The sequence below is a fragment of the Quercus lobata genome, chromosome 10 (assembly GCF_001633185.2).
Source record: "Quercus lobata isolate SW786 chromosome 10, ValleyOak3.0 Primary Assembly, whole genome shotgun sequence".
Lineage (NCBI taxonomy): Eukaryota > Viridiplantae > Streptophyta > Magnoliopsida > Fagales > Fagaceae > Quercus > Quercus lobata.
In genome coordinates this window covers 23,867,905-24,012,083 of record NC_044913.1, presented here as the reverse complement: position 1 = coordinate 24,012,083, position 144,179 = coordinate 23,867,905, and the positions used below count along the sequence as shown (strand labels likewise).

Genomic DNA, 144,179 nt, shown 5'->3' with positions numbered 1-144,179 from the left:
AATTAGCCATGAAGGCTTCATTGAGAGAGAGAGAGAGAGAGAGAGAGAGATGCAGGCTTAAGACAGATGAAGGTTGAACTCGCCACGAATGTCGCCGGCAGTTGCGGCTTGCCGGTGATCTTCATCTTCGAATGCTAGATTCGCCCATTTAGTGAGAGTGAGAGAGAAGGTGTTTAAGTTTGTGTGTGTGACTGTGAAACTGTGTGTGTGCGTGTGAGAAAGTGAAATAGGAAAAAAGTAGCTGAACGGCCTTATAAATCGAGTCAGAGACTCGATTTCCAGGTGGTCGCCACGTGGAAAAAATACCACATCAGATGTGATCAGACCATGAAAATCGAGTCTTTAAAACTCGATTTATACGCCCTAAATCGAGTCTCTTAGACTCGAGATGTTTGTAAAAAATATAGTTTGAAAATAGTACCAACTAATTATATTATTTGAAAATCAGTGTTAATTTCCAATTTTAGCCAAAGAAAATGTAAAAGAGTATATTAGTAATTTTTTTATTGAAAGATGTGAAAACCAGTGACTGTGGGAGAGAGGGAGAAACGTGTGGAGAGGAAAAAGTAAAAAAGGCAGCAGTACCAATGAGAAAGTCAATGAGAAAGTGTATGATGTTTTTAGAATACCAGATCAGCATCCCGTTGGTGTTTCATGCTCCACCTGTATAAAAATGACAAATCAGTAAACTAGCTCATTTAAATCAAAAGTACAAAAATATCCTTGAACATTTTCAAAGTCCCGCCACTCAACACGCTTTACCTTTATGCAAAATCAAAACTTTATCTCTCTCTCTTTCTCTCTTGCACACACCAGCACCTCCATCTACTCTCTCTCTCTCTCTCTCTCTCATCCCCAAAGCTCGACAGCCACTGCCTAGCATCGCCTCCGGAGATGGGGACACCCCACCGAACATCACCAGTTCCAACCAGACCTGCCTTTGTCTAGTCGGAAAATGCTCAAAATCGTCTCTCCTTCTCATTGTTTCCAACCACCAACGCCGGAAGTTTTCTCACCGCTTCTAACACCTGACGTTGCAAGAAGGTCTTCGCTTTTTTTTTCTTTTTTTTCTTTTTTTTTTCTGTTTTCTGAGTTTCTCTTTCAGTTTTTTTAAAAAAACTGACATATACATGTATATGTTTGATAAAATGCTTCAGTGAAGATGGCTGCACTAATGATTTTTTTTAATGTTTTTTTGGATCAGATTATAAGTGGTTAGTATGTTGGAGTTTCATAAGTAGAGAAATAAAGCTTTTTCTTTTTTTATTAGTTAAGTTGTTACACGATCTGAACTACACATCTGTTTTATGGTGAATAGCCAAATGGCTGAATACAAAAAAATATATTTGGTATCCCTTAAAGGCCTTTTAAATTTGTTTGATGAGATGGCAAACAATCTGAACTACACATCTATCTTATGGTGAATAGCATATCTTTGAGTCCACCATTTGTAATATTCTTTTGTCGTTGCCTTACGTGATTTATTGGTCATTGCCTCAATAGTCTTTTTGATCCTTTAATTCTTGTTGATATGTTTTTCTCGCTTGAATGCTATGGTGGTTTAAACTCTTTTTATTTTTCAAGTTAAATACCAAATAGCTCAAGACAAAGTGCTTTAGGAATTTATTCAAATGTGGTGTAACTATGAGTTTATGTTGTTTCATATGGAAATAAAATTTCAAAATATATATATATATATATATATATATTTTTCAGTTTTCATTATATTTATTGTTTAGTGCTTCAAATCTGAGCCTTGCCTGTGGAATTAGATTGCTGGAAATTTTGGAATATCATATTTGCAACTCTTGGCCTTTGGTTAAAGTATTTTTTGGTTTGTCCACTAAATTGTAGTTGTTGGAACCTCAACCCTTTAATGTTATGTTAGGTTGTAACCAGAGTATCTTGATACAAATTAAGACATATTTTTAGCTAATGGGGTTATGTGCAAGATTGAGGATTATGAATTGTTATAATAGGGTTTACTATCTACATTAGAATAATAGCCTGCTTTCAATTTTTGTTTTTGCATTTACTCAGGATGTTTTATTTTTGGATTGAGTAATTACAATTTAATACCATTCAAATGGTTTGGTTGTAGGATAGAGCTCATTGAGAAATATTGTGTGGGTTTGGATTCAGCGGAAAGTTTGGATTCAGCGTTTCCGCTGAATCCTGTGTCGCGTTTTCCTTCTTTTCTTTTTTTTCTTTTCTTTTTTTCTTGCTGGCGTTATTGCTTTAGGGAACAACAGAACTATTGAGCACTGTTCATAGATTAAAAAAAATATTAAAAATGGGTCCCACGATACTATTCACACATTTAAAAATTATTTTGCTACAGTGTTTTCAATTTTCAGTTTCAGCAACAATAAGTTCAATCCAAACAAACCCATTGTGGGCGTGGAAGAGACAGTACCATAGATTTTTGAAGCAATTTTGAAGAGGAAAATGGTAATCATGACGAGGTTGACATGGAGTTAATGGAAGAAATTGTTATAAGACACATGGGTCTTTGGATGATATTGATGTTGAGGAGCCTTGAGTTCAATTTTGATGAGTTTTGCGACTAATCAAGTTATAATGTATGCAGTTGAGAAAATTGTGTATTTCCTATTTCCAAGTTTCAAAACCATTATATCCATGGTGCAACATGCAAGAAGGGAATAATCGCATTTATCTAAGGTTAGATAGAGCTTTGTCTACTAATGATTGGATTAGCTACTTTAGCGGCACTAGAGTCCTCCATTTGGTTGATTCGACATCCGACCATTGTGCGTTGTTGATTGTCGATTCCATTGCTATGCAGCCCTCCAGGAAGCGCATGTTCCATTTCGAGGATATGTGGACAAAAAAAGAGGAGTGTGAGGATATTATTAAGAACGCTTGGGAGGGGTGCTTGCACAGGGGCATTCCGGATAGCATCTCTTCAAGTCTTCAAAGCTGTGCTGCTGAGTTAGAGAAGTGGAATAAGACGGTTTTTGGTTATGTGCCGAAGCAAATTCAGAGTAAAAGGAAAGCTCTTAATGAGTTAACCTTGCAAGATAGAGACGGAGTTATGGGGAAGGAGATAAATAGTTTAAGAAAGGAGATTAATGACCTTCTTGATTGTGAGGAAACTCTTTGGCACCAAAGATCAAGAGTTTTCTGGTATGGCCAAGGGGACCGAAATACGAAGTTCTTCCATTCAAAGGTCTCGCAAAGGAGAAAGAAAAACACTATTAGTGGCATTTGGGACGAAAATGGGAATTGGTGTGATACAAATGAGAGCATTGCGGCGACGGCTATTGCTTACTTTAAGGCTCTGTTTACTACTTCCAACCCTTGCCGGATTATGGAGTTCACTAACACAATACCCACCAAAGTAACTGACGAGATGAACCAGGGGCTAATCGCGGCATTTACAAGGGAAGAAGTCGTAACTGCATTGAAGCAAATGCATCCTACAAAGGCTCCGGGCCCGGATGGGATGTCAGCAATTTTCTTTCAAAAATATTGGGATGTGGTTGGGAATGACATTACTTGCATGGTGCTGAATGTGCTTAATTCTGATATTTCAATTGCTGATATAAATCGAACCAACATTACTTTAATTCCAAAAATTAATTGTCCATTGAAAATGTCTGATTTTAGGCCAATAAGTTTATGCAATGTAGTCTATAAACTGGTGTCTAAAGTTATGGCTAATCACCTAAAAAACATCCTTCCTTAGATTATATCAGAAAACCAAAGTGCCTTTCTGTCTGAGAGGCTCATCACTAATAATATTTTAGTTGCCTATGAATTAATGCACTACCTAGAACATAAAAAGGAGGGGAAGGAAAATTTTATGGCGGTTAAGCTTGATATGAGTAAGGCCTATGACCGTGTTGAGTGGAATTTTATTGAAGATGTTATGGAAAAAATGAGATTCCATGAAAAATGGATCCAATTAATTATGAAATGCATAACTACTGTTTCTTATTATGTGATTATTAATGGAGTGGTCCATGGTAGTATTTTCCCTACAAGGGGTTTCCGCCAAGGAGATCCCTTATCTCCTTATCTATTTTTATTATGTGCAGATGGTTTTTCTTCTCTAATCAATGAGGCAGTAAGGAATCAAACGCTGAGCGGAATATCCATTTGCAGAGGATGTCCTATGGTTACTCATCTTTTCTTTGCGGACGATAGTCTCTTGTTTTGTAAAGCTTCTGAGCAAGAATGCCGCAAAATGATTGAGATCCTTGAGCTTTACGAAATTGCATCTGATCAAAAAGTTAATGCGAAGAAATCATCTGTTATTTTCAGCCATAATACCCCTTAGGAAAGAAGGCGTAAAGTGTTGGACATCCTTGGTTCGATGCAAGACACAAGGCATGGGAAATATCTGGGGCTTTCATCCATCATTGGAAGGTCCAAGATCGAAGTTTTTGCAGAAGTAAAGGAAAAGGTGGGAAGGAAGTTGGAGGGATGGAAAAAGAAGTTGTTGTCCATAGGAGGAAAGGAGATTTTGTTAAAGGCCGTGGCGCAAGCGGTTCCTACTTACACCATGAGTTGTTTTCTAATCCCGAAAGGGTTGTGTGAAGAGATTGAAGGGATGATAAGAAACTTCTAGTGGGGGCAAAGAAAAGAAGAGAAGAAAATTGCTTGGGTGAGTTAGGAGAAGATGTGTAAAGCAAAATCAAATGGAGGCATGGGATTCCGTAACTTCCAAGCCTTCAATCTAGCAATGCTTGTGAAGCAGGGATGGAGACTTTTGTCTAACCTAGATTCCCCTTGTGTAAAAGTATTTAAAGCTAGATACTATCCGAGTGGAGATATCTTGAACTCAAAACTGGGCTGCAGCCCTTCATACACATGGAGAAGCATTTTTAAAGGTCTTGAAGTGGTTTGGAATGGCTCTCGTTGGAGAGTTGGTAACAGAAGGCTCATCCACATTTGGGAGGACAAATGGCTCCCCACTCCAACAACTTATAAGGTAATTTCTCCTCCTCAGCCTTTTGATGATTTTCCTATGGTTTCGGCTTTAATTGATGAGGATACAAAAAGATGGAAGGTTGACACTTTGAAATCTTTATTTCTTCCTTTTGAGGTTGAAACTATCCTCAATATTCCATTAAGCCATAATCTTCCTGAGGACAAAATAATTTGGATGGGAAACAAAAAGGGAATTTTTTCTGTAAAAAGTGCGTACCATGTGGCTCTTTCTATGATAAATTCATCTGGTAGTGGCGAGTGCTCTTACAGGGACCTTAGAACTCCCCTTTGGAAACAGATATGGCTTCTTAAAATCCCCCCAAAAATAAGAATTTTCTCTTGGAAAGCTTGTGTTAATGCATTGCCAACTATGTCTAATTTAAGGAAGAGAGGGGTTAGCACGGATGGGCTATGTCCGATGTGTGGCTTGGAGGATGAAACTATCCTGCATGCTCTGTGTAGCTGTAATGCCGTGAAGGAGGTTTGGAGATTGTGGAAAGATTGCCAAATTAATTTAGGCGCTGAGTCTTTAGATTTCTCGAATATTGCTTTGATGGTGTTAGCAGCCAGTAATCTTAAGGACTTAGAGATTTTATTTGTGGTGGCGTGGGCTATTTGGCATAACAGAAATCCAAGGGTGTTTGAGTCGGTCTATCAGGGGGCTGAACAAATATGGAATTATGCAGTCAGTTTGATTTCTGACTTCAAGGAAGCTGAAAAATTTTGCTCCTTGGGCCCTAAGGCTGGTGAGGTGAGCTGGAGAAAGCCACTTGATGGAGTGTTCAAAATCAACACCGATGGAGCGACGGGTGGAGTTGGCGCGCTGTCTAGTATTGGAGTCATTATCAGGGATTGCAGAGGCCAGGCAACTGCTGCTCTCTGCCGTGTTCTTCCTAGCCGCTTCACCGTGGATGAGACTGAGGCTCTGGCGATTGAGGCAGGAATCCTTCTAGCTAGAGAATTGGACCTTCAATAGATCATCATTGAATTAGACTCTCTTGCTACTGTGCAGCGCATTTTATCTAAGGATTACAGTGGGGGGCTCAGTCACATTGTTAATGGTATAGTGAATCTCCTCGATGGTTTTGCTGGCTGGCAGATTCAGCACCTGAAAAGGGACTTTAATAGGGTGGCTCATGAGCTTGCCAAGTTTGCTTGATGTAATAATGTTTGTCACTTGTGGAGGGGTATTTCTCCTCCTATAGTTAGCACACTGATGCACTTGAACTGTATGTAACTTGGTTTGCTGTTTATGCCTTGCTGTAACTTGTCTGCTTTTAAATGGAATTTTCCTCATCAAAAAAAATAAATAAATAAATAAAAAACTATTATATCCATGGAATTGTGGTGTGCATTCTATTGTTATCTAGCCTTGAAAGAAAATGAAGAATTGTAATGAGTATCTAAAATTTATACTTGATTCAATTAAAAGATATGCAAATTGTTCTTCTTTGATATACTTAATGTCACTTTGGATAATAATAATAATAATAATATCAAATTAGGGGATTAGAGAAAATCCTTTATGAGTATCGTATTAGCAAAATGGATCAAAATTATACTTAAATCTAGTCTTGAAGAAATTTTTTCAACAATTTGGAAAAAGTCCTGGAGATGGATTTAAAGTTTTCATGGTCTTTGAAGAATCTAGTATTGCAATTCCACCACCATACATAACTATCATTCACCTTGAATATACCATGCACACATAGAAATTAGATATAAGACTAAACTGTACTATTGCATAAAAAAAAATTTCATTTTATACATATAATTAGTTTTTAACTAGAAGTTACTTAAACATACACAAAATCTATCATGTTTGAGCAACTTCATTAGATACAAAAATTTTCCAAATTGACAATTAGAATTAGTGTTTGGCTATGCAATCAATTGTCCAAATTATGATGTATAAAAAATTTTCAAATAAAAAATACTGTCCAAAATGTTCCTCCATTATGCAATATGCTGTCCAAAATATTGTCCAAAATGCTATCCATTAGCTGTGCAATATGTTGTCCAAATACCATCCAAAAAAGCTATCCATTATACTTCAAACTTTTTTTGTAGGGCCCTAAAAAAAGAACAATATTAGGGAAAAAAACAATAAACAAAAGCACATGTTAAAGTTGTACTGAAACTAATGTTTAAAGAAGAGTTCAATTCAAGTATGGGATTGTATTGTGTTGAAACTAATCATCACAAGGATAACTTTACATATTCACTAGCTAGAGAGGAGCGTGGAAGGGTTCATATTGTGCATTTAACTTGTTTGAATTAAGTGTTTGTTGTGAATGCAAATTATTTGAGATTTTGGGGTTGTTATGTTGCCATGCTTTAAGGGTGTTTCTTGTGAATAATGTAAACAACCTAACAAATATATATTATGTAGATGAGCAAAAGATGCCAAGAAAAGGTTGTATTGCTTTGATGATTCATTTAAATTAAACAAAAGTTACTCATAATTTTTTTTTTTTAATTAAACAAAAGGCTTAAATCAAGCATGCATAGCCATCAGAATTTAGTGCAATTAATCAAACAAAGATAACTAGGTAAACTATCCTACCCAATTGAATTTAGCAAATTTCCCTTCTTTTTTCTTCCTTTTTTTTTTTTTTTTTTTTTTTTTTTTTTTTTGGTTGCAATTGAATGTGTCCAACATAAAAACAACTCAACCAAATAAATAAACACCAAATTTTCAAACTTGGTGGTCAATTTATCAAAGAAAAGAATCAAACCCCAATTAAGTATTAGAATTCAAGAAAAACATGCTAACCCAGTTGGTACACTATAATTAGTGGACAAACAGTACTCATGAATCGAATTAACAAACCCAAAAAGAAAAAAAAAAAAAACAGAAAGGTGGTGATGGTGATGGGTAATTCTTAGGGTTGACAAGGGAGTGAATACAAGTGTGGAGAAGAGACTGGCACTGATGGCAAAAGCCAACTCCAAAATCTCATCGCGTTCTAAATTCTTCAGCAAGCCCAAGCAGCTCTCTCAGCTGCTATCGCCAAACTCCCAAGTCTTCTAGCTCATCAACTCTCCGATCATCGCATACACTCAACATAGAGTTTTTGAAGAGAAAAACAAAGATTGGTAATAATGGACAACCTAGAAACAATTTGTGATAAAAAAATAAATAAATAAATAAATAAAACATTTTACTATATTATTAGTGCAACAATCTAACATTTTACTGTACTATTAATGCAACAATCTACCAACAAGAATTAGAAGATGAAAAAGACTATTGAGGCAATGACCAATAAATCACATAAGGCAGCGACAAAAGAATATTACAAATGGTGGACTCAAAGATATTGATGCTTGAAGCATCTAGCCATTCACCATAAGATAGATGTGTAGTTCAGATTGTTTACCATCTCATCAAACAAATTTAAAAGGCCTTTAAGAGATATCAAATATATATTTTTGCATTCAGCCATTTGGCTATTCACCATAAAACAGATGTGTAGTTCAGATTGTGTAACAACTTAACTAATAAACAAAGAAAAAGCTTTATTTCTTTACTTATGAAACTCTAACATACTAACCACTTATAATCTGATCTAAAAAAACATTAAAAAAAAATTTATTAGTACAGCCATCTTCACTAAAGCATTTTATCAAACATATACATGTATATGTCAATTAAAAAAAAAAAAAACCAAATACATCTGTGTAAAAAGGAAAATTCAAAAAAAAAAAAAAGAGAGAGAGAAGACCTTCTTGCAACGTCAGGTGTCAGAAGCGGTGAGAAAACTTTCGGTGTTGGGGGTTGGAAACAATGAGAAGGAGAGATGATTTTAAGCATTTTCCGACGAGACAAAGGCAGGTCTAGTTGGAATTGGTGATGTTCGACGGAGTGCCTCCATCTCCGGAGGCGATGCTAGGCAGTGGCTGTCGAGCTTTGGAGTTGAGAGAGAGAGAGAGTAGATGGAGGTGCTGGTGTGTACTGGTGTGCAAGAGAGAGAGAGAGAGAAAGTTTTGATTTTGCATAAAGGTAAAGCGTGTTGAGTGGCGGGACTTTGAAAATTTTCAAGGGCATTTTTGTATTTTAGATTTAAATGAGCTAGTTTACTGATCTGTCATTTTTATACACATGAAACACCAACTGGATGCTGATCTAATATTCCGGAAACATCATATAGTTTCTCCGATACCAATGAGTGAAAAGATAAAAAATCAGGTGTTGTATTTATTGTTTCTTGATAGTTTCATTTGAAGCCATAGTTTTTATATTATTTAATTTTTTTTCACCTTTGTCAAATATATATATATATATATATATATTCCTCACTAACAACTTCCCTACCCAAACGCATCACCATAGTATCATTTTGTACTTTTTTTTTTTCTTATCTACTACTTATAACTTATAAGCTTAATTAGTATATAGGTAATTACAAAAAAGTATACTAGTAAAAGCTTAATTAGTATATAAGTAATTACAAAAAAAAAAATAGTAAAAAAATTATTAAAAGGATACTAAATTTATTTATTTTAAACGTTAATGAATATATATATATATATATAATATGTTCAAATTCAACTTAATCCGTTAACTTTTACTTCATTGTCAAATTAGTCATTAATATTTTTTTGACAATTTAATCCTCCACTTTGTCAATACGAGTTAATCTAAAGTTATTTTGGCCAAAATCTACTAGCAAATGAAGTCATTTTAAGTAGTGTATTTTGCTAATAGATTTGGATGAAAAAGACTAGAATAACTCTTTTAATTTTTTCAAAGTAACTAACAAAATTGACAAAATTAAATCCTAAGGACGAATTTGATGATTGAAACAAAAGTTAATGGATTAATTTTTTCGGTGCAATTTATTTGTCTTAAATCAATTTCTTATTGTTTCTTGTTGATTTGCCCCAAAGGAACTTTAGTTGTTTGAAGCTACTTGCCACTGAGGTTAATCAAAGAAACCAATCCACACATCGATAATAATGGGTGGCAATGGGTTTGAGAGAAGATGGGGGGGGGGGAGGGTGCTTTTGGGTTTGAGAGAAGTAGGGAAGCTTGTGGATTTTGTCAATAGAGGCAAAATGGTGTGGGGTTTAGGGTATTTCAATGGGTGGATTAGATTTTAGTGAGTTTAAATTGGTTGCATCTGGTGATTTGGATGCCAATGATTTTGATGGGCTTTTTCATAATTTGTAACGAATTTATGATGGCTAATGGTGGATCTAATGGCTGATTGATGTGGCTTCTTCATTGGGGAGGAAAATAGGTTGTGTTTTGAATGGGTGACATAGGAGGGAAGATAAGCAAAAGGGAAGGAAAATACTTTGTTTTTGTCATTTGGTTCACACGGGAGAAGAAAAAGTAAGGAGATGAAGGAATCAGGCTCACCCCTTTGTTATATATGGGCATAAAAGTGAAATGTCAGATTTTTCTTTCCACTTCTCTCTCCTTTGAAAACCAAACAAAGGGAAAATAAATCTATTTTCTCAACCCTCCTAATTTCTAATCATACATTCCCCCCCCCCCCCCCGGCGAAAAAAAACTTTCTTTGTCTTTCTTTTTCCTTACTCTTTTCTTTTACTTTCTCTTCCTCCAACTTCAACCAAACATAATGTTAGTTTTTTTATGTCACCTACGAACTATTTTGAATTGCATTATTTCCTGTTGGAATTTTATTTGTGGGGAGCAGTGCTAGGCTGTATGTTTTTTTATTAAAAATTTGATTAATCAATGTTTCCTATATTAATTTGATTTTTATTATTATTTATTTATTTATTCTATTATGTTTGTTAAAAAACATCATCATTTTGGGTGGGATAACAGAAAAAATGTTAGGATGGCCGATGAAAGGGCAAATTGAAGGTGTACAATGGAAGTTTTAAAAGTTGAGTGGTCGATTTAAAAGTGACTCCAAACTTAAATAGTGTAAAATATTCTTAACCTAAAAATTTTTACTAAACTATAAACTAAGGAAAAAGTTAATAGATGCCCTAAGGGCAAGGGCAGATAGTAGGCAAGTGATGGGGTCAAGTGCCCATCTTGAACTTCCAAAAAGTCCTCAAGTTATATTACTAAATTGTACTAAAAAGTCTTATTTACCCCCTTGACACAAAGGACAAACAACTTTTCTACATATAGTGGTAGTTATTAAATCTGTACCAAACCTCCGGTTAAACTATGAAACCCATAAACCAAAGCATTATCTGGAATAGTTTGATGTAAAATACTAGATATGCAATGACCCATTATCAAACTATATAAATCGACGGATTTCACGGGTTAAACTTTTTAACCTGTGAATAAAAGAAAAAAAATTACCATGTGTATCTATGAAAAAACACAAAAAGACTGTACTAAATTACTGAAGTTACTGAATTTTGAAGTCATAAATTGTATTTGGAGATTTAAATAATTTAGTTATGCTTTAGGGTTTAATGACTAAGCTAAAATTTTATTTTGAATTTCTATGAGATATGTTGTTTCAAGACTTTTGGACTATATAACTTGGTTATTAGATGATTTATGTGAATAATGTGTTTTTTTTTTTTCTCTAACTTTATTTCATATGATGTAATTTTTTTTTATTGTTATAATTTATTAATTTAGCTAAATGGAGTATTTTTATTTTATTTTAGTTGCTTTTTATAATTATAAAATATATCATTTAATTAATCAATAAATCTACAATTCAACCAATGAACCACGGGTTGAACCAATAAGCCAATTCTTCAGCCGAGTCAACTTCCGATATGGTTTTGATAACTATGCATATAGTAACTTCAATTTCATGACAAATTTTAAATTTTTTAATAACTCTTGTATTAAAATTGAGTCCCACCTAATAATGCTGAAACAACTTGTATAGTAACCTACTTTTCTACCACTACTTTGTGGACTAGGACTTTGACAACATACACTGACTTTTAGGGTATGTTTGGTTGAGGTGATTTTGGGGAGGATGGAAAAAAAATAAAGAAAAATAAGAGAGAAAATAGTTGGAAGGGGTGTTTGGTTGGAAATAAAGGAATGAGAGAAAATTGGTCAAGTTCAGGTGTTTTCCACCCAACCCACCAAAAATAAATCTCCCCAAATTGAGAAGAAAGCAAATAAGAACATTTTTCCCCCCTCCTTTTGTCTAAACAACTACCAACTTACCAAAATTAATTTTTAATTTAAAAAAAAAAAAAAAAAAAAAAAACCTTACCAGAATCAATGCTTTTTCTTTTCCTTATAAAGGTTTAGTACCAGACCCCCCAAAAATAGGCACCAACGCCAAGTCTTGCTATGTGGGATTTTAATAATAATTTGAATAAGTAAAAAAAAATGTTAATGAGTAATATAATATAATATAATATTAAAAAAAATTACAATGTTTTATGTAAAGGTATAAGAGTAAATTTATACAAACTGCATTTTTTATTCTCCCATTTTTCTTCTCAACCAAACAAAAAAGTTTTTCATCCCTCCACTTTTTACCCTTCAAACTAAACACAAATGAGGAAAATTAAAATTTTTTATATCCTCTCATTTTTCCACTCCCTCCTCATTTTCTATTCATCCACTTTTCCATCTCCCAAACCAAATGGACCCTTAAGCAACTTTGCTGCGTAGAATTCTGAAAATAAATACCTCTTTTAAGGACTTACTATAGCCTCCGCCTCCCATCAATTTTTTTTTTCTTTCAGTTTTGACCTTTTTTAGTCTCAAACCTAGAGTTTCTGCTATGAACCTAGTTTTAACTACTTATTAGAAGATGAAGATAAAATGTTGAATTCTACATAATTTCAAAAAGAATTCAAGGCATTAAGTCACGTATAAAACTTCACTGGTATATTGCTATATTCTTAATATTTTTACATTGATTTATTTTTCAATTTATTTTGAAGAATCAAATTATATGTTTAAACTGTTTGTATTTAGACTTATATTTTGCTTTGACTGTTCTTGACAATGAATATTATTTTTCTTTATTTTAATGATATTAAAAATATATATTTGTAATTAATTGAGATTATGGAGAATCCTAATCATAATAATGAGTCCAAATCAAATCCTAAACGAACTCATATTGAAACGAATTTTGCAACTCTTCACATGGATCCTAGTTTAAGAAGAAAAATTTATGATTATCATCCCAATGAAAGAGATCAAATTCGAAGATATTATTTGCAAAATAAACCTTGTCAACCAGTTGACCATGATTTTTCACAAAGTCAATTTGGCAAAACAAAGTGCCAATTTAATCTAGCATAGTTCAAAGAAAATGCTAGTTGGTTGGAATATAGTATTACAAAAGATGCTACATATTGTTTATATTGTTATCTTTTTCAACCTAATACTGGTGATCAAGTAAGGGGAGACTCCTTTGTGACTGAAAGATTTAGAAATTGGATTAAAAAAAAGGAGAATCATGTTAGGGATCACAATAGTGCACACAATATAGCTCGGAGAAAATGTGAAGATTTGTTAAACCAAAAACAAAGTATTCAAACAGTTATAAACAAGCAATTAGATCTTGAGAAAAGGGAACATCGAACTTGTTTGAATGCATCAATGGACTATATTTGTTTTCTACAACAGTAAGGATTAGTATTTCGTGGCCACGATGAATCTAAAGACTCCAATAATCAAGGAAATTTTCTTGAATTATTACAGTTTCTTGAAAAGCACAATAAAGAAATTGATAAGGTAATCCTTGAAAATGCTCTTGAAAATCATCAAATGACCTCTCTTGATATCCAAAAAACAATAGCGATGCTGCTGTTATTGACATTATAAATGCAATTATTAAAGATCTTGGAGACTCATTGTTTGCTATTAGAGTTGATGAATCACGTAACATGTCTACTAAATAACAATTGGCGATTATCAAAAAAATATAAATATCAATTGGCAAATTCCTTTGCATTATGTAGACAAATTTGGGACATGTGAAATAGCATTTTTTAGGCATTACACATGTTAATAACATAGCAACATTGACACTACAAGGCTACGACAGAGCAAGCAACATGCTAGGTGAGTTAAATGGACTAAAAACTCTTATTTTGAAAGATAATCCATCTGCCTTTTATGTCCTTTGCTTTGCACATTTGCTTCTATAAAAAATTGATTGGTGTCTTGGTCTGATGATAAAGTGCTATTATCATGAGTGAATGCCATAAGTTGAAACTATCTCTCTCTCAAAAAAAAAAAAAAAAAAAAAAAACTTCAACCAACATTAGTTGCAGTAGCAAAAAATCACATCCAGATTGCAACCTCAAAGTCGAAATTACAAACATTATCCACCAAGATGAGTTTTTTTGGCGACAAAGATCGCGATCAATTTGGCTACCTGCTGGAGACAAGAACACAAAATATTTTCACAACCGTGCTAGCCAACATCGAAGAAAAAACCATATCTCTGGAGTGTTTTATTCTGAAGAGAGGTGGTGCACTTCTGTTGAGCAAATTGCCCAAGTAGCCAAATCATATTTCCAGGAATTGTTCTCCACGGCCCACCCACAAAACATGGAGAGTGCCTTACAATTAGTTCAAAGAAAAGTCACCCCACACATGAATGAGAGCCTCACCCGTCCATACACTGCTGATGAAGTCAGATTAGCCCTCTTTTAGATGCACCCATCAAAATCACCCGAACCGGATGGTATGTCCCCTTTTTTCTTTTAGAAATATTGGCATATCATAGGCAATGATGTTACTGAAGCTATTTTATCTGTTTTACGATCTGCCCATATGTTGAAAAAAATGAACCACACACATATTGTTTTAATCCCAAAAAAGAAAGACCTAAAATACCTGGCAGACTATAAACCCATTAGCTTGAGCAATGTTGTGTCTCGGATAATTTCAAAGGTTATTGCTAATCATTTGAAGCTTATCTTGCCTAATGTGATTTCTGACTCTCAGAGTGCCTTTGTGCCAAACCGTCTTATTACTGATAATACCACAGTTGCCTATGAGATTCTGCACAGAATGAGAAACAGAAGAAGAGGGAAAGTGGGCCAAATGGCGGTCAAGCTAGACATTAGCAAAACCTATGATCGAGTAGAGTGGTCTTTTTTGCAAGGTATTATGCAAAAATTGGGGTTTGATCCAAAATGGGTGAAATTGGCCATGGAGACAGTCACTACAGCCTCTTATTCAGTCTTCATCAATGGAGAGCCCAAGGGGTGGATCACTCAATCTAGGGGTATTAGGCAAGGAGACCCACTATCTCCTTACCTTTTCCTCCTGTGTGCGGAAGGCCTCTCGGCACTACTAAATAAGGCAATTGAGAATCGGGTGATCAATGGAATTATGTCTAGCCAAAATGGGGTGTGCATCTCCCACCTCCTATTTGCAGATGATAGTTTACTATTTTGTAAAGCCACGGTTGGAGAGTGTCAACAACTATTGAGTATTCTTGGCCAATATGATGCTACATCAGGACAAGCAATCAATCGCCAAAAAACCTCCTTGTTTTTTAGCAAGAACACAAACCCTGAAATACGAAGATTGATCCAACAACAATTGGGGGCTAGAGTAATGACCAACAGTGACAAATACCTTAGTCTACCAATGACTTGTGGTAAATCAAGGGTAAACACCTTCAAAGAATTAGAAGAAAAAATTCTCAAGCGTGTGTTTGGGTGGAAGGAGAAGTTTATATCAAAGGCAGGTCGGGAGGTCCTTATAAAAACAGTGGCACAAGCAATTCCCACATATGCCATGAGCCTTTTCAAGCATCCCAAATCCATGTGTGACTCCATCAATTCCTTGCTAGCAAAATATTGGTGGGGACAAAACAAAAAAGAAAGAAAGATCCATTGGGTTAATTGGAAAACACTACGCACAAGCAAGAAGGAAGAGGGGATGGGATTTAGAGATTTGCAAGCATTCAACTTGGCTATGCTCTCAAAGCAAGTATGGAGACTAACCCAAGACATAAATTCCTTGTTCTACAAGGTGTATAAGGTGCGGTACTTCCCTAATTGTTCATTCATGACAGCTCAATTGAGGACTAACCCGTCCTTTGTTTGGAGAAGCCTACTTGCAGCAAGAGACATCATCTTCAATGGATCAAAATGGCGGGTGGAGATGGCAAAACAGTGGGAGTCTACTCTCACAAATGGCTGTCTCACCCTCCAATTCCTCTGAATGAACATGCCCAAGACATGAAGGTTTGTGAGCTCTTGGATGTTGAGTCTCAATAGTGGGACAGAGGAAAAATAGAGACTTTGTTTGCACCAAGGACAAGGTAGGAAATTCTGGCAATACCGTTGGACCGCCTCAACTCTCCAAACTTGCTGATTTGGACAGAAAATGCAGCTGCAAAATTCAATGTCAAAACAGCTTATCAGCTTGCACTCTGCCTAAATAAGCAACCATAGGCAAAACACTCTTTAAGCCGTGCCTATAAGCCTGTTTGGAGTGGAATCTGGGCACTCAATGTACCACCCAAAGTCCAAACATTTTTATGGAGAGCTTGCTCAAATTGTCTTCCAACCAGGGAAAATCTCCATAGACATCGAGTTCGAGTGGATACCAAATGTGATATTTGTCATCACCGATCCAAGAATACAAGCCACATCTTATGGGAATGCCCATTTGCACAAAATGTGTGGGCACTGATGAGTAGCTAAATCCAGAAATGCAGAACCATGGCCGACGATTTTTTCCAATTATTCAGACAGTTGCGTGACAGACTTACCCAACGAGAACTTAAGCAGTGGGCAACTATGGCGTGGTCGATTTGGAATGTAAGAAACAAGTTTTACTTTAAGCATGTCCAACTCCAACTAAAAGCAATTGTTGATGTTGCTTGCGGACTGCTGGAGGAGTACCAATGCTTCATGGCTCTACAGTAAAAGGCCAACGTTTTTTTCTGTTTCTGCTGCATATTTTGTATCGAGCTCTGTTGTTGCAATGATGTATCTATTTTATTTTTAAACCCCAACACTGTTCACTAGGGGTCATTGTGTATTTGTACTGAATTTTCCACATTAATGAAATTCCTATCATATTGGATGTCAAAAAAAAAAAAAAAAAAAAAAAAAAACAAAGGTATCCATTATTGTTGGAGCATAGGGAAGGACAGACCCAGGTAGGGTCTCGGGCCTCCCAGCCTAAATTTTTTTTTTTAATTTTACTTATTATATTTTTCATTTTTGTTTTTGGGCCTCCCTTCCAAAATCTTAAACCTCCTTCCTCCCTAATCAGCCAGCCTAGCCCAACTAATGAGTAACGACTATTCAACCTAAAAACTTAACAAAAACAATAAAAGTATTCACAATGGTGATTTTATTTTAGCAAAAAAGCTATTTTACCACCTGTAGGGTGTAAATGATTTATGGGCCAAGCCGAGGAGGATTATGGCCCAAGTTCAACGAAATAGACTTTGGGTACCGCCGAGGGTAGTTCAGTCCTCGGCAGACCCAAAGTTCCCCCTCGTAAAGAAGGGTAAAAATGGTATAAAACTGAAACTCGGAAAAAAGATCTAAAATATCCAGGGAAAGCTGCCCTTACTGCCATTCAATGCTCTGAACCTGACAAAGCCGCATTCTTTGGCTTTTACAACCACCCCCAACGACTTTGAATATGGGCTGATGGGACAAGTATCAATCTAGGAAAGGTTGATCCAATACGTGGACGAAGGACAATGAACGCAGGCAAATATAAAAGGAAAAACAAGTAACCTAAAAAGGGGGGTTGGGAAAAATGGCCAGAAACCTGAGCCTCCCAGCCCACCTCCAGGAGAAAGACTCCAGGGGTGTAGGAAAACTTAAACTGGTATGAACACCGTGAAAAACCCACCGCCTATCAACCAAGGCCTAGCCTTCCAAACCCACGCTCTACAAATGATATTGTTAGGGGCCTTTTCACGTGCGAACCCGACACTGTTACGGTCCGCCACGAAACGCGTCCTTACACCACCAAAGAACCAAAAAACCATGTGTTATTTGGAAAAGCTAAAGCTAAATTTTTTGCAACTAGTAAACTAGTATAAGTACTAGTTGATTGTAGTTAGGGGTAGCAATTCATGTTCGCATGTCGGGTTCGTCTCGTGTCAACTCATGAGTATTCGATTATATAGGTCAACCCTAAACTGACATGTTTATTAAACGGGTCAAGATTTCTCAACCCTAACATAATCCATTTATTAAACAGATCAATCATGTCAACCTGTTTATCAAATTTTATCAAAAGGAAAAAAAAAAAAAAAAAAAAAAAAAAAAAAAAAATAAATATTTTTAATATAAAATTCAAAACTAATAAGTAACTGCGTCACAAATAATCATTCAAAACTAAATCATATCTCAATATCACAAATAATCAATTACAATATTTCAAAGAAAATATATCACAACTACTAATAAGTTTATATATTTTTAGGTTTGAAGGGTATATTAGTAAAATGTCATTTAATTAAATAGGTCAAACGAGTCAAATGGGTTTCATATGATGAACACTAACCCAACCCATTTATTAAACAGGTTAGTCGTGTCAACCCAAATATGACATAAACCCATTAAACCTCACCCATAACCTGCTAATTTCATGTCATGTCGTGTCGGGTTCACGGGTCGTGTCCAATTTTGCCACCCCTAACTGCAGTAAGTTGTCAAAAATATAATACAATATTTTATTAAGATTATCTCTCTTCATTCAATTAAAAAACTCAAATTATCTCTCTTCCTTTATTATTTTAATGAGTTGTTCATATTATTTTATATGAAGTGGTAAAAAAATAGAACATTTGATGTTGAGTGTATTGTAAAGTAAGGTGGTAAAATAGATAAAGTAGCTTTATGATGTGCTAAAAGCTAAATTTTTTAGTATCACTACTATGAATAGTCTAGCTTAAAAAAAAAAAAAACAATTCTAGCCAACCTAGTATTAAAAAACAATATTATTTTGTTTTATTTTATTATTTTATTTTTTATTTTTTTGTCTTTGTTCGTAGATGATTGCATTGCATCTTAATGTATTAAGAAACAATGATTTTGTGTATTTATAATTTAGTAATATTATATAGATGCCTATTTGGAGTTTTTTTTTTTTTGCTTGCATCCGGTCTCCTCTAACTTGAAACCCTAGGTCTATCCCTATTAGAGAATCATGCAAATGTTGTGATATTCTTCGTGAAAAACATAGTATTAAAGTTATAGAAGCACTAAAAAATAATGAAATTTCAACGGGTCGTGGCTTGAATCAAGAAATGAGTCTAAAAAGACATGGAGATACATGTTGGAGTTCCCATTATGGTGCACTTGTTAATCTTATTCATATGTTTTCTTTTGTAATTAATGTGATTGAAACTATTATAGAAGATGCTTTAGATTCTATTCAAAGAGCAAATGAAAATATCTTAATTGGTTTACTCCAAATATTTGAATCGTGTTTGATTTACATTTGTTGAAAGGTGTGCTTGTCATAAGTAATGAATTGTTAAAGGCATTACAACGAAAAGATCAAGATATTGTGAATGTTATGAAGTTGGTTAACATTTCATAGTAGCGTTTATAGGTCATGAGAGATGATGGGTGAAACTCTTTGCTCGAAGGGGTTTCTGCATTTATTGCAAAAAATAATATTGATGTCCCTAATATGGATGATTTATGTCAACCTCCGTCATGACGAAAAGCTCAAAACATGAAAAATTCACATAATTATTTTTGTGGAGCTTCTTTTTTTCTTTTCTTTTCTTTATATACTATTAGGCGAAAACACTACTTTGGTCCGTACATTTTGGGGTTACAGTCAATTTGGTCTCTTATAGTTTCAACTTACAACCAATTTGGTTTTTACTGTTAACTCATTAACGGAAATTGCTTACGTGACAAATGATTTACATAGTTTGCATATCTAATATTAAAATATAAAGTGATATGCTAATGTGTCTAAATTGTATTGGCCACATTAGTTCTAGCAAAAAAAAGCCACATCAGCTTTTATTTACCCTTTTTTTTTAATTTTCTTATAATCTTTTTAACCAAACGAAATTTCTTTTTATTTTCTCAACTCTCTCACAATCTCTGTGCTGTTTGGATGAATTTTTTTCATCACTCAATTTCCATCATTCATCACTCAACACTCATAACTCATAACTCATCACTCATCACTTAATTTTTCACACCCGTTTGGCACCATCACTCAATATTTTTCACACTATTTATGGGTCCCATAATTGTCACTCAGTGCAGCTTTTTTTTTTTTTTTTCAATACCCAAACTCACCGAACCCAAAAAAAAAAAAGAACTGAACCCAGAAAAACCCAGCCAAAAAAAGAACCCAATGAAAGAACCAAAAAAAAAAAAAAAAAAGAGAAAGAATTGAACCCAGAAAAACCTAGCCAAAAAAGAACCCAGTGAAAAAAAAAAAAGACAAAAAACTGAACCCAGTGAAGAACATGAAGAAGCCACTAGTGTGAAAAAAAAAAAATGAACGCATGCACCGAACCCAGTGAAGGAAAAAAAAAAAAAAGGATGGTCAAGAGTTGCGGCTTTGACTGACAATGGGTCCCCTCCATGTAGTGTTATTTACGGAAATGTCATTGAGTTATGAGTTATGGAAACTGAAAACAGTTAAAATGTATTTTCAGTTTCCATAACTCATAATTCAAAAATCAGAGGATTGAGTGATGAAAACAGAGTTATCGTGCACCAAACGGATATTGAGTTATGGGTCCCACCATTTTTGAGTTATGAGTTATGGAAACTGAAAATTGAGTTACGGAAACAAGCCATCCAAACAGCCTCTTACTCTTTAGTTTCTCTTTCCCTCTCTTCTGCCTTCATTCTTCTCAGTACTCATTTCTCAACGATCGGCAAAGTTAGTCCATACACCATCGACTCCATCCCCAAGTCTTCTTTGCAACCACTATTTGAGTTACCCATCGCCGTCCATCTGCTGCCTCCTGTGCAACCTCCGTCACAACAACTCGACAAGTCTCTTTAGTCCATAAATTTCAATGCCTGCATCATGGGCTTCCTTAAGAAAAAAATCCAAAATAGATGATTTTGGAGAAGAGTGGGAAGAGATTAGGAATCTTTGAGTTGGGAGTGAAATCGATGAGTCTGGGTTTGGTGGATCTGGTCAAAGAAGAGGATTTAAGATTGGAGATGATTTGTAAGCTTGGGCTAACTCTAGGAATTGAGTCGTGGCTTCGACTTGGAATAAGTTAGATCTAGGATTGTGGTGGTGGTGGTGCTGCTACTGTTGCTGCACCGTTGGGTTTGTGGTGAATCTGAGTTTGTTGGATTGTTGTATGGAGGCGCTAGGTTTGGGGATTTATTTGATTTTGGATTATAGTTTAAACTTAATGGCATAGGATTTGCTGTGATTGAAAGCCAAATAAAGTTAGAATCAATGTAATCTGTGTTGATACTTGATATGCCATTGTTGGACTTGATCACTGTTACGAGACGAAAGAAATTGCCAGAAAGAAAAGTCTGAAGTCTGTTTGTTTACCAAGAAATTATAAGAGCAAAAAAAATAAAATTGGTAAGATAAAAAAGAAACTCTGTTTGGTTAAAAAAATTGTAACAAAAATAAAAGCAAAAAAATTTGTAAAGAACAGACAAGTATTTTTAAAAGTTGACATGGCCAATAAAATTTATACACGTCAGCATATCATTTTATATTTTAATATTAGACATGCCAACTGTGTAAATCGTTTGCCACATAAACAAAATCCGTTAGTGAGTTAATAGTAAGGACCAAATTAGTTGAAAGTTGAAAATATGAGGGACCAAATTGACTGTTACCAAAATGTAAGGACCAAATTGACTATAACTCCAAAATATAGGAACCAAAATAGTATTTTCACCATATAGATATGCAGCTTTAGGAACTTAATAGTCGTTTTGAAAATTCTAGGTTGTTACTTTGTATCGCATGTTTGAACTCAGATAACTTTTTTTCAACATTCAACAAGGAGAAATTGATTCGGGTTGCTCAATTTTATCTAAGTAATTTTTCATCGGTTCAACTTATTATTTTGGATAACCAACTTGAGAAATATATCATTCTACCAAAAAAAAAAAAAAGGAAGAAAAACTTAAGACATACATCCATAACATGCAGTCCACTGTAGAGTTTTTAGCGCTTAAAAAAATTAGACAGCTTGCTGAAAAGATGGTAGAAATGAAAATAAATGTTTTATATACATTGGTTTACTCATTAGTGATTTTGACATTGATCTTACCAGTTGCAATAGATATTGTTGAAAGGGTTTTTTTCATCAATAAACATAATTAAAAATCAATTACACAATCGGATAGAAGATCAATGGATAAGTGATTGCTTAGTCACATACATCGAGAAAGATATATTCAAGACTATTGGGTGTGAAGAAATCATGCGGCAATTTCAAAATATGAAAACTCGTCAAAAGCAATTGAGTAAATTAAGCTAAGTATGAAAAAATTAATTAAACTTTACATTTTATGTTAGATTGTGTTTGACAATTATGTTAGTATATATTAATATTGATTACTATTTTTTACTTTCAATCTTGTTTTTTAATCTTGTCCCCCCTCGACCTAAATTCTTGGTTCCACCACTGCCTTCAGGCATTGGTTTAAGAAATATTTTATAGAAAAGAAAAAAAAAAAGTTGATTATTTTGACAATTTTTTTTTATTTCCCATAAAAGTTGTATCAAATTTTTTCTAAAATAGTCTATTAACAAATACTCTAAGGATATTCGATAACCAAACCCATTAACTAATACACTTATATGTATTATTCAATTTTTATTTTTTAAGTTTTTTAAGATTTTATTCGTTTGGAAAGAAATACAAAAAAAAAAAAAAAAAGTTCTGTTTTACATGATAAAATAGGAAAAAGTTTCTCTTTAAACTAGTTTGGAAAGAAACCCTTCAAACAACTCATATATCTCTTAATTGGATGTGAATTTTAAAAATCTAACCGTTAGTTTCATGTTCTTGACATACAAATAAGATATTATTTACTATTCAATCAATAAACTTACTTTTTAAACATATTTTAGACCACAAAAACTTGAAATTTAAACATTTGATTTGATTGCCAAGTTATCGATCTGTGATTTTTTTGAAATTTTACAAATATGAAAGATCTAATAAGAACATGCAATACAATAGTTAGATTTTTAAAATACGCAAGTATAATTCTCTGCCAGAAATGGAGTGCTCTCGTGCTCTCTCTAGGGAGGAACAAGAAGAACTATTGCATAATAAGAAAAAAGTTAAAGACATAAGTCATACGGGTTTCCAAGAAGGGATGGACTCAGTTGCTTCTTCACCGAGGAACAATGGAGGTTTTTGGAGCAAACCCACGTCATTCAAAGACAAATTGGTTGGTGAAATTCCGGGAAATTCCGGGTGCTTTCACTCAAGCGTTCAACTTTGGAAACCTTATAGAAGACGATGCTGATTCTGATGAAGAGGTCAAAGGCCTGAGGGAAGGATTGGTGGCAGTGAAATTCTCTAAGGAGCTTAAACAGAGGATTCGTAGCCCTTGGTACAAAGCCCTCATAGTTAAGGTTTATGGGCGGTCTGTGGGGTTAAATTTCCTACAAAATAGACTGCTATCTCTATGGAGGCCGACTGGAAGATTGGACTGTGTGGACTTAAGCCATGGCTTCTTCCTTACAAGATTTTCTCTGAGAGAAGATTATGAAGCTACGCTGAAAAGGGGACCTTGGTTTATTGGAGAGCACTTTTTATCCATTAGACCTTGGGAACCAGATTTTTTACTAGCGACGGCAAATGTTTCTTCAGTGGCAATGTGGATAAGGCTGAACGAACTCTCGATAGAGTATTACCATGCAGAGGCCTTACTTCAGATAGGCAAAGCGATTGGTAATGTGTTGAGAGTGGACACACACACACGTCCTCTGAATCTAGAGGGAGATTTGCCAGGCTTTGCGTACAGGTTGAAGTTGAGAAGCAGCTCGTTACGGCCATTTTGATAGGGAAACGTGAGTAGCCCGTGTGTTACGAAGGAATCCACAAACTGTGCTTCGGGTGTGGAAGAATAGGACACTGTAAGGAGCAGTGTCCGTTTGTCATCCGTCAGCCATTGCTGCCGAGTAAGACGGTTAACCAACTTGATGGTGAGACCGAGGTGTAGACATGCAATTTGCATGAATCTAACAACGTCAAGCAAAACGTGGGACCCAGCTTGAACGTGCATGGTAGTGCGCAAGAGGGTGTACCCAAGAGTACTTACGGACCTTGGGTAGTGGTTATGCGCAACAAACAAAGGACAAAACAACAAAGACGTGATGGGACCACAATGAACATGGAGCATGGGAAGCCACACACAAGGAAGGAGATACGGCCATTCATGCCTTCAAGTTTAGCAGAAACGTGCAATAGGCCAAGTAAAGATATTAAAAGAAAGCATTTAGCTTAGAGAATTATCGATGGGCTTCAAGTGGCTAATGCAGTTTAGCACATTGTGAAGGAGGGTCCGAAACCGGTTAACGAATCCAACGAAGCAGGCCCAAGTGCTTTGCATTCTGAAATTTCTTTTAAGCCCAATGATAGAGATGTGTTTATCAAGCCCATTAAGCCCAACCCGCAAGCTTCAGTTAAGGGCAAGAAGGGTATTGCCCAAAACAGGGCATCTCATTCTTATTCTATTCATGCTAGCGCCGGTGAGGAAGAAAGCAAAGCTAGTTCACCACTGATACGTAATGCACTAGGAAGAATCCCACACGAAGAAGAGATAGGCAGTGTAGGAAAGCTCACGGGTTCTCCATCTCAGGTTCAATTCTCAACCGGGTCAAAGTCTAATTTGGGATTTCAATTTAAAGGTGGGTTTTGTAGAGATCAAGGCACATCCTTTAATGGAGAGGAGTGTGATGGAGGGCATAGTGAAAATTCATTGAAGGGGTTCTATGGTGAAGATGGAGGGAAAGAGATTTTTGATGTGGAAGCCGGTGCCTCAGATAGCACTAAATCCCATTCTATGCGAAGCGGGTTCGATGGAGTGTCTAATCGTGCAGTGGGCTATGCTCCCAAAGGAGAGGCAGACGGAAAAGATGGTGGTCTGGAGCAGATGGAACTTGAGGGTGGAGGCGAAGGAACTTCTGCCTTCTAATAAAAGTCCTTCCATAGAGCACTCGATTATCATGAATATTTTAGTATGGAATTGTAGGGGCGCTTTGAAGCCCTCTTTTCAAAGACATGTTAGGGAATTGATCTGGTGCCATGATCTTGCAATTTTGGTAGTGATGGAAACTAAAATTGGAGGCGAGAGGGCTAGGGAGATTACAAATAAACTACCTTTTGATGGTGCTATCTACACAAAGACCATTGGGTATGTGGGTGGTTTATGGATGCTGTGGAATTCTAACAGGGCGAAGATTACAGCATTAGCTAACACTGAACAGGAGATTCATACTGTGGTAAAGGTACGAAACTCTAACTCCAGCTGGTTGTTTACTGCAATATATGCTAGTCCTAGAACTGCGGAAAGACATGTTTTATGGAATAACTTAATTAAGTTGTTGAGATGCATGATATGCCTTGGGTGTTAGCTGGCAATTTTAACGAGCCCCTTATGGAGGGTGATAAATTTGGGGGTAGGGCGGTCAGTGTCAGTAGATCTTTACTTTTTAAGGATTGCTTGGATAAGTGTAGTATGATAGACATTGGGTTCTTTGGTCCGCGCTTCACGTAGACTAATAAAAGAAATGTTCAAGCTCTCATTCAAGAGAGGATTGATAGATTTTTTGTTAACCCCAACTGGTGCCTTATGTACCCTGAAGCAAAAGTAGTTCACCTGACTAGATGCCATTTGAACCATTGCCCTATGCTTCTAGAAATGCAGCCGAGAGTTGCTGTTAATAGGAAGAAACCTTTCAAGTTCCAAACTTGTTAGTTGTCTAACCCAATCTTTTCTAATATAGTCTCTCAAGCGTGGAGACATTACCCTATGCTTGCGGATGCTATAGATTGTTTTACTAAAGAGGCAGAGAAGTGGAATAGAATGCAATTTGGAAATGTGTTTGCTAGAAAAAACAATATTATGGCTCGCTTGAATGGTATTCAGTGGGCTGTAGCGATCAGACCATCAAATTTCCTCCTAAATCTTGAGAGTGAGCTGCTAAAAGAGCTTGATAATGTGCTGAACCAAGAGGAAGACATTTGGGCTTTGAAGTCTAGAGTTAATTGGATGATTCAAGGAGATCATAATACTGCCTTTTATCATATGTCTACCTTGGTTAGGAGAAAAAGGAATCAGATTTTACCGATTAAAGATTCAGTAGGGGAGTGGCTGTATGAGGATGAGGCAATTAAAAATGTCATTAGGAGTGGTTTCAATGAAGTGTACTTCTCTCTCTCTAGTGCTTCTAGATGGCAAGGCAGATTGTCAGATGAGGAAAGGGAGAGTATTAGTGGGGATGCTTCGGTGGAGGAGATTAAAAATGCCTTGTGGTCTCTAAAGGCTTTTAAGGCTCCAGGGCCAAATGGCTTGCATGCGGGGTTTTTTCATAGATTTTGGCTGATTGTTGGCAACTCAGTGATTGATTTGGTGAAGAAAGTTTTTGTTGAGAGGAAAGTGCCAAAGTTCTTGAATAGGACCCACATTATCCTTATTCCAAAGATTCAAGGACCAAAGACGTTGGGCAACTATAGGCCTATTAGTTTATGCAATACAGTGTATAAAGTGATTACAAATATTATTGTTGCTAGGCTTAGGCCTTATTTGGAGAAGCTTATATCCCCTCTTCAAACTGCCTTTGTGTTGGGGAGGAAAGGTATGGACAATGCAATCATAGTGCAAGAAATTGTACACACCCTTAGCAAAAAGAAAGGAAAAGTGGGGTATATGGCCATTAAAGTGGATTTAAAGAAGGCATATAATAAGCTTGAGTGGAGCTTTATAAGAGGCATGCTTATTAGAGCCAATTTGCCCTCTGATCTGATTGATCTCATTATGAGCTGTGTTTCAACAGTTTCGACCTCAATTTTGGTGAATGGAGAAGCATTGGACCCCATTTATCCATCGAGAGGGATTAGGCAAGGAGACCCGCTCTCCCCGTACTTGTTTATAATGTGTATGGACTTCCTTGGTCAACTTATTCAATAAAAATATGAGGCAAAAAGGTGGCAGCTTGTTAAGGCTTCTCAAAGTGGGCCATCCTTTTTGCATTTATTCTTTGTGGATAACTTAGTCTTATTTGGGAAGGCAGATGGGAGGGATTGTGCTGTTATTAGAGATGTTCTTGATGAATTTTGTAGCATGACGAGGTAATCAGTGAGCATTACCAAATCAAGAGTGCATTTCTCTCCTAATGTGGATAGAGATACAAGAGAATCGTTATGTGATATTCTTGGGTTTGCTTCCACGGCCTCTCTTGGCAAATATCTTGGGTTTCCCATCAAGCATCCGAGTATCAACACTCAAGAGTTTAATTTTATCCTAGATAGAGTCAAGAAAAAATTGTCTCGATGGAAAGCTAACATGCTATCCTTGGCTGGTCGGGCTGTTTTGATTCAAGCTTCCTCGTCATCAATTCCTTCTTACGTCATGCAAGACACTTACTTACCAGGTTGAATTTTGGATGGCATAGACCGGGTTAATAGAAACTTCTTATGGGGTTCATCGGAGACTACGAGGAAAATCCATTGGGTTGGCTAGCAAAAAGTAACAAAACCGAAAGAAAAAGGTGGTCTGGGATTGCAAGAGGCGAAGGGTAGAAACACTGCACTCCTTGCCAAGTTGAATTGAAGGTTTCATATGGAAGATGATGCTTTGTGGGTGGTTCATAGAGGCAGTACTCTCAACTTTTGGTTGGACAACTGGACATGTAAAGGTCTTATCCGCAGCCTCATTCATGGTCCTTTAACCTGTGATGCAAGCCAATGGAAGATAAAAGATGTCTTAATGAGTGGAGGTTGGGATTGGAACCGAATTCCCTTTGAGCTTACTCCTGAAATTAAATCGATTATCCAAGTCATCCCTATTTCCTTAGCGAATGTAGGAAGGGATAGGATTGGATGGCGAAGTAATGCTAGAGGTTGTTTTGATCTCAAAAGTGCCTATTCTTTTGCTAAAGAGGTGGATGATGTGGGAATAATAGATGCTGGTTGGATTTGGAAATTAGAAACTCTCCCTAAAATTAAGACTTTCTTATGGAGATGTGTTCACAATAGCATAGGGGTGAAAGATTGTCTTGCTAGAAGAGGTTTTGTGGATGATAAAGGGTGTCCTATTTGCCAAAGAGAACTGGAAACCATATTGCATGCCCTTAGAGATTGTCCAAAGGTAAAGCATATCTGGAGTCAGCTGGGTGTAAAGGGAGATAGTAGTGATTTTTGGAGGAGTAATCTGCATAATTGGCTGCAAAACAATGGGAAAGGGAGTTGTAGTCCTATTCAAGGGAAGCCACCATGGAGAATCATGTTTAACTTTGCTGTGTGGAGCATTTGGAAGAGTAGGAACTCTTTTGTTTTTAATAGAAAGAGCCCAAATCCGAACCTGCATAAGGAGATTTATAATCAAGCTGCTGAGTTTATGTTTGGTGTAGCTTCACCTTGTAACCCAGTCCGTAAAATTAGCAAGAGAATCAGGTGGGAAAAGCCGCCGACAGGGTGGAAAAAGTTGAACACTGATGGATCGATTATAGGGTGTATGGAGTGAGCTGGATGTGGAGGAGTAGTTAGGGATGAGCATGGGAATTGGGTTGCTGGGTTCACAAGGCATGTAGGAGCAACCAACAGTTTTGCTGCTGAACTTTAGGGGCTTAGGGATGGTCTTGTACTGTGCAGTAGCTTGAATATCCCTTGTCTTACTGTTGAGATAAATGCCAAAGTGACTGTGGAAATCTTTCAAAATTTTGCATATGTAAATCATATAATATCTCCTATATTAGACGATTGCAGGCATTTGATGACCATATTTCAGGAAGTTCAGTTGAAGCACTGCTACCACCAGGCTAACCGATGCGCTGACCTGATGGCTAGACTAGGGGCTGAACAAGAACTAGAGTATAGGTTGTTTTCAAGTCCGCCTGTGGACTTAGCTAAGGCTTTGGAGGATGATTGTAATGGTGTTTTCTCCAACAGACTATGTACTGAGCAAGATGTAATGTTTTGATTTTTATGAAATCGTCTTTTTACCAAAAAAAAAAAAAAAAGATTTTCAAAATTTACTTCAATAAAATATTTTCCTAAAATAAAAGCTTTATAAAAAAAAACCATTAGTTTCGGCCCAACCCATTTTTGACTCTAATGACCCATTTTCTAGGTCTCATGAGTCTAGCCCATCTTTATTTTTTTAGGAAAAGAGAAAGAACACATTGCCGATTAGGTCTGTACGTGTTTCGGTTCGGTCAGTTTTGGAGTTTTTTGCACCACATCTATAAGTTGCGGTTTTCTCTCATAACTAACTGCACCTCTCCTACAGAAGGAAAAAGTCGGTCTACATAATGTGCGGTGCATTCCATCGGTTCGGTGCAGTTAGTTCGGTTATGTGTATTGTTCTTTTAAAGAGAAAAAAATATCTTACACGGTAGAACGACACTGTTTCACTTGAAGGAGGAGACTGAGTTAGTTTTTTTATTTTTTATTTTTTTTATATATATATATATAAAGAAACAAACACACATAAGGGAGAGAAAAAAATGTTTTAATATAAAGATACATCACAACTCCTTCACTCAAAAGCCAATAATTGAGTTGAGTATTAGAAAAAAGTCTAAAACGCCACAGTTTTAAAAAATAGAAAGTCAAGCACAAGTTCATCAAAACGACACAGTATCGTTAAAGTATATTATATAATATTATGATATAAATCCTGGTACTATTTCTCCTCCTTCAAAATCAAGTTGCAGACGTTCCTATCAAAAAGAAAAAAATAAAGTAAGCCAGGCAGCAAACGTGAATCATTCAATCACGTAAATATATATATATATATATTATATACTAGTCTCGCTCTTATATTTTTTTTTAGTAAAGATTAATAATTTACATTTATTATAATTTAAAATTTTTATTTTTTTTTTCAATTGAAAAAAAAACACTTTAGGGCATAGTGATTTTTTTAAAAAAAAATTGAAAAAAAATGAGGATAAAAGAAACAAATTCATTGTGACGAAGTAAAAAAAAAAATGAATACGTGAAAATGAGTTTTGTAAAATGTTATCTAAAAAAACAAGTTTTGTGAAATGGAAGAGTTTTAAAATTAATAAAAAAATAATTTTATTTTGTAGAGAGTTAATAAGTAGAAGGAGGAATTTAAATAAACATAAAAATAAAAATTTACTAAAAATAAGAAGATATTTCAACATTAAAGTAGAAATTTATTATTTTTATCAACTTATTATCTTAACCTCATTTTTTAAGTTTTTAGTAAGAATATTTTTTACAATAAAAAAAATAATAATTAATTTTTTTTTAATTTATTTTATTATTTTAATCCTATTTTTAAGTGGTTGATTAATTAGTTTAGGGTATTTTTAACAAGAAAAAAAGGCAATAGCTTCATATATACAAATATATAGTTCGGTTCGGTTTCTCTTCGGTGTGCGAATCTTGCAGCCGATCACCGGCGACACCGTACCTGAAAGCTTCGGTGGAGCCTTCCGTCATTCGGATCGGCGCGGCTCCGGCCGGTTTTGTCGGCGCCGGTTTGTTCTTGAACAGCCCTACTGCCGATTTCATTTTTGTTTCTTTTCTTTTTTTCACAAAAACCCAGTCAAGAGTTTTATAATGATAATAAATCATTAACTTCCTTCATCAATCATTTTCCACTTCCTTTTTTCCCAGCGAAAATTCTTTTTCCTACCGATTCAAACTTCAAGCACATCACCTGGATCTTCACAACCAAATGCCAACCAATCCATTGAATTCAGATTCACACAAATCCTAGATCTCGCATTGCACAACAACAACAACAACGACGACGACAACAATGGCTCAGATCTTTGAGTACTTTGTGGTCTGTGGAATCGGTCCAGAGATTCGAACCCTAGACAATATCAAAGGGTTCCAAGGAACAGAAGTGATGTACCTTCCTTCTTTGCTGGATCAGTACCCTCCGCCCAACCACACTCTCTACCCTCCTCCGCCACCTCAGCTCCCCATCGTAAGTGTTACTTTTACTGCCGCAGTTTTCTGATTTTGCTTTTCGTGTTTTGAGTTCAATTTTTTTTTGTGGTGCTTTTTCAATGCTGAGAAAATTTGAGTTGTTTCGGGAAAATGTGCTTTCTGGCAGGTCGTTCTACCGGCTGGTGTGGAGTTTTACTCATCGGGCTTCGATTCCAATGATCCTTCAACTTTTCCAAAAACCTATCCGATCGTTTTAACCGGTGCGTTTAAACTAAGCACAAATCTTATTCATTTATTTATATGAATTTTAGATTCTAGAATGTGTAATTTATGCTTGGCGTGCATTTTATTTTGGAATTGTAAGATCCCATATTTGTAATTAGCATAGCTAAGAAATCAGGACAATGTGATCCTATTAGTCAAGAGTCGTGTAGTTCAACTAGTAGCTCCTGGCGTTTCTAAATGGAGACATTCAGGGTTCAAATCCGCCCTTCCCCATTATTGTTGTAACTATTTAAAAAAGAAAAGAAAAGAAGACAATGTGATCCGATTAGCTGTGTGCATGAGTTCCATGGTTTGCTTTGCTTTAGCCATATTACTTAGCGGATTATGGGCTATAATGCTTGTTCTCTCTCTTTTGTTTTATTTTTGGTTAGTTACACGCATCCTGTGGATTTTGAACTTGTCACCTCACCTTCCACTGATAATTGTAGAAGGAGGAAGTGCAATTTAAGCTAGAGATATCAAGCCTATTCATTTGTGTCTTTCCTCACATTTACTTCACATCCATTACTAAAGTTTCCCAATTCCCTGTCTTTCTTCATCATCATTTGTCCTCTGCCATTTTTTGCTAGTGAGAAGTGCTCGTTCCAATACTTCTTTTGGCCTATGTATGTTTGAGTTGGGATCCAAAGTTGTAATGGCTTTAAACTTCTTTGAGTTGAAAGGTTATTACTCTCCCTAAACAAATTTTTCTTGTTTCCCGTGAGTGTTGTTTAATCTTGTTAGACTTATTTTTCTTTCAGCCATAAATAACATAGAGCTCCAGCAATTATAGTTGCTGGAGCCCAGGCCCTAGAGTTAAATATTAGGTGCAACTCTCTATAGTTGTGCAAATGGTTATATTTGTAATTTTTTTGAAGTATAACATTGTTTCTAGTAACTATGTCTGTCCTGGTTGACAACTTAGACCATTAGAAACTCAAGTAACTTCCCACCCAATGCAAGTTGGCCTTGCCATTGACTTTATAAGCATTATTTTCTAGCCATCTGGTAGTGCAAGTTTGTATATCCCTCATACACTATTTTAAGCTTAGAATTCGATTGTTGATGTAGGACTTGTGTAGATGGCCTTTTGTTTGTTGCTATATTTGTGCATGTCTTGCATATAATCTAGTTATGCCACAATTTTTTTTTTCCCCTCTCAAGAAGGATGATAAACGACGAGTGGGCTTTCGATGTGGTGGGTATGATTTGTGATGTGGAAGATAGTGATGGATTTGTACCGGCCTGATTTTTATTTTCCGGCCAAAAACCCTTCTTTTTTTCCCCCTCTCATATCCGGCTGTACTCAGACCTTGTCCTAGCTGTAACCTTAATAAAAAACTATTTATTCTTGCTTGGGTAAGCATCGGAGATAGTTGCACTCATATCTGACCCGTACCTGTGTCTAACATAGGTACTTTGCCATTTTTGGTGCATATGTGCATCTTAGATTTTCATTGCCCCAAATCACATAAGGATAAGACGAATATGTAGCAAATCTTAACAAATGCCTTGCAAAACAACCCAGTGTCATCTTCAACTAACATTCACTCCCACCCTTCATGGTCCGCACTAGTATGACACTAATTGCTTCCATGACTAAGATAAAGAGTATTGGAGATTAGAGATGATGGACCCCCTTGTGTCAACACCCTTGAGTTGCCCAATAGAGAACTGTTAACCAATACTGAAAAATGCACAATAGACACATAGAAGGCTATTGACTTCCTTCACCTCTCCCCAAAATCATAATGATCAAACATATACAATATTTACATGATCATATGCCTTCTCAATATCCAGTTTACATGATTTGTGGTGTGGGGGGCTTCCTTGAAAGGATAACTTCTAGAACGTTAGGCATTGTTTGTAATAGGGATGCTTTAGTGGTTGAGCTTTTATCTTTCTCAGGGGATAGTTACCATTAGAATGTCTATTTTGATTGACTAGTACAAGATTGGGAGTTGGAATTGATTGCCTCCTTTTTGGATCTAGTTTATTTTGATATAGTGAGGAGGAATAGAGAGGATCAACTATGCTGGAAATCCTTTTCTAGGGAGGCGTTTGATGTTAGATCCTTTTATAAGGTTTTACATTCCACATCCCAACTTCCTTTTCCATTGAAGATTGTATGGAAGGTGAAAGTGCCAACAAATATTAGTTTCTTCCTTTGGACTACGGCTTTGGGGAGAATTTTAACCATTGATAATTTGTGGAGGTGCCAAGTTGTGATTGATTGGTGTTGCATTTGTAAGAGGGATGAGGATACTATTATTTACTTATACATTGCCCTATCGCTAGAGAGCTATGGAATATGGTGTTTTCATTATTTAAGGTTCATTGGGTTATGTCGAGTGATGTTGTGGAGCTTCTTACTAGCTGGTTGAGCAAGTTTAACAAGTGTAAATCTATGGTTTTTGGAGCATGATCCCCCATTACTTAATGTGGGGCATTAGGCAAGAAAGGAACGCTCTTACTTTTGAAGGAAGTGAGGTTGATTCATGACTTGAAGCATTCTTTCTTCTGGACTTTGTTTGAGTGGACAATGCTTTGGGTGTCTTTACTTTTAATTATTTGGTTGATTTGCATGATAGTTGTATGTTGTGAAATTTTAAAGCACTCACAAGTGCATGTATTGTATTGAATTATAGTTTTCAAGAATGAGGTTGAACTCATAGGGACTTGTATGAACGTAGGAAAATTAATTAAATCACAATTAGATCAATCCTAATCTAGTTCAATGAAAATTGATTACTTTGAATTTAAATAAAACTTAGCCAAGATATAATATAAAGTAGTAAAAAGATGTAAACATCAAGAAGAACGATTTAAGGTTTTGGAATCCACCTGTTAATTCATTCCAGCAAATAGTTATGATCATTAATTTTTCTCAACTATTGTATGATAATCTAGAAATCAATCTTGCTATCATGGAAAATATTCTCATTAAAATCTGTATTTAAAAATCTAAAGCATGTTATTCTTTGCTTTCTAGGTATAAAATCAAATCATCAATTGTATCTGTAGCCAAACAAATCACAAAAGGTATCCAATTTTAAAATCAATCATAAACCAAGCATTCAATTAATTAAGATAAACACTAAATTATGAGAAAAACATGATTGAACTCATATCTAGAATCTAGTCTTAGTTAATTGAGATGAAGCAAGAACAATTTAAATCATTAAAGCACAAATGCCATGGGAAAAATTAAATCTCATAAATAATACTGATAATCCTTAACAAGGTTTCATCCTCAATCTTATATATAAATTTAGCTACTCATGGTTATTGAAATAAAACACAAAAATAAAATAATAATCATTAAACTAGACAAATAAAATAGAGAAAGAAATACTCACTATGCTATCATGGAGGAAAGCTATAGAGAAGCCACATGTAGCACTGTTACACGCTCATCCCCCTCTGTCTCTAGCCTCTATTTTTTTCCATTCTATTTCATAAACTGACCTAAGGCTTATAAAAGAGAAGCAAAGAGAAGCCGCCTGACAGTATGCCATAATCCTAATACAAAGTTGGATAAGGAATTTATATTTCCAAGCCATGTCTAGCACAAGCCCTTTTATTTCTTTGCTTTGCTCTTTTATGTTCACACAACACGCTGACTAAGGAATTTCACAAGAACAAAGCCCAAATGGCCCAAATTCTCCACAGTTCCCTTCTTTGTTTTATTCTTCTTTTTAGCCTAGGCTGTAGCATTCAACTTCATTGTAAATTGTTCTAGCATAGCCATGTGAATAACTTCTTTCTTTTCTTTGTATTCCACTTCTCACAACAAATGATCTCTTGATTGATTAGGCTTTATTCACATTTTGTAGGTCTTCAAGTCTGAGTTGGGTTCAGCCCACTTGAACTAGAGTCCATCATTCTGCCTCAAATAAAGTCCATTAGCATGTAAAACCTTTATCACCTATAAAATAAAGATTATTATAATCAGTTACAAAATAGTATAAAAGTAAGGCTAAATATGCAAATATGAGAGTACTTTATTTAATATATTTCATGCATATCATTGTACTTTCCATTCTCATAGTTTTGATGTATTGCTGGTTGTGCTATGGTTCCTTGTATGATTTTCTTTTTCAGTGAAGCATTATTACTTATAAAACAATATCTAGTTTGACAACCACTCCAGGTATTTTTGTCTCTCAATCTATTGTCAAGATGAGAATTCCACCCCCCCCCCCCCCACTTTGGTGTGTAAGTTACAAAAATCTTGAGCCCTGACCTCACTTTCCACCCTATTCTCACAAGGATAGGCTAATTAAACTAGAGTTCATTAATGTTATTTCTGGAATCAAATATATTATGGATGTCACTGTTATCTATAGTCTTTCCTTTCCCCTTAAATAATAGAGAGCAATAAACTAAAACCACTTGAATCATGAGGCATGGTACAGTTCTTAAAAATTGAAGAAATAGTGGATTAGGAGCAACGAATTTAGAAGAAGCAAGTTATCTTCGTGAAAGGAGGAGATATTCATGACTAATCTTCCATCTCCTTGAACAATCCTTTCTTTAATTCCATTATACAGAACTCTATACACATTAGTCTTGTGATGGTTTTCTTATTAACCTTGCCAGCTAAGGCCAATCTAATGAACTTCCTATTCCTTTAGGGTCCATATGGTTGGAGTGAAAGCAGGAGGGATGGAAAATGGGGGAGAGAATTGTTTTCTCCCTGGGGCCCACATTTTGTGAAGAGGGAGTTTTCTCCCCAAATTGGGGAGAAAATCAGGGGAGAAAGTGGGCTTAAGATGGGAAATTACCCATCTGCCCCTCCTCCCTACACATTGGTTTCCTTTTTCTTTTCTTATTTTGTAATAGGGACATGTGAGTAAATTTATACAAACACCGTTGTCTATTTTCTCATTTTTCTTCTCAACCAACAAAAGACTTTCCAAACCCAACCAAACACACGAGGGAAAACTAAAATCTTTTATGTTCCCCCACTTTTCCATCCCTACCATTTTCTATTCTCCCCACTTTTTCATCCCCCAAACCAAACGGGCCCTTAGGTAAAAAATATTATTTCCTTGTTAATGTGGTTTTATGTCATCTAATTTGGGTCTTGTACTTCGTCTCCAAATTCTAAGCCTATTTCAGGGATGAAGCATGAAATGTTTAAAAGCTGATTTTAAATGGTGACTACTGTTTGGCGTTAACATGGTTTAGTATAGTTTTTTTTTTTTTTAAATTTTATTTATATTTATCCATTTGAGTTAAATTTATTGTATTTGTTCATTAAACTGTGAATATTTTGTGTAAATTCTATTTTATTATTGTATGTTATTAAGACTTATCATGAAATTGTTATTTATATTTTTATTTGTCTAAACTTGCTGCAGAGGGAGATGGATCAAAAATTTATGTTAGTTGCATTGCTTTTCGAGATCCAGTAAATGAAGATATTGCTGAAGCTTACCATATACAAGCAAATTCTTTTGCTGACAAATGTATTTGTCTTGTTTCACGCTCGCCCAGTTTCCGTGTCCTTAGAAGTGCACTTGAGGAACTATTTACACTTTGCTTTTCCCCAAATGGAAGTAGGTATGTGTCCTTCAGTGCTAAAATCTTGACTGTGTTTTACAGTTGGCATTTAAGTGGGATCTAGATGTTTTATCTACAACTTTGTTTCTCTCTAGATGATATATGTACATAGAAGGGTTGGGTTTAAGTTATATGTGGTGTAGCTCTTTATGATGGGGGACCATGGTGGTAACCATTAAAGACCTATAAAAAGCATTCCAAAGTCAATTCTAACACCCAAGTGTTAATTTGGCACGTGACACTTATCCCTTGAGGTTTGTGGATGAATGACAATTCCTTTTAAGGTTTGGCATAATCAACTGATTCACCATTACACTTGCAGATATAACACTAATCCGTAGTACATACCTTTTTTTTCTATTCTTTTTCCTGTAAATTGTTAATCGTCAACTTTTCCCCAAGACAGCAGTCCATACAAAGAAAGCCATTGGAGAAGGGAACTTAATCACACACACATGTATATATTATGAATTTAAGTTAGAAAATTTGGCAATTGTAAAATGAAACTCTATGGTATTCTTTTCCAGTGTATTTAATGCTCTTAGCTTTGCAATAATTTCAGCAAGCCATTGTGGGATGTAATAGCACATATGGTGTCCAATGTACCTTTGCCTACCCCTGGAAGGGATCGAGTTTTGTTTGCGATAGATAACTGTCTGCTTTCTGTGGAGGCTCCACCCAAGGATGGTCTCCCTCATGCTGATGTATGATCCTCTAGTTCTTTCTGGTTCTTTAGCTATTTGGGGCTTCCTTTTGCTGATAGTGTGATTCAGCAGTTGTTGAAAAATAACCTTTTTATTTGTTAATCATCCTTTATTTCATGGATGCAGATATCATTTCAGCCACTGGTACAGTGCTTGGATGTTGACAACTTAATTAAACTTTTTACAGCAGTGTTGCTTGAAAGGAGAATTTTGCTACGATCAAACAAGTACCACTCTTTACTTAAGACTTTTGATCTTGTTTCTAGTAAAAGCTAAGTTGTAATTATTCTTATTTTTTATCCAATGTTGCTTTTGTTGATGGCAATAAGCTGTTGCCTCTGCTGTCATACAGTTTTGTTCAGGTCACAAGTGATTTATGGATGATACCTGTGATTAATATGAAACTAATTTTCTGCAGTAGTTTATTTTTATTTTTATTTTATTATTTAATATTTTTTAAATTTGGGCGGGGTTTGGAAAAATGTAGAACATTATGGGCTGATTACGTTGGTCCTGTATTTAAAATATTTTTTATTGGTAATTTGCGCATGCACTTGATTGGTTTTGATGAAATTACCCTCCATATTGCCTCTTGCAATGGGTGAAGAAGTGCCATTGGAGTTAGAACTCGTAGGCCTGTATTTGCAATTTTTATCTTTCTTTTCAATTTTAGGAAATGGTACATGCATACAAGTACAATCCAGTTTTCCATTTTGGCATGTATTGATAAGATTGACTAAATGCATTTAGATCATCAGCTTTTCCTTGAGATCTTGTAAAAATAGTGTGAATTGCCACATGCGTTTAGTTATCCATTATGAATGCATTCATTTGAAGAGCAAGGGATTTGCCTGTTAGGTTATATTGCCAGTCTGTGCTTGAAGATAGCAATATGTAGCGGCAATACAACTTATCAATTACAAACGATAAAGAGTATTTATAATACAATTTTGGTGTACGCCATATTTTGTTGAATATTGTCTTGTGTCCATGTTTGTTTAACATAGTTAATCAATATATGCAAGCGAATGATGGTTTTACCAATCAATATTTTCATTCATGTGGTACATTTGGTGGGAGTGAAATGCTAGAAGCTTCAAGGGATGTGAACTCTCGATCTTAAGTTGTTTTTCTTTAAATCGTTGTTAGATTGGTAGCTAGTTTTGGGTCATTTTCCTTTACTTATCTCTTAGATATTATGGATCATTGTACCTTGAAAGCTTGATTGTGTGCCCTTAGTAAACTTCTTGTATACTTGGGTTCTTTTTTTTTATTTTTTTTTGATAGGTAATAAAGATTATATTCAAAAACACTACCATATGCAAAAAAAACATAAGGCAAAGAGAAAAATACGTAGGGAAAAGAAAGAGTGAAAAGAAAAAGAAAAGAAAAGATACTAAGTACAAAGGAGGGAGCTAAGGAACATAGGGAGAGAATCACTAGAGGTGAGTCCCCACGCCCTAGACCAATCAAACAAAGTGCCACTGAAAGAGGCCAATAGCTGGTCATCCGAGCTATCCATGTCCTCAAATATCCTCCTATTTCGCTCCCTCCAAAGACACCACATCAAGCATAAAGGAGCTAAATTCCAAATGCTAGACGAATGCTTTCCAAGCCAATTCCACCAACCAAAAAGAGTATCCGCAATTGATCTTGGCAAGACCCAAGAGAACCCAAAGGATCTAAAAACCAAAGTACACAACCGATAAGCCTTTTCACAATGTAGTAACAAATGATCCACCGTCTCCCCATTGCTATGGCACATGATATACCAGTCGACAAAATCCAACCTTCTACCCCTCAAATTATCACCTGTAAAGATCCTATCCCATACAGCAGTCCACACAAAGAAGGAAACACGCCGAGGAGCCTTAACCTTCCAAACACCTTTCCAAGGAAAAATAATGGGCAAGGGGCTTCTTAACTTATTGTAGAACGATCGAATATCAAAGACCCCATTCTTTGTCAACTTCCATCGCATGCGATCTCCGTTCTCAGTGGGAGGAAGATTTGAGCCCAAGGTACGGAGAAAATCATCCACACCACCCATTTCCCAATCATTTGGTCTCTGAGAAAAATGAACATCCCAGCTTCTCCGCTTCTCTATCCCCAACTGTTCAAGAGAAGAGGCCACTGATGCCCCTTTATCGGAGACCATCCCATACACAATCGGAAAAATCAATTGAAGAGGAGAATCCCCACACTATAGATCTGTCCAAAGCTTCACTTTATCCCCCACCCCTACCTCAAAGCGAATATTTTTACTAAAATCCTCCCATCCCATGCGAATACTTCTCCACAAGCCACATCCATGAACCCCTCTACCTAGCTTGGAAGTCCATCCCCCCCCCCCCCCCTCCCCCCCTCCCAAAATTCTTCCCCAAACTTGAGAGCTATGACCCTTCTCCAAAGCCTTGTCTCCTCAATCCCAAACCTCCATAACCACTTCCCTAGTAAGGCTTTATTAAATGTAGTTAATTTCCTTACTCCTAACCCACCATTTTCCAAAGGTGCACACACCTTATCCCATCCCACCAAGTGTAGCTTGTAATCCCCCCACAAGAAATCCCTTTGCAGCCTCTCAATTTTATTGGCCAAATGCTTAGGGATGGTAAAAAGAGACAAGAAATAGATGGGGAGACTAGATAATGTGCTTTTAAGCAATGTTAGTCTTTCGCCTTTTGACAAATACATCTTCTTCCAACCTGCCAACTTGCGCTCAATTTTCTCCAAGATAGGATTCCAAATAGTAGGGGACTTTTGGGACACCCCCAATGGCATACCAAGATAGGTTATAGGCAAAGACCCAATCTGGCATCCCATAAACTCTGCCAGGACACGGACATTAGGAACCTCCCTAATGGGAACCATCTCACTCTTTAGCACATTAACCTTTAAACTTGTCACTGCCTGGAAACAAAGAAGCATCCTAACATGTAGAATTTGCTCCTCATCGGCATCGCAAAACAAAATCGTATCATCTGCAAACAAAAGATGCGAGACACATACCCCTCCACTTCGTCTACCATCAACCCTAAAGCCTCAAAACAAACCAGCCTCTTCAGCTCTTTTAATCATCTTACTGAAAACCTCCATCATAACCAGAAATCTAGAAAGCGCGGACACAGCTGGGAGGGTGCCGCACCCGAGTCCGATGCGGGATGTAGCGTCTGACACGGTTGACTGCGCGTCGGTGCCGTGTCTAAGTTTTTTTTTTTGTTTTTTCTTAGATTCGCACCGACACTGCTCGATTCGTGCCGAATCGACTTCGATTCACGCTAAACTGGGCTGATTCGACCAAAATCGGGCCATATCGGCCATATCGGGTCGTGTCGACCGGCGACCAATACGGCCGAAACAGGCCGAAATCGGCCTTGAAACTCGCCGGAGCAGCCGAAATTCTGACCTTAGATGTGTTTCTTGCCTTCTTCTTTCTTTGTTTTGTGAATCAAGGTATATTAATGTGTTTTTAAGAATATTTTAATAGTAAAAATATATAGAAAATATAAATAAAAATATTTTTAATAATTTTTTAATCGCTGAGTTCCGCACCCTACTTTTTCAAAAATTGCCGAGTCCCGCACCCGCACCCACACCTGCACCCGCACCTGCACCCGAGTCTCGAAACGCATCCGTGCTTCATAGCTAGAAATAACAGGGGGGATAGCGGGTCCCCTTGTCTCAAACCCCTCAAGCTCCTAAAAAAATCAACTAGAGACCCATTAAACAAGACAGAGAATTGGGCTGTAGATATACAAGTGCGGATCCATGTACACCACCTCACCCCAAATCCCATTCTCTTCAGCAAATCAAGAAGGGCCTCCCAATTGACATGGTCATAGGCTTTCTCAATATCTAATTTACAAATAACCCCCAGAATCTTATTCTTCACCCTACTGTCAACACACTCATTAGCAATGAGAATTGAATCAAGTATCTGTCTACCACCCACAAAACTATTCTGAGACTTCGATATCAGTTGATCCAAAACCTCTTTCAGGCGGTTTGCCAACACTTTAGCCAAGATCTTGTAAACACTCCCCACCAAGCTAATAGGTCTAAAATCTCGAATATTGGAAGCACCATTCTTCTTAGGGATTAAGGCTATGAAAGTTCCATTAAGAGATTTTTCAAACTTGCTGTGTTGATAAAACTTTTCAAACACAGCTAAGACATCTCTTTCCACAACTTCCCAACAATGGTGATAGAAAGCCAAAGAGAAATCATCAGGACCTGGAGCTTTATCTCCTTCCATCTCTTTAACAACTCGAAGAATCTCCTCATGCTCAAACCTCCGTTTAAGCCAATCCCTCTCCAACCCCTCTATTTGATCAAGCTCCAACCCTTCCACACAAGGCCTTCACTCCTTTGTCTCCTTGTACAATTTTTTATAAAACTGTACAGCTTGGTCGGCCATCTCAGATTCGTCCTCATAGGTAACCCCATCCACCTCCAACATACCAATATGATTATGCCTTCTCCAAGAGTTGGCCATCTTGTAGAAAAATTTGGTATTGTTGTTACCTTCCTTAATGCAAAGCATCCTTGATTTCTGTCTCTACGAGACTTCTTCCAAAGAGAGAAGGTATTGTATTTGTGATCTCAACTCAGCTCTCTCACCTAACTCCACATCAGAAAGGCCAAGCTCCCCTTCCTTAAAATCCAATAATTTCAAAGCCTTCATCAGTTCTTTTTTCCAACGCTCTACATTACCAAACTCACTCCGGTTCCACTAAATAATATCTTCCTTCAATGCCTTCAGCTTCTTGGCAAGTACGAAACTAGGGGTACCTGAGAAAGAATATTGATTCCACCAAGAATGAACCTTATCTTTGAACCCCTCCGACTTTAGCCACATGTTCTTGAACCTAAAATGACTTTTCCCCCTTAATATCCCTCCTGCCTCCACTAATATGGGGAAGTGGTCTGAAATAGGACAAGGTAAAACCCATTGGGTCACATCTGGATGGTGATCCTCCCAATCAAGAGAAACCAGAACTCTATCTATCCTAGACATCGAAGGCTGCTCCGAGCCACTCGACCATGTATAACTCCCCCCTTCCAATGGCAAATCTATCAAGCTAAGCTCCTCAATGAACTCAGAAAAATTCTCCATAGCTGGGGTCAGACGTGATCCCCCCAACCCTTCACTAGGAAACCGAACAATGTTGAAGTCCCCTATGTAACACCGTGGAACTTTCCAAAGTTGCTGAATTCCAATCAACTCATCCGAGAACTGCCCTCTCAAGTTATTATCATTCAGGCCATAAACTCTAGAACAAGCCCAAATATAACCATCCCCCAAACCCTACCACCGAACCGATACGGAAAATTGACCCACCATTACCTCTAGCTTTTCTAAAACCCTCCTATCCCACATCATCAAAATCCCACCAGCTGTCTGATCCGCATCCTAGGCTACCCAGTCTACATAGGGACAACTCCACAAGCTGCAAATCAACTGTCTATCCATGCCCGCAAGCTTAGTTTCTTGAAGGCAAACTACATCACAATTCCAAGCCCGTAATAAATTTCTAACTACCAAACGTTTTCCACAAATCATTCAAACATCAAACATTCCAAGACACCATTCATAACTTCATTGAAACTGTAAACTCCCTACTACACCCTCAGTCAAGCAGCCAAAGAAAGGAAAACTATCTCCCATCATAATTAACCGAGGAAATCAAATTCCTCAACTCCCTCTTCCCTTTATCTTTGGAGATTGCTTTTTGGAAGGTAGCATCTTTTCTATGCACCAGCTTGGTTGCCTCAATCTCTGTCTCAAGTCTTTGTAATAGCATAATACACTTCTTCTCATATCAACCCAAGGAAAGCCCCATCATCTTACTGAAGCCAGGGAGTCTATATTTCACCCAATTAGACACCTTCAAATTGTTATCCAACCTCCTCACCTTTGTATTACAATTCAATTCAGCCGTCACCACCACCCCTAGGGGATTAATAGACATCAAGGGGGAAGAACTCTCCACATCACCTAGGGCCTCAACTGCATAAGTTGTATTGACCTCAGACAACGCCGACACCAATTGGTTAGCCTGAATGGAGGTGTCAATCCCCCGTATATCACTAGCACCCTCAACTCGACCACCTTCATCTCCACCCGGAGCACCCCATTCCTCAAACCCAATTCTCGGTCGACTCAGAACATGATTGGAAAGCTCAAGACCTATTAATGCCCTATCACCCTCTATTTTTGTCTTACCCAGTATGGATGAAGGCTCATCGGCACCATACTCACCAGAAATAAGACTCTCAGCCTCCGCCGAAGTCTCTGCAAGGTAACCTAGAGGCTCGGTTGGAGGAAAAGCCACTAAATCTGACCTTGTGGTGTGGGAAAAAGCTGTATTGGCCCTATCCCATACCGCCACTGAAGCCCAGCGTGAAACCCATCGGAAAAAGGGCCACCAACCATCGTTGATACCTTCACCGAACAACGATCCATGTCGTTTTGGGATGCCGGCGATCCATCTTGGTGTCGCATTGTGCCGGATGACAATCCATCTTGGTGACGCACTATACCGGCCTTCATCGATGGCGCCGAAGACTCCACAACTTGAACGACATAAGCATTCGTGTTGTCCTGAGCCTCCGAAGCTTCGTGATGAACTTTAGACATCACCGATGCTTGGGCTTCCTGCCTTAAGAGTCTTGGATCCCCCAGAGTTGGGCTTTCACCCACTTCTAATCTCATTGGGCCGGTGGGCTTTGGACCAGAGAACACAGGAGGCCCATTTGATTACCTAAGCCCACCAAAGAAGATTGGTGAACCCGTGAACTACTAGGTACGTGCTCCTTCTGATCCCTTGTTACCCATAAGGAATTCCTCAGTCCACCTTTCTTCCATGCCACCCTCCTTTTTCCTTCCCCATTCACTTCAACAGTCAAGCTTTTTCCTGCCCAGTCAGAGCTCCCCAATTCACGTTTATTTCCATAACCATGTTCAAACCAAACTGATTTGAAATGCAACGGAGATCTCTTATTATATCCTTCCCGATTTGTCTTTCCAATGTAAAACTCCTCTGCATTGCACTGAGAACCCACAGCTCTACCTTTCATTGGAACTGGTAAGATTACCGGTGCTTCTCTCAACAAATTTTGTTTATTGACTGGGTTTTGCTTCTCTGGCTGGTTTCTGCCCCTAACCTGCACCTCATGCCCACGCTCCGTATCAACAAAGGATTTAAAAGGTTGAACCCCTAAGTTAACCTTATGAGGCTGAGCCACAAACTTCAACAACCCAGTCCCACCATTCACATAGTTTTCAGGTTCCAACATCTTCCTTAACTCTAACCCAAAAACCCTCCAACCATTCTTTGCTCTGCCTACTGGAATAATAATGGACCTCCTAGACCCGCCAACTTTAAGTTTAGTTAATAGTAGGAACAAGCCAAAAGAATTGGAGCACTGTTGGAGGGTGTAGGCTAAATCACCTTCCCTGAATGAATAAAAACACTTCGGACTGCTCCCAACAACTATCTGCTCTAAACTCTTTATCAGCTATTGTGCCACTTTCTTACCCATGAAGACCGACTTCATGAAGTACCTACACCGCTCAAAAATCCTTAAAGAAAAATACTGTCCCCCTTCCTCTACCACCAGTTGAAAAAGTTTGGATTCAATGAAAAAACTACAAACACCACCCATAATGCAGCAAAGATAATCCTAATGTAGCAAAGAAATCCTCCACTATTGTCCTTAATTGTCCTAATGCAGCAAAGAAATCCTCCACTATTGTCCTTTATTGTCCTCCACAACTGGGGGTACCTTGGGTTCTTTTTTTTTTATTAATTAATAAAGTTTTGTTACTTATTTTAAAAAAAAAATCATGTTTTCAGGTATTCTACTCTTTTTCTTTTCTTATTTTTTTGCCCCCTAAAAAGTATGCTATGCTTGTGTATCCTTGTGTTTGAATCATAGCAGCTATTTGTGCAGTATAGAATTAATGTCTATTTTGATTATAATTGTTTCTCATCACCTAATAAAGCACAGTTTTATGTCCAAATTGTATAATATTTTGTACTTAGCTTGACCAATTTCATTAATAATACATTAGATTGTTGTTATCATTCCTATGTCAATAAGTTGTTCTCCTGTCTTTGCCAGGTACTCACTTTTAACTCTTGTATCTGAGGCCATATGTCATTTAATTTATCCATTTCGGTGGCAGGTAAGGTTTCATATTTTGAAGTCAACTTCTCTTTTGTTGGATTAGGAAACAATGTTTCCCTTACATATGCCTTGCGGATTTCTGCAATTCTGCCAGCATCATTTTAAAAAAAAAAATTTATGGTTATATTATTGATGGAAATGGCAGTTTTAACCTGTTATTCAGTTAATACAAGATAATCACATACCATACTGATACCTTTTTTGTGATTTTTATAAAGATTCTCATCTAATCTTGGTGTGTTTGTTGTGCTGAAGCATGTCTACATTCCATTACTATTTTTCAGTGGAGTCGACTATATTGATGCTCCTACGCCATATATGATGGGCCTCCATTCAAGTGTTGATACATCTGGTTTGGCAATGGATGGCGTAAGTTGTTATATATAAACTTCAGTTTTATTTTACCCTTTTGATCTCTTATTCATTACCACTTCCTGGTTTTTATCACTTGGTGTTTTACTTGAAGGTGGCAGTATTTCTTCCCCTCCCCACCCCCCTCCCAAGAAACAGCCCACTTAATTTTGCTGCAGTAGGCAACATTTATTTTAACCTCTTATTGGACTTATGGATTGTGCATGATAAGTCAAAGAAAAAGAAAGATTTCACTTAAGTTCTTTCACTACTTTCCAAATAAGTTGTGCCATTGGGTAAACTGCAAGTACCCTTTTGAAGTTTCATCTATATGAATATTCTGCAAACAATAACTTCTCATATTAAGTGTTATTGATTTAACGGTCTATTTTGTAATATCTTAAAAGAACTTCCATAGTGTAGGTATTGCAACCTTAGGATAAGCAGAAAAAGCTTCAGACGGATTGAGACACTGACAATTTACTAATTATCTCAAAAGCTTAAACTAATAGAAAATGGTGAATTTAATTTCATAATCGTAATTCTAACACTCCTTCTCATGTGAGGGCCCAAACTCCTCCTTAATAAATGGAGCCTAACATGTGTGGTTTGTAACATTTTAAATGGGAGGTAAAATTGAAACAGGGATCAAACTCAAGCCCTCCTGCTCTAATACTATGATAAATTACCGTTTGTCCCAAAAGATTAAGTAATTAGGAAATGGTAAATTACCGATTCTAACACACTAAGAATTTTTTTTTTTTTTTTTTTTTGATTGGTAGATAATGGGGAGGGAGAGTGGGGTTCAAACATATAGATGTTGGTCTAGTTCCAAATTCCAACTTCCAAAATTTGAAGCGTTTTGTATTTCATTACTTCAATCTCTGCCCTTGGTTCTCTAGTTTAGTTGGTGGAGAGTGTTATTATTTTGTCAATCCATTCTCTAGATAGATGAGGGTCAATGACAAGTGTCTTTCTATATCCTTCAGCCTCTTTTTTGGCAATGATATGCCCTGACATATGCTTTCAGACTATAGTTTTGTTAATCCATGTTTTTTATTTTCAAACTAGCTGTTGTGCATGCAAATGTGTGTGCAAAATGATAAATAAAAAAAGAAAACACACACACACACACATATACATAAGATAATAACATTACAAAATAAAATAGAGAAGGGAAAAAAATTTTAAATGGAGAGAGGCTTGGGGGGGGGGGGGAGTTGGTCTAAAACTTATTGTGCTCTTGTTTTAAGAAGCTTTACCTATTTCAGTTTCTGCTTTGGTGTTTTCTATTTCTGTTTCCTTTTTGGGTTTATATGCAGTTTTGGTCTTGCACGAGGGGGACAGTTGTTACTGTCTTTTTATGTGTTTTATATACTCCTCCTATACCATTTTGTTGGTCCATTATAGGGATTCCCACTTTTGAAGGAAGCACACATTTCAACGTATGAATTACCACAACTAGCTCTCATAAGTGATCTATACTACCCATTTTGGTATAACATTTCAAAATTTCCTCTAAGTAGTTGTTTAAGAAATTGATGACGGAAGCATGAAGACAATTTTATTTTAATCTAGTTTTGTCTAATCTTAGAAGTCAATTGTGTTTTTACTATTGGTCCATTGAATGTTATTCTAGGTCTTGCCAAGAGCATTGTAACTCAACTGGCACGTCTTGGTGTTTCTAAATGAGATGTCTAGGGCTCAAATCTGTCCTCCCCTAACTATTTAATTATCAAAATGAATGTTATTCTAGGTCTTTATTATCTAATTAGGTTAATAGTTTATTATTATTATTTAATTTCATAAAGTCAAGTGCTAGTTTTTTGTAATTCAAAAATTGGTCTTTGACCCAAGTCAATTAGGATTAGAGTTTTCTCTAGTAGTCTATATAAGTGCACCATTGTACTCCAATGGAAACAAGTTTGCTTGATTAATAAAATTTTCTATTGAAAATTTTCTAATGGATTGGTGCCAATTCAAAGTACAAGTATATTTTAGCATACTTTCAGCAAAAAGTTTTCAACAAAAAGTTAGATAAATTGTTCTCAAACGGACACTATATTACTGACTTGTGTTTGATAGATTAAATTTTTGGGACTGGTGGTTTCTAGTATTGCCTAGGATAGCTTTCCCAATTGTTAGTGAGGCATTGCTAGACAACATAATATGTGAGTTCTTGCTTAATATTTTTCTTATTAGAATATTTGTTTCTTCATTACTATGAATGAAGATATTATCTATTGCTGCTCGTGGTCTTTTGTTGGTTGCACTTGACATATAGTTATATTTTTCCCTTTATAGGTGGTTGTGGTAGACCTTGAGTATAATCGTATTACTACAACAGAGGATATTCCCCCTATTCCAGAGCCAGAATTAAGCTCTTTGCGTGGTGAAATCATGAGGTTGTTGTATCCCAATGTTGTGGGTATAGATCAGATGAAGGCTGATTTTTGCAATTTATCTGAGCAATTAACCATATGGGGCAACAAGCCTTGGGGAGAGGATCATGACCTTCAACTTAGGTGATACTTGGACGTCACGTGAAATATTTATGAAGTACTCTTGCTTTCCTAGAGCCAATTCAGTTTACTGCATTTAAATAAATATACTGTTTTGGATGGCTTTTGCATTCCTGTCTTTAGAAAATTATGATATGTGGTACACTTCAATTCTAAAGGGTGCTTTCCGTCCTAGTTTTCAACGGAACAATTCTGCTCTATTATAAATGGCCTTTTAGTATTAAGGTCATGATTTAAAGCTTTTCATGCTTATTTATTCAGCAGAGAAAAGGGAGATTGTGTAACAATTACCTTAATAAAGTCACCATATTCCTGTTTCGGATCTATGCCTGCCACTGAAATTCTAGCTTGATGGTTGTTCTTGAAGCCTAACTCTAGTTTAGGAGACTGTCAAGTTACTCATTTCTATTCCTGGTTTATCTCTTAATTCTTCCAACACTATTTTGTGGTCGAAGTGGTAAATTTCTTGACAATTCTACTGTGTGAGCAAGTAGAGAATGTGTATTTTCTAATATTAAACTATCAATCTTATGTACACATGCAGTTATGTTGCATAAGGCTAAACCTCACCATTTGCATTTTTAAGATATGATCTTTATGAAAATTGGATTGTTGCATGTTTTTATATATTGGATCCATTGCTTTATAGGCTAAGTGATCGTTAGCAGATGATACAGGTACTCCGCAGTTAGCGTTAATTTCTTGGATATTATATTAAGTGTATGCTTTATTGATTCTTGACTCAGTCCCCAATCTCAAACACTTGTCTGTTCTCACTTGTGAGTCAACGTTTTTCCTTATGTACTTGTCTACTTATTAAAAGAATTATTTGATTTTTCTTTTTTGATATTCCTATTTGAGTATGAGTGGATCTTCTAGGCAACTTACATGTGTGCACTAGATATTCTGAATCTAAAAACCGATCCATAGTGTGAGTTCTAAAGCAAAGCCTTTTGTGGTTGAATTTTACATTATAAAACTCTCTAAGTAGTTTGTCTTTTTTAAGATCTATTATGCTTACTTATCATTTTAATGTTACTAAGTATGCTTATCTTGTATGACCAGTGATGCTTTAATATGTCAATGTGAATTGCTTGATCATGTAAAAAACTGCATTACTACATGAAAAATCTGATTTTATATTCTGTGAATGTTTATGTGCAGGCTAATATTCCTAAAGTTCTTTGCTTCACTTTTAAGTGGCTACCGCAATTTTATCGTATGAACTTTTATCTTATATCTTTTAATATGGATTTAGTTTTTAATCATTCATAGTCATTTCCTTTTTTTTCTTTGGGGGGGGGGGGGAAATTATCTCTTTCAGGAAAGTTCAGCAAATAATGGCTTCAACACTCAAGCATTTCTAAAGAAGCGCTCTCGGTCAACCAACCAACCACCTGAGCCCATGGTGATGTTATGTCATTCCACTCATCTTTATATTCCATTTTCCAATTCATTGCTTTTTTTTTTTTCTTTTTTGGTTAATTATGAATGATGTTAAAAATTACTACTGTTATCATCATCATCATTATTTTTGGACTTTGTATAAATGACGTGAATTTTCTCTTTTGATTTTAAATTATTCCTCATTCCACTTTAAAATTTAGTGCCCTTGACTGTACTTGTCTCTTTGTTGGTTTTCACAGATAGCACAGTTTCTAGACTCACATGGTTTCTTGGATTATCTGGATAGAGGTCTGGGTTCTGGTGAAAATAACAATAACAATCTCCTTGACAAGTTACAAGATGCAATTGGAAGGGGTCAGAATCCTACTTCAATACTTCCCTCATCTTTGGTAGAGCCCGAGATTATAACAATATCAGATCCTGATGTAGGAATATCAGGTGTATTTGATGTTACTCTTTTTCGAGATTGCCAGTTATATACATCAATTATAAAAAGACAAAGATATTTCAAATTGGAGATAGTAATATTCATTTTTCATTTTGTTTGGTTCTTCAGGATCAGGTGCCAAATATACTTATGACAGGTTTCCTTCAAACATTAGAACAGAGGAGCAGGAGGAAAAGAGGAGGCAGATTCTTGCAGCAGCAAGTGGAGCTTTTGATTTCTCTGGAAAGCATACCCCTAGGTATATATTTATTTGTGACAACTTTAAAATGTTCTGTTCATTCCAGTGTTGTATACTTATTGTCATGCCTGTTAGAGTGTTAGTGCACCCCTCATTTTGTCTTTCTTTTTATCAGTTCACCTTCTATGCTAGTGGGCAAGGATTCCAAAGCAGGAAGTCTCAGTCCAATGGAGAGGGCTGTAAGTTCTTTACACCATCACCAAGATGCCTTGAGTGTTTTTTCTGTTTGAACTTTTGAATTGTCTTGAACTAAACTGACACTTTATTTATTTATTTATTCATTCAGGCAGAAAGGGAACGCATGGTTTTGGACATAAAAGTTAAGCTGCAGGTGAGATCTTTATATCATTTTATTTTGTCTACTTTGTCATGTTTCCCTATATAGTTTGACAAATCCACATTTTCAGTAGCATTTATATTGGAGATTTTCCATGGATGGCATACCCAGACTTGAGTTAATTTCATCTGTCACTGGTTCTTTGAATTCACTGCGTGTATTGATTGATAAACATGCAGCAATTGTTGGTTGATCTCCGAATTAAACATATTTTTATCCCATAAGCGTTTAATTTTGAACTTGCCCAGTTATCTTATTTCTGAACTTGACACTGTTTAAAAAGTTCACATGCTGGGCTTTGAAAGTTTACCTGTCTCGGTCATAATGGTATTGCTCATTTTCACCAGTGTAAATGAGATTTTACATTTAGCTTTGAGCTGCTATTTGTTCTACTTGTTAAATTTATAATGAGGATTTAATATCATGCATGTTTAGATATCTAATAATGGGGGAAGCATTGACTAGCTAATGATGCTTAACTCTTGAAGCAAGATGAATTTAAGTTGGATCATGCTATCCCTCCCACTATCATTTTGTTTTGATCACCACCACTCATGCAGTCCCAGGTCCCATCCTTTATCTCCCTTGCACTGGCACCACTCCCCAGTGCCTCATGCTCATAAATTTTTTTTTTTTTGAAGACTCCGCTGCCGCACATATGTCTGGGGGGCTTGCCACCTTGATGATGTGGGTGGGTCATTTGAATCACCATCCACATGTCAAACCCCAAAGACCATTGGCCTTGACCCATTGCAAACCCTAGCAGGCATCAATGTCTCATGTTTCCAAACCCAGACCTAAACTTCACAAGCCCACATCCTCAAATTTACAGATCGAAATCTCCACTCCACAACATACATCATGAAACCTGCCGTCTTTTTTTTATTTTATGACTAACGAAAGTTTGTTAATAAAAAAAGAGAATACCCAGGTACAAGGTGTACTTGAGTAGCAGTACATCAATCTCTCAAATTACAATGCTCTAACATATCAAATAAATTAGAACAGGGAAGAGAGTTAAAAGCAGTATTCCAATCCAGCAAAGGGTGAAGAAGAGATTTAATCTTGAGTATAGAAAATTCATTTCCCTCAAAGCATCTCACATTCCATTCCCACCAAAGACACCACAAGACAATGTGGCACAACACTCCAGAAAACTATATTTCAATGTTTGCCCAAAGGACCTTGCCAAGTTGAGAATAAATCGGTGACACTCTTTGGCATAACCCATAGAAGACCAACCAAATTCCACACCATTGTCCATAACTCAAAAGCTATGGGATAATGAAGAAGAAAATGATCCACTAACTCCCCACTTCTTTTGCACATACAGCACCAATCCACAACATTAACACCTTTATTCCATAAGTTGCAATGGTCAAAATCTTTCCTAAGGTTGTAGTCCAAGAAAAGATAGCTACCCTAGGAGGAATCTTTGAACACCACATAGGATTCCATTGAAAAAGAATGCCAAGAGTCAAGGAAAGGGAGAAATAGTACTCACGCACCTTAAAACCCTTCATTGTCCTTTTGCTATGGATCTATGGTCTATGGTTTTGGGTCTTTTTGGAGTAACTTGGGTTATGCCGCACACTGTTTTGGGGCTATTACGGTGTTGGCAAGGCAGCTTTGGTTGTCATTGGAATGGTTATATTTGGTCCATCATTCCTCATTGCTTATTTTGGTGTCTTTGGGGGGAGAGGAATAGTAGATGTTTTGAAGATATTGAGAGATCTATTCCGGACCTCAAGCTTCTCTTTTTTAGAACCTTAAGGGATTGGTTGTTTGCTTTGCAAAATAAATCATTCCCTTCTTTTATTGATTTCCTAGACTCTTGCAATTTTTGTATTTGATTTCTTTACACTTGTTCACTCCCTGTGCACTAGGGTGTTCCTTTTTTATCTATATACCTTATTACTTATCAAAAAAAAAAAAAAAAAATCCCAATGCTGCATCTGGTTAGGAAAATGCATGACTTCTGCTATAGAAGACTCCTTATTATGACTAATGCTATAGGGTTAGTTTGGATTGAGGGGGAGGGGTAGTAGAGTAGAGTTGGCCGGAAATTAGTGCCTCCCTCAAACTAACCGATAGAGTTTCGGGAAGGTTTCTTGAAGGGTACAATCACCACACTGCAGATCATGCCAAAATTTGACTCTATTACCAATCCCTACATCAAATTGGATGAATTTAGAGAAAGTTGGCCAACTTTGTTTTATGGTTCTCTAAAGACTTAACACCATTGGGTTCAAACACCTCTTTTGTACACCAGCCATATGGACAAATAACCCAAAACTGCTGTTGAAACCCACTATAATTTCATTTAAAGCAAGTAAGCAACAACTTCAAAACACCACTAAATACACACCCACGCTACCAATCATAGCCAATTGCCAACATGCTGCCATGAATCCTCACAAGAACTCACCAGTTAGCCACAATCAAATCCCAACAGTGCACCACCGCCTTGATGGTCCGTCCATTGGAATATATGTAATATGTTCAATTGAGAGAGAGAGAGAGAGAGAGACCAGGGGCGGCGGCAATTCAAAAGATATGGGGATTAAGGTTTTACTATTATGCATGTATATAGTTTTAATACGTATTTTATTATGTTTATAAAAATTTAAAAACACAGAGGGTGGTGCAATTTAGAAGGGACGAAGACCTTTTCGTTTTGAGAATATGTGGCTTCAGGTGGAAGGTGGAAGATTGGTGGGATTCTTATCAATTCCAAGGCACACCTAGCTACAGAATGGCTATGAAATTAAAAGCCTTGAAGGCAGACTTGAAGAAGTGGAATGAATTGGAGTTCGGAAATGTGGCTGTAAAAAAAATACAACTTTGGAGTGATTTGAACGCTTTGGATGCAAAAGAGGAAGCAATAGTTTTATCAGAAGAGGAGAAGTTAGAGAAGGCAAGGCTTCAAACAGAATCTAAAAAAAATCAGCCTTTTAGAAGAGATTAGTTGGAAGCAAAAATCAAGAATGCTCTACTTGAAGGAGGGGGACAACAACACAAAGTTCTTTCATCAGATAGCTAACTCACATAGAAGGACAATGCAATTACTAATCTCAAGGTTGATGGGGTCCTAACTTCTGATCAAAAAAGTATAGAGGATTGTATTATTCAGTTTTATAAAAATTTATTTACGGAACATAGAGTCTATCGCCCACATCCAGATGTGTTGAATTTTCCTAAAATCTCTGATGACAAGACTAGCTGGTTGGTGAGGCCTTTTGATGAAGCAGAAGTTTTTGGGGTAGTTAAAGATTTTGAGGGGGATAAAGCTCCTAGCCCATATGGTTTCCCTATGGCATTTTTCCAAACTTACTGGGATGTTATCAAAGCAGAACTTATGAAGATTTTTCAGGTTTTTTTTGAGAGAGGTCAGTTCAAGAAATGTTTAAATGCAACCTTTTATCTCCTTGATTCCCAAAAAGTTAGATGCAATAGAGGTGAAAGATTTTTGACCTATTAGTTTGATTGGGGGGGGGGGGTTTACAAAATTATCGCTAAAGTATTGGCTAATAGGTTGAAATAGGTGATTGAGGATGTTATTTCGGATTCTCAAAATGCCTTCGTTAAGAATAGGCAAATTCTAGACTCATGTCCCATTGCAAATGAGTGTTTGGATAGTAGGTTGAGATTAGGAGTTCTAGGGGTGTTGTGCAAGTTGGATGTAGAGAAGGCTTATGATCATGTGAATTGGGGTTTCCTAATGTATATACTTGAGCTGTTCGGTTTCCCAAAAAATGGAGAAAATGGATTTATTACTGTATTTCCACGGGTAAATTCTCAGTTTTGATTAATGGAGCTCCATGTGGCTTTTTTGAGAATTATAGAGGCTTACAACAAGGTGACCCTTTGTCTTCATTGTTATTTATTGTTGTTATGGAGGCAGTTAGCAAAATGATGGATAAAGCAGTGATGGAAAGTTGATTTTTTGGATTTAGTGTGGGAACCCTCCATAGGTAATCACTTATAGGTAACTCATCTTCTCTTTGTAGATGATACATTGGTTATGTGCAATGCTGATATCAACCAGATTTTGTTTTTGCGCCTGATTTTGTCATGGTTTGAGATTGTATCGGGGTTGAAAATTAATTTGGATAAGTTTGAACTAGTTCCTATGGGAGTGGTTCCAAATGTTGAGATGCTAGTAGATGCGTTGGGTTATAAGTGGGGCTCACTTCCTATGAAATATTTAGGCCTTCCATTGGGTGCAAAATGGAAAGATAGAGCGGTTTGGAATCCCATCATTGAGAAGGTGGAAAGGAGGTTAGCGGGATGGAAAAGATTGTATCTATCCAAAGGGGGGAGACTTACTCTCATAAAAAAGTACTTTATCCAATTTACCTACTTATCTCCTCTCCCTTTTCCCAATTCTGGTAGATATAGCAAACTATATAGAACAACTTCAACGAAATTTTCTTTGGGGTGGTCTGGGAGATGATTCTAAACGTCACTTGGTGAATTGGTCCAAGGTATGCTCTCCTCCAGTCTGGGGGGGTCTATTAATTCGAAATTTGAGATACTTTAATGAAGCGCTATTGGGAAAATGGTTGTGGAGATTTGAGTATGAGAGAGAAGCGTTATGAAGAAGGGTTATAAGGGTTAAATATAGAGTTAAGGAGGGAGATTGGTGCTCTAATTCTATTCCAAGCTCCTATGGGGTGAGTTTATGGAAAACTATTACTAGTGGTTGGTCTACTTTTTCTCCTACATTCAGTTTCAGATTAGAGATGGGACTAGAGTGAAATTTTGGCATGATGTCTGGTGTGGGGATAATCCTTTGAGTATGTGTTTTCCAGATTTATTCAAAAGATAAGGAGGCTTATGTGGCTGATCTCATGCAGTTTTCTAAGGGGGTTCTTTTTTGGGACTTGGAATTCTTGCGAGAAATTCATGAGGGAATTAGGATTCGTTGTCTGTATTTTGGGATGTTATATATGGAGTCTCTTTGAGTGTTATTGGTGAGAATAAGATGTGTTGGACGCCTGCTAAGAGCAAGGGCTTTGAGGTAAGCAGTTATTATCAGGCTTTGTTGGGTGTATGTACTCAGTCCTTCCCTTAGAAAAGTATTTGAAAGCAGAAGGTTCCTTCTAGAGTCGCGTTTTTTGTTTGGACTGCAGCTTTAGGAACTATCTTGACTATTGATAATTTACGTAAGAAGGTGTTAATTCTAGATTGGTGTTATATGTGCAAAGGTAATGGAGAATCGGTAGACCATCTTTTACTACATTGTCCTATTGTTTATGAGTTGTGGTCTATGGTGTTCACCTTGTTTGCTATTTACTGGGCGATGCCAAAGATTGTGGTTGACCTCCTTGCATGTTGGCAAGGAAATTTTGGTCATCATCGTAATGCTGTTATTTGGATGGCTGTCCCTCATTGTTTGATGTGTTGCATTTGGCGGGAAAGAAACAACCAGTGTTTTGAAAATTCTGAAAGGACTATAGCTGATTTAAAACTTTTGTTCTTTAAAACTCTATCAAATTGGATGTCTGTCATAGGAAGTCATTCTATTTTTTCGGTCTATGATTTGATGGATTCTTGTAATTTATGTATTTGATTACAAATTGCTGTCCCTACTCCCTACAACCATATAATAGATGGATAGGTTTTAAGGAAATGAACTTCCTCTGATTTTTTTGAGATGATATCCAGCTTCATGATTCCCTCCCCTCTCCCCCTTTCAAATAATTTTTCTGGTAAACAAGCAGAACCTTTGAATTTTTTTTTCCCATTTTTACTTTGCTTTTCTGTATGAATGTGTGTGCGCCCATGTGTTACAAGTGATCTAAGTGAAACCGATTGAATACATGGGTCTGAAAGAAATGTGACAAACTACATTGCTAATGTGAAGTATTTATACTGCTAGTCTAGTTCGTCTACATGGGCATAAAATGCATATTAATTCCTTTCTATTTAAGTTAAATGATATATTTTGGTGGAATTTTAGCTATTGTTGTTTTCATTGTCCTTCACACTTCTTGTTGTAAGTATTGTGGTTTTCTTTAAATAGGGTTTGTGGCTTCGTCTTCTGAAATTGGGAGCAACTGAAGATCCTCTTGCGTCTTTTGAATATGGCACAATTCTTGGTATGCATCTAGTAGAGTTCTACTCTCTCATTGACATTTTTAGGAAAAAATTTACTTCTATCACTCACTAATTCAATCTGCTTTCATCCCATGACAATGTCTATTTGTTGGCTTTTTGTAGCTTTGATTGAATCTGATGCAGAGGGAATTGGCGGTAGCGGGTTTGTTGAATGTATTAGGGAGCATATACATTCAGTATGTAGCTTTAAAATGCATTGTTATTACTATTGCTATTTCAATTACCACTGCCACTACTATTACTATTTTGCGGCATAAGCTAACCTATGCACTGGATTTATGCTCTCAGGGGTGGAATTGTCAGCTGACTGAGGAACAGTTTATTGCAGTGAAAGAATTGGTATGTACCCAAGCAAGCATCATTGGTTATAAATTTTAAGAGTTAGAAAGCTCCATATTGCATTGATTTTACTTTATGCTTTAATGATGATGTTTCATCATTTAATTTTTTCAATTAGTTTTATTATATCCTCTCAATTATGATTATATCTAGGTTTAAGAGTACAAGCAATCAAATTCCTCTGTTTTTTTTTCTTTCATTTAATTTTTGATAATTTGTTTAATTTTAAAAAGGTAAATTACACTAATAAAAAAACTTATGAAAAGGTAAATTATCCAGATGCATCCCCAAATATAGATTATGCTTTTGCACCAGTTTTCTCTCTCGCTTGTTTTCCTTTACTTCTAGTTTCCTTAATACACTTTACATGGAATCTAAATGTTTGTGATGGTAAAATTTTTTCCTAAATTTAATTAATATGTTAATTCAGCTCAAAACGGCAATCAGTCGTGCAACATCTCGAAATGATGTGATGACCATTAGAGATGCCCTTGAAGTCTCTGCGGAAATGTATAAGAAAGATGCTAATAATGTTTCAGATTATATCCAACGCCACCTTATATCTCTGTCAATCTGGGAGGAGTTACGGTAAGTGTCGCAGACCGTATTTTTAGAGTAATTTATTCATCATACTTCCCACCTTTTTTGCCTGTTCACAAGTAGGACTTTGACATACTAACAATAGCGATGCTATTTGCAAATCTTATCCACACAGTGCGCAATTTAGTTGGATGTGCAAATTTACTTTTTTCCCCATGTAATATTTTAAAAATTAAATGGAGATGAAATATTGTGCAAATAGCACTGCAAATCAACGAAAATTGCAACCACCCAGAAACTCAAGCAAATTAGAGAATGAATGACCACTTATAGTAGCCATCCAATCATAATATTAAGAAATTTTGATGATGCAGATCGAATATATAAAAATAATCGAAGTATATAATAAGTTTGAAGCCTGAGAATGTAGTCTGTTACTGATTAACCAATGTAGTGGAAATTCCTGTTCAGCCTAATATCTTCTTTTTTTTTTGGGGGGGGGGGTAAGTAATAAAGTATTATTGATACCAAAAAGGGGTCACCCAAGTATACAGGGATTATACAATTAATCACATAAATTACATAAATCTATTAAGTCAGCAACAGAAAATAAAGAGTGACTCCATCTAGCTGACAACCAATCCAATAGGGAAAAAGGAATAACTTAAGATTAAGGATAGTTCTTATTGTATCTTCAAAGCTTCCATTATTTCTTTCCCTCTAAAGACACCACATCAAATAATGAGGCACAACCATCCATATGTCACCATTTCTACGGCAACCAAATCGACCCTGCCAACACGCTAACAACTCAATAATAGACCTCGGCATAACCCAACACACTCCAAAACCCACTACCATGAACCAAAAATCAGTGGCAATAGAGCAATGAAGTAAAAATTGATCGACTGATTCCCCATCACATTGGCACGTATAATACCAATCTAGAAGTAAAAATTGATCGACTGATTCCCCATCACATTGGCACGTATAATACCAATCTAAAATCCAAACCTTTTTCCTTAAATTATCAATCATCAATTTTTTTCCCAAAGCTGCTGTTCATATAAAGAAAGCAACTCTAGGAGGGACTTTTGGTTTCCAAATGCTTTTCCAAGGGAATGGCTGATCACCAGGACCAATCAAAAGACAATAGTAACCATGAACCTGAAATCCCTATTTCTTGTCTGGCATTCAATACATCCTATCCTCCCCATTCCCCACCACCAATTCCCCATAGATAGCATCCGTGAAGTTTCAAGGACTCCAACTCCCAATCCTGCACTGCCCTCATAAAATGCACTTCCCAATGAAGAACCCCATCGTTGAATCTCATAAGAACTGCCACACACACCTCCTTCTCACTGCAAATCTGGAATAACTCAGGATAGCATACAGCCAAAGGGCTCTCCCCACACCATCGGTCCTGCCAAAACCTCACACAAGTCCCATCTCCTGTGTCATATTGAACATAATGCAATAGAGTAGGCCGACCGTGTCTAATATATTTCCACAAAATCACCCCATAAGTGCCAGTGACTGAATTAGTACACCAGCCTCCCCATTCACAACCATGTATTGTCGCTATTACACGGTGCCAAAGCGCTTCTCTCTCAATACCAAATTGTCACAGCCATTTCCCTAGCTAAACTTCATTGAAACATCTCAAGTTCCTTATAGCCAAAACCCCAGACAGAAAAGTGGCACTAACCGTAGACCATTTTACCAAATGAAATTTGGGCTCATCTCCCAAGCCACCCCATAAAAAATTTCTCTGAAGCTATTTCATTCGATTTGCCACATCAACAGGAATAGGAAATAAGGAGAGAAAATATGTAGGCAAGTTAGATAAAGTCCTTTTAATTAAAGTGACTCTACCTCCCTTGGATAAATATAACCTTTTCCATCCAGCCAATCTCCTTTCCATTTTATCCAAAATTGGATTCCATATCGTCTTCTCCTTAAATTTAGCACCCAAAGGAATGGTCAAATATTTAAATGGAAGTGTCCCCTGCTTGCAGCCTAGAGCATCAACCAATATCTCTATGTTTGGAATCACTCCCACAGGCACCAATTCAGACTTACCTAAATTTACTTTCAAACCTAACAATGTCTTGAACCACCATACGAATTAACAACAGCTGATCAAGGTCAGCATCATATAAAATCAGGGAATCATCCACAAATAGGAGATGAGACACCATCAAATTTCTTCCCACCGTGAAGCCTGTTAAACAGCCCTCATTAACAGCTCTATCCAGCCTTCTACTTAGTATATCCATGACTAAAACAAATGACAATGGTGACAAAGGATCTCCTTACCTCAGGCCCCTAAAACTCTCAAAGAAACTACAAGGAGCCCCATTAATTCAGATAGAGAAACGAACTGTAGACAAAAAAAAAAAAAAAAAAAAAAATCCACCGCCTCTTTTTTTCTGAAAAACCATAATGTTCTAACAAATGAATAAGAAAGCCCCAATATATATGATCATATGCCTTCTCTACATCCAGTTTACATAACACCCTGGCAATCTAGACTTCAGTCTACTGTCTAGGCATTCGTTAGCAATCTGTACCAAATCCAAGATCTGCCTGCCCAAAACAAAAGCATCCCGAGATGCTGAAATAATATCACCAAGTACCACCCTCAGTCGAAGAGCCAAAACTTAAGCAATGATTTTATAGACCCCTCCTGTCACGCCCCAAACCCCAAAGGGTCCAAAACATGAGAGAGACGTCTCAATTACCTGTAAATTTTTTTTTTTCCTTCTTGACAATTCAATCCACATAATTATTATCAAGTGCCAACAACAAGAATTATCCTAATCATCCCATAGAATATACTTTCAGAGTAAGTCAGAGCTCTAAGCATTAATTACAAGGATCAAAGGCCACAAAAGAATAGAGGTCTGAAAACAACCATTTCATAACAACAGCTTGTCCCAATAGTGGAAAATACAGTCATAACCACTATAATATACAAAAGAATGAGTCAAGCCTAGACTAAGATGTACACCATCTAATATATCCAATACACAAAAATTCAACCTCCATCAGTAGTTAGTCTAACTACTATTAGCCACCAAAAAGCTGTCTCAAAAGATTGTTGCCTACTCTGAAAAATTATAAAAATAATGGAATGAGACAAAGCCCAGTAAGTAGCATAATTAAAGGGGGTGGGGAAATGCAAGTTTCATGATGGTAACAATTTACTAATCATGCTTTTAATTCGGGAGTTTCCAAATAGTTTCTACAAAACCATTTCCCAAAAATAATATGACAATAATGAATAAATTGACACAGCACAAAGCTTCTCAAAATGTTCTCATGAGATTACATACTATATATTCCTCAAAATATCTCAATATGAAACTACTTACTATACTGTGAGCAATAACATACCGTTCCAAACTAGAAAATCTAACCAAAGGCCACATGATAATCGCCGACACAAAGCCGGAACTAAACTGCCGACACAAAGCCGGAACTAAACTGCCGACACAAAGCCGGAACTCATCGCCGACACAAAGCCGGAACTAATAACCATCACAAAGATGGGTGCTAAGATACTAATGTCACACAGACTATAGTATCTAGCTAGGTAATCACCGAGTAATCACATGTCACAGCACATGGGTAGAACATAAAGAGCTCACATAACTTTAATTCAAAATACATAATTTCACTTCTAAGTAGTTTCATAAAACATTTGAATGCCCAAGATATTCACAAGGTTCTCAATGCCTTCAACTTATTTCTTGCCCAAGAGATTTTGTATTAACTTCCCAAATAACATAGGCCAAGATAAAGCATCTTTATATTTTTGTAAATAATGCAATAAATCCATAATACGCATTTTCTAGAATTTAATCAAAGATGCTAGTCTTTTCTTTGCTAACAAATCATGCAAATCCCCCATATGCAATAAGAATATGCATTTTCATATATAATCATATATAGTAGGGTCATAACACAACACCTTTTAGAAAAACATAGTTCCACCATTAATTTTCCAAAATGTGTTTGACCCAAAAACAATATTTATAAGATATGGTTATTTTTCAAAAATACCCATTAAAAAGCTACTTACCTAGCAACCGCAAAATCCTAATTCTCCAAGCTCCAAGGGGAGATTAGCTAGAACCTAAACAATGTCAAGCAAATCTATCACAATGAGCACAAAACTTGAAATTGTATCTAGCTACATATTAGGAATTGCCAAATAAGCACTAAATTAGGCAAGTCTAGATTTAGCCTCACAAATAATATTTTCCATCTCCAAAGTTTCTCAACCAATTACTTTACAAGACATAGACTCCCATTATACTTATGAATCATACAAGGTATTATTTCTAACATCAAAACCTCAATAATTTATAAATAGTTTCCACATGGTTTTCACAACATCATCAAGAGACCCATGACACCAAAATCACAATATCCTTTCAAACAACCAATTTAGATCTTTAACTAGCTCCAAATAAACCATAAAATTATATTTACAATTTCATTTCACAAGATATACCTCAAAACCCCTAAATTTTCACCATAACAAGCCCTAGATACCCAACATTGTAAAAAGCATGAACTCACTCAACAATTACATCCACCAAGACCAAAACCCATAAGTATAACACATGAATATCATTTCCAAAGCTCTTAAATCACATGAAAATCATCATTAAAGCTTGGGTAAAATAACCTCAAATAAGAACATAATACTCATCAAAAGAGATTAAAACTTTTACCTCAATTTACTTATGTGAAGGTGTGATGTTCTTGAGGATTTTCTAGTGATTTTGCCGGAAAAAATGGTAGAGGTGAGGATGAGAAATGTACCGGTGGGAGGGTGAGGGAGAGGAGTGTGTGTATGTGTGTTGTGTTGACTGAAAAAGAAAAAGAAAAGGAGAATAAGAGTGGGAGTGGCCGGCCAAAGAGAGAAAAGAGGGAGTGGATTGTGTGATGGGTAGTGGGGTTAGGTGGGGGCACATTGGTCCACAAAAAATTCTGACTTACCCTTTTTTTTTTTTTTTTTAAAACCCACGGGATGTTACACCTCCAATCAGACTGATAGGACGAAAATCCCTTCCACAGCTTCAGCTTTTTTTGGAATAAGAGAAATGAAAGTTGCATTCAGACTTTTCTCGAACTGACCTTTATCAAAAAAAGTATTGGAAAACTGCCATAAGATCAAATTTGAGAACATCCCAGGAAGTCTGGAAAAATGCCATAGGAAAACTGTCTGATCTCGAAGCCTGATCCCCATTAAATTCCTTAATTACGCCATGAACTTATGCTTCCTCAAAAGGTCTCTCCAACCACTCATCCTTTTCCCCGGTTAACCTGGGGAATTCCAATACATCAGGGTGAGGTCTATGAACCTGCTGCTCCAAAAATAATTCATATAGAAATTAGTAATATACTCAGCAATGAAATCCTGATCAGACAACAACACCCCATCAACCATCAGATTCGCAATGCTATTATTTCTTCTATTAGAATTGGCCATGCTTTGGAAAATTTCCGTATTAGTGTCCCCCTCCCTCAAATAAAGTACCCTAGATTTTTATCTCCAACTTATCTCTTCCAACAAAGTGATCTTTTCAATTTCAGCATGAAGACTCTCCTTGTCAAACTTCTCCTCAACTGATAATGGTTGTCATTCTTCTCAATTATCTAAAGCATTCAGCTCACTCCACAACTTCTGCTTATTGACTGACATTCCCAAACTCCGTTTCATTCTATTTTTTCAAATCCATTTTCAAAGATTTAAGCTTCATGGCCAAACTGTAACTAGGAATTCCCTGAAATTGATGTCTCCCACCATGATTTCACTTTCTCCATAATCCTTCTGCCTGCAACCACATATTCTCAAAGCGAAAGGGAATCTGCCTCTTATGTTGACTCCCACCCTCCAACATTATCAGAAAATGAGCAGACAAAACTCTAGACAACCTTCTTTGAGAGATATGAGGGACATTCCTCCCAATGATGAGATAAAATAAAGCGGTCTGTTCGAGATCCTGAGGAGGAATTAGACCAAGTATAAAGACCACCTTTCAAGGGAATATCCATCAAACCATGATTAGAGATAAAATCAGAAAAATTATGCATACCCTGAGTAAAGCTTTCAGCCCCCAACCTCTCTGATGGAAATTGAACAAGATTGAAATCTTCTCCCACACACCAAGGCAAGTTCCACCAAGAATTAAGGTCCACTAGTTCCTCCCACACCAAACATCGCTCCCTGTCTGAATTAGGACCAACACACCCATAAAAGCCCATTCAAATTGATCCCCTACATTTTTAAATCTGCAAGATACTGAATACTGACCCACTGCTTCCTCCAGTATTTCTACTAGCCTACAATTCCGCATAATCAACATACCACCAGAAGCACCTTCTGATCCCAAGTACAGCCAATCCACATAAGGACAACCCCATTAACTTCTAGCTATGCCTCTTGTAACCCACTCCAGTTTTGTTCCTACAAACAGACCACCATCTCATCCCTCCATGTATGCAACAAATTTCAAATTTGAAATCTCTTATCCTTCCCATTTAAACCTTGCACGTTCCAAGATAAAATCTTTAAATTAATTGATGAACAATCAAAGCCCGACCCCCTACTGTTTCCTCAACACCTTGCCAAAGAAAAGTCATAATTAATGGAACTGAATAAACACCGCAATTCCCTTATCTCTCCCTTCCGCTCAGCCTAATATCTTAGCTACTCTATTTTTATTAATGTTGCATGTGGTTGACAGAAAAGGGCGATTAAAGCATTTTTTTTTTTAATTTGGAACACAGTGCCTCCAGTCTAAAAGACAACATAAAGCCTCTCTTCAACCAAATTAATAGGAAAAGAAAAGATGATTTCCAGAACTGAATCATTTCAAATTGATCCCATATCCGAAAATGACTAAAACAACTCCCCCTCCCCCCCCCACCCCCCCCCGGTGCGGGGCTGGCACCCCCCACTTTATTTAATGGGTAAAGATGGTTGTTAACAAATAATCCTTCTGTTAAGGCTTTTTGCACTGTGTATTGATTATATGATTGTGAATATTTGTTTTTGTGGTGCAGCTACTTTGACTATCTCCTTAACTGTTCATTTTTCTCTTCCTTTGTTGTTTGATATTCTGAAGCTTTAGTTACATATTATTTCTTATTAAATTCCTGTGGCTGAATTATTATTTAATTTAACTTTATAAAACTTCTATTGTGCTTTGTTTTTTGCTAGCTACTGCCTTGAACCTAACTTGTTCACTGTTGATAGTAGAGATCATTGTTTCTTTAGACACAGATTGTTCTAGATGGTGGAAGTGTTAGTTTTTTTTTTTTTTTTTTTCTGTGAGTAATATGATTTATTTAAAACGAAACTCAAAAAGGTAATATGATTCATCAAAAAAAGGGGCTCAGCACTAGTACGCAAGGGGTATAAAAAGGAATGACCAAAAAAATAAAAAAGAGAAGGCATAATAAATAAAAGTAGTAAAAATGATTAATTGGAGCTTAGGGTGTCCGGGTACTTTAGAATGTTGGAAGTATAAGGAATCGAAGTGCAATCATAAAGTTTTTAGGAATAAGAACTTCAGCTTTGCCAATTCAGGTTGGAGTCTTAGGGAGCTTAAATTTGTAATGAAGTGCTATCTTTGGGACTGTATTAGTTCTTGTGCTTTGACATGGTGAGAATTTTTCATGTTATGGTGGGAAGACTCATTATGCTTAGGAAGTAGGAAAAGCTATGGGTCAATCTTTGTCCATAATTAACTCCTTAAAGTACTCTTGTTTACTATTTTGTGAATTGAGATGTTGAACTTGTGTGAGAAAAGGAGATAGTGTCCACTTCTCTTCACCACCCAATGTTTTCCTCTGATTTTCCATAGTCAGGAATTTTAATTATCAGGATTGATCATGGTTAAAAATGGAATTCAACCTTCTTTCACATTAAATAACCTTAAAATGTTTTGGGTTCTAATGAGTTTTTTACTAATTTAAATTTGGAATTTTCGTGGCATTTATAATTCTTTTACAGGTTCTGGGAAGGATACTTTGAATATCTAATGGAGCAGTCTTCAAACAAGTAAGGATTTCGTACATCTTTTTTTTATTATTATTTATTTATTTTTTAATACAATTTACTAAATTCTACAATTTTGTATAGTCTACTGATGTTCTAGTGTTTCTAATTTCTTGTCCTTTTACTTGGGATAATACATTTATAAAGCTCTTTTGCTCTTGATTGCATTGAGTGTACACTCATGCCATGCATCAATTTTCTTTTTGAGTATAAAGATTGAACCTTAGTCATTTCCAATGCATTGCACGTATACCATGAGCATTTGTAACTGGATAGGCACACCCATCTCAATGTACGCAACTTAGATGCCCTTTATGATACTGCCCACAATCCACCTCAAACACGTGTTTATCAGTTCGTTGTAATTGTACTCACCTGCTTAGTCTTCTTTTGGGTTCACTATTTTGCACTCAATTTCACACAAGCATTGGCTTGGTGAAATTCCTTCAGCCGATTCATTCCAGCCTCTAGAATTTGCTTTGGTGGTGTCCTAGGAAGCACCTGCACGGATATGGGTGCAAGTGTGAGTGCGGTGCAGCAACACTGCAATTTTTGAAAAAGTAGGACACGGGTGTGGGTGCGGCATGATATGTTTATTAATTAATTATTAAATATATATTTATATTATATATATATATTGTTACTAATTAATAAAAAATGTTATTACTCATTGCTGTTCTTAAGCCAAATGATATAAATTAATGAATGTAATATCACGTGGGGGAGTAAAAATTTAAATAAGAAATGGTAAATGATACATAAATATGGTCACATGGGGGAGTAAAAAATTATTAAAAAAATTAGAAACTTGTGGTTGGAAACCCAAAACTCAAAATTTAAAAAGCCACCCATCCTGCCGTTGGAACTAAAAAAAGCTAGCCAATCATTTATGTTTTTCACGCTTTCCAAGATTTTATTAACTTTTTCTCTGTACACACGTCTTCCCAATTCCCACTTCACATTTTCACTCTTCACTTTTCAAATCTCTAAACACACTCTCTATATTCAAGCTTTCGACCTCTTTCTCTCCGTGCTTTCAAGGATTCAACCCCAGTTTGCAAATGTCAATGAATCAATGGTGCCAGCACCAACCGAAACTTCTGCCCCACAAAATGAAAAGGTGCATTTCAGGCTTTTTTTTATTAAAAAAAAAAAAATTCATGAGGGATGCGTGTGCAGCTGTGTCCAGGCCGCACCCCGCGTCCCAGCCGTGTCCGACACGGGTGTGGCTACCATTTAGCCGCACCTGTGCTTCCTAGGTGGTGTCGGGATTCCTTCTTAGATATACCTGTTTCAAGCATTTCATAGCAACCACGCTGTTACAGCCGATAACTCACCCTCCTCATTTTAGAGCTGTCGCATCATTGTCTTGGTGAGCAGTAGATAATCCTCCACTGAAACCAGACAGTTTTGTATCTTCCCCTGTACCATAGAACTGACGTCTCAGGCAAAAGGGCATTCCAACAATATACGTGTCATTGCTTTCCCCTCCTTTTCTTTTTCAATACAAGCACGTTGGATCACCAAGTATTCGTTGATTGTACAACTTGATCCTTGTAGGGAAAACATCATTGCATGCTCTCCTTATAAAATGCTTGATTTTACTCTTCACTTTTAGTTTCCATATCTTCCTCTAGAGTGTCCTTGCTGTTGCAGCAGTAGAGCATTCTTGCTCAGTCTGAAAGCCAGCCAATTTCAGTGCTAAAACATATGCCATCTTTACCAAGAATGCCCCCAAGGAGTTTTGGACTCTAGGTAAGTTGGTCTCGCGTGCCCAAGTTGCATAATGGTACCTTATCAGGGCCACACTCCTTTCATCAAGTACCTCATTAATCAATTTCACATTCAACCACTTCCAGTCCTCATCAATCAGTTCACACACCATGGTGACCTCTACCAAGTTGGCTTACTCTCCGGTGCCCTGGTCAACCACTTGTCATACCATACATTTATGTGCCACCCCTCACCCACCTCCCATGCAATTAGTATAGCTTTTAGGCAAGGTTTCACCATACAGAGTACAAAGTGTAGTGTTGCTTCTCCTTGAGCCTGGCTATGGGGATAGTTGTCAGTCTATCTGGGTTGTTAGCTGCAACTTAGTTTTGGTTGGGTTGGTCTGGCATCCAAAAAGGATTAACCAAACTGTGGTTTTTTAATGTAAAGTGACAGTTTCAACCCAATCTAAACACTACAATTTGACCCAAGGTCGCTTTCTTTTTGTGGGGGGGGGGGGGGAGGTTGATAGACAAAATGAACATGTTGGGACTATGAATTTGGATTATGGTTGGAAAATTTTGCACTTGGTTTTGTGTATCATATGCCAGAAAGCACGGGTGCGGCTCTAGGGCTGCTGCACCTGCACCGACGCGCACCAACACGGCGTGTGGTGGTCAACAACGTTGACCATGCGTTGGTGCCACATCGCTTTTTTTTTTTTTTTTTCCTCTGTTTGTGGATTCGTGCCGAACCGGGCTGAATCGGATCGTATTGGCTGATGGCGGAAACTAGCCAAAACAGGCCGAAAAGGGCTGAATTAGGCCGAAACCGGCTTTGAATCGGGCCAAAATTCTAGTAAAAAAAAATTATGCAAAACTCACTGTTTTGAACTTTGAAGCTCTCTGCCTACTGCCTCTCTCGTTATCTCACTCTCCGTCTCCCCTCTCTCACTCCCTAACCCATGGCCACTCACTCAGAAGTCAGAATCTCTCCTTTGCCTCACTGCCCAAGCTCACTTTTCATCTCTCAGGCTCAATCTCTTCATCATGGAATTGTTTAGTTTCAAGCTTGTGGGTTGTATTCTAATTTATGAACGTCATGTTTTATGTATCATATGGTTGGAAAATTTTGCACTTGGTTTTGAGTATCATATGCCAGAAAGCACGGGTGCGGCTCTAGGGCCGCCGCATCTGCACCGACGCGCACCAACACGGCGTGTGGTGGTCAACACCGCTGACCACGCGTTGGTGCCACATTGCTTTTTTTTTTTTTTTTTCCTCTGTTTGTGGATTCGTGCTGAACCGGGCTGAATCGGATCATATTGGCTGATGGCGGAAACTAGCCAAAACAGGCCGAAAAGGGCTGAATTAGGCCGAAACCGGCTTTGAATCGGGCCAAAATTCTAGTAAAAAATAAAAATAAAAATTATGCAAAACTCACTGTTTTGAACTTTGAAGCTCTCTGCCTACTGCCTCTCTCGTTATCTCACTCTCTGTCTCCCCTCTCTCACTCCCTAACCCATGGCCACTCACTCAGAAGTCAGAATCTCTCCTTTGCCTCACTGCCCAAGCTCACTCTTCATCTCTCAGTCTCAATCTCTTCATCATGGAATTGTTTAGTTTCAACCTTGTGGGTTGTATTCTAATTTATGAACATCATGTTTTAGTTATTATCTACTATTGCTCTTAAATTGATATATGTTTATATAATGTGAAAAAGTATACTTAGCAATATTAGAAAATAAAAATAAAAATATTCTTAATAATTTTTTAATCGCCACACCCGCAACCTACTTTCTCAAAAATTGCCGAGTCCCGCACCTACTTTCACACCCGCACCCAAATCCGAATCCGAATCCGAATCCGCACCCGTGCTTCATAGATCATATACCCCTGAGATACGACAGTGTGAATCCAGCCAACCATAGAATACTAGTAAGAATAGTAGGAGGTAGAGTCACTTTAATTAAAAGTACTCTCTCTAATCTCCCTACTTATTTTCTTTCTTTATTCCCTATTCCCGCTTCTGTGGCTAACCGAATTGCTAGACTTCAGCGGGACTTTTTATGGGGTGGCCTAGGAGATGAGCCCAAATTTCATTTGGTTAATTGGTCTTCAGTGTGTACTCCGCTTTCTTCAGGTGGGTTGGGGATTAGGAACTTGAGAACCTTCAATGTAGCTTTATTAGGGAAGTGGTTATGGAGATTTGGGCAAGAGAGGGATGCTCTATGGCGTCAAGTGATAGAGGTGAAGTATGGTTGTGATTGGGGTGGTTGGTGTTCTAGCTCTTTCTCTGGTCCTTATGGAGTTAGTTTGTGGAAAAATATTAGAAGGGGGTGGCATTCTTTATCTCGGTTTATTATGTATGAAATTGGAGATGGATCAAAAGTGCAGTTTTGGCTAGATCGTTGGTGTGGATCTTCTCCTCTCGCAGACCACTATCCTGATTTATATAGGATTTGTTGTAACAAAGAGAGGCAAGTGTGGCGGATCTAATGAGGTTCACCAATGGAGTCCTCCATTGGGATTTTCAGTTTTGTAGGGAGGTGCATAATCGTGAATTGGAAGCTTTCAGAAGCTTCATCAATTCCATTTATTGCACTCCTGTAAGGGGGAACGGGGAAGATAAGAGATGTTGGTTGCCTTGTAAGAGTAAGGGGTTCACGGTCAGTGCTTATTACCATCTTCTAGTTGGCCATAGTGAGCAGTTTTTCCCTTGGAAAAGCATTTGGAAGCAAAAGATTCCCTCTAGAGTGGCTTTCTTTGTATGGACCGCAGCCTTGGGGAAATGCCTGACAATTGATAACTTAAGGAAAAGAAAGGTTTGCATTGTGGATTGGTGTTATATGTGCAAGTGTAATAGTGAAACTATTGACCATCTTTTCCTTCATTGCCCGGTTGCTTCGGAGTTGTGGGATATGGTTTTTGGGTTATTTGGAGTTTGCTGGGTTATGCCATTTTCTGTTGTTGGGCTTTTGGCTTGCTGGCAAGGTCGTTTTGGCCGCCATCGTAATGGAGATATTTGGATGGTTGTTCCTCACTGTTTGATGTGGTGTATTTGGAAGGAGAGAAATAGTAGGTGTTTTGAAGACAAGGAGCGTTCCATGCCCGATCTCAAGCTTCTTTTCTTTAGAACCTTACTTGATTGGTTCTCTATGTGGAGAAACCATCAGTTTTCTTCTATTTTGGATTTTCTTGATTTTTGTAATGTTCGTTTTTGATTTGTTCTCCCCTGTATACCCCCGGTGTACTTGGGTGTCTTTCTCTTTTTGATATCAATGAATTTTTATTACTTATAAAAAAAAAAAGAATAGTAGGAGGTGCACTTTGGGTAGATTACCCAAGCCATCAATCTGAAGCGATGAGGTCACCTGCATGGCACTGCAATGCAGTTTGGCTAATTTATATTCCATCATAAAATGATGCGGGCACCTTCATGGCATTGCAATATTTTCTTTGAAGCTTCTTTAGAAAGGTTCCCTAAGTTATCCAAAAAAAAAAAAAAAAAATGGAATTTGGATTTCCAGCCAGGGAATGTTAATGATGGAACCAATGGGCTGAAAGGGAATCTATTCTTGAGTATGTGAATCAGGGGTGGAGATGAGGCAAGCTTGATCAGGGACAAAGCTATCTTTATGCAAAATGAAGCAGAGCTTGTGAGAGGCCTCTTATGCCAGGATTTCTAAAGAGAGAGGGAGAGAGAGGTAACGGAGATGAGGTAAGTTTGGTCAGGGATGAATCCATTTTTCCACAGAATGAAGTAGAGCTTGTTAGAGGCCTCTTATGGCTGACTTTTTAAAATTAGATGACCCACCCTGGATGGAGTCTCATCACCCAAGATCAAAGGACATTGGTGGACTATGATACACCAACAGTGTAGGAGTTTCACTTCCAAAGTAGAGGGAATTTCTTTCTTATAAAGATGGGAATTCCATTGATTAATTTACTTGGAATGAGGGAATATGTATCTCATATAGCATTGATTTGGACCCTTACATTAAAATGAATACACACACATGCTTATACATACATACATAGGTTGTTTTCTGTGTATGATAAAATGGTTAGACTCAGAATATCATCAAAAGAAAATGAAAACGATCCTAGAAAGCCAATTTGCTATGCCTTGTGGGGTAGAAACCTTGATTTCTTAATGGAGCCAGCTTCACGTTGACCAAGGCCAAGGTAGATCAGTTTGGATGTGGTTTGGATTGAACTTAATTTGGTTGTGTCATTATTTGGATGGACCATATATTTATGTTGGTGCACAGAATAATCTTGTTATAAATGTCTACTGTCTTAATCTGGAAGATGGAACATATGAGTCATTTTATACATTATATGTACCTTGCTACTTAAGATATAGGTGGATTCAAGAATCAAATCCTTTCAAGACATGGATGGAAATAGTATTACTAAAAATCCAAATACTATCCACTGAAATTCTTTCTTTCTTTCGAATTTGATTTTACCCACAAAATAGTGATTGTGTGAGATGTAATTCCTTGATATTGCTTTCATCTGATTTTATATCAGGTCAGCGAATTATGCATCTATTGTGGCAGTGCAGCTAATTATGGTGGCATCACACATGGTAGTGCATTCTCTTTATTCACTTCTTTTTTTCCTTTTTACCTTTTTCCATACCCTCACCATATACATATACATGAATGACTTCTTTTGAGATCTGAATTTCTTTTATTTCTTCGTAAAGGCTGGGCTGGGACTTCCTGATACTGATGCTTGGTACATGATTGAAACAATAGCAGAGAAGAACAACATTGGATATAAGCAGTTTGTAAGTAACATTTCTTTTGGAGGCTGGGTTACATTTGAATTTTAAATTTTCTGATATATGTGGCGTACTGATTTCCCTTTCCCCTTAGCTTATGTGTGTTTGTGATGAGGTATTCATCATGGCCAGACACCTTTATGTACTTGGGATTTCTTGTATTGTGTGATTTTATCTTTGTTGTTTTACTCAATTCTATAAGAATTAAGATGTTTCTGCAGGAAGAATGGATGTGGTGTAGGGAATGTCTGGTGATGCAACATAATGCATTGTATTTTAGTCAAAAATTGAAATGTAGGATGCTGATTGTTAGAATTATGGTTAAATGATTAAATACACCATTTCCTAATAGTTTAAGCTTTTGGGACATTTGGCAATTTATCATGATATCAAAGTAGGAAGTCCTAAGTTCGATCCTTATCCCCACACTAGCTCCCATTTAAAATGTTAAAAATCCAACATGTTGGGCCCCAATTATTAAGAGCGAGTTTAGGCTCACAAGTGAGGCGCAGTGTCAGAATTATGGTTAAATGATTAAATTTACAATTTCCTAATAGTTTAAGCTTTTGGGCCATTTGGTAATTTATCACTTCTATGCCCATTCTTTATAATAATAACAAAGAGAAGGTGCTGACCTGAACTGTAGAAGTGATCACTAATGTTTCTAAATCCCTGGCATATGCTTATAGAGAAGAAGAGTGGTGGAAATCATTTATGAATAGTTTTCCAATTCTTTTCCTAAAAATGTTTCCATCTTCTGTGGAACTAGATTAGACTTTGTAATCCAATGATTTACTTCACTGACAAAGATACTTTACTAGGAAGGAGGAAACTTTACACATGGAAGGAGGAAACTTTACCTAGTCTAATTCTAGGTAAGTTGAGTCGAAGGCATGATTGGACAGATTTTTGTTCACTGCAGACTGGGGGGCTAACCTAGTCTAATTCTAGGTAAGTTGAGTCGAAGGCATGATTGGACAGATTTTTGTTCACTGCAGACTGGGGGGCTAAGTTTCCTACTGTGTCAGAGAAGAATGTCTAGGCTTTTATCAGACCACTTTCCAATTGTCTTAGAGGGTGGATCCTTCTAGCATAGGGGTAGGAGGCCGTTTAGATTTGAGAACATGTGGCTCAAGGATGAAGGCTTTGTGGAAAGGGTGCGTTCTTGGTGGGATTCCTACTATTTTCAAAGTGCTCCGAGTTTTGTGTTGGCAAATAAATTGAAGCTATTGAAAAATGATTTGAAAAAATGGAATGTGGAGGTGTTTGGAAATGTAGAAGAATGAGGAAAACAGTTGTGGAAGGATCTTAGTAAGTTTGAAACTATTGAGGAGAGTCGTGATTTAATGGAAGAGAAGCTAGACTTGGAGAGAATTCAGGGGGAGCTTGAAAAAGCTTCTCTTTTGGAAGAAATATGTTGGAGGAAAAAATCTAGAGTACTTTGTATTAGAGAAGAAGATAGGAATACTAAATTCTTCCATCGTATAGCCAATTTCCACAGAAGATTTAACTCCATAGATAGGCTTATGGTGGATGGAGAGTTGTCATTAGATTCGAAGGTCATAGCAGAGTGTTTTTCTCGCTTCTATAGGCAGCTTTATTCCGAAGATGTGGTTAAAAGACCTGTCCTTGATGACGTGGAATTCTCTAGGATTTCTGAGGAGGATGCTATTTGGTTAGATAGGCCATTTGATGAGGATTCGGTGTATGGGGTGATCCATGGTTTTAATGGTGATAAGACTCCTAGCCCAAATGGATTTTCCATGGCTTTTTTTTTTTTATTCTTGTTGGAGTGTGTTGAAAAAAGAAATTATAGAAGTTTTTCTGAACTTTCATACTCAAGCTGTATTTGAGAAGAGTCTTAATACTGCATTTCTTACCCTTATTCCTAAAAAGGCAGATGCTGTGGAGATCAAGGATTTTAGGCCAATCAGTTTAGTTGGTGGGATATACAAGATTATTTTGAAGTTGATGGCTAATCAGTTTCAAAGGATGGCACATGGGCTTATTTCAGATTCTCATAATGCATTTGTTAAAGGTAGACAAGTTTTGGACTCTGTGTTAATTTCTTCTGAATGTGTTGATAGTAGACTGAAGATAGGGATTCCAGGGTTGTTGTGTAAGTTGGATGTGTAGAAGGCATATGATCATGTGAATTGAGGCTTTCTAATTTATATGTTGCAGCGTTGTGGGTTTTTAGAAAAGTGGAGGAAATGGATTTTGTGTTGCATTTCTACTATTAAATTTTCCATTTTGATTAATGGGAGTACTTTGGATTTTTTTGGAAGCTCTAGGGGGATTAGGCAAGGGGATCCTCTATCTCCCTGGCTCTTTGATATTGTTATGGAGGTTTTGAGCCGTATGTTGGATATGGCAGTAGTTGTTGGACAGTTTTCGGGGATAGTTTTCGAGCTTCTCTGTAGATTCTACACCTAGTACTTCGATGATTATGCCTCATCTTTTATTTGCGGATGACACCCTTATTTTTTGTAATGCTAACCCTAATCAGTTGGTTAGTTTGAGGGAGATTCTGAATAGATTTGAGGAGGTTTCAAGGTTAAGAATTAATTTGGGGAAATCAGAGTTGGTACTAGTTGGTGAGGTACGTAATCTGGATGTGTTGGTGGGGCTGTTGGGTTGTAGGCATTCTTCGCTTCCTTTGAAATATTTGGGACTTCCTTTGAGAGCTAAATTCAAAGAGTCATCAATCTGGAATCCAATATTAGAGAAGATGGAACGAAGACTAGCAAGGTGGAAGAGGCTTTATTTATCTAAAGGGGGGAAGGCAAGTCTTATTAAAATACTCTTTCCTCCTTACCTACTTATTTCCTCTCCATTCTTCCTATACCTGGGAAGGTTGCTAATCGCATGGAGAAATTACAGAGAGATTTTCTTTGGAGTGGTATTAGTGTTGATTCTAAGTTACACCTGGTGAAATGGGCTAAAGTTTGTAAGCCAATGCAAGTTGGAGGGCTAGGCATTAGATGGTTGAGAAGCTTTAACTCTGCCTTCTTGGGCAAGTGGTTGGTGGAGATATGGGTTAGAGACAGATGCGTTATGGAGGAGGGTTATAAAGGCGAAATATGGGAATGAATGGGGTGGTTGGTGCACGGAAAAGGTGACAAGTGCCTATGGTGTTAGCCTTTGCAGGTTTATTAGAAGTGGCTAGCTGAACTTCTCTAAACTCCTATGGTTTGATGTAGGGAATGGTACTAGGGTGAAGTTTTGGAAGCATGTGTGGTGTGGGGATTGTACCCTTAAAGAGGCTTTTCTAGATCTTTACTGCCTTAGTAGGGCAAGGGATTCTTTAGTGGCGGAGGTTATGTGTTAGATTGTTGGGAAAATTCATTGGAATTTTCAATTTTGTCATTCATTGCAGGATTGGGAGAAAGTCTCTTTTGATCGGTTTATGGCAATTGGAAGCCAACAAGGAGTAGAGGTTTTGAGGTTAGAAGTTTCTATCTTTCACCCCCCTACTATCTCCTTCCCTTGGAGGTTGGTGTGGCAATCGAAGGTCCTTCCAAGGGTGGCTTTCTTTTCATGGTTGACCTAATTAGGTAAGATTCTTACAATTGATAATCTTCACAAAAGGAGTATTATTGTTATTGACTAGTGCTATATGTGTAAGAGGTGTGGGGAGTCGATGGATCATCTTCTACTTCATTGCCCCATAGCTTTTGAGTTGTGGTTTTTGGTGTTTTGTTTGTTTGGACTCCATTGTGTTATGCCACTTAAGGTACTTGAGGTGTTTGAGTCTTGGCAAGGTAAATTCGGACGACATCGCAATATAGTTTTTTGGAGACTTGTGCTGCATTGCTTGATGTGGTGTATTTTATTTTTTATTATTATTATTTTTTTTTTATATAGGTAATAAGAATATTATTAAACAAACTTTAGCACTAACGAAAGCAAATACAAGGTGTTCATGATGGTGAACACAAGGAAATGCAACAAACAAACAAACAGCATCAAACAAGAAGAAAAAAATTAAAGTGCACAACTAAGAGAAGAAATAAATTCCAAGATAGTAGAACAATCCGAGAAGCCCAAAAACTTAGACCAATCAAATAAGGTCTTCTGGCATAGAGCTTGTAATTGAACCAAAGATTTCTCAGTATCCTCAAAAGAGCGCCAAATTCTTTTCATCCAAACAATCCACATCAAACAGCCAGGAACCATATTCCATATGTTTGAATTAAATTTTCCCAGCCAATTGCTTCAACAATACACCAAGCTATCCATAGATCCTGGCATGACCCATTGGATCCCAAAAATTTGATACATGTAAACCCACAATGAGTGAGCTACAGGACAATGGAGGAGGAGATGATCCACAGTTTCTTCATTACAATGGCACATACAATACCGATTCACCAAAATGTGCCCCCTAAGCATAAGATTATCCAATGTAAGGATTTGTCCATGAACCGCTATCCACACAAAAAATGCCACCCTCTTAGGAATCTTAACTTTCCAAACGCCCTTCCATGGAAAATTGGAGGCAAATGCACCCCAAATGTTATTGTAATAGGACCGAGTATTAAACTTGCCATTCCCATTGAGACACCAATGAGAATTGTCACTCCCAATACCCCTAGGGATCCGAGATTGAATAAACTCAAGGAAAGAGAAGGCAGCCTCTAACTCCCTTTCTTGAAAATCCCTGTAAAATCTCACATTCCAAAATCTATCATTTCCACCCTCCCGGTAGCATAATACATCAGAAATGTAAGCATCTTTGTCATTAGAACACACATACAATTAAGGATAGAGCATTTTAAGTGTGTTCTCTCCAATCCACTTATCATACCAAAAAAGGATACAAGTGCCATCTCCCACCACTAGGGCCACAAGTTTGGAGAAACTCTCCCATCCATCATGAATACCACGCCACTGACCACATTCGTGGGCCCTTCTACATGCTTTAGTAGTCCACCCCCCTTGACCCTCTCCATATTTAGTTACAATAACCCTCCTCCAAAGGTGAGGACCTTTTCTTCCAAACCTCCATAATCATTTCCCTAACAAGGCTTTATTAAAATGCACTAACTTCCTGATCCCCAAACCACCCAATTCTAACGGTAAACACACCTTCTCCCAAGCCACCAAAGGATACTTGAAACACTCTTCTGAAGATCCCCATAAAAAATTTCTCTGAATACGCTCCAACCTATCAGCCATAGCTACAGGAATGACAAATAAGGATAGATAGTACGTAGGAAGGTTAGAAAGAGTACTCTTCAATAGAGTAAGTCTACCCCCCTTTGATAAATAAAGACGCTTCCAACTTGAGAGTTTCTTCTCCATCCTCTCCAAGATAGGATTCCAAACAAATGTTATTTTATATGGAGTGCCCAATGGCATTCCCAAGTATTTCATAGGCAGACTACCCACCCTACAACGAAGTATGGCAGCCAAAGCATCTATATTTCCAACCTCCCCAACCGGAACAATCTCACTCTTCCCCGCATTTACTTTCAAACCAGTAACTACTTGGAAGCATGTCAAAGCCAGCCTAATAGACATCAACTGATCTCTAGAAGCATCACAAAACAAGATGGTATCATCTGCAAACAGCAAGTGTGAAATGCGTACCCCTATAGAGTTAACTGGCCCCACATGAAAACCACTAAGCAGACCACACTCCTCAGTTTTCTTCAAAATCCTACTTAGCACTTCCATTATTAAAAGGAAAAGAAAAAGAGGACAGCGGATCACCTTGTCTCAACCCACGGGAGCTTCCAAAAAAACCTACCGAAGAACCATTCACCATAATAGAGAAGCGAACAATAGTTATGCAGGCCTTAATCCACCCCCTCCATTTCATCCCAAAACCCATTCTACCCAACAAATAGAATAATGCATCCCAATTCACATGGTCATAGGTTTTTTCAATGTCCAATTTACAAACCACACCAAGAACATGACTGTTCAATCTGCTATCTTTGCACTCATTAGCAATAAGCACTGAATCCAAAATTTGTCTCCCACCAACAAAAGAATTTTGAGACTCAGAGATGAGACTATCTAGCACAACCCTCGATCTATTTGCCAACACCTTAGACAGCAGCTTGTACACACTCCCTACCAAGCTAATAGGCCTAAAGTCCTTAACATCAATAGCATTATTTTTCTTGGGAATTAGAGCGAGAAACGAGGCATTTAAAGACCTTTCAAACACTGAATAGTTGTGAAAGTGCTCAAAAACAACCATGGCATCCACCTCCACCACACTCCAACATTTTTGGAAAAAAGCCATGGTGAATCCATCTGGCCTAGGTGCTTTATCCCCCTCCATCTCCATCAAAACCTAGGTAACCTCTTCTTTAGAGAACTCCGTCTCCAAAGACAACCTTTCATCCTCTCAAATACAGGCAAAATCAAGTCCATCCACAGTTGGACGCCACATACCTGTCTTCGTGTAGAGATTTTGATAGAACTGAATCACTTGAGATTTAACAGCAGATCCTCTTGTAATTTTTGTTCTTGATTGTTTGAACCCTTGTACACTCCCTGTGTACTAGGGTGTTCCATTTTTTTGAGATCAATAAACTTTTACTTATCAAAAAAAAAAAAAAAAACAGCAGATCCGTCCTCATATAAGACTCCATCTACCTCGATACTTCTAATGTGATTAGCTCTTCTTTGAGAATTCGCTAATCTATGAAAGATCCGAGTATTGTTATCTGCTTCCTTCACATACAGAGCACGAGACTTTTGTCTCCAAAAAGTCTCTTCTAAAGCAACTAATGCTGCAATATCACCTTTAACTTGTGTTCGGCGGGATTGTTTTGCATTGGAGAGACCCAACAGTTCTTCCTTAGCATCAAGACCCATTAATTCAGATAGCAAACACTTCTTCCTAAATGCCAAATCTCCAAATTCTTCCTTATTCCACTTCTTGAGGTCTTCTTTAAGAGCCTTTAATTTATGAGCAAGAACAAAACTTGGGGATCCTATAAAGCTATACCCCTCTCACCATTGTTTAACTCTCTCGACAAAGCCCTCAACTTTGAGCCACATGTTCTCAAACTTAAAAGCACAGTGACCCTTACCAACTCCACCAACTTCCACCAAAAGCAAACAATGGTCAGAAATAACACAAGGGAGCACCCTTTGAGACACATCCCCAAAATGATCCACCCAATCCACAGAAACCAGAGTCTTGTCTATACGGGACATAGCGGCGTCTCTAAACCAGGTGAAAGAAGCCCCATCCAATGGTAAATCCACTAGATAATTATTCTTAATAAAGTTCGAGAATGCAAACATGGCTAGGCTAAAAGTCTCACAACCAAGCCTCTCACATGGGTATCTAATAATATTAAAATCACCAAATAAGAAACAAGCTATGTTCCACCTGACACGTACCCTAGACAGCTCCTCCCACAAAGCAGCCCTATGATGATCAGCATTGGGACCATATAGACCAGTACAAACCCGTTCAAAACCATCCAATACTCCCCTAAGAAGAACACTAACAGAAAACTGACCAACAAATACATCAATTTTCTCAACCACCCGTTTATCCCAAATCAACAAAACCCCCCCAGATGTTTGAACCACATCCAAAACAACCCAATCAATGAAGGGGCTACCCCATAAACTCCGCACAATAGCAGAATTTAAAGAAGAAAGTTTAGTTTCCTGCAAACATACAATATCACATCTCTATTCCTTCAAAAGATTCTCACAAACCTCCCTTTTTTGGGGGTTATTTAACCCCCTAACATTCAAGAAAGAAGTCTTAAGGACATTTATAACTACCAACTGCCCCTAAACTAGTCGACGAACCTTTGTTCCGAGAGTAAGTCCCATCATAGTTTACTATAGATATCAAACCCCACAATTCCCTAAGACCTTTTTGTCTAGCTTTAACAGATTGCCAATTACAACCATCATTAGCTACCTCAAGACACTCCTATTCTAATAAACGAAATAAAGCCACACATTGAGCTTCATGTTTCACAATAGGAAAACCCACCATTTTGCAGAAGCTATTCATCATTATAGACACCCATTTCAAATGTTCCACCTTTGACGCATCAAGCTCACCCTCCTCAGCCACCGTCCTCAACACCATATCCTTAGCTACCCTAGGGATCCAACAAGACAATGGAGCACACTCTAGAGGACCATTCTCCCCATTACCCGAATCTATATTGTCAACTCCACCCCATGGAAGAAATAGAAGCTCAGACTCACAATTTTGCATTCCATCGACATACGCAACTTCCGACACTGTTTGGAAGTCACACCCCTCTTTGTCACTCACGCATGGTACTGCCGTAAGTACTTCCTCCACCTCCTCAGACCAAGGGTCCCCCTCCCTACCCAAATTATTCAAGCAAGAAAATTGATTTGAAATCTCCCACTGATGACGTTGGAGAGGATTACCAGCCACTGACTTATCCTCTGGCGACGGCACCGCCTGATGTGAGCCTTTATCCATAACATTGGGCTACTCAGGATTGTACGAGTCCACATTGTTCCTCGGATCGTCTCCAATCTGCCTCTCAACCTCCCAATCAGGAAGGGAAGCCACCGACATGGGGGCGAGAAGCTCCACAACTGGGAGTTTAGCCCTCATCGGAGCCATAGGAACCACCATCAAAGGCTCCGGTGCTCTGCATTGAGGGATGTGAGTGCTCCTTACTAGAGATCAAGTCTTTTTTCTTGCATACTCTCCCTATTTGGAGTATGGCTTTGTTGCATTGTTCTTGTTTTTCTCTTCCTGCTTTACTTGATCATTGTAATTTTGGTTCTTGCTTTTTGCCCCCACAGTACATCCCCAATGTACTCAGGTTGGCTATTTTTTTCTTAATAAAATTTTTTCGTTACGTATCAAAAAAAAAAAAAATTATTTTGCAGTCTTTGTGTACTTATTTTTGTCATACCTCAAACCCAATAAAGGTCTAGTGCATGAGAAATCCACAACATAAAAGCACCTATAATTTTTTTTTCTTTGACAATTCCTTTCAATGATTCCCAAACATCTAGTGTATAACATTGATCGACAAAGTTTGTACATTAAACTCCCCATATGCTTCCAAGGTAAGTCAGAGCTCTATAAATAATTACATGGACCGCTGGCCACAAAAGAAAGGAGGTTTGAATAATAATTATATATCAATAACTTGCCCAATGGGGATAAATGTCATCAACATTGTTAGATACAAAGTAAATGAGTCAAGTCTCCTCTAGGATGTACAACGCCAACGAAAATTCTTGGGTCCCACCTCAAAAGTCCAGCCTCCAGTTGTAGTTGCCTAACTATTACTAGTCACAAAACCTGCTTCAAAAAGAATAGAATGAGACAAAGCCCAGTTAGTAGCATAATTAATTGGTGGGAAAAATGCAAGTTTCATAATGATGATCATATTACAAAACATGTTATAATATGGGAATTTCCATTTGAATTCTACAAAATCCTTTTCAGTAATAATATGACAAGAATGATTGAAATAATGCAACACAAAGTTTCTCAAAATAACCACCATGAAACTACATAAAACTACATAATATCATTGAGTTATAACAATGTCCAATATCATTTCAAAACTAGAAAACCTCACCCAATGCTACATGACGAGTCATCACAAAAATGTTGTCACAAAGGCAATGTCACGCAACAAGGGAAAAACGATATAAAGAGCTCACAGATTACATGTACTCAAAATACATAGTTTATTTCCAAGTAGTTTCATAAAATCTTTAAATGCCCAAGATATCCACAAAGTTCTTGAAGTCTTCAAAATCATTCCTTGTCAAAAGTGTTTGCATTAATTTCCCAAAGAACACAAGTCAAGATATGCATCATTACTCATTAGAATTTCCAAATAATACCATAAAGTCATAAAATCCATAATCAAAGGATTAAATCAAAGATGCTCGTATTATTTTCTATGCCAACAATTCATGCATTTTCCCATATGCAATATCGAATATGATGCACTTTTCATATGTAATCGTGTGTGTCTATATATATATATATATATATATATATATATTAAGGGTTACAAAACAACACTTTCTAGGAAAATATAGTTCCACAATCAATTTTCCAAAAAATGTGTTTAACCCCAAAACAAAATTTCATGCAATATGATTATTTTTCTAAAATCCTATTAAGAAGCTACTTACCTTGCAACCTGCAAAAAACCTAATTTCCAAAGCTCCAAAGGTGGTTAGCTAGAACCTAAAGAATGCCAAGCAAACCTACCAAGATACATATAAAGCTTGAAATTGCGTCTACCTCTGAAATAGAAAATTGCTAAACAAGTGACTAATTTAGGCAAACTTAAATTTTTAGAATTTTGGTGTCATCCTACCCACCTCATTTTAAGACAAACACTTTTATTGGCATGGATAAATCAGCTATACCCCAACTCTTCCAAAAATCCTAGGTAGACATCATTCTACCCGGTTGGCTATAAGTCTTCCATTGAGTTGGCAAGGCCTAGCTTAAAAATCCCATCAAAATGAGTCTAAAGTCATTAGGTCCGCACAATAATTTAAGTTGAAAAGATTAAGCCCCTAAAGTAAATTCTCCCACATTCATAGAATTCCCTTTAGTCATGCCCAAAGATCTTAATCTCACATGTATTTGACTTACAAAACCACTAAACAATATATTTGCAAGTCATAAACTCCAACTTATAATTATAAGCCATTCAAAGCCTTTCCTTTTTCCTTTTTTTTTTTTTTTTTTTTTTTTTTTTTTTTTTTGTTTAAATTCCTTTTTGGCCTTAAGATCCTAAACTTTATAAGTTGTTTCCACAAGATTTACACAACATTTTCAAGAGAGACTCATGAAACAAGAAATATCACAATATCCACCAAGACAATAACCAATCTAAACCCTTAACTAGCTCCAAATAAACTCAATAGCAATGAAAAATTAGATTTACCAACTATTTCATATTAGAAACCCCCCAAATTTTAGCTAAGCAGAAACCTCAAATGGCCATCATTTGCATAAAAACCTTAAACCATTAATCAAACAAGTCCACCAAATCAAAGAGCATATACTTACATCAGTTACATGAATATCGCTCAAAAAGCTTAGATTAGAAGGAACTCTAGCAATAACATGAAAATCTAGAACTTAAAATTTTGAGGGGTGTGTGCATTTTTTTCGTTTGTGTGAAAGAAAAGAAAAGAGAGAGGGAGCCAATGGCCAACCAAGAGAGGAGAGGTGGGGGGGGGGGGGGGAAGAGAGATATTGAGTTTGAGTGGTTGAGGGGACTGGGGTAGGTGGGGGTCTTCTAAAAAATCCTGTTACACTTGTTTTGGTTAATGCATTGTCTAATGATGCTTCCCTTTTCTGCAATCCAATGTTAGTCTCAATGATTTTTTGTTTTTTCATTTTACCAGTTCTTGGGTTGATGGTCATTAAATCAAATTCATAAGGAGTTATTAATTTTTCTCACATTTTCATCTCATTGGTCATTGTGTGTTGAGCTGCAAGTTTAATATTTGTTTTTCCGCTTTCTTTTCATCTCATTGTTTATTTTGTGTTTTGATTTTTTCTTCCCCTTTCCTGTTGATTTTATTAAACTGAAGTTTTGCTCTGCTTATGGGTACTTTTGCTAAAAGTTTTCTATCACCTCTTTGTTGCAGATAAAACTCAGAGGATTCTTATCACATATTCAGCAACTCCGTGTTGGTTACTGGGGAATCACTTCTATTAAGGCCCAATCCATGTCATCTCTTGGATTGCCATCCCCACGTTCAAAAGAGGCCACAGATGAGTATCAGCAGCCTGCCGAGGCTTCTGGTGTTGGAAGGAACTGGGTTCAGAGCATGTTCAGCAGGGATACAGCAACCAGAACAAACTCTTTTAGTCGTGTTCGTAAATGGGCTTCTGACGGCGGCAGTTCAGGTAGCCCTTTTATTAATATTACACACTTGTATTATTATTTGTTGTTTTCAGTTAATGTATCACCATATCAACGTGATTTACTGTCTTCTGAGTTCAGCCACAAATGAGAATGGGACTCCTCGCAAACAAGATGTATCTACTGCTGGTCAGAAAAAAATTCAAACCAATGTTCGCATACTTAGGGGTCATAGCGGTGCCATTACTGCTCTACATTGTGTGACAAGAAGAGAAGTTTGGGATTTGGTGGGTGATCGTGAAGATGCAGGTTTCTTTATCAGTGGAAGCACAGACTGCTGTGTAAGTGTTCATATTTAGGTGTTTTCTTCTATCTTACAGTTTCTTCACTTGAGTGGCTTTGTATTATGTTGTGAAGATTTTAAAGATGCAATGTATATTCTTTTTCTACAATCATGCAGGTTAAGATCTGGGATCCTAGTCTTCGTGGTTCTGAACTGCGGGCGACTCTGAAAGGACATACCAGGTTTTCTTTTCCCTTTTTCTTTTTTTGGTGGATTCATTGAAGCCAATCTGCAGTACTCCCTTTGTCTCTTTGATTCACCTTAAATTAATGTCTTTCCTTCCTTGCTTCTTATGAAGGACTGTCCGTGCAATAAGTTCTGATCGAGGAAAGGTGGTATCAGGATCAGATGATCAGTCCGTTTTAGTATGGGACAAGCAAACAACTCAGCTTCTAGAAGAGCTAAAAGGCCATGATGGACAGGTTTGTGTGCTCAACACATCTTTTCTTTGATAAATGACTGGTTATGGAACCAGAAAGGTGTGTGCAGAGGGTATAAGTGGAAGAACAACCAATGCAATGTAACAGTAATAGAGTTGTACTTGGTGTAACTTGAATCTGACCCATACATGTGTATAAATATATGATAACTTATATGCGAAATTGCTAGCTTCTTTTTCTTTCTTTTCTTTCCTGCTAAGCAATGAAGACATTATGGAGAGCAGTAGTGACGATATATGTAGTTGATGATTGTAACTGAATTAATGTGTATGTCTGTCTTTGTAGGTTAGCTGTGTGCGCATGCTGTCTGGTGAACGTGTCCTCACTGCAGCCCATGATGGTACTGTAAAGATGTGGGATGTTAGAACCGATATGTGTGTGGCAACGGTAGGTCGTTGTTCTAGTGCAGTTCTATGCATGGAGTATGATGACTCAACAGGAATCCTTGCTGCCGCTGGCAGAGATGCGTATGTTTATTGAAAGTCACAATTATTATCAAATTTGGATATTTATATCTAGCTTGTTACCTGAAAGGCAACTTGGTAATACTTGTGTTACAGGGTTGCCAATATTTGGGACATCCGTGCAGGTAGGCAGATGCACAAGCTGTTAGGGCATACAAAATGGATTCGGTGAGAGAAAGGATCATATAATATTTTTTTTGTTGCTTTTATATTTTTTAGGGATGGGTTTAAAGACTCCATGATTTTGTGTGTAAAATACGCAGGTCAATTAGAATGGTTGAAGATACTTTAATTACTGGTAGTGATGATTGGACAGCAAGAACATGGTCTGTTTCACGGGGAACTTGTGATGCTGTTTTGGCATGCCATGCTGGTCCAATATTATGTGTTGAGTATTCCCCATTGGACAAAGGAATAATAACAGGTTGAACCTCATCACCCATTCTGTATGCTGTGTTCTTTCCATATCTTCCTTGGTTACTCCAAAAATTTTAGGGTAGCAATGCTTTTGTGAAATTACATATGATGTCCTTTTTCAGGTTCAACTGATGGACTGTTGCGGTTTTGGGAAAATGAGGAGGGTAAGAGCATTGATGATCTCTTTATTAGTGAAAATTCTTTCTTTCCATTCCTTGGATGTTCAGCTTCTTTTAGTGCTTGACTTTATCTAAACAGATGCATGACACTGTTCATTATAGTACTTTTTTAGTGCTTGACTTTATCTAGCCAAGATTTGAATCTACATACCAAATGAACAGTATCATGCATCACAAGATGAGGGTAAGAGCCAAGATTTAGATGTTTCTTCTTTCATTAAGATTAACTTTGTAATGTGTGCAGGTGGTATAAGGTGCATGAAGAATGTTACCATTCATAATGCTGCTATATTATCTATCAGTGCTGGGGAACACTGGTTAGGTATTGGAGCAGCTGATAATTCTATGTCTCTCTTCCAACGGCCTCAAGAGAGACTTGGTGGCTTCTCTAGCACAGGTTCAAAAATGGCTGGTTGGCAACTCTATCGAACACCACCAAGGACAGTTGCCGTGGTATGTGTTGTATGTCTTTACTTTCTGCTTGTATCATGGCTATTTGATCCCTCATTCAGGGGTGGAGCCACACTAAAGTTGTGTCATAATATTTTGAGATTTCATTACTTTTAGTATTTCAAAGTTTCAAAAAGATATTTTTATCAAGAAATGGATGAATTTGTGTTGTTTTATATACACAATAAACAAATGCGAAGCTTCTTTTATCTACTTAAAAATGCTAAAAGACAACTGAATATAGTATATATGTTTTATTAGAGTACATCTAGTGATGCATGATACTGTTCATGTGGTATGTAGATTCTAATCTTGGCTCTGCTCTTATCCAAAATTGTGTTGTATGCTGTTGTTATCGTACATAGCTTATCTCATCTTTCTCAGCCATTCTGTTAGACTCTGCCCCCGCCCTTTTTTATGCTTAGATTTTCTTCTTCTTCTTTTCTTTTCTTTTTTTGGGTGGGATAAGATTTGGCCCCGAGTGGAGGGGGAAGGGGAATTCACGTTTGGATTGTCCTTGTAAATTCAAGTTTTCCTTTATTCCCTATATGTATATGAATATGTAATTTGTGTGTGCAAGTTAACGTTTGAGAAACTTATTAAACCTAGAGCACATATTTATCTCAGGAAGTTCATTGATTCTGATGTGGGATCATATTGCTCCAATTACAAATTTTTGTTTTTTATTTTATTATTGTAATTTGTGTATTTATCTTATTCATCTAGTTGTGAATATGCTGCGAACCCAACAACTCAAACCCTCACCCCCCTGCTTACCAACTCGCCCAACTGGTGGTGGTTATTCATCTAGTTGTTGAGAATTAACTCAATTAGAACAAAAATCAAACTAACATAAATGGACTTGCTTGATGACAAGTCATTTTGTAAGGTATTTGCTAAATAAAGCATAGAGCGAGAATATGCATGGGCATAAACAAGGGATGCAGATTTAATATGATCATAGTGATTGGTTTATCTTAATACATGGTTTATGCATGACACAAAAGATAACAAATGTTAAAATCAAAGCAATAAATGTCACATCTTGAAATCTTACAATGTGTGATGCCTTACATACAGATTCATGGTTACTTGATTCACTGTTTGACTTTGGCCTCTTCTGTGGTATCCAGGTAAGATGTGTAGCTTCAGACCTTGAGAGGAAAAGGATATGCAGTGGTGGTCGTAATGGACTTCTTAGACTATGGGAAGCCACTATCAACATCTAAGTTTTTATTGTATTTTAGTTCAAAAGGTCAAGGGGTAAGGGTTGCGATGGCAATTGTCTATTTTTTGCCTGGTGTCTGTGTGTAATATGTAAGATGGCTAAATCCTAATTTTGCTTGCTGGCTATGCTTTCACCCTACTGTTTTTATTTGTTTGGTTCATCAATGTATACAAGTGTTTGTATTGTAATATACAAACTTCAGGAAGTGAAATAAAATATGATGTAGTCGAGTGTATCATTTAATAAGAGATTGTCTTCAAATTTTTTTATTCTTCCATGGCTTGAATGGACGATTCACTTAATACAGGGCTAACTTAAACATGATATGTGGTTCAGTACAAGTCAAAAGTGAGAGTAGCAACGTGGTGGTTTATGGCTATTGGTGGTGTTATTTCTAGTTAGCCCCCATTAAGCTATTGTCCTTTAAAAATAAATAAACAAAATCCCATGAAGCTAAGTGGAAGTGTTGCTGCTAGCTTATACAGAGGATTAAGGGCCTATTTGGAATTTTGTTGTAAGAAATAGAGAAAAAACTAGTATGAGTTATGACTTATAATTTAAATAAAGATGCTTAGATTGTTTATTTTTGTTCTTATTTAGTGCCTAAACATTGACTAAAGATAAGTAAAAAATATCGAATATTTTTGTTCATATCAGGACAATTTGACAAAATAAATATATGTTTTGCGGTACATTATAAAATACTTTACATTTAAAATATTTTTATAGTAATTTCTTATACTATTATATATAACTAGCTTGTAATTTCATACATATACATGGATACATTTAAAGATATACAATAAAATGCATAATAAAATTTATATATATATAATTTAAATACTATTGGTAGTCATTTTTATATTTTGTTAACTTTTAAAAAAAATTTGTTAAGGATTTTATTAAGTATAAAATGTAAATTGTCCATGTTTATTTATTATTGTGAATTTTTTTTTTTTTTTTTTTTTTTTTTACGATTCATTTATTTTAGATTTTTTGGTTTTTGTACTTAATAACTCATTTGGATGTTAGCAAAATTAGAAGAACTAGAGGATGAATATTTATGATGTGGTCTCACATTTGATTCTAAAATTAAGAAACAAAACTTTTTAAGAATAAATATTTAGGACATATGACGCAAAATTGAAACTCTAATTTGAAATTCTAATTTGAGTTTCTCTTAACTTCCCCTATTAAAAATGCTTAATTGTCATTTTTTTATTTTGTTTAGTCCCAAAGACATATTCCTAACGATGTCACTACATTAATGTTATATATATATATATATATATATATATATATTATTTGATAAAATGAGATTTTAAAGACATCTTATCATGTATACGGTATACCATTATAAATCTCCACCGTGTCTGTTGATCTCAAAAGCAAATAGTGAAGTTTCTTATCTTCATCAACATATCCCATATGTAATACAAAATCACATTTACTCGGCATACCTCGTGAATTAAGCTAATTATCTATCTATAATGCAGATCACCCTTCAAGGAACGAAACATTAAGCAGCACAATAAATTCTAGTTTGATTCATTGGATGCATCAGATCAACTTGCTGCTCCTGGAAAGTTGGATTCGAGGTCACATTTCCCATCCATCCTATAAAAAAGAGTAACCCAAAGAACCTATGAACTTTGTTAACAAGATGATGGGAATTTTAACAGAATCATGTACTATATTAAAAAAAAAAAAAAAATTGCAAAATAACTATATAATAAAAGTGAAGTTTGGGCAAAATCATTGTAAAAATATTGTAAAGTTGGAGATTACTTTTATTCTGTCTCCGCTTACTTTCTTCATCAATTGTAATCCTCTTTATTGCTTTTCACATATGTAATACAATATCACATGTACTTGCCAATTGCCATCCCTCGTGAAGGAAGCTAATTATCAACTCTAATGCACTTTCACTCTTCAAGAATGAAACATTAGGCAGCACAATTTATTCTTTTCACAATTGATATCATTTCTTGAAAGAACAAATTACATGAGCACATCTGCACCTCAACAAATGAAAATACTTGAAATTTAATAAAAGTCATAAGAATAAAAAACAGTTTAGCTTATTATTTTATCTTTCAATAGGCATTGGAGATGAACAAAAATGTAAAAAGTTCAAAGTCACACACCGCAATTCACAACCATTCGTATGAGTTGATTTCTAATCAACCCCACATTTCTTGATTCATTGGATGCATCATAGCAACTTGCTGCTGCGGCTGGAAAGTTGCATTCAATGTCACATTTCCCATCCATCCTATAAAAAAGAGTAACCCAAAGAACCGATCAACTTTGTTAACAATATGGGAATTTTTACAAAATATGATAATGTTTTGCTTCTTTTGACATGCAGTCTTGCAAAAGTATCACACAGTACTTCTGTATAAAATCTCCTTTCTTATCTAATCAAAATTGTCAAAATTATACTTTAGTAACAAAATTAATTTTGGATATAAGAGATCACATTCACACGCATAATGCTTTGTGCAAATAACATTATTCCTTTTGTTACTCGCAAAGTCAATTACTAGTGCAACCAAAACTAACATGGCTGCATGGGATTAGCTATTATATTGTAGAAAAAATAATGATTTTTAATGGACGTAAAACTGAAATTTCAACATTCCTTTCATTATGGAAATGGCTTCATCATTAACCCAAAACATCTCAAAAGATGGCAAAATGACTGCTGAAGTAAAGATCACTAAATTGTTAAAATCAAAAGGAGATTACTTTTCCATTAAGTAAAGATCCATATTGGTGCAGTTTCAAATACATAAGAATTTGGATTTTCCTTATATTTTAGGTACTTTGAAGTGTTAACTTTCCTATTTAATAAGAGTCATTTGATGGTAGTTTATTAAATATAAAGTATTTAGAATTTTTTTTTTTTTTTTTTTTTTTTTGGTATTTGGTTTTATGGAGCTTATCAATTATCCTCCCAGCCTCTAAATGAAAACAACATTCATCAATTAAATTCCTTTGAGAATTTCAAATTCTTTATTTCTAGTAGATTTAAAAAAAAAAAAAAGGTTTCATGAATTTAAAGAATTTGTATCTGACTAGAACAAGATATTGCACTATTTATGCATGATCATATAATGTAAGTATAAAGATGGTTCCAAGAAGAGTCATAATCATGCTTTGAGTTCTTTAGACGTTAAGACATCAAGAAGTGATCTATTTTATATTGCATCTATGTGCATGCATGGTTACCTAGAGAAGGGTCTATGCCTCTGGCTTGGAGTTCCCTATACTCTTGGCATAGTGCATAAGGCTCGCAGAAGAAGTGGGTGATCCAGTCCGGTGCTGGGGACTCAGTAAGGCCAACCTTCCTTTAACTTTGTACGATATGTGCCTGACATAATGCAGGCCATTCTAATGATGATGGAGATCAACCCGTACAACAGTCCGCTGACATAATGCAGTCCATGCTCTGAGTTAGATTTCTTAGAGCATTCACAGCAAACTCACTACAATTTTTGTTACTTTAACTAATCTACTATTTACGCACAACTACATCAGTTTTAATAATCTATCTATAATCCATTCATATATTATTTTCTTTCTTTCTTTCTTGTCTCCCTCTTTCCCAAATAAACTCATAAAAAAATCAATATCAAAATCAAAATCTACAGTGGTCCGAGCTCTACCACAAAATCTACAGTGATCACAAGTACCAAATTTAGGAACAAGTCAACCCACGAGCTCCGCCACCCACAAATTTGTCATCTCCAGCTCAACCCAGTACCCACCAACTACTTAAATTTTTTTTAAGGTAAAATTATAATAGTCCATTTGGCTTGAGCCTATAAACTCAACTTTTAATCTATGTACAATTTTTTAAATCCTTACTTTTTCTCATATTTTCTTTCTTTATCAAAGTAAAAGTGTATTTTTTTAGCAAAAAATTAGATAAGTTGCTCCCAAATAAACACTAAGTCTCATTTCTTTTACCTGTAGCTATACTTTTACCCTATAAACATTTTAAACAAAATAAACTAATGAAAAACAATTTTTCACCAAACATTTTAAAAACTTCTTACTCTAGTATCCACCATTTTGTGCATGTGATGTGAGTAAGCTTAGGAGAAAAATTAAATGCCTAGGTGTTGTGAGTGTATCCAATGATATTAGGTTTATGCAAAATAGAAAGAGAAAAATAGAAGAAACAATCAAACTAGAAACTCTAGGAATTACAAGGTTTGAACTTATGCCTTTGTTCAAGAGTGCATCTAGAATAATGTTTCACTAAGAAAATAGAGAAATTACAAAAGTGACATAAAGATACACTCATAAAATCCAATCTTAAATACACCTTAAGAGCTCTCTCTCTCACCACAATTAGCACGCCACATATAACAATCAAAGTTATGTGCTAGCTTGAACTCTCTCTCTCCACACAAAAAACCAAAAATATTGCATATATTTTTTGCCTTTTTTTTGTTAATTAGGTTTGTTGCAAAAGACCAATAAGGTTAGCTAGTGCTTGTTGAGTTCAAGGTTGCATTTATTTTGACAAAAAATACTTTCCAAATAATTTTTCATATTTTTAGGTGTTTGGGCCAATTGAAAATGTTGGAAACATGAGCCTCTAAGGCGTAAATTGATTTGCATATCTCAAAGGTTGTAAAACAATTTACACTAAAACAAATTAATACACCCACCCATCACTCCCCACCTACACGATCTCTCATGATTAGGAACCAAATTTTTCATAGTCGTGATTGTCCACTACATAATACCGTTGTTGTGATCATGACCAAAAAAAACCTCGAAGCATTTCTATCGTTCATCCTCCTTTGAACAACTCATGCCATCACCGCTCCATCCTCACACAAACATTTCTCTCTATCTCTCTTTCATGCAAACGATCATCTTCTCCTAAACAATCAATGTTTTATTTTATTTTTTTAATTTTTGCAAGTTTGTATTAGTTTTGGAAAATTTTGGTTTTGAAAATGTGGATATGGTGTTGATTGGATTCTATGGATTTTGTGACACGCCACCAGGAAGCTACCACACAACTTCCAGGCTCACACCGTGTATATTTTGACTAAACATGCCTTACAAGCATTACCACGAAGATCAGATTTCACAGGAAGAATAGCTAAGTAGGGGACTAGACTTGGATCCTTTTATGTCCAATACAAACTGAGGAACGCCATTAAAGGGCAAGTGCTGGCAGAATTTGTGGCTAAATTCCCCCCAACAGTTGACGGTGCACGGGGAATATGCCAAATCTTAGTTAGGCCACGGCAGGTGTACGTGGATGGAGAATCTAATGCGCGTCGAGCAAGCATAGGAATAGTGTTGGAATCACCAGAAGGATTAAAATTGGAACGATCGCTTAGACTAGGCTTCCAGGCTTCTAACAATGAAGTTGAATATGAGGCATTATTGGCCGGTCTCCAAGCAGCCAAGACTTTGGGTGCCACTGAGGTGGAGGTTTATTCAAACTCACAATTGGTAGTAAACCAGGTAGAAGGGAGCTTCAAAGCAAGGATCCATAGATGGTGGAGTACCTAGAGTTGGTAAACTCTTTGCGGGAAAATTTTGATAGGGTAAAGGTAGCCTAAATTTCTAGAGGGCACAACAGCCATACAGACTCTCTAGCCACCCTTGCTTTATCTGTGGAAGATAGTATACCTCGGGTTATTTTGGTGGAGGTAGTAGACCAGTCGAGTATAGAGTGACCGTGTTGTATGGCTGCAACTTCAGCCATTGTCCCGAGCTAGATGGACCCTATTGTGTCGTTTATCATGGATGAATCACTCTCGAGCAAAATGAAAGAGGCTGAAAAGATACTGGTGTGCTGTCGCAGGCAACCGAAAATAAAACCTATACTCCTAAAAATATATGTAATAGTGCGAGTAAGAATCATTCCCACGAAGAGTATCTAGCCTAGTTTTAGGCTACGTGAACAAGGAGGAGGGGGGGTTTGAGTATAATGAAAACAATTTTAAGGAAAAAAAAACAACTAAGGAACAATTCAAATTAAATTATTGAAATCAATCAAAAGAGCAAACCTTGGTCTAAGTCAACATCCACCATCGGAATTTTACAACTGATCATCGATGCAAGTATATATCAATTCACACTTTGAATATTCACCATTGGAAATATTTTCCTATCTCTCCTTAGTCGCAGTTAATTAGAAAACAAGCGATCTAATAAACCCTAACTACTAAACAACCCAAGACAAGCGCTAAAGGTTTAATCTAGTAGCAGCCTTAAGAATTAGAGAAATCGATGAAACTAAACAACACAAGCACAAGCGGTTGTATTTAATTTAGTCAAGTGTTCTTCCTAAGATCTAATAATTTCTGACGCAATAAATCATTAAATCTTGGTTGCTTCACAAGTTAGAGAGATCAAACAATTACAGATTTGATATCTAACCTAGCAGTAGATTGCAATGAATAATAAACTAATAGGCTTTCTAGTTATTAAGCGAGACAATCATGAAAATAGGCACAGAAGAACATCCGATATTCAAAGCATAAATTGAACAATAAAAACAAATTAGATCTCACAGTTTTATTGATTCTGAGGCTTCAGTTTCCTTCAACCAAGTATAAAAGTTTTGCCATGCAGAACCATGATGAAAACTCAAAGGAGAAAATCAGAGAAGAGGGGAGAGAGAGGTGTGTATGTGTCCAATTCTGATTTCTCCTCCCCTCTTTTACAAGTTAATTCCCCCTTTCCCAAGCCTACAAAATCTCCTAAAAATATTCTCAATAATAATATCCAAATCTGACTAATAAAGGAAAAATATTAAAAATAAAATAAAGTTCTAATATAACTAGGAAAGTGGTGTTTTTCAGCTGAAATTTTCGTGCATCAGATCTGGAAGCTTCCAAAAATAAACCACATCAGATCTGCGTATTAGAATTGTAGGCAAAGGAACATTCCAGAATGTCAACAGTGCAGGTGCAGCAACTTCAAGCCCGATTTTGACCTTGATGCAGCCTGTATCTCTCAAAACTCAAAAAAAGAAAGTTGTAGATATTTGTCTTGGCGTTCCACAGCATCCTGAATCATCTCAATCGGAGCTCGGATGAGAGAGTTATGCCAAGATTACGAAGCGATGTTAAAGCTGTCCAGAATCGCCCAATTAGCTACGTTTTGCACTTAATGCCTCCATTTGCATCCTAAATCAAAATATAAGAATAATGAGTACATTTAGGCACCAAATAAATATAAAATACTAAACATTAAGGGAGAAAAATATGACATTTTGCATTCTCATCAGATACGAAGGAAGTCTGCTAGATTCTAGCTATTAGAGGAGAAGAGGTTGTACCGACGGTCCTATGGGGGACCATACCTTCTATGTTTGCATCCAGACACCATGGAAGGATTGTTCATTGAGTTGCACGAAGGGATTTGCAGAAGGCATACCAGAGGTCGGTCACTAGCCCACCAAGCAATGGTGCAAGGCTTTTGGTGGCCGAACATGTAGAGAAACACTGTGGATTATGTTAAGAAATGTGACCAATGTCAAAAGTATGCACCGAACATTATCAACCTGGAGGGAGCCTTCGCCCAATCTCTAGTCCTTGGCCTTTCATCCAATGGAGCTTGGTATCATAGAACCATTCTCCCAAGCCATTGGAAATAGAAGGTTTGTGATAGTTGCCATTGATTACTTCACTAAGTGGGTGGAAGCCGAAGCTCTGGTGAATATCCGAGATGTCGATGTAAAGAAATTTTTATGGAAGAACATAGTTATAGGTTTGGGGTGCCAAACACATTACTCTTGGATAACAAATTGCAGTTCAACAACAAGGCATTCCAAAAGTATTGTAGTGACCTCGAGATCAAGAATAGGTACTCAACCCTAGCGTACCCACAGAGTAATGGCCAAGCAGAGGTGACAAATAAAGCCATTGTCAATGGGTTGATGAAGAGGTTGGAAAAAGCTAAAGGAAAGTGGGCCAAAAAGCTACCCAATGTACTATGGGCTTACCAAACCACCCTTAGGAGGTCTACCAGCGAAAAGCCTTTCTCTTTTACTTTTGGAACAAAAGTGGTGATACATGGAGGTAGGCTTGTCAAGCATAAGGATTGCTAATTTCTCTCCAAATACAAATTAACGATGCAATTATGACTAAGCAATTGGACCTCTTAGAAGAGAATAGGGAGATGGCGTCTATTAGACTAGTTGATTACCAACAGAGATTCAACCGAAACGTGAAGCCTAGAGAGTTTGTTGCGAGTGACCTTGTCTTATTAAAGGTAGTAGGGAATATTAAGGAACCGATTTTGGGAAAACTGACTACGAATTGAGAAGGGCCTTACCGATTGACAATAATTACAGGAGTTGGAGCTTACTACCTAGGAAAAAAAAAAAAAAAAAGACCGCTTTCCCTACCTTGGAATGTGAGCAATCTTCGAAAGTATTTCCATTAAGTGGTGTCGTTAACCCGAGTATGTAATGACCTGTCTTATGTGTATTTGTACAAACTGTGTTTGAGGTAGTGTCACTCTAGTTTTAAAGATATGAATTTTTTTTTTTGAAAATTTTGAAGATATGAAAATTCGATAAAGAAAAACATATTAACGGACAGAACCCTAGCCTTGGTTTGACCCCAGTCACCAACTAGGGGTAAATTACATGACAAAACCCTAGCCTTGGTCTAACCCTAGTTACAAGGTTGGTAAAAACCTTGACAAGTCAATACAAGGATGAAGGCTTAAATCTTAGCCTGACCCCGTGCACGGCCATTGAAAAATGTAAAACTTGTTATATGTAAAGTGATTTGCAAATCGGGGCAAGTCGAACAATGTGTGACTTGGGGTTGTGATTTACAATGGTAACTTTTTGCGTGTATTGGATCAGTCCAAGAGTCGGGGATTGCCCCGTACATGAACACTTAATTAAATCCAATGGCAAACAAAATTGTAGTGGAGAAAATTAGATAAACTTAAATAAGCCACAAGAGTTCATGAAATTTGAAAATATAGATTCAAAGAGAAGTTCCTTCTTTGCAATTACAAAAATATAAATAAATAAAAACTACAATTGGGTAAGGGGTTCCTACCCGCTAATCGAAAGGGTAGAGGGAGTTTCCACGGCAACCAGGGCAACATGGGCATCAGGGCTGAGTAGATTTTTTGCAATTTCCATACCCCCGGGGGTGTTTAGAGGGATTGAGTTATCTAAGTCAATCACCTTGGTGTGTGATTTGACCTGCTCCACAAGTTCCTGCATGTTAGGGATGTCCTCTTCCTTCACAGCGGGGCGCTCCTTAGCGTGTACCTCCATAGGGGGAATCTCATGCTAGGGAAGTTCCCGCATGCTAGGGGTGTCCTCTTCCTAGAAATGCATGTCATCAAGTAAGAGTAGGGCCCGACCGAGACAGTTAGCAAGATGGTCCACTTCTCTCTTCCTCCATGTCTGCAGGTGAAAGTCTAGAGGAATGAGGCCATTACCCATCATGAAAGTGTGTTGGTAGCCTAAAGGTGGGAGATTAGAATAGGAAGCCCCCCCAGTTCCCATAGGAGGGGGTCGTTCCTCTGTCCTCAGTACGGAGAGAGCCATGGACGAAACTTGAGGATCGAATAGCAGGAGAAACGGGAGGGACCTGTTCCATGGGCTGAGATTTGGTTTGGCTCCCTAAATCATCGGTTGTCCTTGGCCTTTTTTGACTACTAGTAGCCATTGAGGTGTGGGAATGGGAGGGGGGTGCTCGGCCTCCAAGAGCTTGTGGAAGTAGTGCCTAAACATAAAATTATGCTGACGTGCCATTCTGTCACCTGTTTCCTTGTCTTCGGCATCACTAACAAGAATTTGTTGAAGTCTCCCATGAAAAACCAAGTCTCCTGAATCGTCTCTGATCGATTCTAAGGAACCTTCCCTTGCTTGGCGAGGTCTCCCTCCCGAGCCTCATTCATAAAGATGTTTGGAATGGACCCCGGTAGACAGACGTCTATGTAGGTTAAAAGAGGATGCGTGGCGAGGAAGGCTGACCTTGGATCTTGGTAATTGGTGTATGAAGGAGTGCAGCCCAAAATTAGATGGGAGGCTCGGAGTTGTCTGTTGTAGTGAATGAATATCTCCGAGCGCAGGACAAAGTTTAGGTCTCGAGCATTGATAAGACCCAAGCTCTATCTAATAAGACGGGACTCTGCATCAAAAACCGAAAGAAGAGTCAGTTCCATTAAAAAAAATGGATGATAAACAAGGGGATTAATTCATGTATATTGAATAGTATGAGTTCTTGGGATACCGACCTAGTCGCCGAGGTGAGGTAGGACAAGTAAGTTCACAAGCGAGCCAATTCCCGCTCACTTTAATAAATTCCCCTTGGGTATTTCGGTTGGAATTAGGTAGGCATGATATTAACCTAAACCGAAGGTCCCGTACCTTGAGGTAATAGCCATTCTCAAGACTACCACAGCAACTGTGTAGGAAGTTTATATCATGGTGGGATAGTTTTAAACCATACAACTGATTTAGTCAGCTGACACCACTAACTACCTTATAAAAATTAGGCAAGCACTGGTCAAGACTAAGTTTATAAAAGTTTAAAGTTTTGAGCATGAAAGCATCTAAAGGGAACCTAACCCCGCCCTCCAACACGGCCATTAGAGTAGAAAAATTAGCCTTGGGCGCCTATCATTCTTTATATCACCATCTGGGCAGTACTTAATATGTATGTCCTCAGGGATGCCAAACGTGACCTTAAAACCCTCTATGGCATTGTCAGAATTTACCAAGTGGGCAAACCCCATCTAAAAAGGGGAGGGAAGACCTAGCAAAAAATGAAATATTAGGGTAGAGGCCAGCTATCAAATCCGACATATTTAATGCCTAATGCTTGATATCCCCGAAAATGTAATGGTCATTTCAAACACGATACCCCACGTGCCAAGATGACAAACCCCAATCCCATCTTCAGCACTTGAAAATGAGATTGCAGTGGGCTATTATTAGTCATGAACAAAAGCCCAACCTAAGACCATGGCTTGCCCCTAAGACCGATCTGGCCCACCTAGATACCACACCAACCATTATCAAGGATTAACGAACATGACAATAAATTGAACATGGGGGAACATCACTGATCAATACCGTGAGTGAGAGATAATGCCTTGGGTCAATCTACCTGTTAAGCACGTCCCAACGTCTGGTGCAAGTTCCAAGAATGTCATCTCAAGAGCATGTAGTGGGTCCCATCTGGTCAAGAATATGGAACAGAGAGGGACCCACTTGCTTAAGGCAGGTCACCCCTCATGATGGTGAGCTCACTAAAGGAAGGTTATAAAAGGAGGAAGGAGGATATGAGAAAGTGGTTGGAAAATTTGAGGGAGAGAAACATGAGAGTAGTGAGGAAAAACAAATCCCGGGGAGAAGGAAATCCTATTCAAATTTCACAAAATGGAATCATTTTCACAATATCACTTTGGTCAGAAGAGGATTACAAGAAAAATAGCCAAAAACCTCTAGTCGTCTCCTTAAACAACCTACATCACCATTTTTGGGGCCTTCCATTGTTAGATATTCCTAACCCTCAATACAAGTAAATTGAGAGCTCAACCCAAATCCTTCACTCTATTAGGCTGAGTTGCCACAATTATATATTACTAGTCGCAGACCTGCCCGATTCGCTGAAAAAATTGAAACACAATGCAATAAAAAAGTTCTCTCTTATTTTATAGTGTGAGAACTATTAGACTTATTTTATAGTGTGAGAATTATTAGCACTACTAAAGTTTAGGTCTATAGCCGCATTTTTAACAAACAACACTTAAAACCCTGACTTATAACAGCATTTTTAAAGCGTTGTAGTAGGGGAACTCTATAGCTGTGTTTTTAAGGGTCTTTAGCTGTGTTTCTATGGAGAGGGCCTATAGCCGCATTCGAGAAGCATGGCTATAGGCCCAACCAAAAATTTAAAAAAAAAAAATTTGAGAATGTACTATAGCATTTTCAAAGTGTCATTAAAGCCAACCTATAACTACGTTTTTAACAAACACTACTTAAAAAGGTATTGAACATTTTAGACCTATTATGGCACTTTTAAAGCACCGCAATAGAGGATTACCAAAAAAAAAAAAAAAAAGCATAAACGCATTTTTTTTTAAAACATGTATATTTTGTTATATTTTATAGTGTGAGAACTATTAGACCAAATTGCAACCATGTATACTTTGTTAATTACTATACAAATGTATGCGAACCACCTTTTATAAGTATATTTTTCTCAAAACATAGATCGACATTTCTTTCTTTATAATCAATAAATCATATACTCCATCATAAAGTGGAAATATAAAATAAAGTAAAATAAAATGCAAAAAGCAAAAGCAAACTATTTTTTCATCATTTGAACATATGAATAAATCTTGCAATATATAACTCTTCAAATTCATAAACCATATGATTACTTAGATTATATAGTAAAATAAGACCAACTGATCCATCATGACATTGCAGTATCGTCTAGATATTATTATATAAAAATCATGTTTTATTGATCTTGTCCCATTAACCTAAGGTATCATCTATACAACTAATAAGATCTTCAGAGAGTAACATATGAAAGGGAATTCTTAATTTGAACAGCCGATTATATACATAAATCATCCAACACAAATGTCAAAGATAGAATCTATGACTTTTATACAAATATTTGGCAAAATGATTGAATAGTATACTACCTCCAACTTAGTGAAATTAAGATATTGTTTTATAGGGAGTGAACACGTCCAACCAAGAGGAATTAATCAAAGAATTTTAATCACTATCAACTATGTTAGTTTGCTCTTTGCTTTTCATGGTTCTCACTTTTCAAAATGAAGATGGAATTAACATATTTAAACTACAACAATTATAGAGTAATTATACAAAACTATTCAAAAACTATTGTTCAAAACTTTGTACAAATAAATTCATTTTCATGCCCCATATGTTGTACATACTTATGGAATTTAAAAGTTCATTCTCCATTAAGACTTACATTAAAAATACCAATGAGTTTGATAGGCCACAAACTGAATGACCCCTTGTGATAGAAATTAATTAATTAATTAGCCAAGTTATTAATTAATCAATTTATCATGCAAACACATGGTAGCACAAAAAAATCACCAACAAATTAAATATGCATTGGAAAAATAAATAACACGGTGATTTGTTTACGAATAGGGAAAACCTAATGACAAAAACCCCATCGGGTGATTTTCAGGTCACTACTCCCGAAACTCCACTATTATCACAACAAGCGGTTACAAGTAAAGGAATCCAAGTACCTTACCAACCTACAATTGAACCCTTATCCCAATACCCAATTGGACTTGTTCTGTAGTGACAGTTCCCCTTTCTGATGCACAACTCCCAGTACGTGACTAACCAATTGCGCGGATCCCAGTACGCGACTTCAATCACCAACTAAGAAGGTTGTTGGTTGCAAAGTTCTTCAGTTCATCCAAATGATGAAGATCAAGAAGATGCTTGGTCACAAAACCCTACGATGCACATACACAGCAACTTCTTCAAGAGAAATAGATGAACTAGGGTAAGAACTTCGTCTCCAGTCACAATTTGCTTGAACAAAGTTTGCTCAATGTTTGTGCAACTTGTGAACACTTTGACGGCCCTTAAACTGATCCTTTTATATGCCTAGGGTTAGGAAAAAAGAAGGCCCAAAGACACATTCACGGATCCCAAGAAAATCATATTGAAATTCTGAAAATCTTAAACCTCAACAGATAGCAGCTGTCGAGCACACCGAATGAAGAACAGCTTCCTTAAGCTCGATAGATGTAGCTGTTTTCTTAAACAGACTTGAAAGCTTCAATACGAGATCTTGAAATAAGGTTTCTTGAAGTATTTAAAACATCCTAAATCTACCCAAATACAAGTGCGTTTTGTCAAAGGATAAGCCAATTACATAAAATCAAGACATATGTTTTTAACATATGAAACACATATGTCCTAACAATCTTCCCCTTTGGCAATCCGTGACAAAACCACAACAAACAAATGACATATGAGAGAAGTCATAAATCACTCAACTCATATTCACTTGTTGAATACAATAAAATATATCTTAACACAAACTCTTGAAAAACTTTGCAAGAAGAGAGTTTATGGCAAGTAGACTTTGACAACCTGTATTTCTAAAATACTTTTAAACAAAACTCATCAAGGCATCTTTGTGTGAAATAGAAATTATAGATTGCATACAAGTATAAGAAACATGTGTATAAAGAGCGAAAAGAAACGACACATGAAGGGGTAGGTGAAAAGGAAAACATACATCAATATAAATAAGGGAATAAGTACAATGTATGTCTAGAATGGTCACAAGACCTCATGTACAAGAATAATGTATCTAAAAAGAAAGAAAAGAAAAAATACATACTATCCTCACTACATCCCTCAAAAATGTATCAACACTCCCCCTAACAAAATGATCCTATACTAACTCTCCCCCTAAAAGACTATTCTCATACCAAAACTACTCCCCCTTTTTGTCACGAATGACAAAGGGTAAGAGTGTCAAGTAGACATCTCATCGGCAGAGCTAGCATCTCCATCATCATCATTTGAAGCATCATCGTCATCACCATCATCATCATCCTCATCCTCAGAAGCAGAAGCCACAGGAGAAGGCGGTGAAGGAGTAGCCTCAGGAGCAAAGCCACCCATAGACGCCTGTCGTCGAGCAATACAACCGACACGAACTTTCACCTGATACAACTCCGTAGAGAGTGTATCGAGGCGAGCATCCTCAGTAGCAAAGCCATAATATCTCCTAGAGACACATCGCTCGAAGAAGAAGGAGGAGTCAATGTGGATAGAGCCGAATGGGATGGAGCGGAACGAGAGGAAGGAGCCGCTGAATCCGACTGCCACGACCGAAGCTGGGCCTCGCTACGTTTAATAGTAGCGTAATCTATGGCACACATGACGGTGAAGTGGTCGGATGAGGGAAAAGGAACAGAAAAGTGGCGTAGAATCCTCGTGATAGCAAAAGGAAATATGAGCTTATCATGGGTCACCGAATCTAGACGAACATCTATGATAGACAGAATGGAATGAGAAGGGAAGTCTATGGTGTGATGCTCAAGAAGAGACAACAAAAACCGAGCACGAGGCTCTGTGATGGAGTTATAGTGAGAGAAGGGATGCAAAACAAAAGTCATTACCATGTTCATGAATCTAGGACCTTTAGCAAAAGGTCGACATGGTGTAAAAAGACGCTCACCCCAAGAAGTAGCTCCTCAAACGCTTACAGCTAGGATAATCAGGAAACTCTGTCCTAGGAACCTAAAGCACATCCGTAACTAGCTGCGGTGTAATAGGAATGCGCGTACCTCGAACGCGAGTGAAGAAAAGAGGTATTGACCGATCAATCCCGTGCATGTTGGAGTAGAACTCCTGAATCAGCACGAGAGGATAGGTGACCGGGGCATCACACAGTGACTCCCATCCCCTACTGTGAATGACAGAAGGAAGGTCGGTGTCAGCAAAATCTGACAAGATGACTTAACATTCCGAATGAATGTCTCGTCGAGAAAAGTTCTTCGAAAATGCCTTAAAGACATCATCATCACGGAACCGGATATGAGATAAAGTAGGATCAGACAAAGAAAAAGCACCGGAACAAAGAGGGTTCCGGGCTAGAGTGGATTTACGCTTAGGTGCCATAGGCACGACTAACGTAAACAACAGAGAGGGAGAAAAAGAAAGACAATCAAAAAAGTCCCAACATTTTCAAATATATCAAATATATTGAAAAGAAGTACGTATGCATGGGAACTGTATGAACATGTGACATGTAAAAGAAATTACACCATAGGCTCAACCCAATCCAAACCTACCAGCACACAATCATATAGCACACATCTAAATGCATGGCAAGATCATTATAATGTGAATGTGAAAGGATTAGAAGCTTACCAAGTGAGGAAAAACGTGAAAAACCTTGGAAAATCCTTGAGAACCAAGATAGGAGTGAGATTGGAAAGTTTTTGGGAGAGAAACAGAGAAGTGTCAAGAGAGAGATCGATGGAAATGAAGACCGGATCGCGTATGGGCTTTATATAGGAAAGCCAGTAATTCTCGACATATGCAGGTATCAAGCTATCTGTCGAGGAGGTGTCGAGAAAATACACGTCGACAGTTGAGGAGTCGAGGAGGTATCGAGGATCTTCACATCAATTTTAAGAACAGAATCTCAATTGATCCACTAGGTATCGAGGAGCTATCGAGCATATAGATCCAACCTCGATAGATCCACCAGGTATCGAGGTGCAGGCGAGATTGCAATAAGAAAAAGCTTAAGGATGCTCGACAGATAGCCAGCTATCGAGGAGGTATCGAGGAGGTGTCGAGCCAGCTTTTAAAAGCAGTTTTTCGAGATATGAAAAACACAAACATGAATGCAATCCAACATGCAACTCAACCAACGATCCAATCAATATATTAAGCTCTTAAAATCATCTCTCAAATGAAAATTTAAGCACATGGATCTCCACAAACAGACACACACACTAAACAAGTCTAACCAATTTTATATTTCAAAAACGAGATTAGACAGTTTAGTAAGCATATATTAATACATGTAAAACCTCGTGATGGCTAAATCACATTGTACCTGCACATGTATCAAGAATAACAAAGAATATTGCGTGTTGTGTGTGAAAAACATCGCAAGATTGCATAAGTGTATACATGTTATGATGATTTGAGATATGAGAAAATCACTTAACTCACACACAATCATAACTGCTTGATGGGGACTATCACCTTTGAGGTACATCCTATAACTCCCACATCTCCTAGAATACACGCTTGCAATTATATCTAAAGCATTTTTGATCTTTTTGCTTTTAATTTTCTTTGCATATTTTTCTTTTAAACATATCATGCATAGGCTTATTAGAGAGAGAAAAGAAATACCTAATGATAATTGACATTCAAATTTTGCTATGCCTAAGCACACAAATGTTACTGACACTGCACTTTTGCTATGCCGAAGCATACAGGTGTCTTATTATGATTGGCGGGCAACAGTGGTGAGATGGTTATTTATGTCTTTCTCTAAGGATTTTTTAGTCCTTCCCGTCAAAAAGAGTGATATGCATGTTAAGTTTAAGAGACAACTTAATCGTACTCATCACAAACACAAGCCACAAAACTCACTTGCTTAGTTGTGCATAGAGATGCTCATCTAAGTTACAAATGATACAAAGTTTAGAAGACTTTGTTTCAATGGCCATCCAAGGTACACAAGTACCAATGTACAAAACACACACTGTTTTTATATTTTTCTGATTTTTCAATTTTTTTTTTATTTTTATAAAGAAAAACAAATCAAAGCAAAAAACTAAAAAATAACCAAACAAAAACATGTTAAACAAACAAAGCATAAAAACTAGATGCAGATGCATGAGGAAAAAAAAAAAAAAAGAAAAAAAAAGAGGAAGATCATCCCGTGGAGATAACACCAATGTTTTGACGAAGGAATTCGAAGCGTTTACTATCAAGAGGTTTGGTAAATAGATCAGCCTTTTGATCATCGGTGTGAATAAACTTAAGAGTGAGAGTACCATCTTCGACAAGCTCCCTAATGAAGTGATATCGAATCTCTATGTGTTTGGTTCTAGAATGTTGAACCGGATTCTTAGAGATATTAATGGCACTGATATTGTCACAATAGATAGTGAGATGTTCTCGACAAATACCACAATCATGAAGGAGTTTTTACATCCATAGGAGTTGGGTGCAATAGCTACCAGCAGCAATGTACTCAGCTTCTGCAGTGGATAATGAGATGGAGTTCTGCTTTTTACTCATCCAAGAGACAAGATTATTACCCACATAGAAACAACCCCCTGAAGTACTCTTTCTATCATCAGCATTCCCAGCCCAATTAGCATCAGAGTACCCAGCTAGGACATGACTTGTGTCCTTGCTGTACCACACACCAAACTCAACTGTGGTTTTGACATACTTTATGATTCTTTTTAAAGCAATCATATGGGACTCTTTGGGATTAGCCTGATATCTAGCACATACTCCAACACTGTAACTAATGTCAGGTCTACTAGCAATAAGATAAAGGAGACTACCTATCATGCTTCTATAAAGAGAAGGATTAACACTTCTACCTAACAAGTCAACAGTGAGTTTAACATTTGGGCTCATAGGGGTTCGGATAGAACTAGCAGATTCCAAACCAAATTTTTTCACAAGATTCTTAGCATATTTAGATTGAGATGGAATATACCTGAATCTTGTTGACGAATCTACAGCCCAAGGAAATGAGTCAGCTCTTCAATCATGCTCATCTCGAACTCTGCCTACATGAGTTTTGAGAAATCATGAGTAAGTACATCCTTGGTCGATCCAAAGATGATGTCATCAACATAGACTTGGGCAACTGTTAGCTCGCTATCTTCTCTTTTGATGAAGATAGTCTGATCAGCCTGTCCTCTTGTGAACCCATGTGACACCAAGTATTATGTAAGTCGATAATACCAAGCTCTGGGGGCTTGCTTTAACCCATAGAGTGCTTTCTTGAGGTACAGTACATGATCTGGAAAGTGTGGATCAGTAAATCCTTTTGGTTGCTCCACATAAATGTCTTCTTTGAGAAATCCATTTAAGAAAGCAGTCTTCATATCCATTTGATAAAGCTTGAACTTTAATTGACATGCCAGTGCAAGGAGAATTCTGATGGACTCCATACGAGCAACCGGAGCAAATGTCTCATCATAGTCTATTCCTTCCATTTGAGAGTATCCTTGAGCTATAAGTCGAGCCTTGTTTCAGATCACATTGCCCTCCTCATCGGTCTTGTTGCGGAATATCCACTTTGTACCAATGATGTGTTCACCCTCCGATCTAGGTACCAAGGTCCAAACATCATTCCTTTGAAACTGAAGAAGTTCATCATGCATTGCTTCAACCCAACTTTCGTCCTGGAGAGCTTCCTCAACTTTTGTGGGTTCAACCTGTGATAAATAACAAGAATAGGACACAAAGATAGTAACACATTTATCAACAGTTCGTTTCCTTAATGTGAGTTCATTCATATTTCCCACAATATCTTCTGGAGGATGGTTTAATTTAACCCTGGATAAAGGTCTTTTCTCTTCATGAGACTTAGAATCTGGTGAAGTAGATATGTCTACAGAATCTTCCAAAACACTGGGAGTACTTGGAGATGCAGGTTCTTGTTTAATAAGCTCTTGAACTCCATTAGGCTCAGGATGAGGAATTTCTTTGGGTAACTCTTCAATACTTTTCTGAGAGCTGGAATCTGAAGACTCATCATTAACAACATTTACTGTCTCCATTATCTTCATAGTTCTCTTGTTGTATACTCGATAAGCCTTGCTTGTGGAGGAGTAGCCCAAAAATATACGTTCATCACTTCTAGAGTCAAACTTTCCCACATTCTCTCTATCCTTAAGGATGAAACAGGTGCTTCCAAAGATCCTGAAGTACTTCACATTCGGCTTTCTTCCTTTCCATAACTCATATGGAGTCTTCTTGGTACCGGGTCTAAAGTACACCCTATTAACTGTATGATAAGCAGTGTTAACAGCTTCTCCCCAAAAGTTTCTGGCCAAATCCTTGTTATATAACATGGCTCTGGTCATCTCTTGAATAACTCTGTTCTTTCTTTCTACCACACCATTCTGCTGAGGAGTAATAGGGGCAAAGAATTCTTGAGATATACCTGATCTCTGGCAAAAGGACTCCATATGTGAGTTTTTGAATTCTTTACCATGGTCACTTCGAATTCGATCAATCTTCAGGTTCTTCTCATTCTGCGATCTTGTGCATAAGGCTTTAATGTGCTCAGGAGCATCAGACTTGGATCGTAAGAGAATGACCCAAGTGTATTTGGTGAAGTCGTCTACCACAACCATGATATATCTCTTATCACCAAGAGACTCGATTCTAGTTCGACCCATAAGATCCAAATGTAGGAGCTCTAATGGCCTAGATGTAGCTGATGTCTGAGTGCTTGGATGCTTAGCTTTTGTCTATTTCCCAAGTTGACATGGTCCACACACCACATTGTTCATTCTACTAAGCTTTGGTATTCCCAAGACTGATTTATGCTTAGATACAATAAAAAGGTGTTTGTAACTAGCATGCCTCATCTGTTGATGCCATAAATCTTCATTAGGCAAACGAATACTGTTGCACACAATATCAGCATCAGGAACCAATCCATAACAATTGTCTAAAGTGCGAACACCACTTATGAGGCTCTTTCCAGACTCATCCATGACAAGACATTTTCCCTTTGAGAAAAGCACCATGAAGTCTTGATCACATATCTGACTTATGCTTAACAGGTTCACCCTTAGACCTTCTACATAGAGGACATTTGCAATGTCTGGCAGTCCAGGTAGAGAAATAATTTCCTTTCCTTCAATTTGAGATTTGCTCCCATCTCCGAAAGTTACATTGCCACCCTTTTTAGACTCAAAGGTCTTGAAGAGAGATCTGTCTCCAGTCATATGTCTTGAGCAACCGCTGTCGAGGTACCGCAGACATGTGTCCATAACTTTAAATGACAGATCAGTGGGAATGGTGCTTTCTCTCATCTGCCTTATTTGAGCTAAGCCTTTAATGTTTACTCTTCTCAGACGAACTCCTTTACACATTTTCATTCTAAGACAGTCTAGTTTTTTCTTAGCTGAACTGAGATCTTTTTCCATAGTAATTATAGAAGAATTCAAATAACTTTTAGACTTGTATTTTCTGAAACACTCAATCAGAAAGAGATTAGAAAAACAAGATGTATTTGAAAACATAGATCTATTCAAGCTGGTTACAGTCATAACAACAGGGGTCAATGGATCAACACAGCAAAGATTAAACCCTAATCAGAGTGTGCGTGCCCGCTCTGATACCACTTGATAGGCCACAAACTGAATGACCCCTTGTGATAGAAATTAATTAATTAATTAGCCAAGTTATTAATTAATCAATTTATCATGCAAACGCGTGGTAGCACAAACAAATCACCAACAAATTAAATATGCAGTAGAAAAATATATAACACGGTGATTTGTTTACGAATGGGGAAAACCTAACGGCAAAAACCCCACCGGGTGATTTTCAGGTCACCACTCCCGAAACTCCACTATTATCACAACAAGCGGTTACAAGTAAAGGAATCTAAGTACCTTACTAACCTACAATTGAACCCTTACCCCAATACCCAATTGGATTTGTTCTGTAGTGACAGTTCCTCTTTCTGATGCACGACTCCTAGTACGTGACTAACCAATTGCACAGATCCCAATACGCGACTTCAATCACCAACTAAGAAGGTTGTTGGTTGCAAAGTTCTTCAGTTCATCCAAACGATGAAGATCAAGAAGATGCTTGGTCACAAAACCCTACGGTGCACATACACAGCAACTTCTTCAAGAGAAAGAGATGAATTAGGGTAAGAACTTCGTCTCCGGTCACAATTTGCATAGAGTTTGCTCAATACTTGTGTAACTTGTGAACACTTTGACGGTCCTTAAACTGATCCTTTTATATGTCTAGGGTTAGGAAAAAAGAAGGCCCAAAGACACATTCATGGATCCCAAGAAAATCATATTGAAATTCTAAAAATCTTAAACCTCGACAAATAGCAGGTGTCGAGCATGTGTCGAGCACACCGAATGAAGAACAGCTTCCTTAAGCTCGATAGATGCAGTTGTTGACCAGTTATCGAACTTTAATGATTTTGCACTCTGAACTTGTTTTCTTGAACAGACTTGAAAGCTTCAATATGTGATCTTGAAACAAAGTTTCTTGAAGTATTTAAAACATCCTAAATCTACCCAAATACAAGTAAAGTGCGTTTTATCAAAGGATAAGCCAACTACATAAAATCAAGACATATGTTCTTAACATGTGAAACACATATGTCCTAACAGAGTTCATTATAGAAACCAACCCTGTTGAGAAATTTATGTGGTGTAAAGCTTAATTTGGCAAAAGTAGGGGTACCTTAGGCATTGCGTTTGTTGTCCCTACAACATAAGCTTAATCTGGTGCTATGTAATAATATTTGTGCAATTTCAAAATCACAAAGAGACTAAAAGGGGAAAAAACAAAAGATTAATTCAAAAATGTTAAATGAATTAAGTATTTCATATATGAAATATTTAAGTAAATAATGGAAAATCAAATTTTATTCAAACTAACACTAACCTTCTTTTCTTTTCTTTTTTCATAGGTAGATAGTGGTGGAAGGGGGGGGGGGGTGAACCACAAACATGGGACACCACAAAGAATGTCTTTATTGCTACGCTATCATTTGCACCCCCAAAAATCAATCTAAGAGGTTAAAAAAAAGAATAATTCGAATTCCAACAAAGAATCAATCAAGTTCCTCAAGTACTATAGTCTTTGTGACATTAGTATCTTAGCACCCGTCTTTGTGATGGTTATTGAGTTCCGTCTTTGTGATGTCATATTTAGTTTCGGCTGTGTGTCAGCAATAAGTTATGTCTTTGTGACAACAATGAGTTTCATCTTTATGACGGCATATTTAGTTCTAGTTGTGTCTCGGTGATGAGTTCTATCTTTGAGACAGCAGATTAGTTTCATCTTTGTAATTGCATTGTCATGTGGCCTTAGGTTTGGAATTGCATTGTTATTGTTCACAAAATTTAGTATGTGGTTCATGCTAGCATTTTGAGAAGTTTTGTGTCGTATCATTTTAATCATTCTTGTTATATTATTATTGGAAATGGTTTTGTAGAATTTATTTGGAAATTCCCAAACTATAACATGCTTTGTAAACTACACATCATCATGAAACTTGCATTCCCCCCACCCCCATTAATTATGCTACTAACTAGCCTCTGTCTCATCCCATTCTTTTTACAAACTTTTTCAGAGTAGGCAACGATTTTTCACTCCTCACACACTCCTCACATGGTCCGAATACCTCTCCAAGCTCACCTCAACTCCACCCCACGCACCAACAAGAGAGAGACAAAGCTCCACCCCATACTCTGATGCCTATTTGAGGTTCACCCCACACTCCGACAAGCAATGCCACCATTTTCCCCTCCGCGCCGGTGAGTTTTCTTCCTTTTCTTCTCTTATCTCACTCAACCTCACCTCTGCCCACCTTGAGCTCTGCATGTACCCAATCCTTAGAGCCAAAACTCTCCCTCACACCAACGAAGCCCTACTCGCCTCCAACATCTCCAATCCGTCACTCTAATGTCGCCAGCGAAGCTGTACTCTCAAACCCACCCTCTATAATACCCGATCCACATCCTCTCAAACCCATTGAAAACTCAAAGTTTCCACACCTTCTCTGCCCTTGTCTTCTCAGATCCAATCTATATATATTTATATATTTACTTATTTGATTTATTTATTTATTTAATTATCCATTTATTTATTTATTTATTTACTTATTGATTTATTCAGATGTTGATAATTGTAGTTGTTGGTGTTAAAGTTATATGTGGAGAAATATATGTGCATAAATTATGGTACTCGTTATCAATGTGATTTGGATGTTTTGGTGAATGTATATGGCAGCTTGTGAATACTGTGGACACACTGCGACATTGGTTATTTTTCTCCATTGATCTTGAATTGGGCTTGTTATAATATTTATGTGAATTTGGATGGTTTAACAAAAAGTATGCATGGTTGTATGTACTGATTATATTAGAGATCACATTATTGTGTTGGTTGACAGGGTGTGCTGTGTTGTTTTGTGCTTGTACTTTTTTTATATACTGTGTAATGTCTAAAATAGCATGCTTGTTTATGTACCTCTTAGACCACAGCACTTGTGATTTTTAGATGGAGAAAAAAAAAACCAAAGCAGCAATTCTTGCCTCAGTTGCATCTGTCCTCCTTGTGGGGGTTGCATTGTTAATGAAATTGCGGCGTAAACGACTACATAAGGCACCTTATGTTAATCATGCAGCCCAAAAAGAGCATTACATAAATAGTATTCTGTATGGAAGTGAGAGACATTGTGTAAGTCAAATTAGGATGAAGCCTATAGCTTTCCACCAATTATTTAACATCCTCACTGAGGGAAAGCACATATGGCCAACTGTTCACATGTCTGTTAGGGAGCAAGTGCTAACTTTCTTACACATAATTGGTCATAATGTGAGGTTCCGTATAATTGGTAGTCAATTCCATAGATTGACTGAGACTATTAATAGATATTTCAAGGTCATTTTTAAGGGGGTCTTGAAATTATACAGAGCTCTAATAAGACTGCCTAGCAAAGATACACCCTCAAAGATAAGGGATAGCAAAAGGTTCTACCTATATTTTAAGGTAAATATTGCGACTTTGTGTATTTTTGTAAATTGTGAAGATTTGTGTACTTTCAAACCATTATGTCTGTCGAAAATTAGGATTGTGTTGGAGCAATAGATGGTACACATGTTTGTGCATCTGTGCCACCTGAAATACAAGGAAGGTTTCTTGGTCGTAAAGATGGAACCACTCAAAATGTGTTAGCTGCCATTAGTTTTGACTTGAAGTTTACTTATGTATTGGCTGGATGGGAAGGCAGTACACATGATTCACGTGTGTTAAATGATGCATTCGCTAGGCCAAGAGGATTTTCAATTCCCGAAGGTATTGTAGGATTACTTCACCTTTTGGGTTTATTAGTTTAATAAATTTTGTTCGTTTTACTAAAGCATAGTAGTGATTTCGTTTTATTTTTCAATATATGTAGGTAAATATTATCTTGGTGTTGCTGGGTATGGTAATAAAAATGGAATTTTGTCAACTCATCATAGTGTTCGATATCACTTGAAAGAGTTTAATGATCGTCCTCCTAAGAATGAATGTGAATTGTTCAACCTCCATCACTCATCATTAAGAACTACCATTGAGTGAGGGTTTGGAGTGTTGAAGAAACGTTTTTAAGTATTGGATGCAGAACCATTTTGGTCTTTTGAAACCCAAATGGAAGTAGTGTTAGCATGTTGTGTGATTCATAATCACATTATAGGGGTTGATCCTACTAACTATATTATGGAAGCTACAATGAACCAAGTAGAGTCTAGCGGCTCACAACCAGAAACACATTCACGTTAGGACTCTATTGAAGAAAGTAGAGTGTGGAATGTTAAGAAAGATAAGATATGCCAAGCCATGTGGTTTGATTATACCAAAAGTGGAGAGTAGTACTTTATTCAGATTTCTATAGTTGTAATATGTAATGTATTTTTCTGTTGTGTAAGGACAATGTATTTACTATAAACTTGTGGTGGTGTAAGCATAATCATTTTCAGTATTACATTCTTATTTCCAATAGTTGTTTCATTTTTTGTGCACATCTATAAGTTCATTTGTTAATGAATTTTTCCTTAAATAATCACGGTTGTATGTGTGTTTGATTTGTTATTCATATGCAAAGTAATTATTAAATGCTACTCTCACTATACAATTTTTACATGTAGTAATGTCAAAAGAGAAAGAGAAGGAGAAGATGGGTTCTAAGCAGTTCATATGGTTACCCCCAATGCACACTACCATGCTTACTCTACTTGCCGAAGAGGCTATAAAGGGCAGCAAGCCCTTAAACACTTTCAAGGTAGGCTCCTTTGCCACTGTAGCCAAGGCCATCTCTACTTAGTTTAGGGTAGAGTGCTACCTCTCATTTGTGGAGAACTAGCTGCGTACGTTGAGGACTATGTGGAGTACCATCTAGACTCTTCAAAAGAAAAGTGGATTTGGATGGGATGACAACCTCAAGATAATCACATGTGATGCCAAGACCTATCAGAAGGAAGTTATGGTATGGCTTCCAACAATATTTTGTTAATATAGTCTTGTTTTGATGCTCTTGCGATGTGTACTAAGTTAGGTTAGTAAATATTGAGATTATGAGTGAATATGACATCTATGTTATTGAATATTGAATTTATGAGTGAAGTGAATATTGAATTGTTATTATACGTTCATTTCTCCCTTACAAGCGCATCATAAGCATGCCGAGTTTTTGAACAAGAGGACAGAGATGTACGATGAGTTGGCCATTGTAGTGGGTAAGGATATGCAAAGGCAGCTTTGCTAAGTCATACGTTTATCTTGACACACGGCAAAAGAATGGTGATGACATTGAGATTGTGGCCGACAATGGTGAGGAGGGTGTGGTGGATAAGGGGGAGAAGGGGAAGCATGTGGTAGAATCATCCACCACCGGGTCCACAGTTTCAATGTCCTGCAAAAGAAGTCGTGCACCTCCCAGTGATGATAGTGTTCTAACTAATCTATCTGATCAACTTAAGGAAATTGCTATGGCCTTGAAAGAAACCAGTCGGGAGCCTGTTGATTACACTAGTCTTTACTCTAAGGTGATGGCTATGGTGTTGGATAGGTATAGTGAAGATATGATCGCAATTGCCTTTGACTATCTGTGTGAAAATAAAAAGGCAACTAAGGGATTTCTTGCCAAGAATGCTAAGTCGAGGAAGCTTTGGATGGATAATTATTTTTTTACTTGACTCTGACTTGTCTGTTTGGTGTTGACTGTGATGGTAGTTAAGGGATTTCGTAATATGTTGTAGTACTAGTATTCACCTCCGATTGTACTATATATGTGACAGTATTGTACTTATCAGAAAATATTTTCCCTTGAAATTATTTTATGCTTGGAAATTCATTTACATGGAGCCAAACACAGCCTAAACTTCGTTATTAAAATGCTTTTTTTTTTCCGCAAGATTCTTTTAATTTAATTCCATCTATTTATGTTATATATTTTGTTCACAACTAGTCCGTAGCCTAGAAAATAGAGAGGATTATGGTAGGTTGATGACTTGTGTAAAATTTAGTCACTTTATTATGAATGGATCCACTACAAACACATTAAGGTGCCCCTTACTAGCGAGACTACATGTGGCTAACCTTGACTAGTCTGTTGTTATTCTTGGGACTAAAATTTGTTTATTGTCATCATTTTCGTTGTCGTTGTTGTTTTTATATTATTCTTTTAATTTATATTTTGAACAAAAGTTGAGATTTTATACCTTTGAAGTCTGGTCTTGAACCATATTATATATTGGTTGAACTCGCAATTTTTTGCTGACATGAATCCTTATGAGCTACAATTTCATTATGCTGCATCTTCTCAACCATTATCCTATCATCCTTGCATGCCTCCCTTGCTACATTTCGTCTTTCCCAAAGATGCCACAAACCAATTACAACACCCCCAAAAATAAATACACTTGCAAGCATGCAGATTACAAGGAGAAGCTCTTTGTACCACTATGAAGATATGTCATAAGGGTTTATGTAGAAAATATTGAGTAAATACAGATAAATAACAACCATTAAATATCACAACATGAACATGATAACTTTAAATGCAAAAGAAAAGAACAAGGAGTGAGAGCATAACTAAGCATACCAGTGGAGGTTATGATTCTTAAGTGACAAAAATGTGAATCTCAAGATTTAGTTTATCCGATAAAAATGGACAAATTGATTCCATATCATTGGTAGAAAGAAGAGGAAGCTCGTTTGATTTTTGCACAACCCAAACAATTAAGATGTTTCGAGATAAACAAGGTTTTCATTCCTTAGTGCGATGGAGAATGTCATTTAAGATAGCCAAAAATGGTGAAATTCCTATGCCACCTGCTACTAAAATAAGGTTTTCATACCTAGATAATCAAATGATGAAGTCAGTTCATAAAATAGAAGATAATATGAAACTTAAAATTAAGATTGATATCTAGTAAATTCTAGTGAAATTGATTGTCTGGGTGTGTACATTCTAGAATTCTGTTCTTGTTGAAGTCTTTCATTGTGGAATCTTAGTAACCCCTCCTATTAAATTAATTTTGACATTGATGGTTAAAACCATATTTTTTACCCGCATAGTTGCTTAATGAATTCATTAGAACCAAACTATTTACTAATCTTACGCCTTTGCTTACTATAAATACCAAATTGTTATTTGTTAATCTTCATTCATTACTGCTAAGAAAAATTCTTAGGCTATTCTTCTCTTTTTTTCCTCAATTCTCCACTTCCTTCTCTTAGAGGTTTGGCTACCTCAAATTATCCATATACTTCACAATCTCGGGAAAGGATCCCTTACAGGGACGGAACCATGTTGAGGCTGAGGGGGGCTATGGCCCCCCTCCAAATTTTTTTAAAATATTAAATAGTAGGTATATATTTAAGATTTTTGAAAATTAGCCCAAGAAAAATTATATTTGTCCCCCTCAACTTCGAATCCTAGTTCCGTCCTTGATCCCCTACCATTCTAAATCCTCCAATTTCTTTTAATTTTTATTCATTTATAAGACATGTAATATAAAAATAAAATAAAAATCTATGCAATCTATTCAAAATCAAACAAATACTACATGTCTTACTTCTATCTAAAAATTGGAGATAATCCCCCAAAACCTGAAGCAATCTAGTTCTGAACGCTCTCTTGTCTCCTGTAGAACAGGTTGACCACCCTTCCCTCCTCTACCCCCCAAAGCCCATCCGCCAAAAAAAAAAAAACGGAAGTGTTAAAGACAACTTCAAATTCATGTTGGATAAAGTGAGGTCACTTGATATTGGAAACCAACTCGTGAAATCATCAAAGTGCATGAGGCTTGTGTGGGTGCAAGGGAGTACACCTCGGCCTTGGAGACTTGGAGTGTACTGCGACGGAGGGTGAAAAATGAAGTCACCACCTAGATTAAGTCTAGGAACCATATTGAGCCTTTTAGGCCACTCACTTACATACATAGGTCTACATACTAAATTATGGGTCCGGATTTTGGGTACTGCTTGGAAAAATATTAGGCACCCAAGACCACCTGGCTTGTGAGTCGACCTCCATTATGTGTTACTAGGCCATATTTAAATAAAGAAGTTATTAAAAGAGCCATAATCTTTAACCTAAACATACATCATGCACTTAAATAAAATAAAAACACACAATATGTTAAAGATCATATTACAATATAAAAGGAAACAAATAAAACACAATAAAATAAAATAAGGAAAAGATAACAACTAAATAACACAAAAGGAAAAAAAAATCACAACTAAACCAAACATGACAAAAAGACTAAAACAAACATGGAAAATAATTAAACACAATTAATTTACCTATACAAAGTTAAACAGGATCAAATAACACGTGAAAAATGATTAAATAAATAAAAATAAGATTTTGCCCTAATATGGGTTCGAGATGCGTACGCATACTCAACTATGCATACACATGGTCAAAACCATGTGCACCCATACTCAATGATCCATACGCATCCTTTAGCACAGATTTAAAAAAAAAAAAAAAAAAAAAAAAAAAAAAAAAAAAAAAAAAAAAAAACACATTTTTATAGATTTAATCAAACAAAGATATAGCATGTGAGATCAAATAAGCATGTTAGAGACCCTAAACACTAGACTAACATAAAACAAATAAAACAAACATCCATATAAATAAACATGAAATAAAATAAAATAAATAGTAAACGACATTAAATAAATAAACATGTTAAACTTTACATAAAACCAAAATGATAAAACAAGAACAAGCAAAACATATTATAAACAACCTAAAATCATATTAATAGATAGATAAAGAATTAAAAACGATAAACAAATCAAAGAAAAAAAATTCATGGGAAGAACACTCACCTTGCTTAAGATTTTGAGTTTGAGATTGTTTAACCAACCCCTCCTTGCCTACAACACAAAGATTAGATTGATAGAACAAGTGAATTAAAGAACACAATAGTTTCTAGGAATCATAACTCAAGAAAAAAGTTTAATTGAAAAAGGTTTTGAGAAATCAAATTAGAACATTAGTTTCTGCCTTAGAACTAACTAAAAAGAGGTTTTTAATTTGTAAAAAACGTGCAAAGGTGTTGTGTATGAGTTTTAGAAAAGAGAACTTGGGTTTTAGAGAAGATGGTGGCCAAAAAATAACTCTCTCTAGCTAGGGTTTTGATTGGAGAAATAAGGTGAGTATTTCCAAGTTAAAATTAGGGTTTTGGGGGATTTTTAATGGTCTTTGGACGTTCCCAAAGGTCTAGGGGCCGGCCTACATCAAAGAATGATGTTTTTGGCCCTTAAAAATGAAGTTTTAAAACCTTGAAAAGAAGTCTACGTATGCATGGTCAGGGCCATGCATACGCATGCATGATTCATGCGTACGCATACTCCCCAAAAATCCTAATTTTGACTACTCAATTGGCCCAAGTTCAAATGGTCATAACATACTCAATATAAGTCCAAATAAGGCAACATTTGTGTTCAAATTGAAGTTCAAGATATCTACTTTCTAATGAAACAACCTCACTTAAAAATTCTTTGTGGATAGAAAGTTATGGTTAAACCAATAAGTAAATGTCATTTTTCAATATCAATTTCAAAGCAATTTGAGCACTTTTGAGTTGTGATTACTTCCAAACTATTGTGAACTCTTTAATTACCTTTGGTTGACGTATGTCAAGCTCATAATTAGGGCCAATGACCAAAATTGATTAACGGAGTACAAAATGAGGTGTCTACAACTTAATGGAGATATTAGCTAACTAATCTTGTGAGAAGACAACTCATAGCTGTAAAGTGCCTTGAAGCAAATGATCATGAAAGAAGTGGTAAACAATCTTAATATGTTTAGTACGCATATGAAAGACATCACTATGGGTATTTGAATGACATTTCAATGGTCATAGTGGATTGAATTCTCTGGGAGACAATCAACTCCAAGATCTTGTAGGAGCCAACGCAACCAAAGAGCTTGGTTGTGGACTTGTGGTGTTAGCAAGTGCATGATATTTTGCCTTAATACTTTAGAGAGTAATGACAATTTGTTTCTTGTTGTGCTAAGAGATGAGGGAATTACCAAGAAATAAGCAGTACCCTATAATGACCGACGGTTAATGGGATTGCCTGCCCAATTTGCATTTTAGTAAGCTGGAGAGTCAATGGAGAATGAGAGGAAAAGTGAAATCTATGGAACTTCAAATACTAGAGGATTCTGGGAACATCAGCATATTGAGAGGATCGCGTTGCAACCATGAATTGACTAACATTGTGAATTACATAGGAAATGTCTAGGCAATGGGATAGACTAGACTCCTAACTAGCTATCTATAGAGGGTAGCATGAAGAAGAGGTTCTCCATTGAGTATACCATGTTAAAAGATTGAATGTCTTATTGTATAAAATTGTCTAAAATATTATACAAGGAATTGCTTTTATAAAGAAAGAGGTTCTCCAATATGAGTGAAATCCAGGTAAATGTAGTACAATAATACAAAAATCTTAAAGCCCGCTGAGCTTGTATTGTAACAAAATGTATCCTATTTATCCATTTGTCACTTTTATTTTCCTTTAAAAACTTGGAGATTAGAATAAATAATTTCATCACCATCTCTAGAATCCCTATTAAAGATCAAGGAACCCAATAATAATAGCTTAAAGTGCATATACACATATAATTGTATGTATATGTTGTTATTAATATTTATACATATCAATAGAAAGTATTTAGCTTCTAATATAATTGATTATATTAGGGGGCATTTGATTCGCCGTGATGTTACATTATACTGTAATATTACATTAATGCAATCTCAATACAAGAATACAACATTACACTATTTAGGAATGTGATGAGATTAAGGTGATGTGATATATTTTGTAATTTTAGATTATGGTAATATTAGAAAAAAAAAAAAAACCAAAAACCTTAATCTCACATCATCATAATGTGCATCACATCAAAGGCACATCACAGCAAACCAAACACCCCCTAAGAGGAAGATGAGATGATGAACGTGGTGCCTATATATCGAAACTATGGCTGTTGAAATGGAAGATTGGATGATGGCGTTGTCTCCTAATATTCTGTGACCTAGTTTCTTTAGCAACGCTTGTCTGAAGACTTGGAGGACCACACACAATAACACCAACATCAACGCAGCCCCATTTCTCTGATATATCCCCAAAAATATCTACAACAAGACAAAGGAAAGGTAATCAAGAAAGTCTCTTGTGTAATACAACTACAGAGGTTAAACTTTGTTATTAAGGTTTTTTTTTCATGTTTCTTGCAGTTTTACTCCATCTATTTATGCCCTATATTTTGTTCACAACTAGTCCTAAGCCTAGTAAATAGAGGAAAGTTGTGGTAGATTGATGGTTTTTGTGAAATTTAGTCACTATAGACACACATTAAGGTGTCCCTTACAAATGAGAATACATGTGGCCAACTTTGACTAGTCTACTGTTGTTGTTGGGACTAAAATTTGGTTGTTGTCATCATCATTGTCATTGTTGTTGTTATATTATTCTTTTAATTTATGTTTTGATTAAAAGTTGAGATGATATACCTTTGAAGTCTGGTCTTGAACCGTAATAAGTACTGATTGAACTCGCAAGTTTTTGTTGACATGAATCATTGTGAGCTACGATTTCATTATGCTGCATCTTCTCAAGTATTATCCTATCATCTTTGCATGCCTCCCTTGTTGCATTTCGTCTTTCCCAAAAATGCCACAAACCAACCATAACACTCCCAAAGATAAAGACACTTGCAAGCATGCAGATTACAAGGAGAAGCCCTTTGTATGACCATGAAGATATTTCATAAGGGTTTATGTAGAAAATATCCAGTAAAAAAAGTAAGATAACAAAGCCTAGTGTAGACGAGATAATATATAGTCCAAACCATATATTATTTCCTGTACCAACCAAAACTGACATGCTGCAACAGTTAGACATAGGAGGAGAAGAGTTCGTAGCCTCGTGTACTTGACCCTCTTCCTAAAAATAAATAACAACCATTAAATTTCACAAAATGAACATGATAACTTTAAATACAAAACAAAATAACAAGGGTGTGAGAGCGTAACTAAGCATACCAGTGGAGGTTGTGATTCTCGAGTGACAAAAATGTGAATCTCAAGATTTAGTTTATTTGAGAAAAATGGACAAATTAATTCCATATCATTGGTAGAAAGAAGAGGAAGCTCGTTTGATCTCTTCACAGCCCAAACAATTAAGATGTTTCGAGGCAAACAAGGTTTTCCTTCCCTAGTACGATGGAGAATGTCACTCAAGATAGCCAGAAATGGTGAAATTCCTATGCCACCTGCAACTAAAATAAGGTTTTCATACCTAGAGAATCAAATGGTGAAGTCAGTTCATAAAATGGGAGATAATATGAAACTTAAAATTAAGCTTGATATCTAGTAAATTCTAGTGGAATTGACTATTTGGGTGCATACATCAAGTAATATGGTAATTCATGACCATAAGGCCCCTCAACAGAAGCTGTTATCTTTGTTTGAGGCCAGAGATGTAGGTCAGCTCCAGAACTATTCAAGATATTTCCTCTAAGATTTTCTGTCCATTCCCCAATAACCTTTATGAGAACAGATAGATGATATTTACCATCTAAAGGACTAGATGAAACACTGAAAGGATGCCACTGTAGCCAAGATAATTCCCGAATTTGAAGGAAAATAAAACTGAGGGCATTGTACCGTAGATCTACATTGTCAAGGAAAAGTGTCAGAGCTATGGTAACAACAAAAAAAACAAGGAAACTACAAATTTGTGGGGAATTAGTATTACTTGGAGGTTTTGAAAGCATCAATTCCGTAGTCCCACAAGGAAGGCACTTGATTGAAATTATATCAACAGTCTTTCGTGATTGGCAAATTCTCAAAAAACGATCTAGAATGAAAAGAAATATTCCTCCAGCAGATACACCGAAAATGAAATGCCCAACATGCAAAGCTAAAAAGACAATGAAGATTACATATAGTTGATGAGTGTAGAAGAACAACTCAAACTTCTTCTTTCTCACTGGATAAAGTGATGTCATCCACATTAGTAGACCAATTGCCAGACTTATAACACCTGGAAAATGACCAACACCGAGATCTACCCACATCAACGTCTGCATTAAACAATTAGAGATATAAGCAATGTCATATTCATATGACATTATATTTCTTTCCATGAAGACGAAGGTATTTTTAGATACATTCTATGAAGGAAGAAAAAGCATATGGTTTAGCCATTGACAAGGGTTACAAAGGAGATGGGTTTCTCTTGTCTTTCTTCTATGTGATGCTACTCGATGAATTAACTTACCTCTCGATTAAGTCTTGAAGAAGAGGATGAAATTAGTTACAACCTAGTTCTACACAATTTAAAAATGGCTTGAACAGAAATTGGAACAAATTTTGTGTGATGAGCATCAAATTAATTAGAGATATAAATAAACACATATCAACTTGGCTTCTTCCAAAACCAAGGAGACATTCTGACCCACACATGCATACAAAAATACCAAGCATTACATAAGCTAAAAAAATTATGACTACAAGCCAATACTAATGGGACTCACTTCTATGCTCATGTTTTTTTTTTTATCATGAACTAGTTAGAATCATGAATGTTGTCATATGAGTAAGATAACATGGACAAGAGCCAAAGGTCATCAAACAAGTCAAGTCAATGACTTGTAAATTAACACCATGCTTTCATAGTTTGTGTGTGCTAAGTAATTATCAGTGACCATATCATTGAATCAAGAAGAAGATATATTATAAAAAAAAAATAAAAAATAAAAAATAAAAAATAAAAAAAGAAGAAGAAGATATTTTTAGCAACAATTAGTATACAATCACCAAACAGCCTTAGCAAGAATATCAACATGATCTATCCAATAATCAAGAGTTGTTGAAGTAGAAGAATTTGCGTCATAAAATAAACGGTTGTTGACAGGTGTTTTAACCACAAAAAATCACAAAATCCCATTCTAGAATTGTTTATAGTGCCGTGCTTGTGTCTTTGAATAATCACCATGTTATCTATATATATATATATATATATATATACATATATCTAAAAACTAAAGCATAATATTTATTATCGCTACGCTTCAGCTAAGCCACATCAGCAGCCCTGTCATTATCATTTTTTCCAATTTTTTTTACAATTTTTTAACATTTAAAGCGAATTACAAACTCTATTATATTACAATCAAAATATCATATTTATCTTTTTTTAACTATTCTTATTTATTATTAAATTTTCAATTCCATTTAACTTTTCATATCCCCACTACTCTCTACCTTAACTATCTTCAACCTTTCTCATTCCATTTCAACTTTTCATACCCCCACTACTCTCTACCATAATATCACTATTCTTCTATGCATTTATCTTCCTTAATTTTTTGCTCTTCCTATTCTTATCCTTATACTATAAATTTGTCATTCCATCTCTCATTCCATGCATAATTTTCTATCTTTCCACACACAAAATGTTCTCTCTCTCTCTCTCTCTCTCTCTCTCTCTCTATTTTTATTTTATTTTTAAGTTTTTGGTATATATTTTTATTTTTCTTGCATCTTCACTTTAGGTTGATGAACTTTTGTATTCTTTAGAATTCTCCTTTGGGTTGATATGATTTAGTTTTGTGTTTTATGTTGTTATCTTTTTTATCTTCATTGATTGTTAAATGTTATCCTATTGCATTATGAAGATATTATATAAAAATATAATATTATTTTATTACTTAGCATAAATAAAATAATTTGGTATTTATTGCTATACATTTCATTTTTACTATTTTTCTTTCTCATCTTATTTTATTCAACATTTAAATTCAGCAACATCCTTCATATCATTAAATTATTTATATTTTGCCTTATTTTAAAAAAAATTAAATAGATAAATTTTTATTTAAATTCAATAAATAAAAATTGTTCTTATAAAGTCTTCCCATGAAATGTTACAATGCATCAATGGAAAAATGAAATACAAAAGAAACACTAAATTAATAATAATAATAATATGAAACCATACATAATATGAAAAAACTAATAGTTATGGATATACTAACTTAATGGAAGCAAAATAGAGTGAAAAAATAAATAAAAGTAAATGTTATGGTACATATTTAGTACATTAGAATTATCATTAAATTTGGAAAAACAATAAGACGTCAACAAAGAAACAAAGAGAGAGAGAGAGAGAGAGAGAGAGAGAGATTTATGGATAATAAAGTGTAGACAGAGAAAGAAAAAAATAAAAATAAAAAATCAAACGTCAATTTGTAACTTTTAACTAGAAATCAGAGAGAATGATAGGAGGAGTAAAGAATAAAATAAATATAACCTCACGGAGAACGTCAAAAACTTTACTTTTACTTTTATTTTGGTCAATTTTTTTATTTTTCTTACATCTCTACTTTAAATTGATGAATTTTTATACCATTTAGAATTCAACTTTTGGTTGATATGGTTTTTTTTTGTTTTACGTTGTTTTTTTTTTTTTTTTATCTTTGATTATTAAATGTTATTCTATTACATTATGTATAATAAATAAAAAAATTTAACCAAATAATTATGAATAAAACAGCCAAACCAGAAGGTAGCGGCGTAAGGGATCATTTTCAAAAAGAGTCAAATCAAATTAACAAAAATAACAATTATTACTGCTGCACAGCATCTCCCCATCTGTAAGTCTTGAAACACTGCTTTATTATTAAATAATATCTCTAGTCTTATCATTCCCATTTTTCCATTTTCAATTGCTGTTTACCTTTCCGTTGCATTCTTTTTGCGTGTGTGTATATATATCAAGGGGATAATTCAACTTTCAGTAGTGATTATAAATATACTCTTCCTTTGGCAAACAAACTAAAAAATATATTCTTATAAAAAAAAACTAATAGATATATATTTAAGGAAAAGAGAAACACATATGTATAAATATGGCTATGCAAAAGAAAAAGAATTACACCCTTAGCACTCACATTTTTTAGAAGGTTTCCCTCAATTGTCCATGAAATTAGATAGAGTAGTCCATGGAGAGTAAACAGTAGCATAGTGAGATGTCCAAGCCACACATGATATCTTATAGCTTGCTCGAAAGGGATATTTATAAGGCGGAGAAGAACTGATCCCCTTGCAACCGGAAGAAACAAAAAAGCGAAGCAATCTAATCCGATAGAACCAAGGCGAAGTCCCAGATTATTCAAAATGAAACAACTGAAAATTTCAAAAAAAAAAAAAACTAGGAATCTCAACCAGTGAAACCAATCTTCATGTACTGACGAAAAAGAACTCTAAAAAATTTAAAGAGAAAATGCACACTCTGAAGAATTTAAATTTCTCATATACAACATGTTTTATGATTGCAAAGAGATGAGTTCAGATCAGTGACAATGACTTGTAGTTTGAAAGCTCTCAAACGGTGTCATTGAAGCTGTAACAGAAGTTTGTTAAATTAGTTTTAGCTATTAGCCACGTGTCAGTCTATTATTTCTTAGTTGGAAAGTTTGTTAGCACCAAACTCTGTTTCTTATAAGAAAAATGTTAAAGGCACAAATTATTTTACAAATTGTTGAGGTATTGATTGGTTATTGGTAAGTAAAAAGAGTAATACTACAGACACAAACTAATTTACAACATTTTCATAAACTACTGATGTGGTTTTAGCATTTTTAAATAATTATTGGTAAACATAAATGTAATGTTAGTGATGGATCCACATTAGAACTAGTAAGAATTTGGCACATCAATAATTTGTAAAAATGTTGTCAAATAATTTATAGCTATAGCATTACTCAAGTAAAAAAGTGATGTTACCGGTAGGCCAAGATAAGAATCAGTAAGAATTTGTCACATCTATAATTTGTAAAAATGTTGTAAAATAGTTTATGACTGTAACCATAGTTTTAAAAACCGAACTGTATCGGTCGGTTCAATCGAGAATCGAACCCTAATCCAGTCCAATAAAAAAAAAGGGAAAATTTGGTAACTAGGCCCAATTTTAGTTCTTCGATGGTTCCAGTTTCAGAACTTCCATATGTATTTAGATTAGATAAGCATTTCTTCATTCTAATATGAGAGATCAATAATTTTAATTCCATCTTTGTTATAAAAGTTTGGGCAAATTACAGCAAACTCACTTGTGGTTAAGCCCGTTTTCATCTTGCCTACCCGTGGTTCAAAACTTTACATTTTACCCACTTGAGATTAACTCTGTTTTTCTCTTATAACCCACCTCCATTAAAGAAAAAACAAGGGTAAATATGTACTTTTAATTTGCACCCCTTTTATGTCTCTCTCCTCCCAACACAAAAAATAAAAACACAAAAACAGATTAAACAAGGAATTTTGTAAAGAAACAAGCTATGTGTCAAAACTAAATGAATAGAATCTCATCAACTGTCTCTCAAACACCCATTGTCTCTATAACTTCAATACCAAAGGTGAATTTCAACAAGAAAAGAAATGTAGAGGAAAAAAAAAAAAAAAAGAAAGGAGAAGGAAGAGTGAGTGATGGAATTTGGGTTTCTCTATAACTTTTATCTTAGTTTCTTCAATACCTTATATGATCTGGAGACTTTATGAGGAGGCCAGGTTTTGGATTTAATTCCTTTTGTTCTTCTTTCACATTTTTTTATAAATACCACTTTTTGATCTCTTTTATTTATTTTTGTGTTTTTTATGTTTTTAATTGTGAAAATAGAGAGGTGGGTTAGACCATCTCCAATAGGCTCTCTAAAGCCTTTTTTGGAGAGCAAAAACACTAAGAACACCTTCCAACAGCTTCTCTAACTCTAAATATTTTTAGAGTTACTACAGTAGCATCTCCAATAATTCAAGAGAGCTATTGTAGCAGCTCCAAACATTTTTTTTCCCTTAAAATAATTCCACGGTTGATTAAAAAATTAATTTTTTTCCTCACTCTCTCTCTCTCTCTCTCTCTCTCTCTCTCTCTTCTCATCAAAAATAAAAAATAAAACTCTCTTTCATCTCATCAGAAAACAAAGTTAGACAATTGCCAACTCTCTCTGCCGATTATGTGTGTGCGTGAAGTGAGACGAAGAGGAAAGAAAATAAAAACAAAAATGTAGACACAAAGGAGAAGTTAGAAGATGTGTGGAGAAGAAACAAAAATGTGGATACATTGGAGAAGAGTGGCATACTTGTATGGAGGAGAAAAAACAAGAAGAAAAAAAGAAAAAAGAAGGTAGAGATGATTTTAGAAAGTAAATGTATAGATGAAAAAAAAAATTATGTCCACAATATTTTTACAATATTTTCATAAAAAATTATAAATGGTAGGTTGTTATTGGTAGTTAATAGTGGGAAAAAAAAAATTAAGTGGTGGGTTCAAATTAAAACCAGTAACAGTTTACCATTTAAAATTTGTTGTAAAAATGTTGTGAATGTAACATTTCTTAAAAAATAATGGAAAAAATAAAATTAAAAAAAGATTAAAGAAATAATGAAAAAATAATACTTAAATGAGATAGAGAAAAAATAGAGTCAATTGAAAAATGTATTTGAAAAAATAAGTAGGTAAAAGGTGAATGTAACTATTCACTCTCAAACAGTACAAAATTTTAGAGAAGCTGCTAGAGATGCTCTTACAGAAGTCTAACGAAACTTATCTTAGGTGGCAAAGTGTCAACTTTTGAATCATGGGTAGTCAAGGTGAAAATAGGGCAAAGTGTCAACTTTTGAATAAAGGGCAAGCAAAGTGAAAACGGGTCTAACCTTGGTGAGCTTACTGTAATTTCCCTAAAAGTTTTGTAAGGATGACACAAAACTGCAAAAACTACTGAAGTAGAATGATCAAAAGAAAATTAAGCAATATAAAAATAGGTTATGGTTTCTTTTTAAAAGCTATACAATTAAGTTATAAACAAAGTAGTGGGGAAAAAAAATTAAGTGGTGGGTTCAAATTAAAACCAATAACAGCTTATCACTTAAAATTTGTTGTGAAAATATTGTGAGCGTAACATTTTTTAAAAAATAATAAGAAAATAAAATTAAAAAAAGAATAAAAAAGATTAAAGAAATAATATTTAAATGAGATAGAGAAAAAATAGAGTCAATTGAAAAATGTATTTGAAAAAATAAGTAGGTAAAAGGTAAAAATAACTATTCACTCTCAAATAGTACAAAATTTTAAAGAAGCTGCTAAAGATGCCCTTACAAAGTCTAACGAAACTTATCTTAGGTGGCAAAGTGTCAACTTTTGAATCAATGGTAGTCAAGGTGAAAGTAGGGAAAAGTGTCAACTTTTGAATCAAGGACAAGCAAAGTGAAAACGGACCTAACCTTGTGAAAACGGGCCTAAACTTGATGAGCTTACTGTAATTTCCCTAAAAGTTTTGTAAGGACGACACAAAACTGCAAAAACTACCGAAGTAGAATGATCAAAAGAAAATTATGCAATATAAAAATAGGTTATGGTTTCAATTTAAAAGCTATACAATAAAGTTATAAACTAAGTAACACCCAACCCAACAAAATATCGTACCACTTTTCTACGGGGATCAAGTAATCAGGTAACGTTCCTAAGATCACTGCAGTATAGACATAAACTTCCCAGATAACAAACACGATAAAGAGGATCATGCCAATCAATTCAGCAGCGGAAACAACCCCAAGTGGTCCATCCACCAGAACGGGAAAAGTCCACAATCGGAATCTTGGAGTCTTCTTCCTGAAATAGATGAAACTCATGCCTTTCCTTCATGTTACTCCAATTTAAGCAAACAGATTATGGGCAATATTATATTATTCCTTTTGCGGCTAGCTATCATATATCGTAAAAACAAAATGAAAACATGTAAAAGGGGCGCATAGATTAAAAAATACATACTCTTGTAGTTGTAGTTGTAGTTGGTCTTCCTCAGAGATGAGAAGATATGGAACAGCAAGAAAAGCAATAATGATAATTGGGGCACTGTATAACAGCAACAAACTCCCTGAAAATGCACATTTTTAAGTCGAACTCTTTTGAATGCGACAACGAGGTTGAATTAAGAAGTAGCTACCTGTGTACCCAAATAGGCTTCCACTGGTTGCATCAAGCCAGTCAGCATAGAGTTCACTCCCGAAGTCTGTAGGAATGACAAAAAATAGAGCAATCCATGCAAGGAATACAATCCACATGGTAAATTTGAGAACCCATTTAGCCAATGATACAGAGTTGATGTTTTTCTTCTTGTTGTTGTTGGCATGAGCTCCATTGGAATGAAGAAGAGGGTGTTGAGAAGTGTGTAAAATGTCATCAACGGCCATGACTATGAGAACAAGGAAAAGGAATCAGTAGCGCGCAAGAAGCAGATTGATGTTGTTGTTATTGGAGATGATGATGGCCATTTTCATATGGAATATTACATAGGCGATTTCAATTATAATTTTCGTTTCGTCTCTTGTTTGTACTTCCTTATGCGCATTAACAATTTCTATGGAAGAAAATATTTTTAGTTGTCAACTAAAGGTCTTACTGGTCTTACTAGTCTTGGTACCCTAGGTTTCACTTGTGTCTGAGTTTGCCTAAGTTATAGCTACATATTATTAACCCTTGCTTTTAAAACAACTAATCTTATTATACCTTCTCTTTTCTCTTTGACTTTACTAGTATAACTACCGCATTGGTGCATTGTTCTTTTCTCTCTTTGACTTTACTAGTATAACTACCGCATTGGAGCATTGTACTTGAAAATCTTCATTCATGATCAGGAATGTTAGTTGATTCTTCTCTCTTTTCTCTCAATTCTCCATTTCCATCTCTTGGAGGCCCGGCCACCTCATATTAGCCATGTACTTCATAACTCCCGGAAAGTATCTCTTTTCTCATTTAAAATTATAAATCCTCAATTTCTTGTAATTTTTATTGATATATAGGACACATAATATTTAAAAAATCTAATGATCTTAACAAACCCATGTAAACCACACAAAATCGAATGAAAAATGCCAAAGGTACCACAAGTTTTACTACAAAAAGCTTAAAGTAAAATTTTTGTTTTTTATTGGCTTAATTATGTGCCAAATTTTCTTGTAATTTTGATCAATACATTGTGTTGGATTATTTTTATAAAAAATTGAAAGTTCAAATAGTGTAAAACACCCTTGAACGTTTAGACCTTCACTTTACAAATTAACCAAATCAAGTTTTATGTCAAACAACTAGTGTGCAGAAAATGAACAAAAGCTATAAAACAGAATTAGAAAACTATCTAAGCCAAATTAAAATCACAACCCACAGCAGATAATAAAAGGTAAAGATAAAAGGGAAGGAAGATGTAAACACAAGGACAACACGCGATGTGTTATCGAAGAGGAAACCGAAGCCCTCGGCGTAAAACCTCTCCGCCGCCCTCCAAGCGGTAAACAATCCATTAGAAAATGTAGTTGGGATACATGGACAGCAATAGACCCTCCAAGCCTAATCTACCCAATGCACCTAAGTCCTCCAAGCTTCTTGCTCCAATGAAGTTGCGTCGAACCTTTTTCTTTTCTAACTTCCCGGATTCCGCTATTTGACCATAGCATCAACCAATGTGGATTGGTTCCTTCCTAAAATGCTTCCCAGAACACCAAACAGCCTTCTCACAGTAATGAATATGGTGAGAACAAGGTTTTGGTAAAATGCCTCTCAAGGATTTGACAATGAAGAGGAAGAGAGTTGAAGAATTTGAAGAGACTCTTATATAAAGATTGTAGATGAATCAATCTTGTTTTACTCTAGGGTTTCTCTCTCAAAATTCTCTCTGGAAGCTCTCTTTCATTTGTGGGTATAAGAGGTATATATATACTAGGGTGAGAGAGGAATGTGAAATGTCAGGTTTTTCAAAACAGGGTTGGCTCGTGACTTGGCCTCGCGACTTGACTGAGTCGAGAGACCCAGTCGCGAGATAACCGAATGGCCAATTGTCCTATTTTGTCCTGTAGTGCTCCAGCTAGTATGATGGTTCAACTTCTAGCATGCTTGGCACGTGTGCTGCATCTGGCAGCTTGCAGCCGCGAGTCACCCGCGAGATCCAGTTGCGAGTCTCTATTTTCTTGCATACTCTTGAGCATTCAACACTCTATCTCACTCACTACCCTTACAACAAACCCACCTAAATATAGGGTTACTAAATGCTGAAATACAAGCAAATTTGGCACGGAATAAAGCCAACAAAATGGTTGATTAAATTCAACCTTACAAAAATATTATAATTTATTTTAATATTGGTTATATGCTCAATTAAGTGAATTGATGAAATCAATCTTTATCTGTTAATGGATAAATTGATTGTGTTAGAGTCATATTTTCTATGTAATTGGCTAATCCTTTGACAAAATGCACTTTACTTGTAATTGGGTAGATCTAAGTTGGGTTTAATGTATCAAAAAGTATGTTATTCTAACATATCAAGTGGTATCATTAAAGACATGAAACTTGATCCAAGAAACAAGTGAAAAAAAGTTGTTCCATTAAAGTTCAACACTAGCTCAACACTAGTTGCTATCAAAGATTAATGAAGAAGTTCGACACAAGCTTGACTTATTGAGAATTACGATTTCAGAATTCTTATATCTGAAATTCAACCCATGATGACTTGAATGATTAGGGTTTCCATCTCTACAACTCTAGTCATATATAAGACTTATTTTAAAAGTCATCAAGTACAGAAGTAGAGACCTGCAACTCATATACTCTGTGTGAAACTACTGCGTTTGTACGCCTTAAGTTTTTGTAACTAAATGCCTCCTCATCTTCATTGTTTATAAAGTGAAGAACTTTGCAGCCAACAACATTCAATCAAGTTGCTGGAGTTAGTCACGTACTAGGATTCGTGCAAAGGAGCTAGTCAAAAATTGGAGATTTGTGCAAGCAAAGAAGTCTTCTACAAGATCAAATTTAATTAGGTATCGAAGCAAATGCTCAACTGTAGGTTGGTATTTTGGGATAAGTCAAGGTAGTGGTAAGATTCCTCATACTTGTAACTGCTTGATTATTAATTAGTGAATTCTTAGAAGTGGTGATCTTAAATTCACCCAGTGAAGTTTTTGCTTGCGAGAGGTTTTCCCCATTTGTCAACAAATCACCATGTTAATTTATTTTCCACTGTATATTAGTTATTTGGTGACTTATTGGTACCTCCACGATTTGCATATAATTTGACATAATTAATTAACTTGGGTAAATAAATTAATTAACCGGAGTCATTCTTTTTTAACCCAATAGATTGTATCCTTCAAGTTTGATGTGATGACATAGACAACTGGTAGAAAAGGAGAAATATTTTGTCAATAGACTGTGGGTATTCAAAGATAATGCTCTATGCGTCATCCGCTAACTTCTTTCCCTCCCTATCTTGCATATTAAATGAAAAATAAAAAATAATAAAAACCAATTGAAGTTTTGTTGCATCTTAATATAATTGGTGGGGCATCATTGTTCTATTTGAGGGACCTTTGTTTGAGTCATCCAATTAGTCGTCTTCTATATAGGTCAGTTAATAGAATCTTTAACTCTCAAAGATACTATATTAGGTAAACGAAGGGCGTGACTTCTTCTGTCCAGTGCCTCCAGTGCACTGGATCCACTATGATCATGACACGTGTTTGAAAATGGACATGTGTCATGATTGCAGCGGGTCTAATGTCCTGTGACATTGGACAGAAGCCCCGTAAACTAATTGCACAGAGTCTCTTTATGGTTAAAGTTCAGCATTGGTCTTATAGTTGATGAAGTCTATGATGTGCTCAATTGCTCATTGTTATGAATCAATCACTGGTGTTTAGCATTGGTGTTCAAATGATTCTAAGGTTTGTCCAGATGAGCATTACTAATGCCTTTGTTGAACAGGCAAGTAGGTGATGTTAATTGTAGCGCATGTTCACTTTCAAAATCAGATTTACGCACTCTGGAACAGTTGAAAGAAGAGAATCAAGAGTTGAGGAAAAGGTACTTATTCTGTCATTTCTCGGACATGAGTTGTAAATGTTCAACATAGCTACTATGGCATCTTTATGCTCAAACTTAGCTTCCGCCCCCCTCACCCCCCCCCCCCCCCCCCCCCTCTTTTCATGTGGTGTAGATTCGAGAAAAGGGAGGGAGAAGTTTTAGGTGAATTGCTGCACGATTTGCTGTCTAAAAGAGACAAGTGTAAATCTCTTGAAGCTCAGGTATGCACCTTCTATCTTGGTAACTACACTGGAAGACAGAATAATTTTCAAGTAAAAATGGCTCTGTTTTGTTCGGATGATGATTGAATTTCCTTGTACAAATTTTTCAACTTGGATCAGTGCCTACCATTTATGCATCCAAAGGGAATTTTATTTGTTTTACATTTGAAGAAGAGGCTACAGGTTCAATTTCCCACCGAAAGCAAAAAGTTTGGAATTGCATATTTGCGTTTTTTGTTTTACAACCCTTTTATTGCTTGAGAGGGTTACTCATATGTAAAGCAATGTTGTTTGTGTAGGATGAAAATTCTACAATCGAAGTGTTGCGTGACAAGATAAGGAAGCTTGAAAAAATGCATTCTTCTGTCAGCAAATGAGAACATTGAAGAAGTCGTGTATGATTGTATGAATAAATACTATGCCCCCTTTGCATCTGTGGCTTGGCAGGCACCAGGGTTTTATGATGACTCGGTTAAACATAACTTAAGCTTCCTAACTTAGGTATACAGTCATTCATTTGTAAAGTTTGTTGACACTAGCCTTTGGTAGCTTGATCACCCCCAGCTGTTTCCTCGTAGGCTGATTGGTTAGTGTACAAAGGCAAAGAAAACAGAGACATGAGCCCTTGGGTTATTATCCTGAGTTGCACGTGCTGAAGTTGGTGCCAAATTTTGAATCCAAAACGCATTATAGTGCATTGATGTGAACGTAATTATTGGAAGTTCCACACAAAGAAAATGAAAAGAGTAATTTATAAAAGTTTCCATTAGTGTATCAACAGTATATTTAATGGTATTCCAATATAAAGATTGGGAAGGAAAGGTAAATTTTTATTTTTATTTTTATCTTTTGAGAGAAAGGGAAATTGATTATGTGAGAGTGGGAGTGAGAGTGGGAGACTACTCAACAAGTTTGACATTTAATCATCAAAGGGTCAAAGTAGGAAAATTAGCCATTATAAAATATTAAGATAGTTTGCAAGTCGAAGAAATCCATTCTTGTAGTGCTTAACTTTGAACTAGTCAAATATGATAAACAATAAACGGAACAATTTATTTTTGTTTTTTCAAAGTATAATGGTTGTGTGTTGCAAATTTATTTTCAAATTCTTGTCACAAATCTAATGGTCAACTGCGAAACTTAAAAAGAATGAGTGCTATAAGTGCCTCAACACTGAAGTACACGTGTGCACACAACCCGTAGATTTGTGATCAAGAAAAATAAAAATTCAGTCTCCCATTCAATAAATAAAAAAATAAAATAAAATAAGACAATTCACTAAATGTAGACACTTCATTTTATACCCGTTAATAAATTTTGGTCCCCAACCCCAATGATGAGCTTGACATGTGTCAACTAAGAGTAATTAAAGAATTCACAATAATTTGGAAGTAACCACAACTCAAAAATGCTCAAATTACATTGAAAATGTTCTAAAAATGACATTTCCTCACTTTTTTTACCATAAATTTTGATCTACAAATAATTTTTGAATGAGTTTGTTTTATTGGAAAGTAGACATCCTAGGCTTCAATTTGAACACAAATTCTACCTAATTTAGATTTATATTGAGTAAGTTATTACCGTTTGAAGTCTGGCCATCAAAACTGTCAAGAATTAGGGCATGCGTACACATGAATCAAGGGTGTGTGCACACCCTCAAAAGATGCATACGCAGGCCTATTTTTTGGGCAATGGAACTTCATTTTTAAGGACCCAAAACATCATTCTTTGATGTGGGCCAGCCTCTAGACCCTTGGAAACGTCCAAAAACCATTTAAAAGCCCCGAGAACACTAATTTTAACTTATAAATACTCATCTAATGTCTCCAATCAAAACCCTAGCTAGAGAGAGTTATTTTTTGGCCTCCATCTTCTCTAAAACCCCATTTTCTCTTTTCAAAAACCCTAGAGCAGCAGCTAGCACAGTTTTACAAAGATTCAAAACCTTTTTCTAGCACAAAATAAAGGCAAAAACTTGTTCTTAATTGGATTTCTCAAAACCTTTTCAAAACCTTTTATTATTGAGTTGTGATTACTAACTATTGTTGTGTTCTTTAATTATTCTTGTTCCCTCAATCTAATCTTTGTGTTGTAAGTACTGAGGGGTTGGTTAAACAATCTCAAATCTGTGATTCTAAAGCAAGGTGAGTCTCTTTTCCATGATTTCTCACTTTGCTACATAGGATTCACATGGTTCTTTATTTGATGTTATCATAAGTGTTCTTATCATGTTTGATTGATGTTATGATCTTTTTGATATGTTCTAATATGATTTTAGGTTGTTTATAATATGTTCTTATTGTTCTTAGTTTGTTATTTTAGTTTTATGTAAAGTTTAACATGTTTATTTATTTAATGCAGTTTAGTTTAATTGTTTGATTTTGTTTCTTAATTATTTGTTTATGTTGATGTTTATTTTATTTGCTTCATGTTAGTTTAGTATTTAGGGTTCTAACATGCTTATTTGATCTCACATGTTATATCTTTGTTTTATTAATCTCTAAAAATGTAATTTTTTGGATCTATGCTAAAGGATGCGTACGCATCCATCGAGTATGAGTGCGCACCTCAAACCCTAATTAGGGCAAAAATCTTATTTTTGTTTATTTAGTTATTTTTCACATGATATTTGATTCTGTTTGACTATGTTTAGGTAATTAATTGTGTTTAATTATTTTCCATGTTTAGTTTATTTTATAATCTATCCTTATGTGTGTGATTTAATTGTTATCTTTTCCTTTTTAGTATATGTTTGATTGTGTTTTATTTGTTTCGTTTTATATTGTGATGTGGTCATTAATATGTTGTGTGTGTTATTTCCTTAAGTGCACGATGTATGTTTGGGTTAAGGATTAGGGCTCTCTTAATAAAATCTTTAATTAAATATGGCCTAGCAACACATAATGGAGGCCGCCCACAAGCCCGATGGTCTTGAGTACCTAACACCTTCTCAAGCCATACCCAAACTCCAGACCCATAATCTGGTATGCAGACCCATGCATGTAAGTGATTGGCCCAATATGGTTCCTAGACCTAATCTAGGTGGCGACTCCATTTTTCTTCTTCACAATCCACTCAGCCAAGGTGTACTCCCTTGCAAGGGTATTTCGAGATTTTTGTTTTTTTAAGTTTTAGGGTCATTTCAATCTTTTTTAGGTTCTATGAGTATTTCGATCATTTGTAAGTTTTAGGTGCATTATGTTCGTTTTTTTAGCTTCTAAGGATATTTTAGTCACTTTTTAGTTTACAAGGTCATTTCAGTCATTTTTTAGGTTTCGGGTCATTTAGGTCATTTTTTAGGTTCTAAGGGTATTTCGGTAATTTTTAGGTTCAAAGGGTATTTCAAACATTTTTAAGATTCTAAGGATATCTTGGTAATTTTGAGGATTTCGGGGATATTTTAGTCATTTTTAAGTTTTAGGGGGTATTTTCGTAATTTTACTAGATTTAAGGGTATTTTGACAATTGTAGAGGTTTTAGGGGTTTTTTTGTTATATATATTCGTCGATTATTAGGTCATTTGGTTGGTTGGCTTGGCTTGGCTTGGCTACGACCATATGTGATGTTGGTACTGCTTAATATGATGATAAAACTATCAAATGTAAGTAAAAAAATAAGGGTATAACCAAATGTGGCAAAAGTACAGTCATATGTGATGTTGGTACAGCCTAATGTGACAATGGAACCGTCAAATGTGAGAAAAAAAAATAAGGAAACCATCGAATGTGACAGAAGTATAGTCACATGTGATATTAATACTACCCAAGGTTGTTACAAACCCATGGGCAGAACTAACCCTTGAAAATTAGCTTACAAGGGGAGGGTGCCCAAGAGCTTATAAACACATGATTAAACTTATACTTAATCCATGTGGGACATTAGGATCATAACATACCACCACGCTCTGCAACCGATGTCCACGACGACTCACTCTAGTGACATTGACTCGATGGTATCCCTTTTTCTTTTGGTGGCTCCACTCACCTATTAGTTATTTTAATCTAGCCTCTAGGTCATCTCCTCTAGGATCCAACCACAAAGCCGCAACTCATTTAATCCCATACTCGAGCTACACCGGATTACTCGAGGTGGTGATTGGCTCTGATACCAAATGTTAAAAACTCATGGGTAGAACTCACTCTTGAAAACCAGCTTGCAAAGGGAGGGTGTCCAAGAGCTTATAAGCACAAGGTTAAGCTTATACTTAATCCATGTGGGACACTAAGATCATAACAAATGTGATGATGGAACTATAAAATGTGAGAAAAAAAAATTAAAGTACCACTGAATGTGAGAAAAGTGCGATCAAATGTGATGTTAATACTGCCTAATGTGACAATCGAATCATCAAATGTGAGTAAAAAAAATAAGGGAAACACCAAATGTGACAAAAGTACAGTCATATGTGATGTTGGTACTGACCAATGTGACAATGGAACCGTCAAATGTGAGAAAAAATTAAAGTAACTCCAAATGTGAGAGAGGTACAGTCAAGTGTGATGTTGGTATTGCCCAATATGAGATTGAAACCATCAAAGGTAAGAAAACAAATAAGAGAACCACCAAATGTGATAAAAGTACAATCATATGTGATGTTAGTACTGCACAATGTGAGGATGGTACCATCAAATGTGAATAAAAAAATTAAAGTACCACTGAATGTGAGAAAGGTATGGTTAAATAAGATGTTAGTATTGCCTAATGTGACAATGGAACCATCAAATGTGAAAAAAAAAAAACAAAAAACAAAAAAAACAAACAAACCACCGAATGTGACAAAAGTACAGTCACATGTGATATCAGTACTACATAATGTGAGGATAATACCGTCAAATGTGAGAAAACAAATAAGGGTACAACCAAATGTGACAAAATTACAGTCATGTGTGATATTAGTACTGCCTAATGTGACAATAGAACCATCAAATATGAGAAAAATAAAATAAAAGAACCACCTAATGTGACAAAAGTACAGTCACTGTGATGTTGGTACTACACAATGTGAGGATAATGCAGTCAAATGTGAGAAAAAAAATAGGCGTAAATGCTCTTTTCGTCTCTACATTTTGGGGTCATTTCTATTTTGGTCCCTACATTTCTATTTTACCACTTTTAGTCCTTAATCCAATTAACGCTTGTTATTTAAGTCCTTCCGTCAACCAACAGACGGAAATAGCTGACGAGGCTAACAAACTGATTAAAATATTAATAAAAATCCACTGTTGCTCTCGTCACCCATGCCACATTGGTTTCCCGCCCCTTTTTTCGTACGTGACCCTCACTTACCCTCCAAATCAATACCAGAAACCCAAAATCCCCCAAAGCAGTACCAGAAACCCTAAACTCCCAAAATTCGAGCTTCGACCTCCACCCACATAGCTAATCCTCATCTCCCAAAACCATAATCAAAACAAACAATCTTCGAAGCCCAATGGAAGCAAGCTGTTCAACAAGTTCCAGTGTGAGGAGTAAAGCACCAATGACGTGCTACTGTAATAAAAAACCTATCCTAGTTGTGGCGTGGACTGAAGACAACCCTGGCAGAAGGTTCTATGGTTGTCCAAACTACTGGGTATGTCAATTTCAGTAAATTTTTTGAGTCGGTTTTAGTTAATTTCAGTATGTTGTTTCAGATTTCCATTTTTCATTTTTCAGAGCATTATCTGTGTTTCAGGTGGGGTGAAAGTGTAGATTCTTCCAATGGCGTGATAATGAGATATCTGAATGTGGTAAGGTGCTTATCCCACAGCAAAGGCAAAGGATCATCAAACTTGAGGCTGAGCTTGCAGCCTGCAAGAAGAGAGAGAAGTTTTTAGTTATAGTTGTGGCATTGTTAGTGGTGATATTTGTAGTTCTATATTTGCTTAGGTAGGGGGTAGGAATAACTTGTGTGGGTTGCTGTGCTTGGTAGTGCATGGAGGGTTGCAGTGTTTATGTATGGAGGGTTGGTAGTGTGCTTTATTTTGGTAGGATTAGTTATTAGCAATGACATACACCTGCTGCTTATTTTGTACTCTTTCTATTGAGAAATAAATGAATACCTTTCTCATTCAATTCAATGTGTGGATGTGTGGATTGGAAATGTCCCTGTTGAACCAAGTAGCAGATTTCCAAGTGCATGCAACAAATAAAACTGGTATTAACGAATAACATATTCCAAGAAAGCACTATACTACACATATAAAACAAGACAGAAGGAAACAACAAACTCAATCTTGAAATCCAAACATCTTAATTAACATACTGCCAAACTTAACCCAAACATAGTAATCATTAAAAAAAGCAAAAGTATGTTTAAATAACAAAAGGGCATTGTTCAACTGCCAATCTTAACCCAAACAGCAAGGCATTGTTTAAGTAATACCAATTATACAAAATAAGGGCTTGGCTATAATTATACAAAACACAAGTCATTCATCAAAAGATATAAAACGAAAATCTATTCATTTTTTTCTTGGAGCATGCGTTGATGACTTACTCCCAGCAAACTTGATAGCCCCCATGTATCTAGATGCATTCTTGGAAGCATTCAGGGTCTCTGATGTGACCATCCTTTTCCTCCTCAGTCTTGGAATTGGACTACTGCCTAAGTTGGGTGGTGTAATTGGATTGGATGATCCTGTGGGGGTCTGGTGTGCACTTGGACTGGAGTTGTGCATGCTGGACTGGGGTGGCGGAAAAGGTGTGGCAATGTTGTGCATGCTGGACTGGGGTGGTGGAAAAGGTGTGGCAATGCTGTGCATGCTGGTCTGGTATGGTGCACTTGGGCAAGATGAGAAGTGCATACTAGTCTGGAATGGTGCACTTGGGCTGGATGAGAAGTGCATGTTGGTTTGATATGTTACACATGGCCTGGAAGAGCTTGTCCATGGCTGAGGAAATGCACAAGAAGTGAAGGTGTGCATGCTGGACTGGAATGATGGCAATGGCTGAGGTGGTGCACCAGGAGTGAAGGTGTGCATGGTGGACTGGGATGATACAGATGGCTGAGGTGGTGCAAATGGGGTGGCTAAGCTTGGTGGAGCCTAAGCTTGTCTTGTTGACTGATTGATGTTGGAATAGTTTCTGCATCTGCTAGTCTACAAACAAGAAATCCACATTTATTGACATGTAATATGTAAAAACTCTCACATATTTACTTGACAGATATGGTAGAATGTTACCTTTTTGGCTGCACTGGTTCTGTTTATGGTGCCTGGTAGGGAAGAGTTTCCTCCAACCTCACCCTTGCAACTTCTTTTATTGTGTCCTATTTTACCACAAGTCCTACACTGTTTGGAGATACCAGCTCTCCTACCTGCTGCTTCACCAGCCTCCCTTGTCCTCTTCTTCTTGGGCCTGCCAGGTGGTCTTCTTTTGATAGGAGGCTGAACAGGTTGGACATCACTAGGCCTCCACATATTCTGCCCATTGATAGGTGCAATTACTGGCTCATAACAGGCCTTATATGTGGAGACATGAAAACACCTATGCACATACTGCTCAGCATCTTACCTATTGAAGAATATGCAGGAAATTGCATGGGCACATGGTATGCCAGTCGTATCCCATTTCCTGCAACTACAATGTCTTTTTTCCATGTCCACAGTGAAACTTTGCAGTCCACTTTTAACTTCAAACTGTATATGACCTGCCCAACAAGCAAGCCACCTACTACTTGCAATATTTTCCCTATGCAACCTCTTAAGCACTTTAGGCCATATCTCTGATTCCACTCTCATGATCTTTTGTCTGTTATCTTGAAACCTGGTCATAAGATATAACTTGATGGACACCAACTGCAATCACACATAAGATGTTGATCAAACAATGAATCAAATAATGTATCTGACTAACTGTTACTTAAAAGCTTAGATTCATACCATAGTAATTATAGGCTTAGATCTAAACTTCAGAATCCTGCTGTTAAAACTCTCACACATGTTATTCAGTACTATATCACTCAACCCATCCTCACTGAACATGTGTCTGGCCCATATGGTGGTTGAATGATCTTGCAACCAACTGTGTGCATCCTCATCAATTCCCTTCATTTCATCCATCAACCTATCAAACTCAGCTTTATAAGTAGCTTTGGCTGCTTTCCAAAACAACTCTCTGATCAGAACACCAGGATGATTCTTCCTGAGATTATTGTAGAGGTGTCTGCAGCAGATCCTATGCTCATATTGTGGCCAATTATCAATGAAGGCCTGCACCAACCCCTATGAGTACAACAAGTGCAATTGTGGTGTTAGTAACTCTCTGATCACAACAAGTGTAATAGATATGGTAATAAACATACATACCTTCTGTTGGTCTGATATAAATGTTCATCTTGTGTTCTGACTTATGTCTTCAAATAGCAAATTTATGAACCATGTCCAGGAGTCTTTAGTTTCAGCCTCCACTACAGCATACGCAAGTGGGAAGTACTCTTCATTAGGGTCTCTAGCAACTGCTGTGATTAATTGTCCACTTGACTTAGTCTTCAAGTGGCAGGCATCCAAACCAACTATTGGCCTGTAGCCAGCCATAAACCCTTTCTTGCAATCCTCCAGGCATATATTCAACCTCTCAAGATATGGAATCCCACAGATCAAGTCCATCTCAGCAGTCAAATCACCTTCATTGAAGGTGTGTACCTTTATAAGTATGGTACTGCCAAGGCTAGCCCTCCTCAACTCTTCACAATACTCCCAAAGTTGATTGTATTGCTGTGTGTGAGCACCATCAACATATTCTCTTGCCTTTTCCCTAGCCCTACTGGCTTTTCCCGGAGTTATGTTTAGTGTAAACTTCTCATGTACAGTATCTTAAATGTCTTTTAGTTTCATGTTAGGTTGTCTTCTCACCCTCTTCATCAATTTCCTCCCAATGTATGAAGAAGTGCACCTTGGATTCTTATAACTCCTAGTGCATGTATGTTCCAGGTTCAGTGTTCTTAATTGGTAGCTTTTTTCTCTTGGCAACTTTGCTAGATATGCCACAAACTTGCAGTTTTCCTGGCAAACTGCTCTTACCCTCTGCAAATCATTTTTTGCAAACCTAATCCCCCCAGCCACCATGAACTGCATAATCAGTTATAACTTCTTTGAATTGCTTAGGTGTTGTGAACAACATATCTTTCTCAAATATAATATGTTCAGCCTTAGCAACTGGCTTAAACACTGGGAAGGTCTTCTTTTGTCCCCTTCCCTTTCCCACAGGTGTTTTCAGTTCATCCTCAGAGCTATCATCAGTATCATCCCCAATATCATCATCAGATGATGATTCCTCAAGACTGTGCAACACCTCACTCTCATAATCAAAGTTTATTACACCAGCACCCATTTGTACTAGTTCAATAACATCCTTATCAGAATCATCCCAACTATCACTACTGTCCTCCACAAACTCCCTCTCATCAAGATTCACTACATCTTCATCCTCTAGGCCACTTCCTTCACCATCACCTCCTCCACCATCACCTCCTCCACTGTCACTGCTATCAACTACATCCTTGTCCTCAGATGGGTGCTGAGTCATAGGTTCCTTACCTACTCTCCTAGAATACACCTCTACAGCATCAACCTCAACAACAACATCATTATCAACCTCCTCAACCATTGGTGTGTTACTTTCTCTCATAAAGTAAGCTTATTCAGCATCTACTTCAATGTGATCCTCATTATTATCCTCATTATAACTATTATTATCCTCATCATTACTGCCACATCCTAAAAGGTTTTGCTCCATTGCCAATGGCTGCACATCTGCCCCAACATGCTCACCTTCATCCACTAGTATAGGATTATCCACAGGGTGCTCTAAAAACACATGAATTTCTTCATGACCAATCACTAAATCTGTCGTAAACATGGCATCATCATCATCAACGATCAAATGGAAATTAGCTCTCTCTAGATCACTACCAGGCATTTTATACCAAATTCTGCTCACAGAGGTGTACCTAAACTCCCTGGATATACCTTCAATCTCTGGCTTGGACCACCTATCAAGGTCATAATTGTCCACTATATCCACTTTACCTCCCACATATTTTCAAGGGTCATTAGTAAAATACCCACCATGATGCACAGATAAACTAAATAGCTCACTCATGCTGCATGCAAAACACATATAAACCATTGGTTAAGAAAACAACACTCATTAGTTATTAGTTAAATAATACTGACTACATTCCAAAATAGTACGCATTAGTTAACAAAATATCACACATTAATTATTTCCCAACTCAGCACTCATCATTCCACAATCCACCTCAGCTGTTTTGAATTATATAATATGGTAATGCACATTATGTTCAACAGGGGAGTAGAGGGACCACGTTGGAAAGCACAAACAAACACATATTAAACAGTAATGTCATAAGCATTTTGTCCCACTAAGAAACACATTGGAAGCCACAAAGAAACACAAACCCAGACAAGGACCAACAAACTGTAAAAAGTAACTAAACAAACATAATAAAGTCAAAACCCAAACAATGAATATACAAAAGCAACATTGTGGCCCCTACGCATAATATAAAGCTAGCTATATACATACACACAGAGAGAGCTAATACTTGTGTGTTTGGTCTCTATCTCACAGAGATAGAAATCTCATTGCTTTCCTTTTCTCTGCTATTCCAAGAAAAATGGGTTTAGGTATATATATTTCTGGGTTTGTTTGTCTGTGATAGTGGTTTGTTTGTCTGCTATGGTGGTTTGATGGCTATCTCAAATCGGGAGAGAAGGTGGACTGATTTGGTTTGGGGGTTCATAGAAAGAGAAGGTAGACTGATTTGGTTTGGGGGAAGGTGGACTGATTTTGGGTTTCTAGTACTGATTTGGGGGGTAGTGAGGGTCACCTGCGAAAAAAGGGGCGGGAAACCCATGTGGCATGGGTGACGAGAGCCACGGTGGATTTTTATTAATATTTTAATCAGTCCGTTAGCCACGTCAGCCATTTCCGTTTGTTGGCTGACGAAAAGGACTTAAATAACAAGCGTTAATTGAATTAAGGACTAAAAGTGGTAAAATATAAATGTAGGGACCAAAATAGAAATGACCCCAAAATGTAGGGACGAAAAGAGCATTTATGCCAAAAAAATAATGGTACAAATGAATGTGATAAAAGTACGGTTATATATGATGATGGTATTGCTTAATCTGACAATGAAACTATCAAATGTAAGAAAAAAAAATAAAGGAACAATCAAATGTGACAAAAGTATAGTCACGTGTGAAGTTGGTACAGCTTAATGTGATG

At 36.5% G+C, this 144,179-nt stretch overlaps 3 protein-coding genes and 1 long non-coding RNA gene across 6 annotated transcripts; 1 reads left to right on the top strand and 3 right to left on the bottom strand.

Moving 5' to 3' along the window:
- Window positions 1-7,685: 7,685 nt before the first annotated feature.
- On the bottom strand, window positions 7,686-8,994 carry LOC115965752. Its single transcript, XR_004086149.1, has 2 exons — window positions 8,685-8,994; window positions 7,686-8,070 (listed from the first exon to the last, which is right to left on the bottom strand). It is a non-coding gene; the product is annotated as an uncharacterized LOC115965752 (long non-coding RNA).
- Window positions 8,995-30,411: 21,417 nt separating this feature from the next.
- Window positions 30,412-88,224, top strand: LOC115964029 (DENN domain and WD repeat-containing protein SCD1-like). Of its 2 annotated transcripts, XM_031083314.1 has the most exons (32): window positions 30,412-30,544; window positions 30,684-31,002; window positions 31,132-31,225; window positions 36,599-36,800; window positions 37,363-37,504; window positions 37,631-37,731; window positions 45,632-45,695; window positions 45,953-46,066; window positions 48,353-48,573; window positions 49,735-49,789; window positions 49,895-49,978; window positions 50,217-50,415; window positions 50,534-50,663; window positions 50,779-50,842; window positions 50,950-50,994; window positions 57,029-57,104; window positions 57,226-57,299; window positions 57,412-57,462; window positions 57,893-58,050; window positions 66,041-66,088; window positions 72,337-72,394; window positions 72,515-72,598; window positions 84,215-84,476; window positions 84,574-84,773; window positions 84,893-84,957; window positions 85,074-85,197; window positions 85,501-85,682; window positions 85,776-85,847; window positions 85,943-86,103; window positions 86,219-86,260; window positions 86,520-86,728; window positions 87,859-88,224. In XM_031083314.1, exons 2-32 carry the CDS (start codon window positions 30,829-30,831, stop codon window positions 87,952-87,954), a joined length of 3,651 nt encoding a protein of 1,216 aa, XP_030939174.1. In that variant the 5' UTR covers window positions 30,412-30,544; window positions 30,684-30,828; the 3' UTR covers window positions 87,955-88,224. The 2 variants fall into 2 exon arrangements, with proteins under 2 accessions (XP_030939174.1, XP_030939173.1); XM_031083313.1 differs by having other exon boundaries at window positions 30,412-31,002.
- A 31,250-nt stretch (window positions 88,225-119,474) lies between these two features.
- LOC115963958 (ferric reduction oxidase 7, chloroplastic-like) lies at window positions 119,475-129,255 on the bottom strand. 2 transcript variants are annotated; one of them, XM_031083219.1, is made up of 9 exons: window positions 128,810-129,255; window positions 128,635-128,740; window positions 128,290-128,475; window positions 124,766-125,000; window positions 121,567-121,894; window positions 121,218-121,482; window positions 120,852-121,107; window positions 120,321-120,753; window positions 119,475-119,942 (listed from the first exon to the last, which is right to left on the bottom strand). In XM_031083219.1, exons 1-9 carry the CDS (start codon window positions 129,054-129,056, stop codon window positions 119,773-119,775), a joined length of 2,226 nt encoding a protein of 741 aa, XP_030939079.1. In that variant the 5' UTR covers window positions 129,057-129,255; the 3' UTR covers window positions 119,475-119,772. The 2 variants fall into 2 exon arrangements, with proteins under 2 accessions (XP_030939079.1, XP_030939081.1); XM_031083221.1 differs by lacking the exon at window positions 128,290-128,475 and having other exon boundaries at window positions 119,585-119,942.
- A 10,698-nt stretch (window positions 129,256-139,953) lies between these two features.
- On the bottom strand, window positions 139,954-141,532 carry LOC115964536. The gene is made up of 4 exons (XM_031083832.1): window positions 141,338-141,532; window positions 140,807-141,148; window positions 140,439-140,722; window positions 139,954-140,023 (listed from the first exon to the last, which is right to left on the bottom strand). Exons 1-4 carry the CDS (start codon window positions 141,530-141,532, stop codon window positions 139,954-139,956), a joined length of 891 nt encoding a protein of 296 aa, XP_030939692.1.
- Between the last annotated feature and the right edge of the window lie 2,647 nt (window positions 141,533-144,179).

Coding starts and splice junctions, on each gene's coding strand:
- LOC115964029 (XM_031083314.1), top strand. CDS start 30,829: ATGGCTCAGATCTTTGAGTACTTTGTGGTCTGTGGAATCGGTCCAGAG. Junction 31,226..36,598: donor CTATCCGATCGTTTTAACCG/GTGCGTTTAAAC, acceptor AACTTGCTGCAG/AGGGAGATGGATCAAAAATT. Junction 57,105..57,225: donor TGAATATGGCACAATTCTTG/GTATGCATCTAG, acceptor GGCTTTTTGTAG/CTTTGATTGAATCTGATGCA.
- LOC115963958 (XM_031083219.1), bottom strand. CDS start 129,056: ATGGCCGTTGATGACATTTTACACACTTCTCAACACCCTCTTCTTCAT. Junction 121,895..124,765: donor AGGGAAACCTTCTAAAAAAT/GTGAGTGCTAAG, acceptor TGTTTAATGCAG/ACGTTGATGTGGGTAGATCT. Junction 121,483..121,566: donor GATGCTTTCAAAACCTCCAA/GTAATACTAATT, acceptor TTGACAATGTAG/ATCTACGGTACAATGCCCTC.
- LOC115964536 (XM_031083832.1), bottom strand. CDS start 141,532: ATGGACTTGATCTGTGGGATTCCATATCTTGAGAGGTTGAATATATGC. Junction 141,149..141,337: donor ACTTCCCACTTGCGTATGCT/GTAGTGGAGGCT, acceptor TTGTACTCATAG/GGGTTGGTGCAGGCCTTCAT. Junction 140,024..140,438: donor TCCTGCATATTCTTCAATAG/GTAAGATGCTGA, acceptor TCTTGTTTGTAG/ACTAGCAGATGCAGAAACTA.